The 140,318-nt window shown below is 44.2% G+C and overlaps 14 protein-coding genes and 2 long non-coding RNA genes across 19 annotated transcripts; 8 read left to right on the forward strand and 8 right to left on the reverse strand.

The window, feature by feature from the left end:
- Positions 1 to 4,866: 4,866 nt before the first annotated feature.
- Positions 4,867 to 6,394, forward strand: LOC132463552 (uncharacterized). The gene is made up of 2 exons (XM_060059818.1): positions 4,867 to 5,263; positions 5,497 to 6,394. The coding sequence occupies exons 1-2, from the start codon at positions 4,956 to 4,958 to the stop codon at positions 6,392 to 6,394; spliced, it is 1,206 nt and encodes a 401-aa protein (XP_059915801.1). The 5' UTR covers positions 4,867 to 4,955.
- A 5,488-nt stretch (positions 6,395 to 11,882) lies between these two features.
- Positions 11,883 to 15,576, forward strand: LOC132463553 (uncharacterized). 2 transcript variants are annotated; one of them, XR_009527051.1, is made up of 4 exons: positions 11,883 to 12,049; positions 12,377 to 12,444; positions 13,508 to 13,551; positions 14,898 to 15,576. It is a non-coding gene; the product is annotated as an uncharacterized LOC132463553 (long non-coding RNA). The 2 variants fall into 2 exon arrangements; XR_009527050.1 differs by lacking the exon at positions 11,883 to 12,049 and having other exon boundaries at positions 12,158 to 12,444.
- An 11,154-nt stretch (positions 15,577 to 26,730) lies between these two features.
- On the reverse strand, positions 26,731 to 28,747 carry LOC132463554 (uncharacterized). The gene is made up of 4 exons (XM_060059819.1): positions 28,564 to 28,747; positions 27,367 to 27,639; positions 27,080 to 27,247; positions 26,731 to 26,991 (listed from the first exon to the last, which is right to left on the reverse strand). The coding sequence occupies exons 1-4, from the start codon at positions 28,658 to 28,660 to the stop codon at positions 26,789 to 26,791; spliced, it is 741 nt and encodes a 246-aa protein (XP_059915802.1). The 5' UTR covers positions 28,661 to 28,747; the 3' UTR covers positions 26,731 to 26,788.
- LOC132462504 (uncharacterized) lies at positions 28,730 to 30,071 on the reverse strand. The gene is made up of 5 exons (XM_060058058.1): positions 29,822 to 30,071; positions 29,609 to 29,702; positions 29,151 to 29,495; positions 28,931 to 29,048; positions 28,730 to 28,854 (listed from the first exon to the last, which is right to left on the reverse strand). Exons 1-5 carry the CDS (start codon positions 29,878 to 29,880, stop codon positions 28,730 to 28,732), a joined length of 741 nt encoding a protein of 246 aa, XP_059914041.1. The 5' UTR covers positions 29,881 to 30,071.
- A 14-nt stretch (positions 30,072 to 30,085) lies between these two features.
- LOC132462505 (uncharacterized) lies at positions 30,086 to 33,213 on the reverse strand. The gene is made up of 5 exons (XM_060058060.1): positions 32,335 to 33,213; positions 31,843 to 31,923; positions 31,247 to 31,633; positions 30,922 to 31,023; positions 30,086 to 30,348 (listed from the first exon to the last, which is right to left on the reverse strand). Exons 1-5 carry the CDS (start codon positions 32,537 to 32,539, stop codon positions 30,086 to 30,088), a joined length of 1,038 nt encoding a protein of 345 aa, XP_059914043.1. The 5' UTR covers positions 32,540 to 33,213.
- Positions 33,214 to 41,094: 7,881 nt separating this feature from the next.
- On the forward strand, positions 41,095 to 42,362 carry LOC132462506 (uncharacterized). The gene is made up of 3 exons (XM_060058061.1): positions 41,095 to 41,272; positions 41,420 to 42,249; positions 42,356 to 42,362. The coding sequence occupies exons 1-3, from the start codon at positions 41,198 to 41,200 to the stop codon at positions 42,360 to 42,362; spliced, it is 912 nt and encodes a 303-aa protein (XP_059914044.1). The 5' UTR covers positions 41,095 to 41,197.
- Positions 42,363 to 45,605: 3,243 nt separating this feature from the next.
- Positions 45,606 to 47,892, reverse strand: LOC132462507 (uncharacterized). The gene is made up of 5 exons (XM_060058062.1): positions 47,381 to 47,892; positions 46,859 to 47,057; positions 46,290 to 46,524; positions 45,899 to 46,172; positions 45,606 to 45,815 (listed from the first exon to the last, which is right to left on the reverse strand). Exons 1-5 carry the CDS (start codon positions 47,648 to 47,650, stop codon positions 45,606 to 45,608), a joined length of 1,188 nt encoding a protein of 395 aa, XP_059914045.1. The 5' UTR covers positions 47,651 to 47,892.
- Positions 47,893 to 55,929: 8,037 nt separating this feature from the next.
- On the reverse strand, positions 55,930 to 57,904 carry LOC132463555 (putative nuclease HARBI1). Its single transcript, XM_060059820.1, has 2 exons — positions 56,907 to 57,904; positions 55,930 to 56,682 (listed from the first exon to the last, which is right to left on the reverse strand). The coding sequence occupies exons 1-2, from the start codon at positions 57,574 to 57,576 to the stop codon at positions 56,318 to 56,320; spliced, it is 1,035 nt and encodes a 344-aa protein (XP_059915803.1). The 5' UTR covers positions 57,577 to 57,904; the 3' UTR covers positions 55,930 to 56,317.
- Positions 57,905 to 63,082: 5,178 nt separating this feature from the next.
- Positions 63,083 to 65,997, reverse strand: LOC132463556 (zinc finger protein 862-like). Of its 2 annotated transcripts, XR_009527053.1 has the most exons (7): positions 65,428 to 65,997; positions 65,008 to 65,338; positions 64,779 to 64,898; positions 64,537 to 64,689; positions 64,302 to 64,446; positions 63,812 to 64,203; positions 63,083 to 63,709 (listed from the first exon to the last, which is right to left on the reverse strand). XR_009527053.1 is itself a non-coding variant. In XM_060059821.1 (6 exons), exons 1-6 carry the CDS (start codon positions 65,535 to 65,537, stop codon positions 64,046 to 64,048), a joined length of 1,017 nt encoding a protein of 338 aa, XP_059915804.1. In that variant the 5' UTR covers positions 65,538 to 65,997; the 3' UTR covers positions 63,083 to 64,045. The 2 variants fall into 2 exon arrangements, 1 of the variants encoding a protein (XP_059915804.1); XM_060059821.1 differs by having other exon boundaries at positions 63,083 to 64,203.
- A 5,023-nt stretch (positions 65,998 to 71,020) lies between these two features.
- LOC132462508 (histidine-rich glycoprotein-like) lies at positions 71,021 to 73,258 on the reverse strand. The gene is made up of 3 exons (XM_060058063.1): positions 72,651 to 73,258; positions 71,701 to 72,117; positions 71,021 to 71,493 (listed from the first exon to the last, which is right to left on the reverse strand). The coding sequence occupies exons 1-3, from the start codon at positions 72,736 to 72,738 to the stop codon at positions 71,021 to 71,023; spliced, it is 978 nt and encodes a 325-aa protein (XP_059914046.1). The 5' UTR covers positions 72,739 to 73,258.
- A 1,198-nt stretch (positions 73,259 to 74,456) lies between these two features.
- LOC132463557 (uncharacterized) lies at positions 74,457 to 77,001 on the forward strand. 2 transcript variants are annotated; one of them, XR_009527055.1, is made up of 4 exons: positions 74,457 to 74,699; positions 75,133 to 75,281; positions 76,560 to 76,722; positions 76,814 to 77,001. It is a non-coding gene; the product is annotated as an uncharacterized LOC132463557 (long non-coding RNA). The 2 variants fall into 2 exon arrangements; XR_009527054.1 differs by having other exon boundaries at positions 74,457 to 75,281.
- Positions 77,002 to 84,764: 7,763 nt separating this feature from the next.
- LOC132462514 (uncharacterized) lies at positions 84,765 to 86,806 on the forward strand. The gene is made up of 3 exons (XM_060058072.1): positions 84,765 to 85,423; positions 85,545 to 86,650; positions 86,770 to 86,806. The coding sequence occupies exons 2-3, from the start codon at positions 85,674 to 85,676 to the stop codon at positions 86,804 to 86,806; spliced, it is 1,014 nt and encodes a 337-aa protein (XP_059914055.1). The 5' UTR covers positions 84,765 to 85,423; positions 85,545 to 85,673.
- Positions 86,646 to 89,290, forward strand: LOC132463558 (uncharacterized). The gene is made up of 4 exons (XM_060059822.1): positions 86,646 to 87,498; positions 87,608 to 87,670; positions 87,939 to 88,253; positions 88,419 to 89,290. Exons 1-4 carry the CDS (start codon positions 86,820 to 86,822, stop codon positions 88,631 to 88,633), a joined length of 1,272 nt encoding a protein of 423 aa, XP_059915805.1. The 5' UTR covers positions 86,646 to 86,819; the 3' UTR covers positions 88,634 to 89,290.
- Positions 89,291 to 91,051: 1,761 nt separating this feature from the next.
- On the reverse strand, positions 91,052 to 92,019 carry LOC132462328 (uncharacterized). The gene is made up of 2 exons (XM_060057814.1): positions 91,741 to 92,019; positions 91,052 to 91,504 (listed from the first exon to the last, which is right to left on the reverse strand). Exons 1-2 carry the CDS (start codon positions 91,970 to 91,972, stop codon positions 91,062 to 91,064), a joined length of 675 nt encoding a protein of 224 aa, XP_059913797.1. The 5' UTR covers positions 91,973 to 92,019; the 3' UTR covers positions 91,052 to 91,061.
- A 2,230-nt stretch (positions 92,020 to 94,249) lies between these two features.
- Positions 94,250 to 111,742, forward strand: LOC132462515 (uncharacterized). Its single transcript, XM_060058073.1, has 4 exons — positions 94,250 to 94,755; positions 94,832 to 94,886; positions 95,393 to 97,840; positions 110,823 to 111,742. The coding sequence occupies exons 1-4, from the start codon at positions 94,663 to 94,665 to the stop codon at positions 111,740 to 111,742; spliced, it is 3,516 nt and encodes a 1,171-aa protein (XP_059914056.1). The 5' UTR covers positions 94,250 to 94,662.
- A 24,480-nt stretch (positions 111,743 to 136,222) lies between these two features.
- LOC132463559 (putative nuclease HARBI1) lies at positions 136,223 to 138,698 on the forward strand. The gene is made up of 3 exons (XM_060059824.1): positions 136,223 to 137,173; positions 137,297 to 137,587; positions 137,781 to 138,698. Exons 1-3 carry the CDS (start codon positions 136,665 to 136,667, stop codon positions 137,950 to 137,952), a joined length of 972 nt encoding a protein of 323 aa, XP_059915807.1. The 5' UTR covers positions 136,223 to 136,664; the 3' UTR covers positions 137,953 to 138,698.
- Positions 138,699 to 140,318: the final 1,620 nt, after the last annotated feature.

A 140,318-nucleotide genomic window follows, 5' to 3' on the forward strand; every position in this document is an offset into this window, starting at 1 on the left:
CTTTGTTGCTGTGATTCGAAGTCAGTACTACGACGGAGTGTTAGGGCCACACGTGAAGAAAAAATATATTTTTGCCGTGACGAGATTAAAATCGACATGTCGACTTTAAAGTCATCATGTCGACATCCTCCCAAGCGTGCAGCGGATGACACGAAGTAGTCGGCAATAACCCTGGGGTCATTGTTTGTGGTGTAGGCCTCCATCCAAACAATATAGCGACTAAAGCCGTCAATGCAATTCGTGTCATCCGCTGCACGCTTGGGAGGATGCCCGGAGCGTCTGCGTGCTGACAGAGGAACGGAAAATGGACACGTCGAGATTAAAGTCGATATGATGTTTCAACTTTATTCTCGACATTTCGAGTTTAAAGTCGACACGTCGAGATTAAAGTCGACATGACATTTCAACTTTATTCTCGACATTTCGAGTTTAATGTCGACATGATGACTTTAAAGTCGACATGTCGATTTTAATCTCGTCACGGCAAAAATATTTTTTTTCTTCACGTGTGGCCCTAATACTCCGTCGTAGCCTACAATACAGAGGCCGGTTTGCCTCGACCAAAAGGACAAAGTGGTCTGCTCAATGCGACAATTATGTTGAGCTTTTGAACTATTTTCCTGTTATATGCTATTTAATGCTCTTTTAAGACACGTCAAATGATCTACTTATACTAATTTTCCTTCCTCGCCCTTCCCTCTCGCTCACCCATGCTCTGTATCACGCAACAACCACGTTGGCTAGCTAGCTAGCAAGGAGCTAATCTCAGAGTCCAAAGGATTCTTGCTTTCAGAGGTAAGCCATTTGCACGGTTTACTGTCATTGTCTCTAATATTTTATTAAGGCCATGGATTTCGTTACATTTCAAAACAATGTTTGTCTGTTAGCTCGTTCTGTTTGATCAATTTGGCCGTATTTTTTTTATTGGAAATAGTTTTGTGTTTGGTGCATATTCAACAAGACAGAAACAGCCGTGTCCAGGGTCAGAATACAATCATGGTTTTAGGTACGGGCGAACCAGGCAGCCGCCCGGGGCCAATAGTATCTGTCTGCGTCCTGCAAGACGGAGGCGTAACTTGTACTAGGAGGCGTAACTTGTTCTTTTCTAAATCGCGGTCCATGCGAGATCTTTCTCTTTTCGCGGTAAACAAAAAGCGTTGTAAATCACGGTTCACACGAGATCTTCATTGAAGTCGGGTCTTCCGATATTCATGACGGTAAGTAAATTTAAGGCCTAATATTTGAGGTCCGAGTTGCGGTCATTTATGTACCCGCGCACCACTGCTACATACAGATCACTTCCGCGATATAGAAAAGTACTTGACACGCCTCCGACTACAAGTTACGCCTCCGACTACATGTTACGCCTCCTAGTGCAAGTTACGCCTCCTCCGACTACAAGTTACGCCTCCTACTACAAGTTACGCCTCCGTCTTGCAGGACGCAGACAGACCCAACTCCCCGGGGCGGCATATTTGTGGGGGGCGCCAAGTCACATGGGGGGCGCCACGAGCAGTTAAAAAAAAATCGCTCTGCGTAGCGGTTATCAATGAAGTACTACATAACATTGTGTGGGGAATAGGTATTTTGGCGCCCCCTCTGGCTGCAGGCGCACATCTGCTCGTTGAGAAGGTGCCGTGCGCAGACGGAGTGAAACCCCCACTGAAGTCCGTAGGTTGACGATACAGTTAAACTGTATCGTCAAACTGTACCCCCCCCCCCCAATTCTTAACGTTCATTAACAATATGTCTTCATATTTATTTATAATAGAGATCAGCCAGAAAGGACGTTTCCATTTTGTTTTAGGTCTCATTGCCGTGAGCGAAAAAATAAATGATCTGTGGTGCTTACAGTATGAAGTTGGGGATTATGCCCCAGTCTAGGGGTGCCTAGGGCCTAAGTAAGGAATAATCACCGAGAGGCCGGGCAATAAACAGTTTGATATGCCCGGCTCGTGGACGGCTTACCGCCCGAGACGAAGTCGAGGGCGGTAACCTTCCGCGAGCCGGGCATATCAACCTGTTTATTGCCCTGCCTTGAGGTGATTATTCCGTTTATTCTACTTCGCGCCGGCCAACATAATAAAACAATTCAAATACTTTAATAATTAGCCTTTTTCGTATTCGTATTGCATGCTTATTAAATGTATACTCTGTTTAAGTTCATCTCCCTCGAAAAGTAGTTCCCTTTAGAACTACGGTGAATAACGTTAGCTCAGCTGTAGGTAACTCGTTTCTATAGCAACCACACTAGGCTGGATCTGATCACTAGTTTAATAATGTAGTTGCTACATTCGTATCAAGTCAGTTTTAATGACGAGCGATCAAACATGCACTCCTTGGTTTATTTTTACTATGGGCCTCATGTTGGAAATGTATGTGATAGAAAACGATACAAGCGGCGTATTGATCTACTGTGCTCAGTCAGCAGCAAGTAGAACCGACAAGTCAGCGGGCAATATGCCGGATTAATGCACCCCTCCCAGCCAATCAGAATCGAGCATTCTTAAATGAAGTAGAATAATGCTTATTTTTTCATTTCAGGCTCCAAGCAATCGAAGCATCCACGTGACAAGAGATGTTGTCATTCGATGTTTGATGGTGTACCTTGGGGAATCGACAGATGAACTCTTAAAAGAGTATGATGTAAGTAAAAGTACATGTAAATACACTTTGGCAATTTTAAATTACTACTGCAGAAATACGTTTTACTTAAAACTCCCTATCTCTTTATATTCTTCCTGAGAACTCGCAAAACAGTTGAGAGACATTTTTACAGAGAGACTGAAGTAACCTCTAAAATAAGTTGCTTAGGATGACTTTAAGCTTCAAGAATGAGCTCACAGTGCTATATCATTTGTTAATAAGCTGGTTGGATCCTTTTTTAACTAATCTTGGATAACAATGTGACAAATGGCAAAATAGACGGACAGTCTTGCCTTTTAATTGTCAAAGGGTTTGAAGCATTTTAGGAGATGTTCAATTTGGTCATTAATATTTTGCTGTAATGTGTTTGCTATTTCAGGATGCTGATGAAGACGTTGTGTCCAACACAGTCTCACTCCGAGAACGTCAAATACCGACTGTTGGCAAAGGCCCTTTAGCGTCGGTGACTGACGTGAAAGGTACCCTTTTTATTCGCTCTGTGACGTTAAAGGTACCCTTCGGCGTCTTCTGCATACGGAATGGGGGGTGCCTCACTACGTCTCTAATAGACGATGTGAGCATCTTTCCTATTGGATAGTTTTTTAGGATATTCTTCTGTGAAAATGGCGGACATACTTTTTATCCTGGGTGGAAAATATGATATTTTAGAATAGTTACACCATTAAAAGTGTTTATGTAAACATTTTTACCGAGAAATGTGCCTTTTACTTTCATAATCGTCGTTCGGCGAATGTGAAGGATGTTTGGTTTGATAGATATGACGAAGAATATTTCATCGGGCGATAATGGCCGGCGTACAGGCATCCCGGGCTCACGAAAATAGGTGACACTGTCACGTTATTTAATATATTGAAACGTGATCAGGTACACGTATTTTCTAAATGTTCATGTCAAAAAGCACAATTTTCAAACTCATGCATATCAATTGGAAGTATTTGTCGTGATTTGTCACTAAGCACGACTTCCATCTAAGGTTCTGTCCGGGAGCTTTCTCCCTATTGTCCCTTAAGGAGCTCCGTACAGAACATTTATTGTTAAAAATTGTCTGTGATAACTAAGAATATGACAGCTTTTGGCCACCCGTTTCTACTTAAAATTGTCTGTGATAATATGACAGCGTTTGGCCACCCGTTTCTACTTTCACCTTTGATTCTGAGATATGTGATAATTCACGGATATATTAAATGCAGGTGCGCTGCTCTGTAGGCAAACCGCGATGGAAAAAAGGGTAGATGCTTCATCGGAAAATATGGTATTTTAGCATAGTTACGCCATTAAAAGTGTTTATGTAAACATTTTTTAGCGAGAAATGTGCATTTTACGAATGTGCGAATATGAAGGATGTTTTGTTTGATAGTTATGGCGAAGAATATTTCAGTCGTCTCCACATAATGATTACAACATGGTTGCTATGATGGTTGCTACGGACGCTGAAACCAGCAGCTCGCAAGCCGTTTAAATCATGGGTATAAAACCATTGTCTTTGCTGGTTATGTAAGGGATAATGTATAGAACAATTATTGCCTTCAGGCGATAACGGCTTATTTTAGATAATGACCGGCGACGCTCATTGCACGGATACTTGCCTAAACGAAATACTAACTTCACATGGTGTGTCTTTTTACAATTTATTTGTTACCAGCATTCGTAGTATCCAAACAAATCCTTCGTTTACCTTGACAGCGGTACTTGGCAACGATGAATTATCAAATATAATTCACGCCGGAAGTTGTGAAGGGTGAACCGAGCGTTCCACGGCATTGAAAAGACCCGTGTAAGACATGTTTCAGTTTGTTTCAGTTTGAGTTCCGTTTATACTTTTAGCCTTGCCTCATCCTCGATTTTGATTGGTCGTTCAAAAAAAGCGCCGATGACGTGAAGCGCTTTTCTTCAAAAGTTAAACTTTTTTCAACGGGGGCGCGCGTCTAAAAGCGCGAGGCGCCCGGAGCGTTTAAACGCTCCGGGCGGCTTTTTAAAAGGCGCGCTGCTTGCGCGTCCTGCCATAGAGAATGCATTGCAGACCGACGCTCCGTCTTTTAAAAACGCTTTTGGTGGACACAGGCCCTTAGGGCCTGTGTCCACCAAAAGCGTTTTTAAAAGACGGAGCGCTCCGTGCACTGCTTTCAACGCGTTTGTGCGCGCCGCTCAAAAAAGACGCACAAAGCGTTTTTCGTTTACGTCATTAAATACATCATCGCTTGTATCCATAGATACACAGCTTTTATCTGTTGGCTCCATCATATGGCATCTGACACCTGAACGTCCTGGTTACTCCTACAATTTGCGAAATGAATCCGAGAGTGATAGCGCTTCTTGCCGTGGCAGCGGAGGTTGCGGACGATCCCCCTGCGCCTGTCGTGGTTGCCCGGAGGAGAGTGTGGGTCCACAGTATTAATCGTGGCAGGGGGCAGTACGGGGAATATCACCGGCTGTGCCAAGAGCTCCGCCTGGACGAGGATCGCTTCAAGGTCTATTTTAGACTCAACCGGCAGCAGTTTGAAGGAGTGTTAACGTTTATTGGGCCGACCATCGCCAAGATGAAGACCAATTATAGGGAGAGCATCAGTCCCGCCCAACGGCTTTGCATTTGTCTGAGGTGAGTAGCATAAACTGAAATGTGTCTTTCGTTAAATACCAACTGACGTTAGGTCGATAGGAGTTAACAGGAGTTAACGGTTTGGCTTCTTATTAATTCAATAAATTAAATTAATTAAAAGTTTTCATTTCATTTAATTAATAAGAAGGCAAACCTTTATTAGCAGCTGTGCAGTTCTTTTTTGTTTTCTAATTAACTGAAGATAATGTAGGCTATCTTTGTTTATGTTGCAGGTACCTGTCAACTGGAGACTCCTACAGGTCCATAGCCTTCAGCTACAGGGTGGGGTTCTGCACTGTGGCGAGGATCGTGAAGAGTGTGTGTGAGGCCATATGGCAGTGTATGGTCTCCACATACATGCCTGTGCCAGGGGCAGAGGACTGGAGGAAGATAGCTGGGGACTACGAGAAGCTGGCAGACTTCCCCAACTGCCTCGGCGCCATAGACGGCAAACATGTGGTTATACAGGCCCCACCGTCTACTGGCAGCCAGTATTTTAATTATAAGGGGGCATTCTCCATCGTCCTTCTGGCGGTGGTGGATGCCCGCTATCGCTTTAGGGTCGTGGATGTGGGGGCCTACGGCAGGAGCAGTGATGGAGGCACGCTCTCGTCTTCGGCCTTTGGCACTGCTCTGCGGCTGGGGAACCTGGACCTTCCACCTGATCGACCCCTACCTGGAGCAGACCATCTGGGACCCCAGCCGCATGTATTCATTGGGGATGAGGCTTTTCCTCTGCGGAGGAACCTCCTGCGGCCCTACCCTGGCCAAAACCTGGGGGGAGAGCGGAGGATTTTCAATTTTCGGCTGTCCCACGCCCGGAGGATTGTGGAGTGCGCCTTTGGCATCCTCGCCAACCAGTGGAGGCTCTACAGGAGGGTTCTCGGCGTGTCTCCAGAGGTTGCAGAGAGCGCCGTGAAAGCCACCTGTATCCTCCACAACTATATGCGATGGGATGGTGAGGGAGAGGATGGCCCCCGCACTCCAACTGTGCCATCACAGGGTGCAGTGCAGAGCATCCCCAGGGTCGGCAGCAACAACGCCTCCAGGGAAGCGGTCGCAGTGAGGGAGACCTTCAACCGCTATTTTTCATCTCTGCCTGGTCGAGTGACTTGGCAGGATGGAATTTAGTTTATAATTTTTGCATATATTTAAATCAAAAAAGGCGAAAAACCAAAACTATTAATAAAATTTCTTAAATCAATCTAACATTCATGTTGTATGCTGGATTACTTCTGAAGACAAAAACACACCTTTAACACCTTCATCATCATCAGAGCATTCATTATGTATCTACTACCTAATGTAATGAAAACAAAACAACATTGTCTTAGCATTAAAATGTTTAATTAACTGATTCATTAGAAAATGATTCCAAGATATTATGTACACATTTGAAACATTTCTTATAGCTTGTACTAAATCTAAATAGAAAATGATTCCAAGATATTATGTACACATTTGAAACATTTCTTATAGCTTGTACTAAATCTAAATAGAAAATGATTCCAAGATATTATGTACACATTTGAAACATTTCTTATAGCTTGTACTAAATCTAAATAGAAACTGATTCCAAGATATTATGTACACATTTGAAACATTTCTTATAGCTTGTACTAAATCTAAATAGAAACTGATTCCAAGATATTATGTACACATTTGAAACATTTCTTATAGCTTGTACTAAATCTAAATAGAAACTGATTCCAAGATATTATGTACACATTTGAAACATTTCTTATAGCTTGTACTAAATCTAAATAGAAAATGATTCCAAGATATTATGTACACATTTGAAACATTTCTTATAGCTTGTACTAAATCTAAATAGAAACTGATTACAAATGTTATTTACACATTTAAAAAAATCTTAAAGCTTAAACTAAATCTAAATAGAAACTGATTACAAATTTTATTTACACATTTAAAAAAATCTTAAAGCTTAAACTAAATCTAAATAGAAACTGATTACAAATTTTATTTACACATTTAAAAAAATCTTAAATCTTAAAACTAAATCTAAATAGAAAAGGATTACAAATGAATTACTCTCCAAACTCCACATCGTAAAGGACCTGCTGCATCCTCATGCGCGCCTGGGCCCTTTTTTGGTTCGACAGCCTCCTCAATGATGGGACGAGGCTGAGCATAAAATGCTCATCCTCGTCCAGAGCCAGTGTATTCTCCTTTTCTTTTTGGAGGGAGGACAGGATAGATTGCTGGAACACAGACAGCGGCTGCTCCAGCTGTCTCCTGCGTGGTGGTGGAGGTACAGGACGCGAGGTAGTGGGAGGAGATGGAGGAGAGGTGTCCACAGCGGACTCTGATAGGCTGGGAGAGGGAGGAGATATCTCCTCTTCACTTTGAGCCACCACCTGTGAAAGAAAGCATACATTTGTTTGTTTAAAATGTGCAAATTAAAATGGTGAATTCTTATAAATATCTCTGCATCTGGCTTCACCCAACAAAAACCTTAAGAACACTAGTATGTTAGGGTATGTTTTTAGCATATGTTTTAGGCTACTAGCTTTTGTTATAGGCCTACCTCTCGTTGGGGAGACATACTGGGCGCTAGCAGGGCCAAGATCTCCGGTGCTATTTCCTGCCGGCTATAATCTCCCTGCTCCATATTGCTTGACGATACCCTCTCCTTCACATGGCGCTCCAGAAAGCCCATGATCGCCATGTACTTCCACCTCTTGAAAGAGGTGGCACCGGCCCCACTTTTCTTCCTGTCCCTCTCTGCCTTCCTCTCCCTCAAATATTTATCCCGCAAGTACTTCCATTTCTTCCGGGACACTTCAGCTGTTGATGCAAGATTATGTCTCTACAATTAGCAATTCACACAACCTACAAGGTTAATATCAAGCTTACCTATCAGTAACGTTAATACTAACTGCCAAGTTAACGTTAATACTAACTGCCATGTAAACGTTAATACTAACTGCCAAGTACGGATGGCAGTTTGTACCTAACGGCTAATCGTTAAATGCGATAATATCATTAATAAACATGATAATAATATAAATAATTAATTAATAATTCTCACCTGTAACGCCCAGCATAGCTGAAATGTCTCGCCAGGCCTGGTTGCGTTTTGTTAGGTCGTGGTAGGCCTTCAACGTGAGGTCGTACAGGACCGGACACTCGCTCACAGCTGTTATCAAGCTTTCGTCCGACATGTTTCAGTTTGTTTCAGTTTGAGTTCCGTTTATACTTTTAGCCTTGCCTCATCCTCGATTTTGATTGGTCGTTCAAAAAAAGCGCCGATGACGTGAAGCGCTTTTCTTCAAAAGTTCAACTTTTTTCAACGGGGGCGCGCGTCTAAAAGCGCGAGGCGCCCGGAGCGTTTAAACGCTCCGGGCGGCTTTTTAAAAGGCGCGCTGCTTGCGCGTCCTGCCATAGAGAATGCATTGCAGACCGACGCTCCGTCTTTTAAAAACGCTTTTGGTGGACACAGGCCCTAATAAGATATTTTATGTAACCTTATAATAATGTTCTCCTATTGAACAACATTATGGCGTCTTCTTTCTTGGGATTTCCTGTGAGCAGCTGCTCCGGTCACACATGTATTAACCCGACATCGGCTCTAATAGACGCTATCTGTCCTACTTGATAGTTATAAGAACGATGTTTATGGCTAGACAGATGTTTCAATGACGTCAGGTTGCTAGGGACGGGCTGAAAGACGCCGTGGGCACCTGTCCCATTGGAAGTCAGAGGACCTGTCCCGGTAGTAGTGTAATGTCCGTTTTTAGGTTTTTACCCTAACGATGATTTAAAAAAAATATCTGTGACGCTTCTTGCCCTTAACACAGCATTGTATCCTTGTTAATTACACAAGCCAATGTTACGTACATCTTTTTCCGGATTTTCCGACCGTCGTCCTTGGCGGAAGTTGCAGTTTTCGCGCTACCAACCTCAGGTAAGAACTCGCATTGAATGGTTAAGAGACTAAAAATAAGAAGTAGGACTAAAAACGACGCCACAAAGGTTGATAGTATCAGCCCAAATGAAGTGGATAGCCCGTTTAGAACTGTACAGTAGCAATTTTATTTGACAGATTTATTTAAGACACTACACTGTCATAAATGTGCACAGACGTATTTTAGCCAGCTAGTAGCCTATCCGAGCCCTACAGCCAGCTAGTAGGGCTACAGGATGAAAAAGGCTGCGTCTTTAAATGTAATCTTTATTTTGGTGTACATTTATTTGAAGAGCCTTGCATAAACTATATTGACCGTTGCTATGAACAAGAAACATGTTTCCTAAATGTTTAAATCATGTCACGATGTAATCTTGAATGTGGTGTGTGATGGTTACCTTGCATCAATGACTGAGATGTGCTTTGATTTCCTATGCATCAAAATAGACATTGCATACACAACTGGATTTGTTTTGTTATATTTGCAATTTCATTTTAATAAAATAAAAAGTCCATAGGGTAATCCTGTTTGCCATTTGGCTAATTATATGGTCAGCAATATGTTATGATGGTATTGATACCATTGTTGCCTTTTCCCACTGGCAGCCCTTACAGTAGCCTACATCCAGATGGGATACTTAACCTAATTGCCATTTGTCTTTGAATGTATATTTACAATGTGCATCAATAAATTAAAAACATTTTAACTGGTGAATACTTTATACTATGACAAGTATTGACTGCATATTATAGCTTCTATCACTCCAATTGCAATAGGACCAATATATATGAATGAAACAACGTACCACTTGTAGTATTTTATACTGTAATGAACTGACAGCAAACATTTCACCATCATTTGCAGAATGACAAAGCCAAAAACGAGGCTGTGCCCTTCCTGCCAGACCCCAAATATGCTGAGGAGGAAGACCTGTGCAAATTGTGTCTGCCCTCTTCAGCAGAGTGGCAAAGATTTGCAAAGTTGGGCAAAGTCTGTGAAGGCCAACAAAAACGCACACAGGACCTTGGAGTCGGCCCATGTATCGGTGAGTTTTAATCCCTTCAATGTAACAAGGGGTTTGCCCTCTTAAACATTTACATAATGATAATTCTTTGATCAAAAACTACCTTTAGCGTTGTAACAAATCATGGTTATTTCTTTATCATTGATTCATATGCTACTAAAAATAATGTTCATAATATCTAAATATTTTGTGACTGAATGCATAAAGCTTCGCTGCTAAGAGCTGAGCATGAAGTTGACGCTTTTGTTTTGGTGTTATACTTATTTGTCAAGTCACTGTGTAATTCCATATACTTCTTCATCCTATACCTTGCAGGTGAATAAACTAAATGCTCTTGGGTTCTGCCCTTTGTTATTTGTGGGACGACATGGCCGAAAAGGAGAATTCAACGGGGACATGATTCACCATATCCCGGTCAATGATGAGGTGGTGCGGGAAATCCTGAAAAAAATGGGCAAGCTTTATGAGCACCTGCTGAAGAGTAAGATCATCTTAGTTCAAAATTTTTTATCCCATAGTGTATTGTTTAATAGGTGCTGTTTCATTACATTCATCTAATATAAATATACTCCAGTACATACTGTCTATACATCTTTATATAGGGATGGGCGCGAGTAATCGATTCGAGGACAAACAAGGAAAAAAATGGTACTCTGTAGACTGTAAAGGTGCAACATGTTTTTTTCCATGTGTATAATACAGCTCAAATGTCTGTCCACTAGCCTCACATGTTGTTTTAATTTAAAAAAAATACCTGTCTAGACGTTAAGCGTAGTGGTTTTTCCTCGCCTGTCTCACCAACAGAAACACTCTCACTCTTTCCTTTTATATTTTACTTTCTAAAAATTCTATTTGCACTGATCACTTGAGTCTTGGAATACACTAAACGTGCCCATCCCTAAAATATAAGTGTTACATCTAGCCCATTGCAGCATTGAAACCTCATATACCACCTCATCTATTCGAGCTTTTAAGAGTAAATCCGCTGCTGTAGGATGTCTTCAAACTACTTACTATTATTTTTCCTTGGAAGTGATTTATTTATTTATCTAAATATTGTATTGGCAGAGCTGCATCTCCGCCAGGGCGCATCAACAGCTGTGCCTGGGCCAATGGCGGACAGTGCTCGGTCTGGAGCAGGGCCAGGACCAGGACCATCCTTCACCCCCTCTCAGCCTCCTCCCCCTCCACCCTTCACCCCCTCTCAGCCTCCTCCCCCTCCAACCTTCACCCCCTCTCAGCCTCCTCCCCCTCCACCCTTCACCCCCTCTCAGCCTCCTCCCCCTCCAACCTTCACCCCCTCTCAGCCTTCTTTTCCTCCACCCTTCACCCCCTCTCAGCCACCTCCACCCTTCACCCCCTCTCAGCCTCCTCCACCCTTCACCCCCTCTCAGCCTTCTCCCCCTCCACCCTTCACCCCCTCTCAGCCTTCTCCCCCTCCACCCTTCACCCCCTCTCAGCCTCCTCCCCCTCCAACCTTCACCCCCTCTCAGCCTTATTTTCCTCCACCCTTCACCCCCTCTCAGCCACCTCCAGCCTTCACCCCCTCTCAGCCTCCTCCAACCTTCACCCCCTCTCAGCCTCCTCCCCCTCCAACCTTCACCCCCTCTCAGCCTCCTCCCCCTCCAACCTTCACCCCCTCTCAGCCTCCTCCCCCTCCACCCTTCACCCCCTCTCAGCCTCCTCCCCCTCCACCCTTCACCCCCTCTCAGCCTTCTCCCCCTCCACCCTTCAACCCCTCTCAGCCTCCTCCCCCTCTATCCTTCACCCCTTCTCAGCCTTCTCCCCCTCCACCCTTCAACCCCTCTCAGCCTTCTCTCCCACTGGTGAAAGGTTTGATTCACTCTCTTCTTCATGTCTAATAACCTAGCTATAACAAATGCACACACAAAAAAAAAAAATGAAATTGAATATTGTCAAGATGCTTGAAATGTTTTAATATTCATGTATGTATATGATTATGTATGTATATATATATATATGTATATGTATGTATATATATGTATATGTATATATATATAACATAGTATAGTATTATTTTAAACCGTTTAACCGGTAGAAGTCAACTACCCAAAAATGAAATTGTTAGAGCTGCTGCTTTAGAACTCTTAATACTTGGGTGTCTAATTCGTTTTGTACTTTTTTCTTTTTTTTCTTTAGAATGCCGCAAACACAGGACACAGAAGGTGTTCCTGTATGATAGGATTTTAAGAAAAAGAGTTGCAAATGTAAGTATGTTCTGCTTTCTTCCTCTGGGTGTTCTAGTAAAATACAATGGGAAAACATTTAAGGTTCACAATCGATTTATTTTTCATTCTACAACACAGTGTTATCTGAGGATTATATAAGAAAACGCAAATTGTAGTCCTTTGATGTTTCAAAACACAAAAAATAATTGTGCAGTGAAGGGCTACCCGACTAAGAATTTAACTCGTCGGATCTGATTCGTCATGTCTTTCCTATCGTCAACTGAGTTTCAAATCATGACGATTTTTTTATCACTCAATCAAGGCCTCTACTCATGATCAACGGTAATACTTCTGATAAAGCACTGGCTGTCCAATTGTTTTTATATGGAGAGGGCAGCCTTCAGCAGGCTTTCAGGCTGAAAGGATAATGAGGCAGCCCAACAATCAGTTGATTCTTTCAGTTTCCCCAATATTAATTTTACATTGGGGCTGCCCCTCTGTGATTTTTGCACCCAAGCTGATTGATTGGATTGGTTTGTAAGAGAAAATAGGAGAGGAGCAGTGCAGAGTTCTCTTTTATCTATGTGCGCTGTAGTCGCCTCTACATATTTACACGATCAACACACCTAAAAGGCAAAGATACGACAAAATAGATGAGTCGTCACCAGCACTTGCAACATGTAAGCTACAGCTGTTGATTACACTTCCATTAAATGCTAGTGAACCTCTCTAAAATAAAGTCACTGAAATGGTGAACATAAGCATAAGCAGAGTGCAGGGCTTGTCCTATTGTAGTTTTAGCTCTTAATATTTATCACTAGGCTGGATGTAGCCAACTGTAATGGCTTATCTGATGTGTTTTTTTTTACTTGTGCGTGTCGCAGAACACAAACACTCTCATGTTAATCTATGCAGCTGTCTACCAACACCATCGGGCGTGTTTTTTCAGCTTTGCTCTCATAGGTGGTTTTTGGAAATGGATGAATTATAAAATACATTAAGCAATTTCATACTACAGATATATTTGACAAATGCTTCTTTCCCTCATAACTACTGCATGTTATTTCTTAATTATAATTTGTTCTAATGTCATTCCTTTTAGGGAAGAGCAGAAGTGAAAGTGAGGTGGCAATCATGCACAAAATGGTAAGTTCTTCCTAAATTACAACAAACAACTTAAGTTGCATCCATGGCACTGAGCATCACATCACAATGCAGTTATGGACAGCATGCAACATATACAGATAATGACAGGACAAACACAACAAGATAGCATGCAGACGAAGTGAATTATCTGGGTGTTTTGTTAAGGGCTGTTATGGCTGCAGGTACCAGGCTGTTGCCATAGTGAGCCCTCCTGTGGGCGGCTATTGACCGGTGACCATCCGTCAAGTCTCTCAGCCCCGATGGCCCGATTCCATTGCTCTATAATCGTTTCACACAGTGACCATCGGAACACACAAAATGATTGCCTAGTTTGACACCGGCATAATTGCACACAAACACTTGAATTGCTTTTAAGATGCACTATAGCATGATAAACTAACATGCAAAACATGTTTTATAAGCAAATTGGAGACAAAAAGTGTTATGTCTGAATCAAGCTCTTCCGTTAAAGGGGACTAAAGGCGCGTTCACTCTCCTGGTGATAACGAGACGGCTCGCCAGTGATGACGCTCACGCTTACGCGTGTTCCCGACAGCGACAGTTCATGTGCACTTGGGAAACAGCCGGTTGGGAATCTAAAAGTTCTTCACAGAAGGTTTTTTTTATCCGATAAAGAGACAGTCAGAACTGAACAGAACTTAGTAGGATCAGTTTCAAGTTTGCATTTTTATTATTATTATTATTATGCTTTGTTTCCTTGATGTCTATCACCTACTATCCTTTTGCTTTTATTTATGAGAAGCACATACAGTATTGCCACTGTATGGAACACCTCCCCTTATCCTAGAGCTGGTTTACCAGTACACAACATTTAAAACTGAGCAAATTCATGCCAACAGACGTTACAACGTCAATCAATAGTAAAGTATTGGATATGAAGGTTGATTCTTTTATATTGAGTAAAACGTTCAAGTTCCGCCATTTTTATGCGCGTCACTTATCAACCATATGTCACCAACTGGGCAACTCTGTTAACAAAACTTGGCCCCAGTGATTTGAACACACCAATATCATACCACCAGGTGTGAGTGTGATTAGCCATTACAATCATTTTTCGAAAATGTGACGCTTCTGACATCACAGGTGGGCGTGTCCACCTAGATGTGTGCTGGATAGATCAGTCTACCAGCCTACCAAGTGGACTGTAGCAAACGTTGCTCATCTATCCGTCACACAGCTAGGTGGACACGCCCACCTGTTATGTCAGAAGACGCAGATTTTAAAAACGGCTTGTAACGGCTAATCACACTCACACCTGGTGGTATGAAATGTCCCCTTTAAACTTTCATTCCTGTAAATGTGTTTGCTCTTTCATTTTCTGGCAGTGGCAAGGCCTGGAAGGACACGTGGGAGCCAGCTGAGCAGTATCAACAGAAATAAAGTCCTGTTTAGTTCTCACCTGTATATGTTTCAATATGTTATATGTTAATTCTGCCGTTGGAATAACACACACACACACACACACACACACACACACACACACACACACACACACACCAAAATAATGTTCAATAAAATATGTTTTATGGTATGTTTGTTGTCTTTTTAAATAATTTTTGGATTTTTTTCTTTGATAATGGCGGACAGTTTTTATTCTTGGTGGAAAATATGATATTGTAGTGCCAGAGGAAAGGGAGAACGTAGGCAACGTAATAAGAACCGTTTTAATCCAGAAAACAAAGCAGAACAGTGGGTCTGTTCGAAACCACCTACTTGCTTCCTACTCTTACTAACTATGACGTCAAATTGAGTAAGTAGAACGTAGTAAGCGAGTTTTAGGTAAGCGAGTAGTATCCGAATGTCTTCTACTTCCGGAAAGATTTTGTGTAAGCATCGCTAGCTTACTAGACGTACTCAACCGCCCCAGAAGGCACTGCGTCTATTCAGAAGAACAATGGAAGCAATGGCGCTAAACGGGGAGCCGCAGCAGCAGAGCCCACAGCTATATATTCTATATTAACTGGCAATCTAGCATTAGGACAAAGAAGAGGAAACGCGGGAAAATCTGACAATAGACAAGAAAAAATAATAATAATTAATCATAATTAATAAATGTTTTTTTTAATAATTGTTTTTAACATATCACCTGTGGCAACCCCATGCCACGGGCCAGGGGCCAGCCGCTGCAGCACCCGCCCCGTGGACGGGTGGTGGAAGGAAGATACCTCCCCCTCCACCCAGCTGTGCTAGAGGGAACATCAACCGGGCCCAGGGAATCAAGAACATTGGGGGCACCTGGGGGACCAGGAGAGAGGAGCTTTAAGGGCTGGGGACGGGGGAGACGAGAGGGAAGGCGGACCAGGAAGAGACGTGTTTTAACGAGACGTTTTCCCCACCAGGAGTAAGCCGGAGGCGTCGGGTGCTGTTTCCCCGCCGACCCAGAGGAAGGGCTGGACCAGGAGGTCCCGCGCCCTTATTCCCGATTACGGAAGAACCTTAGTTTATATGATTTCCCTTTTGTGACTGGTTTTCCAATAAAACCCGTTGCACCGCAACCCTGCTTCGTTCATTAATTCCCGAATCCCCGCCGCCGACGAAGGGGGTTGCCACAGTGGTGGAGAATGCAGGCAACGCGATCTCTGGACTTAAAACACCACCCAGACCACGATGGAGCACGCCGACCAACCCGCCACGAGGGACGAGGAGATAGACGTCCTACGGAGATGCATGGTCCGAATGGCCGAGCAGCTCGCTCGGGGTCCTGCATCCGCCGCCCCCACGAAGAGGCTGACAAAGATGGGACCGGACGACGACGTAGAGGCGTACCTTGAGGTGTTCGAGCGGACCGCGGACCGTGAACAATGGCCAGCGGACGAGTGGGGCCACATCCTAGCGCCCTTCCTGACCGGGGAAGCTCAGCGCGCCTACCGGGATCTCAACCCCCAACAGGCGGGGCATTACCCGACGCTCAAGCAGGCCATCCTCGCCCATTATGGACACAGCCTCCCCGCCCAGGCGCAGCGCTACCACGACTGGAGCTACGAACCGCTCGGCTCAGTGAGAAGCCAGATTTCCCAACTCGTCCGGCTGGCCGAGCGGTGGCTCGTAGAAGGCGACGGCCCCCCTCTGCTGGATCGGCTCGTCATAGACCGCTGCATCCGATCTCTTCCCCCCGGCGCCAAACGCTGGGCCTCCGGGAACCAGCCCCGAACGGTGAACGATCTCGTGGAACTCCTCGAGAACCATCAAGTAACCCAGCGGCTTTGCGGAGGAACAGCCCCGCCTCCCGGAGGGGGGGAGCCGCGGACCGAGCGACGCGGACGGATGACAGAGACCCCGCGCTCCCAGACACCGGTCGTCCGAGACCCCGCCTACCCGGCTCAAAACATCGTGGCCCGCAGAGGCCCCGCCCCCCCGACTCCGAGAGAGGAGTGGAGGTGCTACACCTGCGGCCAGAAGGGCCACCTGGCCCGCCACTGTCCCGGCGCAGGGGACGTGTCAATGCCCACGGCCAGTCCGTCCGACCAGAGGGGAGGAGCCTGCCTCCGCACCACCTGCTGGTCACACGAGAGGACCGTCTCGCCGAGCCTGCCGGTACGGGTGGGACGGCGCGACACCCATGCCCTCCTGGACTCAGGGAGCGTGGTCACCTTGATCCGGCCCGACTTAGCCTGTGGAACGCCCGGGCAGGACGTGGAGGTGGGCTGCATCCACGGACAGACGGAAACATACCCCACCAACCACATCACCGTACAAACCCCGAAGGGGACCTTCACGGTCCAGGCCGGGGTAGTGCCCAACCTACCCATGCCCCTGTTAATTGGACGCGACTGTCCCATCTTTGGACGACTGTTGGGGGCGGAGCTTCGCCCACCAAGACCCCGACATCCAAGGACGAGACCGCGCCAGCGACGAAGCCGACCCGTCTATATGGCAGGCCAACCCCCACAATCCCCGACTGACTCCGACGAGCCTCCGCAGAGACCCGCGAGAGAGGTAGGACGCCGGCCTCACGCCTCGTCCACGGAATCCCTTCCCCCGGGGACACCGGGCACGATGACCGCCTCCGAGCCGATACCCCCACCAGAGGAGAGTGAGAGCCCACCCCTCATTGACTTCTCCGACCTCCCCCTGGCCGTTGAGGGGCGAGCGGACAGGGGCGGACGGTTCGCCACCGCCCAGCTGGAGGATGACTCCTTAAGACAAGCCTGGGGACACGTGCAAACCCACGAGGGACTATCACGGGACTCGGTGAGTTGCCGGCAGTATCCACATTACAGCACACGGGGAGGGTTACTGTATAGGGTAATTCAGAGGGGGGGGGAGGAGGTGGAACAGCTGATCGTTCCACGGTCCTATGTTAGCAAGGTGTTGTACATGGCCCACTCACACCTCCTAGGGGCTCATCTGGGGATGGATAAGACCAGGGACCGGGTTTTAGCTAGATTTTATTGGCCAGGGGTAAAGAAAGACATAGAGGACTACTGCCGAGCCTGCCCCGAGTGCCAACGTACCGCCCCTAGACCGTCCGTACGGAATCCCCTCATACCCATGCCCCTGATCGAGGTCCCCTTCGACAGACTGGCATTAGACATCGTAGGCCCCCTCCCCAGAACTAGCCGAGGTCACCGCTACATACTGGTCATGGTAGACTACGCGACCCGCTACCCAGAGGCCATACCTCTCCGCGCCGCCACAGCCAAGGCAGTGGCAAGAGAGCTAATGACGTTATTTAGCAGGGTGGGAATAGTTAGGGAGATCTTGACAGATCAAGGCTCCTGCTTTATGTCCCGGGTGTTAAAGGACCTCCTCAGTCTGTTACAGATCCGCCACCTCCGGACCTCCGTCTACCACCCCCAGACCGACGGACTGGTAGAGAGGTTTAATCAGACCTTAAAACGCATGCTGAAAAAGGTGATGGAGGTCGATGGAAAGAACTGGGACCAGCTACTCCCTCACGTCCTGTTCGCCATCAGGGAGGTACCCCAGGCCTCCACCGGCTTCTCCCCGTTCGAGCTACTCTATGGGAGACGACCGAGAGGGCTCCTCGACATCGCCCGGGACGCCTGGGAGAGCCAACCCTCCCCCCACCGCACCATCATCGAGCACGTGGAGCAGGTGCGGGACAGGATGGCGCAGGTGTGGCCCGTGGTCCGGGAGCACCTTGGACGAGCCCAGCAAGCCCAAGCTCGGGTGTACAACCGGGGGGCCCAGCTGCGCACCTTCGACCCGGGCGACCAGGTCCTCGTCCTCATCCCGACCTCTGAGTGCAAGTTCCTGGCCAAGTGGCAGGGACCCTATGAGATCATCGACCGGGTGGGCGAGGTAAATTACCGGGTGCGGCAACCGGGGAGACGCAAGACCACCCAGCTGTACCACATCAACCTGCTGAAGCGGTGGCAACCACTGACCACTCCGCGGGATCCAACTCTCCTGACGCTGGCCGCTCGACTGCCCCCTCCCGAGGTCCCAGTGGGGGAGCTGCTGAGCCCGAGCCAGACACAGGACATGCGGGACATGGTGCTCCAACATCTGGATGTCTTCTCCGAGCGACCCGGCCGGACCACAACCGTCAGCCACGACATCCGGACAGAACCGGGAGTCAGAGTCCGCCTCCGGCCCTACCGCATCCCGGAAGCACGGCGCGCCGTCATCAGAACAGAGGTCGCCCGCATGCTGCAGATGGGGGTCATAGAGGAGTCCCATAGCGCGTGGTCCAGCCCGGTGGTTCTGGTACCCAAACCAGACGGGACCTACCGGTTCTGCAATGACTTTCGCAAACTGAACGAAGCGTCTGCCTTCGACGCCTACCCTATGCCACGGGTAGACGAGTTGATAGAGCAACTGGGCCCGGCCCGGTTCATATCCACCCTAGACCTCACGAAGGGATACTGGCAGGTCCCCCTCACCAAGCGGTCCCGGGAGAAGACGGCGTTCGCCACACCAGACGGGCTATACCAATACACCGTCCTCCCGTTCGGGGTGCATGGGGCACCCGCAACCTTTCAAAGGATGATGGACCGGATCCTACGGGCCCACAGAGAATACGCCGCCGCGTATATAGATGACATCGTAATACACAGCAGCACCTGGACCATCCATCTCCACCACCTCCGAGCCGTCCTTGGGGCGCTTCGAACCGCCGGCCTCACGGCCAACCCCAAGAAGTGTCGCCTGGGCCTGGAGGAGGCCTCCTACCTGGGCTATCAAGTCGGGAGGGGCTGTGTGAGACCCCAGGACGGAAAAGTGCAAGCCATCCGGACCTGGCCCAGGCCGACCACCAAGAAACAGGTGAAGTCCTTCCTGGGACTAGTCGGGTACTATCAGAGGTTCATCCCCGCGTTCGCAACACTGGCCAGCCCCCTCAACGAGCTAACCCGGAGGACTCTACCCGACCGAGTGAAGTGGACGGAGGAGGTTGAGGAAGCCTTCTCCCACCTACGGCAGGCTCTCTGCACCGAGCCCGTGCTCATCACCCCGGACTTCAGCCTCCCCTTCGTGGTACACACGGATGCGTCTGAGGTGGGGCTGGGAGCCGTTCTATCTCAAGTCCGGTCAGGAGAGGAGCATCCGGTGACCTTCATCAGCCGGAAGCTCCTGGCCAGCGAAAGGGCATACTCAACGGTGGAAAAGGAGGCGCTGGCAATCAAGTGGACCCTAGAAAAGCTCCGTTACTACCTCCTCGGTCGGAACTTTAGCCTGGTCACCGACCACGCCCCCCTTAAGTGGATGGCAACGGCCAAGGACACCAACGCCAGGGTGACGCGCTGGTTCCTGGCCCTACAAGACTACCGCTTCCAGGTGGTCCATCGACCCGGAAGGGCCCACGGTAACGCAGACGCACTGTCCCGAAGGGACGCCTGCCTAGGGCTAACAGGAGGAACCCCCGGCTTGCTGCTGAGGATGGGGGTGTGTGGCAACCCCATGCCACGGGCCAGGGGCCAGCCGCTGCAGCACCCGCCCCGTGGACGGGTGGTGGAAGGAAGATACCTCCCCCTCCACCCAGCTGTGCTAGAGGGAACATCAACCGGGCCCAGGGAATCAAGAACATTGGGGGCACCTGGGGGACCAGGAGAGAGGAGCTTTAAGGGCTGGGGACGGGGGAGACGAGAGGGAAGGCGGACCAGGAAGAGACGTGTTTTAACGAGACGTTTTCCCCACCAGGAGTAAGCCGGAGGCGTCGGGTGCTGTTTCCCCGCCGACCCAGAGGAAGGGCTGGACCAGGAGGTCCCGCGCCCTTATTCCCGATTACGGAAGAACCTTAGTTTATATGATTTCCCTTTTGTGACTGGTTTTCCAATAAAACCCGTTGCACCGCAACCCTGCTTCGTTCATTAATTCCCGAATCCCCGCCGCCGACGAAGGGGGTTGCCACACACCGCAAATCCTTAGGTTGAAGATGTACTGTGACGTGTAAATGTGACGTTTATATATTTATTCATAATATTTATTAACGGCGCCCGGCCGGTAGGTTATTGACACGTCATTTGACACGTCATTTGATTCACGTCATCTGAGGTGGTTAAGTAAGAACGGTCTTCCGAACGTCGATTACTCAAATGGATTACTCAATCATTATTTAAGGATTCGAGTAGTAAGCCAAGTATTGAGTAGATAGTAAGTAGTAATTAGTAAGTCATTTCGAACAGACCCAATCACTGTCGGTACATGGCCAGAAGAACAAGTGCAACCGTATAAACCTTCCCCCTAGACCCCGTGACCAACACATTCTCACTCCGAGCGCGTCGATTTTTGACGAACGGTCAGTGATTTTGGCTTCAGCTTCTTACGCATTGAAAATATCGCAAATACGAATTCGTTCTCAGCCTATGTTTTGCCATTTATTTACCGTGTTAATATGGCAGAATAAAGAAAAAATTCATGCATTATCATTCAACTTGAACATGTGTTTTTACAGTATGGAGTAGTGGAGGGATGACGTGTGTTGGCCAACCCGGAAGTGAGCGTCGCCCGGGGTTCCCTTGACAAAAAGCCAACGGGTTTTTCCATTGGATTTTGGAAGATTGCAGACAATTTTGCATATTTGAAGCACCTCCTCAAAAACTAGAAAATAAATAAATAAATACATAAGAATAACGGTGCTCAAAATATTGAAATGTAAACCAATGCATTCTGAGTGGGAGTGTTTCTCCGATTTTTCCATGCTACACAGAACGAAATGTAAACCCATGCAAATAAAGGCTCCATGGTCATAATAATTTAATTATAATTAATCTCCTGAGTGTGTAAGGTATGTATTCTATTTTTTTCCAATGGGGCTGCGTTCACGTCACTTAATTGTCATGGTTGCTATGGTGGTTGCTCGCCCCCTCCCCCCCTGATTACGTTTTATTGAACATATTGTAATGACCTCGCCGGTGACATAACGATGTCGAGTCATTAGTAATTGAAGGAACTTTTAATGAACCAAAACCAGGTCACTGAAACCCGTAACCAACGGCAGAAATCCCACCCAAAACAAACCCCGGTTACCCCGGCAACCCCCAACACGGTCTCACTCATGTGCAGGCCCCCACCCTCGTGTTCTTCCAAGGCCCTCCCCCAGCTGACCTAATGATTCGCCCCCACACTGATTGACAAGAAGAACATTACAATGAATACATGCACACAGAACAACTGGCATAACGGACAACGAAATACAATGCAACACATAACACACAAACTATTTAACTGTCCCAGGGTCGCTACAATATCGTAAATACGAATTCGTTCTCAGCCTATTTTTGCCATTTATTTACCGTGTTACTATGGCAGAATAAAGAATAAATTAATGCATTATCATTCATCTTGAACATGTGTTTTTACAGTATAGAGTGGTGGAGAGGGATGATTGATGTTGGCAAACCCGGAAGTGAGCGTCGCCCTCGGTTCCCTTGACAAAAAGCCAACGGGTTTTCCATTGGATTTTGGATTATTGCAGAAAAATCCTCAACTCCTCAAAAACGGAAAATAAATAAATAAATAAAAATAACCGTGCTCCAAAGAACGAAGTGTAAACCAATGCATTCTGAATGGGAGTGTTTCTCCGATTTTTCCATGCTACACAACGAAATGTAAACCCATGCAAATAAAGACTTCATGGTCATAATAATTTAAATATCATTAATCTACTACTGAGTGTGTAGGGAGGTAGGCTATTCTATTTTTTTCAACGGGGCTGAATCCAGTCACTTGACCGTCATGGTTGCTATGGTGGTTGCTATCGACCGCCCCCTCTAATACTCGTGGCTCACGCGGCAAAGGAGCTGCCGTAAATTGGGTTGTTTTTGTCGTAAACTAGGGTCCGATGGTTGAAAAATAGACAGATATTCCAAGGTATCCTTAAAAGGCCGCTTGGATGTATTTATTTTCTGCAGTTTAGACTTTTTCTATAACTAATTTTTGAAAGCAAAACACCAAGCTCATTGATTTAACGAGGGAGGGTTATTTGAAACAATTTATTCAATAAATATTTGTGAGAGGTCATTCCTTCTCCTGATTTTACTTCCTATTTATGTCTAGGGTAAACCCCTACTGTCCACAAGCATCCCCCCCTCCCCATATGGATTTGGAGAATTGTTGCCACGTCCCAGTGGTGGAGGTATCATATATATATGAAAGAGGGCATTCAATTATAGCCTACAATGATCAATTAGGAGGCCGAAGCCTTAAAGGAAGTGATGCAATAGGTGACTGAGTCGACAACATTTAAGTAAGCTGCATATGTATAGGGTCTCTTATATATCAAAGAGGGTCTCAAAGGACGCATACGCTTCAACCTGTGGCTCCAGCACTACAGGAAATGACTCAGCAAGTGCTCCATCTCGTTGCAACTCACCCAGCGGCTCGCTTGCAAGATTTTGGCCTGAAGTTCTTCCCAGACCTACACCCTAGCCATCCAACATGCATATCTGAGAATCAGGCCTCTCTTTAATAATGACAAAAAGTTATGAGAGAAACACACATTAACTTTTTGTTATCTCATAAGCGGCGTGGTGCCGGCTCCTTTTGACCTTTTGACCCCCGACTTCAAAAACGTGGCCACAGGCCAGCTGTGTCTACACACCTTTAGCCACAAATGTACACCTCCATCCCACAAAAAATGGGGACTAGAAACTAACCTCTGTCTTATGTATATTTACTGTACTGTTGGAGGTCACGCCGCTTTGCCGACCTTTTCGAGATAGCTAGGGATGCTAAAATGTTTACACACATTTCCCGGGGCCCCGTGAACGACATATCCGAGATTTGGAGTTCTAGCCCTTAGAGAAAAAAAGTTTTCCCAAATGGAGTATCATTTGGACAAAGCCCCTCAGAAGTGTAGCCTGCAAGACCTAATGGTTCAGAATGTGGTGGAAAAACAGTTTTTGAGATAGGAAGGTCCTACCGCCCTGAAATTTTAATACCTTATTCTAGGGCCTAACTGGGACCTCCGCACCGAAACTTGGCCCGTTCGGACCCCGAGGGCAGGAAGGGGGGGGCCTGCTCTCGGGGTCTGACCGGGCCAAGTTTCGGGCAGGAAAGGCCCCCCCTTCCTGCCCTCGGGGTCCGACCGGGCCAAGTTTCGGTGCGGAGGTCCCAGTTAGGCCCTAGAATAAGGTATTACATTTTCAGGGCGGTAGGACCTTCCTATCTCAAAAACTGTTTTTCCACCACATTCTGAACCATTAGGTCTTGCAGGCTACACTTCTGAGGGGCTTTGTCCAAATGATACTCCATTTGGGAAAACTTTTTTTCTCTAAGGGCTAGAACTCCAAATCTCGGATATGTCGTTCACGGGGCCCCGGGAAATGTGTGTAAACATTTTAGTATCCCTAGCTATCTTGAAAAGGCCGGAAAGGGGGCGTGACCTCCAACAGTATGGCAAATGTACATAAGACAGAGGTTCCTTTCTAGTCCCCATTTTTTGTTGGATGGAGGTGTACATTTGTGGCTTAAGGTGTGTAGACACAGCTGGCCTGTGGCCACGATCTAGAAGTCTGGGGTCAAAAGGAGCCGGCACCACGCCGCTTATGAGATAACAAAAAGTTAATGTGTATTTCTCTCGTAACTTTTTGTCATTATTAAAGAGAGGCCTGATTCTCAGGCATGCATGTTGGATCATTACGGTGTAGGTCTGGGGAGAACTTCAGGCCAAAATCTTGCAAGCGAGCCGCTGGGTGAGGTGCAACGACATGAAGCACTTTCTGAGTCATTCCCTGCAGGGCTGGAGCCACAGGTTGAAGCGTATGCGTCCTTTGTGACCCCCTTTGATATATAAGAGACCCTAAGGTATAGCTTACTTGAAAATGTTCTCGTCTCAGTCACCTATTCCATAATTTCCTTTAGTGGTTCGGCCTCCTAGTTGAATGAGCCTCTTTCATATGATACCACCACCACTGGGAAGTGGCAACAATTATCCGAATCCATATGGGGAAGGGGTGTGTGTGTGTGTGGGGGGGGGGGGGGTACTTGTGGACAGTAGGGGTGTACAATAGACGTAATTAGGAAGCAAACTCAGGGGATGGAATGACCTCTCACAATGTTTAATTTAATAAATTGTTTCAAATAACCCTGCCTCGTTAAATCAATGAGTTTGGTGTTTTGCTTTCAAAAATACTAGGTTACAGAAGAAGTCTAAACTGCAGGAAATAAAAACATCCTAGGTGCCTTATAAGGATACCTTGGAATATCTGTCTATTTTTTAACCATCAGACCCTAGTTTACGACAAAAACAACACAATTGACGGCAGCTCCTTTGCCGCGTGGTTTTTAGAGCCATATAAGGATTGGAGGGAGCAACCACCTTAGCAACCATGACAGTCAATTGACGTGGAAGCAGCCCTGTTAAAAATATTAGAATACCACCCTACACACTAAGGAGATTAATTATATTTAAATGATTATGACCATGGAGCTTTTACTTGCATGGGTTTACATTTCGTTCTGTGTAGCATGGAAAAATCGGAGAAACACTCCCATTCAGAATGCATTGGTTTACATTTCGTCCTTTGGACGATTTATTTATTTATTTTCAGTTTTTTGAGAAGGTGCTTCAAAAATGCCAAATTTTCTGCAATAATCCAAAATCCAATGGAAAAACCCGTTGGTATGTTGTCAAGGGAACCCAGGGCGACGCTCACTTTCGGGTTGGCCAACACACGTCATCCCTCCGCCATGTAGGCCTACTACTGTAAAAACACATGTTCAAGTTGAATGATAATGCATGAATTTATTCTTTATTCTGCCGTAGTATTTATTGAAAGGGGGGGGGGCATACAAGTCTTTTGGCCAAGGATCCACATCTGTGTGTAGGCTATGTGTGTTCACTGTTCAACCCCGCCCATACTCTCCGTTTTTAAAACAACCCGTGAAGATTGCAACCCTGCATCACCGTCACCTCCCCGTACTGGCAGCGATGGGAAGTTTCCAAATAATTATAATTTATGTATTGTATATAACCAGGAATTTATGTAGGCTTTTTTATAAAAAATAACCTTGTTTGTGCCTTCTTCAGGTGCCTCCACAGAGCTACGCGCGGATCCTGTAGATATAACACGCTATTTTATGTTGAAATGCGACGTAATCCAGTGTTCACGAAAACGTACACTGTCAACGAAAAATTTTGGCGACAAAGTAACCTAAGATAGGTGGCTCTGATGGTCTGTGTTGTTTTTTTAGATCATGTCAAACAAATCAATGTTTTAAAGGTAATCTTTTTGTCTCAATAACATTTCAATATGCAGCCCACTTTGTAGTCAATGAACAAGACAATAAGTAAAAGGCCTTTGTCCAAAATGCATGACATATGCGTCTTAGAGTACCATATTAAGCGCTATATAAACTTCATTTATTATTATTATTATTATTATATGGTTTGTGATTGACCTATGGACGACACTATAGTTAAGTAGCCTACAGTATGGTATGTTTAAATGCGATGTTTTTTGGTATACACTGTTACGGTGTGTGCCACGAGAACCTTACTTGAACACCTTCTACAAGTTAACCACATTCCATATTTTGCATATTTTATCAATACAATTGCCATCACTATTCCATTACTATACTTACAGTATGCATGTATGCATTACATCCAAGCAAAATATTGACTATTTGATGTTTGTGCAATGTGCCATAAATCTTTGTGCACCTCTATAAGTCAAAAACAGCCAGAGGATAAGGAGTTGCAAGCGTAATTTTCAGGATGTTGTCATATATACCTACACACAGCAAACACGAGTTCAACATCTATTTTAATATTGAACACAACATCACAACCATTTTCACTTCCTGTTCACTCCAGATCCTCAAGGTCAGAGCCAGAGTCACTGTCGGAATACACATCTGAAAAGATTGGAAGGACGTTCTCCGCTCCAGTCAAAACTTTGAGGTAGCATTGTCTCGCCAAAGCCATCATTTCCCGGACACGATGCAGCTTCTGTTTGGCGATGCTCTGCAGACCTTTCATTCCTTCCACAGTCAAAGCCCACTGTGAATCTTGAACATAAAACCAAGCCAGCATTAGTGACTTTTTTCATCAGTCATTGATGTGTACATTCATGTGATGGAAAATCTAAAATAATACCTGGCATTGTTGTGCTACAAATCAGCTCTTTTAAGGAATCCCCACGAAGTGTTAAGGACCTCCAGTGGCGGTTCATCTCTAACAAAAGGATCTTTTTTTCTTCCCTTAGTCTCCGTTCCGCCATGACACCGTCAAAAACTCTCCTCTTCGTCCTGAGGTCGACAGAGTCTGTGAAGCATTTATGAAAAGACTTTCATTCATATGTATGAACGATCAAAATAAATCTAATATAATCCATAAAAAGTGTGCCACATTTGCTGGAACTATTAAACAGCTGTTGTCCCTACCATTGCCAGGTAGCTGCCATGGCCAAGCTGTCTCTTCAGACAGAATGGTTTCAAAGCACAGAGTTTCTGTGCTCGGAACCATTCCGTTGTACTGCTGAACAGCAGCAGTCAAGATCCCTTTCTCCTCCCTGATCTTCCGGCGTGTCCTTGCGCGACCTTTGTTTGAGTCCTGTTCTTTGTAAAGTCGCTGGGAGCGTCTTTTTACACTCACAACCAGCGTCTCTATCTTCCTGGCCAAGGAAGCAGCAGCGTCTGTTGTGCTGCTGGTTGTTGCTGTAGAGAGGAGAAGGGTGTGTTACACTTTGAGTAACTTAGGGTGCACTCACACTAGGCCATCTGGCCGTTTTCACACCTAACCATGCTCAACTGGCCCCATTGTTCTCTGGCCTGCACTCACACTAGGCCATCTGGCCGTGGCCGTTGGCCGTCGCAACTGTGGCCTGGCCACTGTAGGCTCTTGTACATACGTCATCATGTCGTAACACGTCATCACCAAGCGTCCGCTGCATGGACCATAATAAAGTCTGCCGCCAGTCAGAGTTTTAACAACAATGGACAACAACACACAGAACACAGTTCGAGTACTTTTTCGACTTCTCTATGGGACCAACGTGAACCAACAGTTGAACCGCTTGACGCCATGTTTACCGTTTAATGGGAAAGAAGGCTTGTTGCCTTTATTATGTCCATGGTCGTCGCATGGACTATACGTCATCCAGCTCAGGTTGCGTAGCCGTGCGTGTGCGCGTATCGGCTCATTAGCATCTTTACCTAGGCGGCCCGTACCGTAGCAGCACACCTCTCCCATGTGGCCAAGTTGGCCTGGCCAGACTGGCCACACTCACACTGGCAGATTTCAGCACGGTTAGGTGTGAAAACGGCCACGGCCAGATGGCCTAGTGTGAGTGCACCCTTATGTAACACTGCGATTTGATACAAATTATTTAAATCCTCCAATACCCTGTCTGTAACGAAAACCAACAGAAAACACATTTTACTATTAACCCATGAATTAAAGTAGTACTCTGAACTAGAGTATCAGATTATATCTTGAACGCTCTGTTGAAACTAGTTAGTGAAGAATGTTATAAGACGTGTAATCACTAATTCTGAGACTAAGAAAAAAACACAAATGACTGATTAAGACATAAATGTTCGCTATAAACTCTGAAAAACAACAACTAATAATTTACTCACTTTCTGCCCAATCCTTCACATCCCTGACCCAGTCCTCGAATTGCCCATCGGTCGCTGCCAACTCGGCCTTCATCGACTCCACTTCCATTGTCTTCATGTCGAGAGCTTTTGTGGTCTACAAACAATCAGAGACATTGGAATAATTAAGTAAAAATTAAACTCATAACTACCAAAAATAGCTTAAAAAATATATACATACTTTTAAATATCTGTGGGACAGGTAGGTGGCCAAGTTCTTCATCTTCTGCTCATTCCACCGCATGGCCATGAGTGTCAACATGTCGTTACGCCCTACAACAGAAAATATGATCTTATCACTATTTTGCCTATTTCCTAAACCAAAGTTTATACCTTGTCGCCAACTCACCTGCTTTTGACATGTGCTTTGTCGTAACTGCTATCCTAGAGACGAAGGCATTCACTTGTTCCACCTCCTCCCCAAGTGTTAACCCAGCCCCCTCCAGGAATGCTCCACTCCATTTGATCTGTTTAAAACATATTAAAAGACAAGGCACGTTATAATTTGATAATGTTGACGTGAAGGTTTTCACATAAAAAAATTCTGTCATATGTTGATGATAGCTTACTTCACATTTAAAATCATGGGCTTTTGCATGAAACACCGAGAGGAAGGGCTTCATTTCCAGCAGATGTTGAAACTCGGGGCAGCTTTTGATGATTTTCTGCAGGTATGGCCAGTACTTGCAGGCTACATCCATGCAAAAGAATGTAGGACTACTACTGGCCAGCTTTTCCTGGAGAAAAAGGGGATAGGCAAAGATTTCTCCCCTGTACATGTTGAGGGCACAGAGGAGGACTCCATGACGACAAACAGCCAGCTCCAGTCCCTCCTCGTCCAGTTTGCTGGCTGATTTTTGGGACGTCTCTCGAGCCGCCGACCATTCCCCGCCACAAACACCTCTTCCGGAGACCTACAATATAACAATAGATTGATGAAAATGGTTTAGAAACTTACGGTTCATATCAATAATCTTTAATAGGTCAGCATTGTATTCTTGCATATATAAATATAATCTTCAATTACATGTTTTGTTGTGCTGTGAACATGGTTGACAAATCGTGTGACGTCTTCATCCTTTGCTATGAAGACGTCATTGAAAATGGCCTGCTCCTCAGATCTAAATAGAACAAAGGGACAGTTCATGATATCTGGAATTCTAAGGTTAATTTGTAGACATTAAGAGACTTATTTTTTTGTTATTAGAAAAACACTGACATCATGAATATTTGATTGTACCTTGCTGCGTTTTTGAAGCGGTAATGCTTGCGGTTTCCATCCACAGAAACCGCAAGCATATCCGGGCTGCATGCTCGACAGGTGAAGGGCTCCTCCTTGCAGAGGCTGTCCACCTCATATCTCACAGCCTCCCACTCGAAGAAGCTTTTCAAGAAGCTATCGCCTGAGATTTTCCCTGTCTATCACAAAAAGGACTTCTTGAACTAATGATATTTAAAAATTAAAATAGAAGGACACGGCATATCTATTCACAATATAAATTGGTCAAAAACAACAAATAACTTCAATACTCAAACGCCCAAAGCGGACAGTTCGCTGATCGAGCATTTTTAAAAATGCCTGACAGGACAGTCCAGGTGCAGCCATTTTCAATTCTTCAAATGAGAAGAAAACATCTGTTTCATAGATTGTGGCAAAGTGAAGTGTAGCTGGCCAGTAGTCACACCTAAGAACTTCCTCAACTCCAGCAGTCCAAGTGGCTTTGCATGCACTGCAAGCCAACTCTGGCATGCTGAGCTCATGTCGTCCTTGAAAAAAACAAAAAACATTGTTATGTACATTTTCACACACTTAATTATCGAATAGTCTTTCTTAAGAGTATGTTGTGCATTTCTCAATACAAAACAAAACAATGTGATGTTCAGCACATCCATATGAGGCTGGGAGCTGGGCAGGACAAAAATACACATGCATCTAAAAACAAATATCATGGAAAACACCAAGCCTTGTTATGTTTTAATTTAGATGAGTACACCAAGGAGATGAGGATCAAAAATGTAGTACCTCAAAATAGTAGATTTCATAAGACCAGTCAGAAGAAGGAGTTATCATACAGAACTGTCAAAGTTATGTAACGTACTGTATGTATATTCTACATTCATTACGTGTAATGAAACTGGAATCACAGAAAAGAAAACTATGACAAACATTTTTTATAAACATTTAGTTGTTGTGTCGACATCACTGTCTAAATGCATTACTCAATACTCATGTTAAGATATCATACAAAGCTATTACAAACATTTGGGAGTTTGTGAGATGGGATAGATATTATTAAAAACAAACTTTTCAAAGAGGACAAATGTTCTTCACATTCTTACCATTCATTGTGATCACAGCCACAGATTTTCCTGGTTTGATCCTTAATGAGTCTGTTGGACAACCACAGATTTTTTCAGGGATCTCCACAGGTACATAACGCACTGAAAAAAGAAAATGTGGATTAATAATCATTTTTCTTGACTTGGTTATACACCATTGTAAAGTGACGGATATCTGACAAAAAATAGAATGAACTTTACGGTAGAAAATTAAGAAGACTTGAAGAATATGAAGCACACTGCTGATAAGTATTAAAGTTAACACGAAGAAGCTAAATGTTCAGTCAAGCTAGAAAATATATTTTGTACACAAACCAGAACTTACCACAGGGGATAAGGGCCCTATTCAACACATACGTTGTTGGGGGCAATGGCTGGAAGAATCCCGCAGTACTGCCATCTCTGTTGTGGAGGGGGTGTCTGGTGTGCATGCTGACATCACAGTCGGCACAGAAGAAGGGGCGTGGACGGCAATCACGGCAACGGACAACAGCGGAATTGCTCGTACACTGTTGGCACATGTGGGCTTCCACATTTTCTCGTGCAACTGCAGTGTTAACCAGCTGTGGTCTTGCTGCCCTCCAGCTTTCTGAAAAGATCGTTTTTCTGGTGCTCCAGTTGGATGAAGCCACAAGAGGTCTTGGGGTTGGTGCTTCCATCTCATCTCCTGTGGCATCACACAAAGACAGCTGGAGGTCTTGTAAAAACCCCTCTGTTCAAATGGTTAAAAAAAAAAATCAAAACACTAATATTTGTTTATTTAACAGTGTACTGTATGTAGTGGCTGTTAAAGGCATAACATTTTTTCATAATTTTGATAATAAGAATTTCAAATACAAAGGATTGCATACACTGCATATACAACCAAAAAATATCTTAACACAATGCTTTGGGCAATTGGAAGCAACGTAAGGTACATACCAATAGCCTCTGGAGCAAAGACCACCTCAGAGCTAGTGTCAGGAACATCAACAGGAGGATTAGACTTCTGACTGCAGCTAGCTGTACCAGAATAAAAAACAAAGAATTATTCACAGCATTAAAATGGTCTACTTGTCCCAACGCTACTTGCACATGATAGTCGGTTATCAGTTATCAGTGATATCAGCGCACAGATTTAAAAGAAAACACAGACCCCAGCCACGGTCTGTTCCCCCTTCTGACCAAACCCAAATTGTATAAGCCTGTGTAGTCTAGTATGACAATTGCGATAATCTACATAATGTTGTTACTTGAAGAAAAATAAGACAAAATAAATAAATTCACTTTGCAAATCAGTTATCTTAATATTGCTTCTGGTTTGTTAGTCATGGTGTAAAACATTAAAAGCTTTATGTTTTCCTTGATTTGGTATAAACTAAATATATGTATAGATATATATTATTTTTTTTGTATGCAAAAAACAATACTGACCCTGGTTAGACTGACTCCGCCTTGAGTGTGGTACTCGGATTACGTTGCCATCGCTATCCCTCTTCTTCCACTTAACCTTTGGCAGAGGTGCAGTAGCTTGCTCTTTCTGGAGCCCACCCACCGAGTCATCCACCTCTTGCAAGTCCAGCTTATGAACCAGGTCATCAGAACTCTGGAGCAGATCCTCAAGCTCTGAATCGCTCATGATGAAGACCCACAGACAGATAGACAGGCAACAGAAAGATGAACAAATAAGACAAACACAAAGATAAGCACAGTGACAGTGAGAGACAACGGCTAACAGGTAAAACACATCAAGGACAAGTAAACAAGAAAAGACGTGGCTCTAAAAAGTGCCTTTGGGTGGTTCTGTTTGCAATAAACTAGAAGAGGGTTGGTAGGATGACAAATTTGCAGGATCTGTTGAGAAAAGAGAGGGCAGAATTGGGAACTCAAACTTGATTGAGATACAGAACAGATTGACAAATAAAAGGTAGCATTTCATTTGAAGGGATATGTAGGCTACGCCCACAGATCAGAGAACTTCTGGTGGTAGCATATGACTTATAATACTTATAATTTAATCTAATATTCTGGAAACAAAGTTTAAAGCCTATTTTTTGTGATTTTCCAAACAGAACCGTATTTATTTCAAATATTTTATTCTGCATACATGTTGCTTATGTAAAGAGACTATAATCATTATATGTATACTCTCTCTGATCAACAACGGTATGTATACATGTTGTAGGAGTGGACAATAGTGTGGTAGACTCTTGAATAGGCTGTCTAAATGCTTTAGGTCGATCAAAGCACATCTCAGTCATTGATGCAAGGTAGCCATCACACACCACATTAAAGATTACATCGTGACCTGATTTAAACATTTAGGAAACATGTTTCTTGTTCATAGCAACGGTCAATATCGTTTATGCAAGGCTCTTCAAATAAAATTACACTAAAATAAAGTTTACATTTAAAGACTTAGGGCCCTATTTTAACGGTCTGAAACGCAAGTGGAAAGCGCAAAGCGCAAGTAGCTTTGTGGGCGGTTCTACGGCGCTATCGCTATTTTACAGGCGGATAAATTACACTTGCGTCGCGGCGCAAGTGTCAAAAGGGTTGGTCTGAAGCAGCCTAATTACCCGTAGGTGTGGTTTGGGCGTAACGTCCAACAAACCAATGAGAGTGCCAGCTCCCATCCCCTTTAAGAGCCATGACCGCATTTGAATCGGACGAGTTGATATTTTGACAGCGCGTCTGCAGTCTCCGATGAGACAGATGCACATGAATTTCAAACTGCAAATGGCTCAGTTTATTGCCAAATAATACGGCCTAATTCACACATGGAATAAGGGGTTTTCTTCCACAACTTCAGAAATACTGAGTCCTCAAATAAATTTCGCCAAAGAAAACGTAAATAATATAACATATGATATGCGGTAACTGATCTATTTAATGAAATACGCAATACATTATAAACATTGTTTCTTATCAGTATTGTATGCTATCCTAATATGCATGTGTCTCCGCGGTAATAGACATTGCCATTGATTGTATTATGCGTTTAGTTTGCGTGTGTTTAGAGCACACACGCGCGCCCGCATTCATTCATTCTTTTTAACACTCACTCGCGGTAAAACAATGTTTTTCACAATCAAATACTCATCAATCCTAAAAGTTATGGGCATGTAGGCCTATACGATGTCTGTGTCAAGAAAATATGCGTTTGCTGTACGGTGTTTGCAGATGCATTGATTTAAAAGTACAACTTATTACCGCTGCATCAGCTGTTCTTTCCCAAATAATTTACCAAGAATGTGCGGCTAGGTAGATGAGAGAAGCAAAGTGTATGCGCGAGGTGCACAAGCAATCCGTATGCATCGCATGCGCATGTAGGCTATGTATCCGCCCTTAAAATATTATCTGAACAACGCGCCACTGACTTTAAACCAGGTATTTCCTGGTCAGTAGCGCAATGGTATTCAGCAACGGCAAAATAGCGTTTGCGCCAGAACACGCCTCCTCCTTCCGCCGAACCGCCCCTTGGGGCGCATGATCAATCCCTAATTTACCGGCGAGTGGCGCTGGTGGGAAAAGAACGCTCTGCGCCAGTTGTAAACTAGCAACGACACATGCGCCAGTGACTAAGTCACTTGCGCCGGATGCAAGATAGGGCCCTTAGCCTTTTTCATCCTGTAGCCCTACTAGCTGGCTGTAGGGCTCGGATAGGCTACTAGCTGGCTAAAATACATCTGTGCACATTTATGACGGTGTAGTGTCTTAAATAAATCTGTCAAATTAAATTGCTACTGTACAGCTCTAAATGGGCTACCCACTACATTTGGGCTGATATTATACATTTTTGTGGCGTAGTTTTAGTCCTACTTCTTATTTTTAGTCTCTTAACCATTCAATGCGCGCTCTTACCTGGGGTAAAGCGAAAACTGCAACTTCCGCCAAGGACGACGCTCGGAAGTTCCGGCACAGATGTACGTAACATTGGCTTGTGTAAATAACAAGGATACAATGCTGTGTTAAGGGCAAGAAACGTCACAGATATTTTTTTTAAATCATCGTTAGGGTAAAAACCTAAAAAACGGACATTACACTACTACCGGGACAGGTCCTCTGACTTCCAATGGGACAGGTGCCCACGGCGTCTTTCAGCCCGTCCCTAGCAACCTGACGTCATTGAAACATCTGTCCAGCCATAAACATCGTTCTTATATCTATCAAGTAGGACAGATAGCGTCTATTAGAGCCGATGTCGGGTTAATACATGAGTGACCGGAGCAGATGCTCACAGGAAATCCCAAGAAAGAAGACGCCATAATGTTGTTCAATAGGAGAACATTATTATAAGGTTACATAAATATCTTATTACACGGGTCTTTTCAATGCCGTGGAACGCTCGGTTCACCCTTCACAACTTCCGGCGTGAATTATATTTGATAATTCATCGTTGCCAAGTATAATTGACCGCTGTCAAGGTAAACAAAGGATTTGCTTGGATACTACGAATGCTGGTAACAAATTAATAGTAAAAAGACACACCATGTGAAGTTAGTATTTCGTTTAGGCAAGTATCCGTGTAATGAGCGTCGCCGGTCATTATCTAAAATAAGCCGTTATCGCCTGAAGGCAATAATTGTTCTATACATTATCCCTTACATAACCAGCAAAGACAATGGTTTTATACCCATGATTTAAACGGCTTGCGAGCTGCTGGTTTCAGCGTCCGTAGCAACCATCATAGCAACCATGTTGTAATCATTATGTGGAGACGACTGAAATATTCTTCGCCATAACTATCAAACAAAACATCCTTCATATTCGCACATTCGTAAAATGCACATTTCTCGCTAAAAAATGTTTACATAAACACTTTTAATGGCGTAACTATGCTAAAATACCATATTTTCCGATGAAGCATCTACCCTTTTTTCCATCGCGGTTTGCCTACAGAGCAGCGCACCTGCATTTAATATATCCGTGAATTATCACATATCTCAGAATCAAAGGTGAAAGTAGAAACGGGTGGCCAAACGCTGTCATATTATCACAGACAATTTTAAGTAGAAACGGGTGGCCAAAAGCTGTCATATTCTTAGTTATCACAGACAATTTTTAACAATAAATGTTCTGTACGGAGCTCCTTAAGGGACAATAGGGAGAAAGCTCCCGGACAGAACCTTAGATGGAAGTCGTGCTTAGTGACAAATCACGACAAATACTTCCAATTGATATGCATGGGTTTGAAAATTGTGCTTTTTGACACGAACATTTAGAAAATACGTGTACCTGATCACGTTTCAATAGATTAAATAACGTGACAGTGTCACCTATTTTCGTGAGCCCGGGATGCCTGTACGCCGGCCATTATCGCCCGATGAAATATTCTTCGTCATATCTATCAAACCAAACATCCTTCACATTCGCCGAACGACGATTATGAAAGTAAAAGGCACATTTCTCGGTAAAAATGTTTACATAAACACTTTTAATGGTGTAACTATTCTAAAATATCATATTTTCCACCCAGGATAAAAAGTATGTCTGCCATTTTCACAGAAGAATATCCTAAAAAACTATCCATTTGGAAAGATGCTCACATCGTCTATTAGAGACGTAGTGAGGCACCCCCCATTCCGTATGCAGAAGACGCCGAAGGGTACCTTTAACGTCACAGAGCGAATAAAAAGGGTACCTTTCACGTCAGTCACCGACGCTAAAGGGCCTTTGCCAACAGTTGGTATTTGACGTTCTCGGAGTGAGACTGTGTTGTTGTGTCACAGGACCTTGCTCTACAAAACATGAAAATCTACAATTTGAAGACTAGTACATCGGAAGATCCCGACGTTGGTATCGTGGTGGATGGTATCAAAGTTCTGAGCGCTCTGAGTAACATGCCAAGGGCTTGCTCCATGCTCGTTGGGTTAGCATACGCAGTGAATCTGGCCTATCCCAAGGAGCTCAGGTACACATTTGAGGCCTTCCAGAAGCTCTTTCTCGAACTGGATAGTTCGAAGCTGTCCCCAAAAGTGAACAGCCTCAAAAATAAGCTACTAGTTTAAGCTTGAGAAGCGGACTGAAGGCTCTGTTCAATGCCTGATTTTCTGTGCTGTAGTTGATGGTTCTGAAAAATCCAAATAACCATACTCATTTCAGGGGAGTGGCATAATGTTTTTTACTTAGAGTTGGCAAAGGCCGTTGTTCTTAATCTTTGTTCACTGTAAAGGAATGCAAATTGAAGCTGTTTGTAAAAGATTGGACCTGATGATTTCGTTTGGCGCATGTAAAAATACACTCTGCAGTTTGTTAAATTTCTGCCTTTTTCCAAATAACCCCTCTTTCAAAAAAAATAGATTTATTGCACCTGAAAAATGTTAGATAAACATGTTCAGACAAAGTTCCAGAAATAAATGTTAACATGCTTTTATGGTTATACATGTGTATCTTTTGACCCCTTCTTTAGTAAATGCATGATATTGAGTGGATTATGCATAGAAAAATTATGGCAACAAAGTGACAATTAATACTATTGAATAGATTTCTATTCCTGTGATGCCAATTGATAGTGGAATTAAAACATTTGGTTTAGGTATGGATCAGTAACTATAGCAGTGTAAATGTGTTGAATTGAGTAGAAATGTGCTCAAATATGAGTCGACATATTTTTTATTCAGTAAATATAAAAAGATTTCCACCAGATATTCAGTGAATATAAATCAATTTTAACCAAAAATATAGTAAATGTAGATCAATTAACACCAAATATATAGTAAATGTAAATCAATTTACACTAAATATATAGTAAATGTAGATCAAATTACACCAAATATATGGTAAATGTAGATCAATTTACACCAAATATATAGTAAATGTAGATCGATTTACACCAAATATATAGTAAATGTAGATAAATCGACACCAAATATATAGTAAATGTAGATGGAAATTAATTTAGATTTACAAAATATTTTTGTGCTATATTGCTATGTATTTGGCAAGTTATTACTAAATCCAACACATTTTTTGTTATCACAATTTACTTACTTATTTAGTTTGAATATAGTTAATTTATTCAATACTTATTAATTAAAATTGTAGCAATTAAAATCTATTCAATTGTTTTACGTGTCACTTTGTTGCCATAATTTTTTTAAGTAACCAATGGTCACATTTTTTAGAGTGTACTTTCATGTCGCCTAAGGCGAAAAAAGGGAAGAACAGTATTACGCCTCACCTGTGGCCTGTTGCGCGCCCTCGGTCCCCGACCCCTCCTGAATCTCCTCCCCCGCGGAGTCTACCGCCGGAAACTATGGACGTAACCTCGATCAGAAATGATCTTTTGTCTGCTCTTCGTCTTGATGTCGCGGCAATGTTTAAAGCTGAGCTCCGGGAAGCCTTGGCTGAGACCCTCAGTTCAATTAAAACCGAGCTGCTAGCCTTTAAAACTGAGCTTTCCTCCAGTCTGTCCGCTGTCCGGCAGGACGTTGCTAGCTTGAAGAGCACCGTAGCTGAAGTCGAGCTGTCCCTCTCTACATGCACTGATGACATCGTGGCCCTTAGGGCTAAAGTGGAGCACTTGACACAGGAGGCGGCTAAGATGGAGGATAAGTGTGATGACTTGGAGTCCCGATCGCGCCGCCAGAACATCCGTATCATCGGTATCCCAGAGGACGACCCTAACTCGGCATCAGCGGCTAACGTTTCCAAGCTATTGATGGAGGCTTTCTCACTCGGAAAGGAGCCGCTGATCGACAGATCACATCGCGCTCTGGCGCCAAAGCCCGCACCGGGCAACCGCCCCCGCGCCATTGTCGCAAGGCTGCACTACTATACTGACTGCAACGAGATCCTCAGAAAGGCGAGAGAGTTACAACGGATTACTCTGCGCAACATGTCCATCTCCGTGTTCCCGGACTATACCCCCAAGACGGCCCGGGCTCGCGCAGCCTTCACCGAGGTTCGGCACCTCCTACGAGGCATCGATGGAGTCAGGTTTGGCATCCTCTTTCCTGCACGACTTCGCATCACCTATGCAGGTGTACAGCGCGACTTCACTTCCCCAGAGGAGGCTAAGACATTTATTAAAACACTGAATAAATAGAGTCCCGTATCGTGCTGTCCTTTGCTCTGGTCCTCCTTTTCCAGTTCTGGTGAGTTGTAAAATGACTTTTTCCCTGTTACTATTTTAAGCCTCCAGCTGTCACCTAATATTTTTGTTTATATTAGACGACTTTGATATTTGTCCAACTCCACTTATGGACAATTAAGTACGTTTGGTGACTTTTCTAGCTGTACTGTTTATATATATATATATATATATATATTTTTTTTTTGTATCTGTTTGAAGTTGATAACAATAGCCTACTTAGGTTTGTGTGCCAATATGTTCTCCCTAAAAAGGGAATGTATATAAACCACATGCCACTACCCTTATTATTTTTATTGTATTCTTTTCCATCACAGAAACTGGTGGGTGTAAATGCATGTATAAACGTTTCCTAGATGTATAGTCTGTGGGAACATGCATATTTTTATTTATTATTTTATTTTTGTACAATCTAATTTTCAGTTCTGCTGTGCCAATGCACCATAGTTATTTCAAGTGCCTTATGTTTAATATTCAATGTTTAGAGTTAATGCTCTGCAGAGTTCTATCTGTTAGTTCTAGCTTATAAATCGAAAGCTTCATTTTGAAGATGGCTCCTGTCGGAGTCTGCACTGCTGCTCCCATCGTTTGGGGATGGGTTCAATTGATGTGCAGGGGGTGTTATGTCTCTGTATCATTACTTGTGTTTTTTTTTGCCCTGGGGGATCTCCTCTTTTCATCTACCTTCTCCATTCCTGATAAAATGCAACCTTTAGATGATTAATACAACTTGCCCAAACTCAGACAATGGATCCACTACTAGATTTTTAAGATGGAATGTGAGAGGTCTGAATTATGGAAGCCCATTCCCGCCACAGTAAAAAAATAAAAAAAAACACAAAAAAGTCATAATAACGAGATTTAAAGTCATAATTACGAGATTTAAAGTCATAATTACGAGATTTAAAGTCATAATTATGAGATTAAAAGTCATAATTACGAGATTTAAAATCATAATTATGAGATTAAAAGTCATAATAACGAGATAAAAAAAGTCATAATAATGAGATTTAAAGTCATAATTATGAGACCTCGCACTTCCTTGAAGTTCGAAATCGGCACGACAGAGCGGCACGCGCTACTAGGCTACCAGTCGGCGCCATCATTTCGGACCTGAGGCTGATGAACCTGCAAGTCATCACTTCTCTCGGTCATCCTCCTATTCGCAAGGCGAAACAGCAAGGTAACCGAATTTGTAGAGATGCTCTTTTAAGCCTATATTCAGTAATTCAGCGTCTTTTCATCTGGTTTATGTTTCCTTTGAAAAAGCACTCTGCTGCAGCTATGTTAGATAGTTCTAGTATTAGCACCGTGTTAATTTTGTCAGCTATTTTAGATTTTGTCTTAGTCTTTAGAAGAAAATGCTTATTCGATTTGGTCACATTTTAGTCATTGTTTTCCTTTGTAGTTTTAGTCGACAAAAAGTCCTTAAATTGTAGTCATTACTTTTAGTCAAAATGTGTTCTCTTTTTAAACTAGTTCAATTAGGCTAACCCCATATATATGGACACCTGCTATATTGTTCCACTCAAATAAGCTAAGTGTTCGAAATCGTTCCCTATCACGGATATAGTGCACTATATAGAATGCTCGCCATTTTGTAGTGGTGTTCGAATTCTGAGTACATAAAAAGTAAATTGTTAAGCCTAATTTCTCTGACATAAAGGAAATTACAAAATAAGCCAACGGCAAGAATTAAATGACGTACCCAGGGCGCGAACTCAGGTCGCCCGTATTGCAGGGCCTAAACCACTCAGCCAACTGCTGGTTCATAAAGTTGATGGAATGGAGTGGTCTTGAGAAAATATCCACGATAACAATATAGGCATATCTCAATTAATTTAATTACTTTATTTGCATCATTCAATCTTAATCCCTTAGTAAAAATATAGGCTGTTTGTACTTCATATATGTACATTTATGACAAAATCGTGAGGATTAGGCTTGTGACAGACACGCACATGTGGCGCTCGCGCGGTAATAGCTCATTGGCGCCACCTAGTGATCATTATGTGCAAATGCACAGCCTCTCATTCAAATGACTTAGGGGTCATTTGACCCCTCTTGTGGCGCTAGTAGTAAGTACGAATTTCGAATTATAAATATGTACAATGCATAATGTTAGCTCATGTTAGCTCAATGCATCACAATGTAGTTGGCCTCTGTTCCTTTCGTTAAATATTTGTGTTGGCCTCTCACAGGATGGATGAGTTGTGCGAGTTCTTGAGGTCGCGGAATGTACCAGAAGAAAACATACAGCAACTGGAAAACGATAAGGTAACTAGTCTGTTAATGGGGGAAAGATAGGCTAAATTGTGTGTTTATGCATTTTTTGTCACAGCAGTCCTTTTAATTACTGCTTCTGTTGATGTTAAATTATATTTGTTTTGTGGCTGTGTGTGTGTGTTTTCCTCTTTTTTTAAGATCGATCCCAATGTCCTCCTGCTCATGAACGACGACCAGTTAACCCAGTATCTACCATCATATGGAGACCGACTGGCTGTCCTTGGATATTGCAGATTGAAGGGGAAGAATCCTGTTGCCTGCAAATCAAAACTTTTTGAGCGACTGAAAGCCAAGGTAGCAAAAAGTGAGGATCGTGAACACTTGTCTGAGAAGTTACCATGTCAAAATGCTCAGAAGAAAGAGCGTAAAATTGAAATTGGCTGGTTGAATTTCCGTGACGGGAAATTCTTACAAATGAGGGCCAAAAAGGGGGGCGGGACCAGAAAAATCTCTGTGTCCAAGAATTGTTGTAAAGATCAGTTAATTGAACAGGCCAAAAACCTGTTTTTCCCTGGTCAGAAAAATGCAGAAGGAAATGTTCAAGATTTTGCGATTGAACTAACTGATTTTCAGGAGCGCCCGTTAGATCCCCTGACTACAGTTGGGGAACTTTATGAAGTAACAAAGCTGCCCATTTTACGCTTTTACTTAGCAACAACCAAGAGGGATGGTTGCAGTGAGAATCAGCTTGCAGCCTCCCCCAACCCCCCTAGGCCTAGTTTACCTCTGGCTGAAGGTCAGGAAACCGCAGATGTGGTATATGCTAGTAGCAGCAATGTCCTGTCTGATACAAACAGTGATCCTGAGCCCTTCGATTGCTCCACTGTTGAAATGACAGATTTGGCTACTGTGAGCGAAGTTGATGCCGCCAATGCTGTAGATGACTTGGAGAATAGTGGCACAGTTACCTTTTTCCAAGGACACCTACATGATCTGGACTGGGTTAGCCTTGATGATACCTTAGAAACGTCTCCTCGGGCATCAAGTTCATCAACTCCGACCCTAGATATTGCTCATGTGCCCATTGATCAGAGTGAAAGAACAAAGAGAATAATTGTTGTTCACCGTGGGCAGATCCTGAGAGAACTAATCACACATTTTTTGGACGCGAGTGTCATGCGAGATGATGTTTTCATCCAAGTAATTCTTCCCAATGGAAGTTTGGAAATGGCAGTTGATGAAGGTGGCGTGTTAAGGGATGTGCTAACTGAATTTTGGCTGGACTTTTATGAGCAATGCACTTTAGGAAATGCTTTCAAGGTGCCTTTTCTACGCCATGATTTTGGTAAGCAGCAGTGGGAAAGCATTGGCAGAATAATAGCAATGGGTTGGCAAAAAGAGAAGTACCTGCCTATAAAAATAGCCCCAGTAATTTTGGAGAAAGTTGCCCTGGGAAGTGTCAAGAGTAGTCTTGTTGACTGCTTCCTGAAATATGTCACAGAGTCAGAGAGATTGGTGTTTGAATCCTGCCGTTCAGATTTTTAAAGTGTGGATCAGGAAGAATTGATTGAAGTAATGGATCTCCACAGCTGTCGAAGAATGCCAACCGCTGATAATCAGGGTAGCCGCGGGGTCTTAAAAGTAAAAAAAAAGTCTTAAATTTCATGTTCCTAAATGAAGGCCTTAAAAAGTCTTAAATTGCGTTACCCAAGTCTTAATTTTTTAAAGATGGTCTTAAATTTCCTACTAGGATATGTTTTCGTAGTCAACCGGACTGTAACACAAGGGGAAAATTGGGGGCGTTTTGTGTATCGGGGTTTTGCGTAACGTCAGAGAACGTCTCATTTATTGGAGTATGCGCGAACAATACTTTGGGTTTTCGCGCCGGGAATCTCAACAAACATAATCAGTCGAGAGGAGACGCCACATCATGGGGAAGCAGGGCTCTCAAGTCTCACGCATTTGGCGTGAGACACGCAATTCGACCCATGCACACGCTCACACGCCACACTTTGTATTCCTCACGCAGAGAAATTACCAGGATAGCGCCCACCAACTTGCGCCACTATTTAACAGTGAAACAGGTAGGAATCAAATGGGTTCCCCTTACGAAGGGTGACCAGACGTCCTCTTTTGCCCAGACATGCCCTCTTTTTGAGACACTTATAAAAAATAAATGTGTCCGGGCGGAATTTCAAAATCATCCGGGATTTTATTAAAGCCTCATACATGTTCACATTGAATTTGCGTTGCGTTCCTCTGGGTCGGTCACAAACTACTTAAGCTACGCCCTCCCCACCTCAGTTCTGTTCGCTTTGCATTGCTGGAAGTGAGTAAGGGGAGTGGTTAAGTAGAGCCTTCAGATTGGACGGTTTGACTTTAGAGTTACCGTCATGTTTTGTATATATTTTTTTGTTGCCATTATTGTTTTATAGGGACAAACATTAACACATTTCTCCTACAGGGGATTGATAAAGTTCTATCTATTGAACAGAAAGAAACACTTGGTCATACTTTACACACTTTACCACAGCATTGGCCTACTGAATGCCACAGATATATTTTAAGCATTGGACTGAATGCCACATAAATATATAATTATGTTTTTGCACGTTTGCAACGTTTAAAAGTTCAGGGAAAAGTATAGCCTCTACTGGTGTTGCTTAGGCCAATATCCTTTTGAGGCAGTGTTGTTTCCGAATATTAGCCGATGGATGGCGCTGGAAAAGCGGGAAACCGCCAGCCATCTCGCGGCTTCCTCCGGGCCGTAGGCCTCCCTGTCAGCCGACAAGGAGACCATGGCAGAGGAGAGCAGGGCGATGTTGTTGACCGCCGCCGCGGATTGAGAGGCACAAACGAACACCCTGTCCGTTAGGCCGACAATCTGCTTCTGGAGGCGGTCGGGGGGCAGCGGCTTTTCGTTAAGGAGCCCGGCGCCCGGACAGAGAAGCGCTGCCAGGGGAGGCTCCAGGCGAGGGATCCCCCTCGCCTGAGTATCGGCCCACCCCTCCACGTTGGTGAAATCCGTGTAGGATCTTACCGGAGCCTTCAGGGTCGAAGGGTCCTCACCGGCAGCAATAAACAAGTGCTGCAAAGGCGGGAACAAGGGGCACTGGGTAACCCGCCGGGAAAAAGATGGGGTGCGAAAGCACTCGCCCTGCATATCGTCAGATACGGGGGCGAGAGGCGGGACCGGCATGGGAATCCCTTTGATGGCCGCCGCCTCACCCATGATCTCCCGGAGGAGATCGGTCATCCGGCGCAGACCCTCGTGTTGTATGACGGTGGCGGTTGTAACCCGAGAGCGGGAAAAACCGGACGCCGAGTCGCCGAAGACGTCGTCCAGGGAGGCGTCGATGATGCCATCGTCGACGTCAGGTCCGAACAGGTCGATGGCGTCAGCCATTTCCACCGCAGGGGAAAAGAAGAGATGCCTGGAGAGGATCCCCTCTTCAGGCAGCTCCCGGCAGGCGACACAGGAGACGGGGGCCGCCATAGCAGCCGCAGCGTGGTCGGCGCCGAGGCACCAAAAGCACGCCAAGTGCCCGTCACCCGGTGCCAGGGAGGCGGGACAGGAGGCGCATAGGAGTCCTGAAAAGGACCTAGCTCTAGGAGCGCTCTCAGGTGGCCCTGAAAAGGGCCGTTTGTCCGCGGCCTCGCCCGAGCCGCTGCCACCGGCTTGGGAGATCCGTGTTGAAGTTCTCATCTTCTTAATTGTAGTTCTCAATTTCTCGCTGATAAGCACAAGTGCTGAAAGAAAAGGGAGGATGAGTGACGGTATACACCGCGTTATATAGACACGATACCGTGGGAAATGTGGGCGGTGCCCACGCTGATAGGCAAGCGCGCGCACGGGACAAGCCCATAAGGCGAAGCCTAGACGGCGTAGCCTACATGAAATAGAACATCTTTTCATATTTCATGGCGGTATCCAAAACACTAACGTTACATGCTTAACTTGGTTTGCAGGCTGCTAAGCTAGCTAGTGCAGTGTAGTTCGTCTTTTAGCTGCTACTTAGTGCTGGATAAAGTTTTCCTACACATTCAGAGGGAACTACGATATAACTAAACATTAAATTACCATACCTCTCAACGACAGATTTCAGCGTCTTTATCGTTTTTATATTGTTCACGTTGTCACTGTGACCGTTGTCGTCCTCCTGTTTCACGGACCAGCAGCATGTGCAGCGCGCTCATCTCATGGGTCACCTGACCTGCATAGCTAAATGTCCGCCGAGCAGAAATCAGCTCTCACAGCCTCAGTACGACCATTACTGTGTTAGTTAAAAATGTAAAACTGACCCTAAATCAGTTGATCAGCTGTCATCATTGATTGACAGTATTTCTCTTATTTCTTGTGTTGACGAACTTGACCAACTACCTATCAGATCTGGGGTGGCCCTGGCCACCCCAGGCCACCCCCTAGAATCGCCACTGCTCCCACTGCAACTGACCCACCAAGGCGCAACTGTTGCTGGAAATGATGCTGCTGATCCATCTTCCACTTGTGAACAATAGCCGGTTCCATGTAATTCCTTGCATGCCTCCTGAAGGTGTCATACTGAAATATCTGGAGTTGCATGGCCTCACACACCTTTACATGAAAGGCACATAAGCGGTGTTTAAGAAAAGTCCAGTAGTGAGTTTCACATATTTGTATAATTGTAAAATGTTTACCTTTTGTAGTTGGATGAAGGAGGACCCTGTGAAGTAGGTAGCAGCTGAAAGTTGCAGGTTGCCGATGGGGGTATTTCCAGCCATGGGCTGACTCTCCCAATGTCTGAAGTAGCTGCAGTGTAGACATTTCTGAGTGAAAGCCACATAGGTACCAATCCTTCGCTGTTGAAGATCACAGCCTCCCTTACACACGGGGCAGTTTTCTAACAGCTGTTTGAGGCAGCTTTCAAAGACAATATACTTAGCCTCATTCGGTGTGGGCTGTGTCTCATACCTAACATAAGGCAGAAAACATAAGGCAGAATAATATTAGAAATACTGTAAAACTGGTAGCTACCAATCCCTAGCCAATGCTGCTTTTAGTACGATGCAGCCAATACTAAAAACCTACGAGACGTCAGTTTCCTCTGTAAGAACAGAGTCACCAGGGTTGTATGTCGAGTCCAGCGGATCTTTATGTGATTCATTTGAGGAGTCACTCTCCTCCTCTTCCTCCAACTCAAGCCGTGGTCTCTTGCTAGGTTGCCAGCCTGGGCCCTTTATTGGGGTTGAAGTCAGCAGTGAGTCTTGCAAATGAGCGGTTGTTCCGAAGTCTGCACTGACAGGAGACACCTGTGTCTGCATGGCTACAAATAACAGAAACAAATCATATTAGAAACCGGAAATAATAATTTAGCTGTTGTTTTTTCCTTGGTATTGGAGTAACACTGCAGAGTAAACCTTTGTTTCCCATCACACATACAAGAAGCCATTTGCAAATATAAATCATATCCTATTTGGTTATGAAGTTATTTAGCAGATGTTTTTATCGAATTGTTAGTAGAAAGTAAGTATGTGATAAATGAACGTATGCATAGCCCATATTAAAAAAATACAACATCCCAATACACAGGAAAAAGATGCTCTAAGTTTCGTATGGATTGCATACTAAGACACTAAAAACTCATAGTGGCTACATACCTTTGCTTCTTACGTGTGCCTTTAGCGATCCCATGGACAACTGTGTGCCGACTGATGTCGACTTCAACCGTGCACTTTGTATTCCCACAGAATGCATTCCCACCGGTGAGTTTGTTTGGGTTCCCGTCGATATCCTCTGAGGCGTGTCAGTCTGGCATCCGACGTGTTCAAAGGGGCGATAATGGGCGCTGCAGTCCTGCTAAAATTATCACACATAAATCACGCCGAAAATGAATTTACACAGTACACACTAACAACATCTGAAACAGGAACTGTGACCATTTAACCCACCTAATAGTAACACTTCACATAGCTAAGGCTAGCTCTCATAGACAGTTTAGAATTGTAGTTTGAGATCCCGCGAAAAATGTGGAGGATTAACCAGCCTCGCGACAAGACTAGCAGCTAGCTACAGAATGGATTATTTTATGGTGGGAAATGGTAGGGTAAATACCCCAACTAACATTAAGCTTACGCACACAACACAGCCACTTTTGTTATTATCACTATAGGTTTACTTACATGTTGAGAGGCATCTTCACCCATTGGGCCACAAAGTGTTGGAACAGCATCTTCCCTAAGAGCTAGCAGTTTCGCAAATCCATTGCTGAACAAACGCAGGTTGCTGAAGCAGCCATCCGTGAAGTGGAGGCGACACAGAAAAAGGCTTGGTAAAGTCGGGGGAATAGGGTTAAAAATGAAATCTAGCCGACGGCTAGGTGAAGGCTCTGCCTTTGGCAAACCATACAAGGGAGAGGTCCCTTCACAACCAATAAAACACTTTCTAACCATTGTTAACAAAAACTTGCTGGGCGGCGGGAGCAGCGAAATCGAACTATTCTTCTGACTGATTCCGGCAGTTTAGACGCTGATCAGCGTAGTACTGCCCTCCATAGGTCAGATGTTGAACTTGATTTTTACATACATTCCTGTATTGTGCGGGAACTGCAGAATTGCCTTGAAGATCAATTGGTGGTGTCCAAACAAAGTAATATATATATAACCCTATATATATATATATATATATATATATATATATATATGTATAATATATAATATAGTATTATGTCTTTCTGTCCATTCTGATCCGTTCCCCCCGACCCCAACGTGTCCAGGAACGCAGCAAAAGTTGATTGATGACGCTCTCCCATTGACTCACAGCAAAAGTACATGCTTACGTCACCATGTACCGGAAGTAAAAGAAAGCCGCGGAGAGAATCCCAACGAGCCGTTTCTAGGCAGCTCGGTAAAAGTGATTTGCGGTAGTAATTTACTCCCCCTTGCGGGAATTTTCTGGTATTGTAACTTTGCCAACCATTTATATACCCCAAAACATATGTAAAGCGCAATAGGAGAAGGAAAAAACGGAAAAGCATAATCGGCCCCCTTTAAGAGTCCATGGGTCAGTGATGTCTTTCACTCAACTTTTGATTCGAAAGCTAGAGGGGTAGCTATTTTGGTTAATAAAAGGGTACATTTTACCGCTTCTAAGGTCATAGCTGATAAAAATGGGAGATATATGATTGTTGCAGGCCTTATATACCAGAATCCGGTTTTATTAGTAAACATTTATGCTCCAAATTTTGATAACCCAGATTTTACAAATAGATTATTAACCCAAAATGGGTTTGTAGACGCTTGGAGATTTCATAATCCCCAAACCAAAGCATATTCTTTTTTTCCCCAAGTCCATCAATCCTATTCCCGCATTGATTATTTTCCCTGCTCTCCAAAGTGACCTCCTCCGAGTATCATTCAATTGTTATATCTGATCATGCTCCCCTTAGTCTCAATATACAGCTTACGGGCCAACCCCGTTTCTCCTCACCCTGGAGATTTAACACTCTGCTTCTGTCTGATGATGCATTCAACACCTTTTATATTGTCCTCAATTGATGACTTTATAACTATTAACAAAGATGACTCTGTCTCTTGCTCATTATTATGGGAGTCGCTCAAAGCCTATTTGCGTGGTCAAATTATTTCTTACTCAGCTCATCGCAATAAAACCCGTAAGGCTAGGCTAAATGAACTCCTAATTAAAATCCGGGATGTTGATGGACAAAATGCTATTAACCCATCCCAGAGTTTAGTAAAACAGAGATATGATCTGCAGGCAGAGTTGGACCTCCTTACAACAAGCGACGCTGAGCGACTTTTAGTACGTTCTCGTGCTACTTATTATGAGCATGGTGATAAGCCGAGTAGGCTCCTGTCTCATCAATTGAAACGTCAAACTACTTCCCGATTAATTCCACAAATTAAAGATTCCTCTGGCGCACTTGTCTCTGATCCCACTTCTATAAATGACATCTTTAGGGATTTCTATTTCTCCCTTTATGAATCAGAATCATCATCAGACACGACAGAAATGACTTCTTTCCTCCAGAATCTTGATATCCCCAAAGTTGATCCCATTACTGCTAATGAGCTTGATGTACCTTTAAATGTGGAAGAAATTAAATCCTCTATTAAAGCCATGCAAAACAATAAATCACCCGGCCCCGATGGATTCCCAGTTGAATTTTTTAAGAAATTTATTAATAAGCTGGCTCCTCTCCTCAACTCTGTTTTTAACGAGTCCCTAGAACGTGGTTCATTGCCCCCCACTTTAACCCAAGCGTCCATATCCCTTCTTTTGAAGAAAGGAAAATACCCTGTTTCTTGTGCCTCATACAGGCCTCTGTCACTTCTTGATGTTGATGTTAAGATTTTAGCTAAAACCTTAGCAACTCGTCTTGAAAAGATTCTTCCTATCATCATATCGGAGGAGCAGAATGGCTTCATCAAAGGGCGCCAGCTGTTTTTCAATGTCCGAACACTTTTAAATGTAATTTTCTCTGGTCATTCCGCCTCAACGCCCGAAGTTGTTATTTCGCTCGATGCTGAGAAAGCATTTGATCGGGTAGAATGGCGATATCTTTTTGAAGTTCTACAATAGTTTGGCCTGGGGAACAGGTTTATTTATTGGATTCGACTTCTGTATACCAACCCTCAAGCAAGTGTCCACACAAATAATTCCCGTTCTAAATATTTCACATTATCACGTGGTACTAGACAGGGCTGTCCCCTCTCCCCCTTACTTTTCGCTTTGGCCATAGAGCCCCTCTCCATTGCTTTAAGATCTATCCCCCACTTTCACGGCATTCCTCGTTCTGGCATTGACTTAAAATTGTCTCTCTATGCTGACGACCTTCTTTTGTGTATATCGGACCCCCTGACTACTATTCCGCCAATTTTATCATTACTGGAGAGATTTGGCTCTTTCTCAGGTTATAAAGTTAATCTACTTAAAAGTGAATGCTATCCTATAAACACCCAAGCTTTACAACTCCAACAGTCCGATATTCCTTTTAAGCTCAGCCCCTCTGGGTTTAAATATTTAGGGATTAATGTGACCCGCACCTTGCCTTCTCTCTATTCTGCCAATTATGTCCCTTTGGTTACCCAGCTTGGACTAGATTTCAAGCGGTGGAATTCTCTTCCTCTGTCATTGATAGTGTTACGTATTTTAAGAATCTAAGCTACCCACACATAGACCCAATGAAGCAACCAAACATATAAGCCGTAAATACTATACATAGCCACAAGGGGAGCAAGACCTTATTGGAGGCTGCTCCAGCCACAGATAGCAGCACCTTTTGATATATGAAGAAGCCGAAGCCATTACGGCACCCCGGCCACGCCCACTAGGCCACGCCCACTTGACGGTCTCTACCTGTGCACTAGAGGTGGAGAGCGTCAGAGATTTTCAGCGACACCCGCGGACAGTCACGGTGGCTGAAAGTAGCTAGAGTTATTATCTCTCACACGTGTTCAACACGATTCCTAGACTTTCGTTCCATAGCCAGTTACCATGCCGAAACATGCAGACTTTAACAATAAACTGAGTTAAAAGCAATCCCGGATTTTGAACCTTTCCTTGAAGAACTACGTAAGAATAGGTAGGATTAATGTGGTAAAAATGAATGTCTTGCCAAGATTTCTTTTTCTTTTTCAGTGCACTCCTTTATTTTTGCCTAAAAAGTTTTTTAATTCATTGGATGAGACTATTACTTCCTTCTTGTGGGGAGGTAAGACTCCCAGGGTAAAAAAGTCTCTACTGCAAAAATTCACATCTGACGGTGGTCTTGCCTTACCAAATTTTCTTCTATATTATTGGTCAGCGCAAATACATAAATTAACTTATTGGCTTCAATCTCCCGATCTATTATGGTGTAAGCTTGAGACCCAGTCGTTTTTTTCCTCTACACTACTGGCTTTACTCACATCTGCATTGCCCATTAACCCTTCTAGTTTCACTAAGAATCCTATTGTGCTATCTACACTGAGGATTTGGTTCCAATTTAGGCGCCATTTCAAGTTTTCTTCTGCATCCACTCTGATGCCCATAGTGAACAATCATCTATTTCCCCCATCTGTTGGGAATATCTCCTACATCTTATGGCAAAACCGAGGCATTAAAGTTTTTAGAGACCTTTATAAAGACGGCACTTTTGCTACTTTCTCAGACTTGTCTAAAGATTTTAATTTACCTACATCCCATTTATTTATGTACTTTCAAATTAGGCATTGTGCCTCTTCTCTTTTTTCATGTTATCCTTTGCTCTCTATTAACCAGCCATGGGAAGACCTTTTGACCTTAAAACCCCAACAGAAATCACTAATATCTAAGATTTATGACAAACTCATGGCTCTGGAAAATGATTCAGCTGTCAAAAGCAAAAGTGCTTGGGAGAGTGAACTTGGGATAAATCTGACAGATCAATGGTGGGATAAAGCTGTGCATAGTATACGCTCATCTTCTCCTTGTGCCAGGCTGCAGTTTATTCAGTTTAAAGTGTTACATATGCCGCTTTTCCACCGCACATGTAGCTCGACTCGACACAACACGACACGACACGACTCGACACGGTAGCAGCACGGGTCCTTTTCCACCGCAAATAGTACCTCCTGGACGTGGGCGCGGTCGGCTGCGCGAAAGGGCCGTGACGTATTTTTGTACGCGACGCAAACAACACCTACGCAACCCACACATGGACAGAACCCACATAACAACAATGGAGGACATCGATGCGATGGTATTCGTGTTCGTATTATTAGCTGGCATGTTGAAGAAGTTGAAGAAGTGGAATATGTTGGCTGCGGCGCTGCTATGGCTGTTACCAGCATGGTTGCCATGTCGCTCTCGTGACTTCGTCACACTCTCTGGCCAATCAGTGGCCGGCCGTCTGCCGACGTCACCTTTTAGCATCGGCTCAGCTCGCTTGGAACCTAGAGCAAGGCGGTACTAGAAAAAGCAGCCACTTCAGGTACCAGATACCATGTTTTCGCGGTGGAAACGCAAAAAATGCGAGCCGAGTCGAGTCGAGTCGTGTCGAGCTGGTACCATGCAGTGGAAAAGCGGCAAGAGTCCATTTCACCAAAGCTAGACTGTCTAAAATATATCCAAATGTTTTGGACCAATGTGACCGATGCCATGCCTCCTCATGTAACTTTAGTCATATGTTTTTTTACTGTCCCAGATTACTTAAATTTTGGACTGACTTTTTTGTGATTTTGTTGGGGGTTCTTGGGGTTCAAATAAGGACAGACCCCTTGATTGCTATATTTGGGACCCCAACAGAACGGCACCGTGTTGGCTCTTTTCAATCGGAGGTGCTAGCCTTCACTTCCCTTCTGGCACGATGCCGAATCTTGCTAATGTGGAAGTCTCCCAATCCCCCATCCATATCGGTCTGGCTCAAGGACGTTATGTTCTTTATTAGATTAGAAAAAATAACCTTGTCGGTAAAAGGCTGCTCCACTAAATTTCCAAAAAAATGGAATTCTTTTATATCTTACTTTAACTCATTATCAGCCCTGCCCCAAGACTAATCCCCCTGCCCCCCTCTTTATTTATTTATTTATTTATTTTTTAATTTATTTTTAATATATATATTTTTATTTTTATTTTTTTTTAGTATTCTTTTCTCTCTCTCTCTCTCTCATTACTTTCTTTGAACTATTTATTTTGTGTTATAAGTTAGATATTTTGATATTTGTATAATCTATGCTTATTTTCATTGTTAAAATTTGCAATGTATACTCATGACGAGACAACTGTTCCTTGTGGGTGTTTTTGTTGTGTCTATAAAAAGAAAAAAACCAATAAAAATATGAAGAAAAAAAAAAAGAGAAGAGAATATTTGTAGTAATGTAAACAATTAGAATGATGAACGCCGGGCATCCGTCACTGCTTGAGTTGCCAAGGCCTGAAGGGAAAGAACAAATTTAGTACAAATGTAAACATTTACAGATCGTTTAAACTATTAATGTTGGTGAATCAAAAACAGTGATTACAACCTACACAATTACTTGCGTGTTCTGCCGATATTAACTAGGGACTGGCTCCCCGTATTTCAGCACTCAGACACACAAATAAACAAACAAATATACTCAATTTACATTCTGGTCCCAACACATGGCCAGGGGTCTCATTTATAAAACTGTGCGTGGGATCGCTACTAAAAGTGTACGTACGCCCAAAAGCCAAGTTTTGCGTGCGCCAAAAAATATTCAGATTTATAAAACCCTGCGTACGCACACCGTACGCAATCTTTTCTTTATAAATCACAGACTGCATACAAGTGGGCGCAGCTGAATCAGCTTCACGTTCCGCCCTGTACACGCCCCTTTTTAACCATAAATGGTCAATGCAAATGACCTCATGAATTCGATTTGCATATAAAACAGACTCAGATGCAAGTATTATGTCTTGTCGGAAACAACGGCAGAAGTACTGAGAAAAGCAAAAAAGCGAAATTTCAAGGAGGTTGAAGTGGAGACACTTGTGGGTGAGATGGAGGCCCGAAAAGTAGTTTTGTTCGGCGGTCACGGGATTGGGATCGCCAACAACAAAAAGCAGAGTGAGTGGCAACATGTTGCTGCAGCAGTGAACTCCGTCAGTAGCACGGAGCGCACAGTCCCAGAATTAAAAAGAAGTGGTCTGACATAAAGTTACATATTTTTATGTAGCCTACCAATAAATCGTTATGGTCCCTAAAGACCCTCTCCCTCCGAATCCTGCCATTTGCATGGTCCGCCAGAAGTGCCACATGGTGCAGCATTACCACGGCGCTCACCTCTGTATTTATAGGGTTACGGTAATAAGACTGACCGAGAACACCTTGGATAATCAGTTTGTAATTACCCACGTAAAATGTTCTTGAACTTTTAATGCCTGATTTGTCATGAAAAGCATCAAGAGTAACGGACAACGATTGTGATGAGGAGTGTGGCTTGGTTTTCCACACTTGGGATTTAATTGACATTTGATTACCTGTTTACAGTGTCACATAAAAATATTATGTTATTGACACATGTTGGACAGATGCTTTATTCCATGCAGTCGCGCCGTCAGTGGACAGTATGGAGTGACGGGATTAAATATAGAGAATTTTTTTAAATTGATATTCTAAGGAGATGTTTCTGGAGTTATAACTTAGAAATAACGCAGTTGACTTAAATTATTCTGATTACATAGATGTAACGCATGATACGGGTTGAAATTAAATTAATGAAGGGCGATGATGAAACATAATCGTTCTTCTCACTCACAATTCTTCGGTCTGACTTCAGTTCACCACCACACCATCTGTGTCGCCAATTCTCCTTTTCCTCTAAACTATGGGTACGCATGGGTCAGAGTTTGCTTAGGGTTGCGCACATTTTCCCGTCAAGTTAGTTATTTTTATAGATCACAACCTTGGCGTGGAAAGTCACGTACGCCAATTTCAGCCCCGTTTTGTGCGTACGCAACGGTTATAAATGAGACCCCAGGGGCCTCATGTACTAAGACTTGCGTGGATTTCATACTGAAACTTGGACCCAGAAACCCAGAAACTGTCTTACACACAAATAAATTCAGATGTATCAAAGTGGGCATGGATCCAAGCACGTTTCTTTTGTACATCTCAATCAACGTGGAATTGAGCGCACATGCCGAGGTGCCAAACTCCTCCCTGTCCACGCCCTCATTTAAATATGCAATTTCATTTAAATAGGCCTCTGGACCTGAGATTCACCTCTAAATCCGATCACCTGGCACCATGAACAGAGGCAAAAAACGAAACTTCACGGAGTCCGAGCTCGAGATTTTGCTCCACGAGGTAGAAATGCGCAAGCATATGCTATTTGGAACCCTGTCAACAGGGATAAATGCAAAACAAAAGAGAAGAGAGTGGGAGCGTGTTTGCGAGGCCGTCAATGCAGTGGGGTCTCAGCAGCGCACACACTCTGAAATTAAAAAAAAGTGATCAGACCTCAAGGTGGAGGTGAAGCGGAGGGTTTATGCCCACCGCCGAAGCGTGACCGCAACAGGTGGGGGGACGGGAGTGGGGGAACTCTCCCCCTTCGATTTGAGAGTGGCCGCTTTGATCGGTGACACAGCTCTCACCGGAGTGGTGGGAGCCCATGAAGGGGACACCGATCATCCCCAAGGTAAATATGCTGAAGTCATAAATGCTGTAATTATACTGGTCATACAATTGGCTGCTTACAATACACATAAGTCGTGCGTAAAGATGCCAGGATATGTGGTAGAAATTAAGGAGTATATTCTATGGTAAACCATGATTATTATGAGGTCTGTGTGTCTAATAGTGGAGAAACACACGGGGCCTGGGTGTCTGGGTTCAGAACAGATGGTTGGGCCCCTAAAAGGAGCAGGACGCTACGGGGATAAGGCATGCTGACCTTAGCCTAGTGTTTTGGGCTATCTTTGTTGACCATTTGCTGACCAATTGCTGACTGTTCAGGTTAAGATGGATTTATGACTGAATGGAGGCAGACACTTCAAGGAGAAGCTGCTCTGTTTGTGTGTATAAAAAGACGCCGCAGTTTGTGAACCGCAGTGACTCTATAGATCCACTCAGGCTGTTGTCGTTGTTGTTTTTCTGCACGATAAAGTCTTTTGTCAATTCTTGCTCCGGACCCCTCGATTTCTTTTGCACTCTCTCTCTTAAATTAGTCTAAGTGTTTTATATCTCGATTAATCTCCGACAGATATTAAAGACTTTGACTCGTGTTTATTAACTTAAATTTTTTATTTTTGAATAGACAGCAAGGAGAGGGCACGGTTTGCTCCGTCGGCCCCGGCGTCTCCTCCGTCGGCCCCGGCGTCTCCTCCGTCGGCCCCGGCGTCTCCAGCCCCGGCGTCTCCTCCGTCGGCCCCGGCGTCTCCAGCGTCACCGCTGACTTCGGTTTCTCCACCGGCTCCGCTGCACGCGGCGCCTCGAATTCATCTGCTGACCACCCGACCGGCCGTGTCCTCACCCGAGCTGTGCTGGAGTCACAGGCAGAAATCGTCAGAGCCATCGGTGGCATTAATGATCGCCTTGATCGGCTTATGAATGTACTCAGTGACATAAGCGCGTCAATAAATACACTTGTGTCAAAGTAAATTCTGTCCTTGCCTCTTTACATGCTTGAAATCACATTCTGCCGGGCCCGTATGGCTCCTCGGGGTGGGTTGCAGTTGACGGGTCCGGCATCCGGTTCCTCCAGTGGGGGGTTGTGCTGCTCTGGCAGTGGTATGCCATGGCGGTGTGCCACATTGTGGAGGACGCCACAGGCCATCACAATGGGGCACACCTTCTCAGGTCTGTACAGTAGCATCCCCCCCGACCTGTCCAGGCATCGCCACCGTCCCTTCAGCAGGCCGATTGCCCTCTCCACAATTATTCTCGTCCGGGAATGGAGGTCATTATACCTCCTCTCTTGGTCGGTGTTGGGGTTTGTAAGAGGGGTCATCAGCCACGTTCTTAGGGGGTAGCCACGGTCCCCTGGGGTCAGATGAAGGCAGAATACAATACACAACGTAAAAACCACACAATGAATGAATGCAGAAGTGCACCGCGGGCGACATTTCTAACTTTACGCCCGCTTTTACTGACGTGAATACTGAACACGTCAGAGAAACATGATATTTGGATGTGTACAAGCCCCAGATGTGCATTACGCTGGTTTATACATACGGGACAATTACACGAATAAAGCATTTACTCACCCAGAAGCCACCCATCGCGCACAGTGCCAGCCTCCAGCCTGTTCCTAACCATGCTGTTGGTCAGAATGAATGAATCGTGCGTTGAACCAGGCCACCTTGCCACAATGTTAAGAAGCTGCATTTGCGCATCACATATGACTTGGACATTGATAGAATGAAAGTGTTTCCTGTTGACGTAAACAAATTCATCCTGTGATGGCGCTTTTATGGCAATATGTGTGCAGTCAACAGCTCCGATTACATTAGGGAAACCGGCTGTTGCTGCAAATTGCGCTTTAATGTGGGCCTGTTCAACAGCATTGTATGGGAATTTGATGTACCTGGATGACATTCGGATGATTCCGTCCCACACAGCTGGCATGGCTCGGCTCAGGGTGGACTGGCACACTCCTGACCGATCGGCCAGCTCCCGCTGGAAGGCCCCTGTTGCCAGGAACCCCAGCGTGGTCAGCACCTGTGTGGGCACGGACAACCCCTGGCTCCTGGCTGTGTGGCGCTCTAGGGCCGGCCGCAGCTCTGCGCACAGCTCCAGTAATACTGGCCTGGGGAAACTAAATCGGCTCATGAGCCAATCATCATCATTTGCGAGTAAGTCCTCGCGTTCCCTAAATATACATTCCCTTCGGATTTGACCATTTGCGATGTCCTCTAACAACGCTAACGCAGCCATTTAAAAAAAATAAAATCTTCATCCATTGCGCATGCTTTTATAGCCACCCATATAATTGCAAGGTGTGTTAATTGTTCATTAGTGTGTCTCTGATGTGCAAATCACTCTGATGAGTCATTGTTTTCACCTTTTTTCCCAGTTTCCCAGCGTCACCGCTAAGTGTTGCCAAAGGAACAATAGCTGTAGAAACGTGCGTACGACAGCTCTGGAGCTGGCGTGGGGACCGCACATTTTTACGGTCATTTCACGTTTTGTACATCTGAACGCGAGCGTGGAAAAGGACGTACGCCACGTTTTTGTGCGTACGCAACCTTAGTACATGAGGCCCCAGGTGTTTAGGGTGGAAGGGAGCAAGCAACACAGTCTCACTCCCTACTCGTCAAATGTGTGACGCATGGCCAAGGATCCCTGGCGTCAATTTCTGACGAAAAATGGGTACCTTTTTCGTCGTTTTTCAACGCGGGGTCCGTCAGATAGACATTCATGTTATACCTTTTGCGTCGTTTTTCAACGCGGGGGTCAATCAGATAGACATTCATGTTAATCCCTCACCGTCGGATATAGACGAAAGGAAATCAATGTCTATCAACGGTGATGCCGTAACTATTGTCTATTGATTTGTTTGACAGATTCACCATTAAACGTGTTTCTAATGCCATTTCTAGTGAGAAATTTACTTTTTCCTTGAATAATCTTCAGTCAGTGAATGCGTATGATCTTTATTAATCTTTATTATCTCATCTCATCTCATCTCATTTTCGACCGCTTATCCGGGGTCGGGTCGCGGGGGGAGCAGCTCAAGCAGGGGGCCCCAGACTTCCCTTTCCCGGGCCACATTGACCAGCTCTGACGGGGGGATCCCGAGGCGTTCCCAGGCCAGTGTTGAGATATAATCTCTCCACCTAGTCCTGGGTCTTCCCCGAGGTCTCCTCCCCACTGGACGTGCCTGAAACACCTCCCAAGGAAGGCGCCCAGTGGGCATCCTTACCAGATGCCCGAACCACCTCAGCTGACTCCTTTCTAAGTAAAGGAGCAGCGGCTCTAATCCGAGTTCCTCACGGATGGCTGAGCTTCTCACCCTATCCCTAAGGGAGACGCCAGCCACCCTTCTGAGAAAACTCATCTCGGCCGCTTGTACCCGCGATCTCGTCCTTTCGGTCATCACCCAGCCCTCATGACCATAGGTGAGGATAGGAACGAAGATCGACCGGTAGATCGAGAGCTTTGCCTTGCGGCTCAGCTCTCTTTTCGTTACAACGGTGCGGTAAAGCGAACGCAATACCGCCCCCGCTGCTCCGATTCTCCGATATTCTTCAATCTTTATTATCTGAATGGGAAATGCAATATTTTAGGACCGATTCACCGTTAAACGTGTTTCTAATAACATTTCTAGCGAGAAATATGCTTTTTACTTGCATAATCTTCAGTCAGTGATTGTGTGTGATCTTTAGTTTTATAGTTATTAGGAAGATTTTATCGGCTCGCTCGTATGTTTCAACGACGTCAGGTTGCTAGGGACGCTGCTTTCGCTAAACTAGCAGCTCACGTATTTCCTGCGTTTGTGTTATTAAACCGTTACTTTATGTAACTTTTAATGATATTGTAATAACCACAGGCGAGGTAGTGAGCGAAGTAAGCTTGATAGCAGGTTTATTGGATTCCACAATCAGACAGGCAGGCAGAGCTCCACCGGAAAACTACAACAACCAAAACTCCTGCCCGGAAGGAAACCCCCGGAACCCCCTCTCAGAAGGCCCGCCCCTTCCTCCCAAACCCTGTGACGCTACCAGTGCTCAGAGGCCAAGCCTGCTATTGCAGTCGGTTTAGTGGGCTGTGGACGGGTGCCTCAAATCATGGGGCCCGGAAGTAGATATCCTCGTTCACTCCAATACAAGTGGGGAGCAGGAATGTGTCTCCGCAGAAAATGTGTGGATATCAATCAAAGGTTCATAATTATCTTTATACCGTGTACTAAAAAAATTTACGTTTTTTCTTTTCAAAACGCCACCTCAAGCGTTTTATTAGCCGTTATCTCGCTGGGGAAGAGGGGTGTGCAGCTGAAAGGAGTCGTAGTGAAAGAAATGGCATCCGAGAGGGCCTAGTTCAGTGCTCCGTTAACGTGTCCGATTTTTGGACTGGTTCATCTGCTGCTCAATAACTCTCACGGTCCTCTGCTTGCGATCATTGTGATTCATCATGTATTGATCCATTTATTCAAAAGATCCAAAGACAAAGAACAGCTGAATTACGGTATCATTTTATATTGTTGTTGGACCGGAGTGGGGGGATGGGCACGGATCCCTGGCGTCGATTTCCGAGGAAAAATGGGTACCTTTTTCGTCGTTTTTCAACGCGGGGTACTCGTCAAATGTGTGACGCATGGCCAAGGATCCCTGGCGTAAATTTTCGACGAAAAAGGGTACCTTTTTCGTAGTTTTTCAACGCGGGGTCCGTCAGATAGACCTTCATGTTATACCTTTTGCGACACACACACACACACACACACACACAATGCATTTCGCTCCTAAAACAACAACAAAATATTCCCTCAAATATTATTACTTATTATAGCCCCCCCCCCCTTAAATAAATACTATGGCAGAATAAAGAATAAATTCATTCATTATCATTCAACTTGAACATGTGTTTTTACAGTATAGAGTGGTGGAGGGATGACGTGTGTTGGCCAACCCGGAAGTGAGCGTCGCCCCGGGTTCCCTTGACAACTAGCCAACGGGTTGTTCCATTGGATTTTGGATGATTAGTGAAAAAACCTAGGATCCTTAAGGAATTTAGTGTTTTTGACAAAGCTCGAGATGGTCGTAAATCTATCCAAATAAAGACATAGGTTCTTGGGGTATATTTGTTCAACATAAGGATATGCATGTGTGAACAAAGTTTCATTACTCTAAGTCAAAGCGGTTAGGAGATATGTTTATTCAAAGTTTGCATTTTGGACTGTTGCTATAGCGCCACCTTTGGGCCAATCAGGGTAATATTTGCTCTCTGTCAATCTTGAGTCAGCCTCTGAAGTAAATTTCAAAAAAAGTGTGCAAGCGTTTTTTTTAGGCTGTGGTTCAGCCGTGTTAACATCTAGCGTTTTTTGTAACGCTAGATGTGAAGCGTTACAAAAACGGTCGGCTCAAAAGTTGAGCCGACCGTTTTTTCAACAAATAAAAAAGCTGGCAGCGTTTTTGGTCCTAAAAGGGCCGAGAGCGTTTTTTCTATTGCCTAGCAACGAACCCATTCTGGACCCGTCGTTACTCGCCTACTACGTATTCAGGCTAGAGCCCATTAGACATGTCGTAGATCTCGACATGTTCTGTTATTACAACTATTAACCGCTCCACCGGCACTTTCCCGAGTGATTTGTCCGCCATTGTTTCTTGTTTTGACAGTTGACAGTTTCCTTCGTGACGAAGTGTCAATGTTCCGCTTGTGATTGGTCAGTTGCCCAAAAGTCGGCCGCTTTCTTCCTGAAAGCTGAACTTTTTTCAACGCTCCGTATGGCAGAAAAAAACGCTGGGAGAGGCGTCTAAAAAAACGGCCGTGACTTTTTCCAGAAACGCTCTGCTCCATAGGAATGTAATGTAAAACATGAGCTGGCAGATTTAAAATCGCTAGATGTGAACACGGCCAGTCAAACGTGGCGGAATAATAATAATAATAATAAAAACACTAACGATTCCAATAGGTTGCCTTCGCACTTTGTGCTTGGCACCCTAATAATAATAATAACTAGAACTGCAAGCAGTTATGCAGGGGTCCAAGAAGTGTGCATTTCGCCGGCACAACGCGACAAGAAATGTGCATTTCGCCGGCACAACGCGAAGCATGTGTTCAAAACGCTACCCTGAACCTGTGGATACAAAGGATTTGACTGTGGTAGGAGTAGCGAGAAGTCAGTGTAGCGTTTTCGCGGCGAAATTTGTAGAAGATATACAATTTCCTCTTTTATTGCGCCCGCTAATGGCGAAATTTTCCGATTTTTTTCTCGAACGACATTAAGGTTAGCACCAACATGTGTGTAGAATTTGGACTCGATCCGATGTCTAATTTTGTATTTATTTGGATTCTTAATTTTTCACGTCTAATTTAGCTAATATACCAATATTCAAAACTCTACCGTTTCGTCGTCGAAGGTCGGATCAAAAAACTGTCTATGATTTCTTTGCGTGTGCGTCAGAAGATGCCGTGTGCAAAGTTTGGTGTTGATTGGTCAAGGAATGTGGGAGGATTAGCGAAAATACAGTTTTGCGGTTTTCGCGATTTAGCGAAAAATATTCATAGACGCAAATGGGCCTGGCCTAGGCCAAAAGATGCAGCAGACTCCAGTGCATCTGTGTGTACACGTTTTTGGACTCTGGGAGGTTCGGTGTGGGAATTATAGCCCCAAACGCGTATTCCTTGGTATAGCGCCACCTAGTGGCCGGCGTGTCTGGATTTTGTCGTCTGCCGTCACCTCACGGACCTGGATCTAGTCATGCAATTGGCGTGTCGGCACCATTTACGGTTTGGGCTGTGGTACCACTTCTAGGGAAGGAAGTATAGGAAGAAAAAAATCCTTACAAAAACAATAGGGATCCAACCTGTTGGCTTGGACCCCTAATGACGATGATGATGATGATGATAATAATAATTTAATATTTATCTCACTTTGTGTATCTGGGAGTTTTCTTGGCGAATCAAGTACATCATCAGCGATGCCCTCAATGTATGCGACGATAGCCAGGATCATTGCGCTTCTGGACTGAACTGTAAGTACAGCTCTGACTTTAGCTTACAAAAATGTGAATTAGAATAATTATCGAGTTATGTTGTGTTTGTTGACACTCTCTAAAGTGCACTGTAGAAAATACATGGGATAGAGACAGATATAAGTGCATGGTCGTTGCAAATGGGAAGCACTTGGTAGACTAACTTAGCTAACAGTTAACCTGCCGCTTAATCAATTCTGCTCGAATTCAGATAGCATTGAAGGAAATAATCGAGTTATGAAAAGACATATTTGCATTTTCTACCACCGTGTAGAGTGTATTATGGCAATGGAATATATTTAATCAATCAAGACATTGAATTATAACTTGTTGCACCTAATTAAATATGCCGTTAATCTAGCTAACATAGCCTCTAATTCATTTTCATACAGGGTACCATCATCATAAATTGTATAATCAAACACGGTACAATGTAATTGTAATATTTGAGTTAATGAGGGGCTATTCACAGCAACAGGTATATGTGAGATTGTGTTGTAAGCTAACACATGCTTATTGACCCACATTGTCCTGTGCAATTTGGTGGTGTTTACCATCACCATCAGTGCAGAGAACAGTTTTTGCTCCTACTCTCTCTCCCTTAGTCTCTCTATTGCTGCTCTTTCTCTCTATCTGTGTGTGTGTGTGTGTGTGTGTGTGTGTGTGTGTGTGTGTGTGTGTGTGTGTGTGTGTGTGTGTGTGTGTGTGTGTGTGTGTGTGTGTGTGTGTGTGTGGTGTAGACAGGGCTCCAGACTAACTTTTTCACAGGTAGCACTGGTGCCACCTAGCTTTTCATTTAGTAGCACCAAAACAAATTAGGTAGCACCATATTTTTCTTTGTATAGCGTGTTATTAATGTGTTATGTTGATGAAAGTTAAAGATTGACAATGACCCAAACTTGATGTTTGCAAAATATTTTAATCTGAATTCAAGTTTCTCTGCAAGAGCCGCAGTACAAAAATACTGTTACATTGTATGAAACATATATTGAACATAACATTCTGAACATCGAACTTACTGGTAACTTAAAAACTAATAAATAACTTATAAACTTAAAGCTCATTAATTCAAACTGAACTTGAACTAAGCAGCATTCATTTCTTCCCTGCAATTCATCTCATTCTAGGGGCCAGCTCATATAGTTAGGCCTCCTGCTCCTCTTACCCTGGGAGAACCACTGCTTAACATCCTGCCTGGCATCATAGTCCTCCAGTTGTGGCCCCTCAACACTAATACGGATTAGGTCCTCAACAGTTTCAGTATGCAGGCTTGATCTAACATCTGACTTGATTCTGTTTACTGACGAGAAGCCTCTTTCACAGACTGCTGAAGAGATTGGGAGCACCAGCATGATTTTGACCAGGTGTAGGATATTCTGCAAAAGACGAAGTATGGTGATCAAACCAACTTGCCAAATCACCAAGTCAACAGTGACAATGATCATGTAATTTTTGATACTACAGATAACAGAGCCTACCGCAAAGTCTGAGCAGTAGGGCTCTTTTGTCGTCATGACTTGCCACAGTCCAAGATAGCTTTTGTCCTTAAATGACGTGTTTATCGTCATTTTTATGAATTGGAACTCCTCTTTGGCCTTTTCTTTATTGCAGCCATTCCTGGCATGAGATGGAAGAATGGCAGGGACAAGGAGGTCTGTATCAACATGATTTAATTTATTATATCAACATAAATATGATAGCACACGAAAAACTCACCTGTCCAGGACAGTGGAGAAGTGTTGTAGGAGAAAGTTCACCTCTTCCACACCATGGTTCACGAGCTCCAGCCTATTATCTGGCCAAGAGTCATGGCTGAAAACATTGAAACACTTCACTGCCTTGGCTGTTGGTGTATCCTTTGTGTTCTCTTCTATCAGAAAAAGACAGACAGAAAAAGGTTAGGCCTCTCAACAGTGCTCTAAACATGTCATTGTGCCTATGATATTGTGCTAAAATATAACAACTCACCAAGTAGGCTGCTAAATCTATTCTTCAGGTGTTTCACTGTGGACTCACAGGTCAGCACAATGGCTCTTTGCAGTCTGGGAGCACACTGGCTGATTGGTTGACCTTCTGCCAGCTCTGCAGCTTCACCTTTAGAAAGCGTGACTTCCTGTGAAGCATGCAAAATTAAAATGCTATGTACATCTTATTAACATGAAATAAACATTAGATTTTATATAGAGTATATAAAATTGTGTACCTGATACTTGAACGTTCCAGCCCCAGGTTCTCCTCCTCTCTGTTGGCGCTGCTTCTTCATGGCTGCAAGGAACTCAGACAGCTTACCATCAGGTTTGGGGCTAGCTGCCATAGCTTCTATGGTAGCCAGGAGAGATTCGATGCCACTAACAGCCTGGGAAGACAGTTGTATTCTTAATATAAGAAACATGTTCAGGGGAATATAAAAGTAATCCCCTGGCCTCCATTTTCTCTCTTCTTTACCTGAGGTAGGATTACATCGTTTTTCTGAAGCTGCAGGCTGAAGTTGCTGATGGAAGAGAAAAGGTCTGACAGGAAGTGGCAAAATGCCACAAATGTCCCATCCTCCATGCTGACTTTGACCTGCAATTATGTAGTTCTGATTCTCAACTCATACAACACCAAAGTTAAAATGTTTTCAATAATTGATTTATACTGTCACCACAAAACACTGAGATAAGATAATACTAACCTTCTTTGCTCTGCCAGCTATCTCTGCACTGGCCGAGGCACCTGCCAGATGCTCCATGTGCACATACACAGCTGTAAACTGGCCAGAGGAATTACCATCCTTCCCTGGTTTTAGGAAGGTCCTCAAACTCCGGGACACATGGGGCAGCCACCTGGTCCCGTTCACTCCACTCGGTGCATTCACTGTGACTCCGATTTCAGCTCCAAGTGCTTTGAGTTCCCTCATTGATTTGGGGCTTAGGTGGTATGTTTTCCAGATGAGGTGCAACAGGTCATACACCTGCCCAATCATGGAGACCTCTCTTTGCACACTCAACATCCCTAGCTCCAATCTTTACAGAAAATATATATATTTGTTTTAAAATTTAATTACACTTTGGAGAATGAATATGTATGGCAGATATGGTAAAAGGGAACCTACCTGTGTGGCATGCAGTGGAATGGGACAATGAAGGACCCAATCTCTGCTTGAAGGAGGGCTATCACTCCACCTCTGTGTCCCAGATTGACAGCTGCACCATCTGCACCCATGGCTAAAAATTTTTCCGTCCAGTTCTCACATTTTGGACCAAGGCTAGCAAAGGCTTTCTTGGCTGCAGCATAAACGCCTTAAATTAAGCACATAACATGGAATATTTATATTCTCTCTCTCTCCCTCTACACACACACACACACGTTATTGTGTGTTTTATAAGATACCTGGGCATGATGGCATTAAATAATTTTATTCTAAAGGAATTTATAATTAACCTGTAGAGCATTTTTCCATATAGTTATTATCATTTAGCTATATGAAACAGAAATGAGACACACTCCTTACCTTCTGCATGGGCGTGTTCAACCTCAATATGGCCAATAAGAATATTGCACGGTTTTCCATCTTCAACGATACGGGCATATATAATCTCGCACTCCTTGGTGGATTTGTCAGTGGAACCGTCAAGCATGAATGAGAGGTAGGAGGCGTGTGCGACTTTGTCAGCGGTCTTTCCCTTGACGCCTCGTGCCCACTGCACCGTCAGTCAACGGACGTGGGAAGGCGTGGCTGACGGATGGGGGAGTAGTCTTTGCAGATGCATCCGTCAGCCAATCAAATCGGTTCGCCGGGTTCTTCCCGCTTCTTCCTGCTTGTTGCGAGGCAAGATGACCCGCTTTCCAGTATCGTCAGAGCCCGAGTCGCGTCACAGTGCTTACATTTGCATACGCGATCTGATTGGATGACTGAACCGTCGCTGCCGAAAAAGTTGAAAAATTTTCAACTTTCTGACGCCCCGTGCCCACTACCTCCGTCAGTTGTCCGTTGCCCATTGACTTTGAATGGGGACGGACGCGCAATGCATTGTGGATCCGTCCGTTCGTTTGGAGCGTTCGCCACCGTCAGAAAGTTGAAAAATTTTCAACTTTTTCGGCAGCGACGGTTCCGTCATCCAATCAGATCGCGAAATGCTTGGGCTTGGCTGACGTATGCCTCTGCAAAGACTACTCCCCCATCCGTCAGCCACGCCTTCCCACGTCCGTTGACTGACGGTGCAGTGGGCACGAGGCGTGACGGTGGCGAACGCTCCAACTGAACGGACGGATCCACAATGCATTGCGCGTCCGTCCCCATTCAAAGTCAATGGGCAACGGACAACTGACGGAGGTAGTGGGCACGGGCGTGAGTGTGTCTGCTATAACTCCCACAAATTGTGCACACGCAGTGTCGTTGGAATATGTGGGGTTGACGTTCAGTCCGTTCTTCTTCATTAGTATGATCTGTGATTTGAATTTTGTGAACGGGAGTTCCTCTTTAGCGATGTTGTAGGCGGTGTTAAATTGTATTATCATTTCGTCATTCTCCGCCGAGCGATTGCTCTCATCAATCCTATTAAATGCGGTGGGGAGGGGCTGGGAGCTACGTGTAATGCAGCGGTCCCTGCACGTCTTGTGCTTTTGACTTTCATTGTGTAATTTTAATGACTGCACTTTGAATTGTTTGGATCCATTTGCAAAATGTGTCCTGCCTGCAACGGACGGGCCACATGTCCTGCAGTACACACACACCATGGCTTGTCCCTCGTATCGTAACCACGGGAACTGCACCAGCCATTGTTCTTGAAAACTGTACTTTTTTTTTTTCTCACCACTGCCCCCCACCTTCGAAGAAGGTGGGGGGAATCCGAGATTCTTGTCGCTATCTCTGCTAACCCTTCTCCACCACCACCACCAACAACAGCCTCATTTGTTTCCTCTGTCTCTGGCACATTTTTCTTCTTAAAATAATCGACTATCAACCGCTTCATATTTTATCTGCTTTGTTTACTTTTTTGAGCGTTCTGCGTGCGCAGCAAGACTGTGCACGTGTAGTGTGCAGACCATAGACTGTAAAAGGTGCAGACAGACCGGCAGGCAGAGACAGGGAGCGAGAGAGAGTAGTGGACTCGCAGGAATGAGCCAGAAAGTACGATTTTAACAAGCGCGGGAGTGGGGAGAAATAAAATAAAAATAAAACGTTTTTGTTTTTTTCAATCGTCCTCCTGCAAGTAGCACCGGAGCGACCTCATTCAATTTTAACTCGCACCTTAAGAAATTAGGTCGCATATGCGACCTAATTGCTCCTACTATGCTCCTACTATGCTCCTACTAAATTACTTTTTATGATATCTGTACTGTGTTCCAAAACAGGGATAATGTCTGGATTGATATAAATTTTGATTGCTTGTTTTTCATCAAACGCCATAGGCATCCTTGATTAGCGTAGCCTGGGTGTCTCATACCTCTGCCACTTTCACTGTATGATTATCTATCCTTTACCACGATCTGTTGTGTACTTAATCTCTGGATAATCCTGTGTCAACCCAGAGACGCATATTCTGAATTGCATTGTGCTTCATTTGTGCCTCTTTCCTGAATACAGCCAAATTAAAAGCTGTATCTTGATTGTGCTTCTTCTCTGTGACTGTGAATCTGATGTCTCACTTTGGTATACTTTTACCAAACCAGGTGAGCCGAAAAACCTGCAGCAGTTGTTTCGCAGCTCTCTCAAACAAGGGAAAACTAAAGGCTAAAACGGGGTCCGGAAAAATCAAAACGCGGGAAGAGTGGTGAACTCTGCCCATATTGCAGTAAGTAGAAAAGCTCATATTTCATTAAGCATTAATGATTTGCTTCACCTTCATTAATACTTCTGTGATAGAGCAAGGACCTAATTTTACAAAAATAAGTGTAATCTGTAAGTGTAAAAAAGCAAGACTATATTCCAGGTGACCTATTTCAAAAGAAAACACAACTTAAAAAAGCATTTAGGGAGATACCCATAGCAAATTTTTTGTTGCTCATCTATTGTTCAATCTCAACTCCGAGACATAACTTTTGCCTTCTTATTTTCATATCATTTAGTGCAGGGTTTCCCCAGGTTTGATCAACCCAAATTTAAGACTTTTTTTAGACTTTTTTAAGACCACTTCAATGAAAATTAAGACCTACATCGCACCCATTAAGCAGTCGTAAAACATGGTCGTGCATATGTTATTCATGTTTTTTTGGAACATATGAAACATTCATGTCAATACATTAATGAATGTGCCAAAGGATAAGTGTGCACTCACCAATCAAAGAGCCAAACTGAGGGCCTAACTCAAAGTCTAGAGGCCTGATGTCTCTTAAGACCATGTACCCAGAAATGATAATAAAAGATTAAAAAAACAATACACAAAGTGATGGTGTGAAAGTGTAGCTGTATTTTTGGTTTAAATATCAAACTTTCAACACACAATATAAAATATAAACAAACAAACTCTTTTCAAATTGCTGTATTTTCTCAGCATTCAAATTTCCTCAACCATTTCAATGAATCCACCACTTGCCTCGTTGACCTCTTTTACCAACTCCTTCGTAATGTATGGAGCCAGCCCGAACCCTAACCCTAACCCATCCACAGACATGGTGACTAATGTATGATAGTAAGCATTATTGGCCCTTAACACTAATATTCGGAAACAACACTGCCTCAAAAGGATATTGGCCTGAGCAACACCAGTAGAGGCTATACTTTTCCCTGAACTTTTAAACGTTGCAAACGTGCAAAAACATAATTATATATTTATGTGGCATTCAGTCCAATGCTTAAAATATATCTGTGGCATTCAGTAGGCCAATGCTGTGGTAAAGTGTGTAAAGTATGACCAAGTGTTTCTTTCTGTTCAATAGATAGAACTTTATCAATCCCCTGTAGGAGAAATGTATTAATGTTTGTCCCTATAAAACAATAATGGCAACAAAAAAATATATACAAAACATGACGGTAACTCTAAAGTCAAACCGTCCAATCTGAAGGCTCTACTTAACCACTCCCCTTACTCACTTCCAGCAATGCAAAGCGAACAGAACTGAGGTGGGGAGGGCGTAGCTTAAGTAGTTTGTGACCGACCCAGAGGAACGCAACGCAAATTCAATGTGAACATGTATGAGGCTTTAATAAAATCCCGGATGATTTTGAAATTCCGCCCGGACACATTTATTTTTATAAGTGTCTCAAAAAGAGGGCATGTCTGGGCAAAAGAGGACGTCTGGTCACCCTTCGTAAGGGGAACCCATTTGATTCCTACCTGTTCCACTGTTAAATAGTGGCGCAAGTTGGTGGGCGCTATCCTGGTAATTTCTCTGCGTGAGGAATACGAAGTGTGGCGTGTGAGCGTGTGCATGGGTCGAATTGCGTGTCTCACGCCGAATGCGTGAGACCTGAGAGCCCTGCTTCCCCATGATGTGGCGTCTCCTCTCGACTGATTATGTTTGTTGAGATTGCCGGCGCGAAAACCCAAAGTATTGTTCGCGCATACTCCAATAAATGAGACGTTCTCTGACGTTACGCAAAACCCCGATACACAAAACGCCCCCAATTTTCCCCTTGTGTTACAGTCCGGTTGACTACGAAAACATATCCTAGTAGGAAATTTAAGACCATCTTTAAAAAATTAAGACTTGGGTAACGCAATTTAAGACTTTTTAAGGCCTTAATTTAGGAACATGAAATTTAAGACATTTTTTAGACTTTTAAGACCCCGCGGATACCCTGTAGTGATCATGAAAAAGAGATACAAAGTCTAAGCAGTATTTGAGAAGTAGGATAGAGCCATTTATGAGGGGAATCTGAGCCTTCTATAAGAAACATCTGAGAATTATGAGCCCTTATAGAGATCTCATCATTGTGTGTTCAATATCTCTTCCTCATCTCATTTATTTCTATTTAATGCAGTAATGGAGCAATATATGAGAGGTCTCTTTGAGCCACATATGAGAATAATGAGAAACAATTAAGAAGCACTACTGGAGCAATATGAGAGGTTGCTTTGAGCCACACATGAGAATTATGAGAAACAATTAAGAATTATAAAATGAATCCTCTGAATTCTGAAAAAAAAATAAGCCATTGATCAGTTTATCAGTGCAAATTTTACTCTTTTATAAACACTGGGGCACATTACAGCACTTTATAAAATATAAAACCAAACATTTCACTTGAAATAAAAATAAATAACCTGTGCAACCAGCAGAGACAGGTTTCTATGTAAAGTGCTAACTATTGCAGGGACTTGCCTGCTAAGTGCAATAAAACAGGAAACAAGAATGTCCAGCCTGGTGAAACTTAAAGGAATAGTTTTTTTTTTTTTTACCTGGGCCTTATTTCTGTCATGGGGTGCCTTAATCTACTAATTGGTAGCATGTTGGTGAAGATCGGCGTAGTTTTGACGCTGTTCAGACCATCGCGATCGAGCGTATATCCATATGACGGGAGTAAGCCGGGCACAGACAATACAGCCTCTAAATAAGTCATTAGGTCTTTATTTCACCAATGCTTTAAGATGAATGAAGGAATGAACGCGTGCTACCGCCCCGTTAGCTCAGAGCTGCCGTGTTGTTGTTATTGAGGCTTTTCTACAACCGGTTCACCTGGGATGACGTCATCGACGGGGGCGCTAGAGCACAGCTGATCCCAAGTGAACCGGATCAATAATAACAACACGGCAGCTCTGAGCTCACTCTGAGCTAACGGGGCGGTAGCACGCGTTCATTCCTTCATTCATCTTAAAGCATTGGTGAAATAAAGACCTGGCCCCGTGGGAGGGAGGTGAGACTCTACTGGCCCCGTGGGAGGGAGGTGAGACTCCACTGGCCCCGTGGGAGGGAGGTGAGACTCTACTGGCCCCGTGGGAGGGAGGTGAGACTCCACTGGCCCCGTGGGAGGGAGGTGAGACTCCACTGGCCCCGTGGGAGGGAGGTGAGACTCTACTGGCCCCGTGGGAGGGTGGCGAGACTCCACTGGCCCCGTGGGAGGGAGGTGAGACTCTACTGGCCCCGTGGGAGGGAGGTGAGACTCCACTGGCCCCGTGGGAGGGAGGTGAGACTCTACTGGCCCCGTGGGAGGGAGGTGAAACTCCACTGGCCCAGTTAAGGGATGGTCCGCCTCCACTGGCCCTGTGCGATGATGGTGGGCTTCTCCTGGCTAGAGCTGCACAATATGGACAAAATTAATTTATGCCAAATATTTAGATATAGATACTTCATATTCAATATTTTAAGAGATGCAATAGAATTATAAAAAAAACATAACAAGTCAATGTCACTAGTGATTTCAATAGCTACTGGGTCTGACACTTGATTTGAGCATGGTCATACGTCGATAATGATAGGATAACAATATAATGTGGAGCCCTACCACCAGCACCGTGAGGCGAACGTCCATCTCTGCTGGCCAAGTGAGGTGACGTCAATGGTCCTGGACTGATCTCTTCCCCATATTCTGGCAGAGGGCTCCTCTGTATTATTATAGTGTCAGGTGAAGACCCTGATGATGATGCTGACACATTTTCAGGAGGAGACCCTAAAAATTGGTTTATAAAAGCCTGCTTTGGTGTCTGCTTTGGTGTTTTTCTGACTGGGGTCTCTGTCTGAGATACATATTCAACAGTGGCTTTGTAAAATTTGCCGTCAGACCACTTAGCTAAAACATTTTGTCCCGTTTTAAGGTCCAGGAGTCGAAGGACTGGACTTTCGTTGCTGCCTACTAATATGCTTGAGGGTTTAAAAAGTTTTGCAGTAGCATCATCTTCAAAGTGAACAAATGCAAAATAACCTGAAAAGACAGACACACAGGGAAAAAATGTTGAATTTTATTCTCTTTTTTTTGGGCAGTTGATTAAAATTCACATTTCATTTGTAAAAAAAAAAAGCATCATGCCCATTTAAAAAAGGTCATCTGTCTGTAGGAGTAATGTTTTTTCTTTGAGAACTCTGAGATTTTTTCCCCCTACACCAAAACTTTTTGCTGAAAATTAACAAACTTGTAGATCTGCTACAATTTAAGCATTTGGCAAATGCTTTGAATCCAAAGCGACTTACAATAAGCAAGGTAGTACATCATCATAATACATCAAATGCAAAGAAATACTAGGCTAATCAAGGTCAATTCGTTTATACAATAATAAAATGCATCCCTCCAGGGGCCCAGGAGCACTGAGGTCCCCTGTTGAAGATCCCCCTGTCCTGGACTGTTTGACAATACCGTTCTGATTCGTGATTAGTACAAATATGTTCCTTTTCCCTCTCCCCGGTTTCCAACATACTGTAATCTATATATCTTATATTAAAAAAAGCAATTAAGCTTACCAGATTCCTCATTTTGGGTAGGGGGGGAAACTGGCATTTCTTGCCTTTTCTTTGTTAGAGTTCGCCGTCTCTTCCCTGTCGTGTCCATTCTGAAATAATAAAAACATAGATAAATATGGGGTTACTAAAACTAACCAAGTTAGGTCAAATAATCAGCCATTTACCAAATCCACTTCACTAATTAATACAGTCTTTTAAGCACCCACACACACGTGCACACACACTTTTATCACCTGTAATTTCATTTGTAAAAGACTACTGTGGAACATGTTTGCTTGATACTGGCCGTTCTTTTGGCAAGCAACAAGCATAAATCAAGTAACGTTAAAGAACAATTTTCAGTTGTATACAGTTCCATTCATGCTTTAGAAATTATGGATAACATAGTTTTCTAGTTCCTGAGAGAGAATAAAGTAACTTGCTTGTCCGGTCCAAGCTCCTTCACCCGGATTTTCTCCTCCGTTGCAACGGAAAGACCAATAACGATCGCACCGAATTCGGTGGAAGCTGCTCCACGCTCGTTAGCGCTAGCTTAATTGGGCGCGTGCAGAGGATCCTCTCCCTCCTTTTCCCTCCCTTAAAAATCTCGCGACACTTTTGGCCAAAAGGGCGATCGGCGCGTCCAATAACATTTCGTCTTCCAACAAAACGTGATGACGTAATTGCGTCGTCTTTTGATTCATCCAAAGACGTTCGGTGTGCTTGGAATACGCAATGACAACAATCCGTAGCCCGCCGCTGCCTGTCTGGACTTGACCGCTGCGTTAGCAACGAAAAACGCAGTCGTGTGTGGCGCACTTTAGACCGGAGGATTATTATCAAGAACCAGGCGCGACTCTCACCCGGTGCGGTGCCTGTGTGTAGTGACACCCGGCTACGCGACGCTACGCTTCGGCCGCCATTAGCGTCGAAGCGTAGCAAAACGCGTCCTCCCAATTTGTGATACGCGACGCGCCGATCCATGCAATACCAAGCGTTGTCGGTGGGGTACTGCAAATATTGTACGTTCATTTCAACTATAGGTTATATTAACGGAAGAAAATTCGAATGAAATGGCGGGCGAAGAGGAAAAATTGTGCGAGCAAATAAGATTATACCAGCAAATTTATGACACTTCATCCGTGTTACATTCAAACAAAAATGCTTTGGAGAATGCGTGGAGGGAGGTTGCAACTGCCATGGAAAAATCGGTTGCAAAAGTTAAATCAGACTGGAAAGCCGTCCGGGATAAATACACCAGAGCGCATAAAAAGTGGAAGATCGCCTGCAGAAGTGGGGCTGGCCAAATAACTTTCGGCTATCCTAAGATCCTGACCCAACTTAGCTGGTTGAGTGAGTTCATAAGGCACAGGTCCACCGAATCGAATTTTCCGGTATGTAGGCATAATCAACGTGTGTGTGTGTGTGTGTGTGTGTGTGTGTGTGTGTGTGTGTGTGTGTGTGTGTGTGTGTGTGTGTGTGTGTGTGTGTGTGTGTGTGTGTGTGTGTGTGTGTGTGTGTGTGCACTCGTTTTAGTGACATATCAGGACAATTTTATGAAAACTCACCTCCAATGTCAGGACGTTCGGAAATATGAGGACATTTTGGGAGTCCTCATTTTTCCGAGCTCACTACAGTGTTCTAAACGACCATAGAATGCCCCTAAACAAAAAATCTGACATGTCCTTAAATTTCACAATTTTGTAATTTGGAGTGTGTGTGAGTGTTTGTACTTTTTGCTCACCTGTGAATACGCCAACTAGTGGTCAGTTTGGGAATATTAACACACTTTAAACACACTTTCATAGTCACGTGACTAGTTTCACAAAATCGCGATTTTGTTCTAGCACACGATGGGAGCACACTTACCAACTAATTAAGATAGATTTATTTGAATACACATACACATTGTCAACTATTACTATATAAATATAAAATCCCCCACAAAAAAAGTAATTTAGCATCAGTTTATAAGCTAATGTTAGCGAATTGCCGCTAAGGATTGAGAAGGCCTTGTGCCACATGGCAAATTCTTCAACCAGAACTGGACGAAGTGCACGAGAAATGAAGGTAATACATTTATTGTTTCTTTAATTACAACTAAAGATAGTTATTCTCTAAGCTGTTATTACATCTCAGTGTTCTTGACCAACAATGTTACTTGGCACTAAATCGTTTTTTCTGGAATTATGTTTTTTAAATGTATGATATTGGTTGTTCAGTGCAGACAATATTAATTGTAGAGCTGACAGTGTTATAATTTTATAACAATATTTATCTTTGAAGATGTTAAGGTGTTAAGATTTCTGACAGCACCCTATTCTGATGGTATCTCACTAGCTTAATAAGCTAATGAGATAGCCTACTACAGCATTAGTAAGAACATAAGTGAGATATGACTAAAGGCAGACTAATACCATTTGATAAATCCTAATTTGATTCCAATCAAATATTGGTATTTTCTGCATTTGTCTCGCTGACTTTTTTTCATCTTCCAATTTAGATTGTTTGCTAGTTGAGGAGCACATGGGCAATTGAAGAGCATGTCAAAAAGGAGAGCCAGACTTAGTCCTGAGGCTGAGGCTATTCATTTTATTTCTTCTGGAAGTGACAAGCCTTGTTATAAGGTCAAATGGATCAATGACTATAAAGGTATGTTATGCACACACTACACATGTTGGGTAATACCATATTGGGATGTCATCTGAAAGTGTTTCCCCTATATGCACCTAGCAGCGGCGCACGAGAGAGGAGAGCTTCATATTAACGGAGGAACTTCCGCAGATTCGGAGTTTGCGGTTAAATAGATCATCAGTGAAACATCGTTGCGACACAATTGAGTGTAGTAACCCAGAGAACCAGCTACAACATTGTTTTCATCCAAACGAGCCGTCGTTAGCGAACGGTGAATTGTATTGTCTTCTACGAGCAGTCGGCTTTCAGCCGCGAGCTTAGGGACCGTCTGCAAAGTGCAAAACTGAAAACGACCACAATGGTACAATTTCAATAGCGTCGCCATTATTGACTCTAGAGCCCCAAAACTAGTTCCATAGAGGCATGGCCTCTTCATCGTCCTACTACAACCTTTAGTTTTGAAAAATGTATCTCTTATCTTTTAAGATTTTTTATTTAGGAATAATTTTAATAGCGTTGCCATTATTGACTCTAGATCCCTAAAACGTTTTCCATACATGGGCTCTTTATGGTCTTACTGCAACCTTATGTTTTGAAAAATATATCTCTACTTATTTTTAAGAAATTTCTTTTTAGCCAAAATGTCAATATACATTTTTTTTTGCAACATTTTCAGTAGCGTCGCCATTATTGACTTTAGAGCCCCAAAACGTGTTAAATAGAGGCATGGCCTATTGATGCTCCTACTACAACCTTTGTGATGGGGAGAGGGGAGGGAGTGGAAAGATGCATTGGTTTGAGGCGCAGAACTTTTCGATTGTTGTAGTATTTGGGTTATGGGATTTTCATGTATAGGGTGGTTGTTGATATAAAATATTTTTTGTTAAATAAATATAAATAATGGTTTTAAAGATTATACTTGTAATATGTTCAATCTCTCCTTATTTCCCCTGCTCATTACTGTGCACAAATGAACTGTATGTAGGTTGCCAGCAGACACATAGAAACCTCCAGGCAGGGTGCGCTTTGCGAGCACACAAAAAAAATTCCATCCTAGGGGAAACAAATCCCACGTAAAATACTTCTCCTCGTGATTTTCTTAGTTTTCAGACATTTCTTTTGAATGTTGTCACCTTTTTGGGTCCCTACCAGTTTGCACCCCTGCAATGGATCTTTCTCCTAAATATTAATTCATACATATTGATAAGCAGTCTAAATGGGTCTGATCAACTGCAATTCATAAACCTAATGTGTGCTGTATTACTTGACACTAAATTGTGAACTTTGTTGTATCAGGACGTGGTGTATTTGCCTGTGCACCAATTGAAAAGGGATCCTTTGTCCTCGAGTACCGTGGGGAGTTAATATCTGAATATGAACGGGACAAGAGGCAGGGGGAGTATACGGAAAAGCAAAATGCTTTTTTGTTTGATTTTGAATGGAACAATGGCTCATGGTGGTAAGTGAAGCCCTATAAGACATCAGTTAGTCTCTATACCCTTATGTGTTTTGTGGAGAAAGTTTAAATCTGTTTCCCTCTTCAATTTTAGCTTAGATGCGTCATGCGAAGACGGTTCACTAGGGCGACTGGTGAATGATGCCAACAGGTCCCCAAATTGCAAAATGAGAAAGATGACAGTCCGATGTAAACCTCATCTTTGCCTGTTTGCTATTGAAAACATCCAAGCAGAGAGTGAAATCACCTATGATTATGGAGAATCTCTGTGGCCATGGCGTGCTCTGGTAAGTAAATCCTCCTGATAGATTAGAATGTATAGGATCTATTAAAGAATTATAAAATGTATAAACACATGTCCCTTCTTGCATGTATGTTCTCACCATGTATGTACACAAATGATTTTCTCTGTTTTAATTTAAATGGATTATAGTACAAAATATCTCTAGACAGGTTATTGTTGTATTTCGTTTCAGGCACCAAGTGGCATGATCCCAGCTCATACTTCAGCGGACCCAGAAGTGAACCAGAGATCCACTTCATCCTTCCAACAGGTTATTAGACATTTATTGTAGATCGTTTCTATTTAAATTAAATTGATGTCTCAGTTCATTCCAATTTGATATGAAATGGCTTCTGACTATCACAACCAACCTTCATGTGCAAAATTTTCACAATATAAACATTTCCATAAGTTGGTTCAATATCATAGCGTTAACAAAATTAGCCTTACCATTTGACAGAACTAACCGCCCCTCAAAACATAAAATGTATCTTTATTCTCACTAAATCCGATGTTTTTTCCCCCTGTGGCAATGATTTTGCCCATTTAACATACTTCTTATCAATTTGCTTGATTTAATTTCCACGGCAGCAGGTCCATTTACATTAGTGTTGGGGCTTTTCAGCTTTCTTTGACAACAAAAGGATAACTCGATGTCGGGAACCTTGACTCTAGATGTGTTCAGTCGTCAGGTCCTCATTTTGTACTTTGTCTGTGCAAGGCTTAAATGTGTTTCAGATGACGTCCCAATATGGTATGACCCAACAAGAGTAGAGTGTGTGTGTGTTACACGGTCCTCATATTGTTGGGTAGCAGTTATTTTAGTTTGAACCATTTCTATAGAGTTACATAAAAAGCCCAGATCCACGTGGGAATTATTTTAACTAACATCTGTGGTCCCTACATGCAAAGTCAATGCTGCCCTTGACCTCAGCAATGAGTCTCATTCCAAAAGCGATTATGATAGACAGGTGGTAGGAATATATTGTAAATTAAATGAGTATGATCATTAGTTTACTAACTAGATTTGATCTATATTATAATACAGAATATTTCTGACAGGTTATTGTTGTATTTCGTTTCAGACACCAAGTGGCATGATCCCAGCTCATACTTCAGTGTACCCAGAAGTGAGCCAGAGATCCACTTCATCCATCCAACAGGTTATTGCACATTTATTGTAGATCGTTTCTATTTAAATTAAATTAATGTCTCAGTTCATTCCAATATGTATATGAAATGGTTTCTGACTATCACAACCAACCTTTTTGTGCAAAATTTTCGCAATATCAATATTTCCATGAGTTGGTTCAATATCATAGCGTTAACAAAATTAGCCTTACCATTTGACAGAACTAACCGCCCCTCAAAACATGAAATTAATCTCTATTCTCACTGAATCCTATGTTTTTTTTCCCCTTTGGCAATGATTTTGCCCATTTAACATACTTCTTATCAATTTGCGTGATTTAATTTCCACGGCAGTAGATCCATTTACATTAGTGTTGGGGCTTTTCAGCTTTCTTTGAGAACAAAAGGATAACTCAATGTCAGGAACCTTGACTCTAGATGTGTTCAGTCGTCAGGTCCTCATTTTGTACTTTGTCTGTGCAAGGCTTAAATGTGTTTCAGATGACGTCCCAATATGGTATGACCCAACAAGAGTAGAGTGTGTGTGTTACACGGTCCTCATATTGTTGGGTAGCAGTTATTTTAGTTTGAACCATTTCTATAGAGTTACATAAAAAGCCCAGATCTACGTGGGAATTATTTTAACTAACATCTGTGGTCCCTACATGCAAAGCCAATGCAGCCCTTGACCTCAGCAATGAGTCTCATTCCAAAGGCGATTATGATAGACAGGTGGTAGGAATATATTGTAAATTAAATGAGTATGATCATTAGCTTACTAACTAGATTTGATCTATATTGTAATCCAGAATATTTCTGACAGGTTATTGTTGTATTTCGTTTCAGACACCAAGTGGCATGATCCCAGCTCATACTTCAGTGGACCCAGAAGTGAGCCCGAGATCCACTTCATCCATCCAACAGGTTATTACACACTTATTGTAGATCGTTTCTATTTAAATAAATGTCTCAGTTCATTCCAATATATATATGAAATGGCTTGTGACTATCACAACCAACCTTTTTGTGCAAAATGTTCACAATATCAACATTTCCATAAGTTGGTTCAATATCATAGCGTTAACAAAATTAGCCTTACCATTTGACAGAACTAACCGCCCCTCAAAACATAAAATTAATCTTTATTCTCACTAAATCCGATGTTTTTTCCCCCTGTGGCAATGATTTTGCCCATTTAACATACTTCTTATCAATTTGCTTGATTTAATTTCCACGGCAGCAGATCCATTTGCATTAGTGTTGGGGTTTTTCAGCTTTCTTTGACAACAAAAGGATAACTCGATGTCGGGAACCTTGACTCTAGATGTGTTCAGTCGTCAGGTCCTCATTTTGTACTTAGTCTGTGCAAGGCTTAAATGTGTTTCAGATGACGTCCCAATATGGTATGACCCAACAAGAGTAGAGTGTGTGTGTTACACGGTCCTCATATTGTTGGGTAGCAGTTATTTTAGTTTGAACCATTTCTATAGAGTTACATAAAAAGCCCAGATCCACGTGGGAATTATTTTAACTAACATCTGTGGTCCCTACATGCAAAGTCAATGCAGCCCTTGACCTCAGCAATGAGTCTCATTCCAAAGACGATTATGATAGACAGGTGGTAGGAATATATTGTAAATTTAATTAGTATGATCATTTTAACTAGATTTGATCTATATTGTAATCCAGAATATTTCTGACAGGTTATTGTTGTATTTCGTTTCAGACACCAAGTGGCATGATCCCAGCTCATACTTCAGTGGACCCAGAAGTGAGCCAGAGATCCACTTCATCCATCCAACAGGTTATTACACACTTATTGTAGATCGTTTCTATTTAAATTGATGTCTCAGTTCATTCCAAAATATCTATGAAATGGCTTCTGACTATCACAACCAACCTTTATGTGCACAATTTTCACAACATAAACATTTTCATAAGTTGGTTCAATATCATAGCGTTAACAAAATTAGCCATACCATTTGACAGAACTAACCGCCCCTCAAAACATAAAATTATACTTTATTCTCACTAAATCCTATGTTTTTTCCCCTGTGGCAATGATTTTGCCCATTTAACATACTTCTTATCAATTTGCGTGATTTAATTTCTACGGCAGCAGATCCATTTACATTAGTGTTGGGGCTTTTCAGCTTTCTTTGAGAACAAAAGGATAACTCAATGTCAGGAACCTTGACTCTAGATGTGTTCAGTCGTCAGGTCCTCATTTTGTACTTAGTCTGTGCAAGGCTTGAATGTGTTTCAGATGACGTCCCAATATGGTATGACCCAACAAGAGTAGAGTGTGTGTGTTACACGGTCCTCATATTGTTGGGTAGCAGTTATTTTAGTTTGAACCATTTCTATAGAGTTACATAAAAAGCCCAGATCCACGTGGGAATTATTTTAACTAACATCTGTGGTCCCTACATGCAAAGCCAATGCAGCCCTTGACCTCAGCAATGAGTCTCATTCCAAAGACGATTATGATAGACAGGTGGTAGGAATATATTGTAAATTAAATGAGTATGATCATTAGTTTACTAACTAGATTTGATCTATATTATAATACAGAATATTTCTGATAGGTTATTGTTGTATTTCGTTTCAGACACCAAGTGGCATGATCCCAGCTCATACTTCAGTGGACCCAGAAGTGAGCCCGAGATCCACTTCATCCATCCAACAGGTTATTACACACTTATTGTAGATCGTTTCTATTTAAATTAAATAGATGTCTCAGTTCATTCCAACTTGATATGATATGGCTTCTGACTATCACAACCAACCTTTTTGTGCAAAATTTTAACAATATCAACATTTCCATGAGTTGGTTCAATATCATAGCGTTAACAAAATTAGCCTTACCATTTGACAGAACTAACCGCCCCTCAAAACATAAAATGTATCTTTATTCTCACTAAATCCGATGTTTTTTCCCCCTGTGGCAATGATTTTGCCCATTTAACATACTTCTTATCAATTTGCTTGATTTAATTTCCACGGCAGTAGATCCATTTACATTAGTGTTGGGGCTTTTCAGCTTTCTTTGACAAGAAAAGGATAACTCGATGTCGGGAACCTTGACTCTAGATGTGTTCAGTCGTCAGGTCCTCATTTTGTACTTTGTCTGTGCAAGGCTTAAATGTGTTTCAGATGACGTCCCAATATGGTATGACCCAACAAGAGTAGAGTGTGTGTGTGTTACACGGTCCTCATATTGTTGGGTAGCAGTTATTTTAGTTTGAACCATTTCTATAGAGTTACATAAAAAGCCCAGATCCACGTGGGAATTATTTTAACTAACATCTGTGGTCCCTACATGCAAAGCCAATGCAGCCCTTGACCTCAGCAATGAGTCTCATTCCAAAGACGATTATGATAGACAGGTGGTAGGAATATATTGTAAATTAAATGAGTATGATCATTAGTTTACTAACTAGATTTGATCTATATTATAATACAGAATATTTCTGACAGGTTATTGTTGTATTTCGTTTCAGACACCAAGTGGCATGATCCCAGCTCATACTTCAGTGGACCCAGAAGTGAGCCCGAGATCCACTTCATCCATCCAACAGGTTATTACACACTTATTGTAGATCGTTTCTATTTAAATTAAATAGATGTCTCAGTTCATTCCAACTTGATATGATATGGCTTCTGACTATCACAACCAACCTTTTTGTGCAAAATTTTCACAATATCAACATTTCCATGAGTTGGTTCAATATCATAGCGTTAACAAAATTAGCCTTACCATTTGACAGAACTAACCGCCCCTCAAAACATAAAATGTATCTTTATTCTCACTAAATCCGATGTTTTTTCCCCCTGTGGCAATGATTTTGCCCATTTAACATACTTCTTATCAATTTGCTTGATTTAATTTCCACGGCAGCAGGTCCATTTACATTAGTGTTGGGGCTTTTCAGCTTTCTTTGACAACAAAAGGATAACTCGATGTCGGGAACCTTGACTCTAGATGTGTTCAGTCGTCAGGTCCTCATTTTGTACTTTGTCTGTGCAAGGCTTAAATGTGTTTCAGATGACGTCCCAATATGGTATGACCCAACAAGAGTAGAGTGTGTGTGTGTTACACGGTCCTCATATTGTTGGGTAGCAGTTATTTTAGTTTGAACCATTTCTATAGAGTTACATAAAAAGCCCAGATCCACGTGGGAATTATTTTAACTAACATCTGTGGTCCCTACATGCAAAGTCAATGCTGCCCTTGACCTCAGCAATGAGTCTCATTCCAAAAGCGATTATGATAGACAGGTGGTAGGAATATATTGTAAATTAAATGAGTATGATCATTAGTTTACTAACTAGATTTGATCTATATTATAATACAGAATATTTCTGACAGGTTATTGTTGTATTTCGTTTCAGACACCAAGTGGCATGATCCCAGCTCATACTTCAGTGGACCCAGAAGTGAGCCCGAGATCCACTTCATCCATCCAACAGGTTATTACACACTTATTGTAGATCGTTTCTATTTAAATTAAATAGATGTCTCAGTTCATTCCAACTTGATATGATATGGCTTCTGACTATCACAACCAACCTTTTTGTGCAAAATTTTCACAATATCAACATTTCCATGAGTTGGTTCAATATCATAGCGTTAACAAAATTAGCCTTACCATTTGACAGAACTAACCGCCCCTCAAAACATAAAATTAATCTCTATTCTCACTGAATCCTATGTTTTTTTTCCCCTTTGGCAATGATTTTGCCCATTTAACATACTTCTTATCAATTTGCGTGATTTAATTTCTACGGCAGTAGATCCATTTACATTAGTGTTGGGGCTTTTCAGCTTTCTTTGAGAACAAAAGGATAACTCAATGTCAGGAACCTTGACCCTAGATGTGTTCAGTCGTCAGGTCCTCATTTTGTACTTAGTCTGTTCAAGGCTTAAATGTGTTTCAGATGACGTCCCAATATGGTATGACCCAACAAGCGTAGAGTGTGTGTGTTACACGGTCCTCATATTGTTGGGTAGCAGTTATTTTAGTTTGAACCATTTCTATAGAGTTACATAAAAAGCCCAGATCCACGTGGGAATTATTTTAACTAACATCTGTGGTCCCTACATGCAAAGCCAATGCAGCCCTTGACCTCAGCAATGAGTCTCATTCCAAAGACGATTATGATAGACAGGTGGTAGGAATATATTGTAAATTAAATGAGTATGATCATTAGTTTACTAACTAGATTTGATCTATATTGTAATCCAGAATATTTCTGACAGGTTATTGTTGTATTTCGTTTCAGACACCAAGTGGCATGATCCCAGCTCATACTTCAGTGGACCCAGAAGTGAGCCAGAGATCCACTTCATCCATCCAACAGGTTATTACACATTTATTGTAGATCGTTTCTATTTAAATTGATGTCTCAGTTCATTCTAATATATATATGAAATGGCTTGTGACTATCACAACCAACCTTTTTGTGCAAAATGTTCACAATATCAACATTTCCGTAAGTTGGTTCAATATCATAGCGTTAACAAAATTAGCCATACCATTTGACAGAACTAACCGCCCCTCAAAACATAAAATTAATCTTTATTCTCACTAAATCCGATGTTTTTTCCCCCTGTGGCAATGATTTTGCCCATTTAACATGCTTCTTATCAATTTGTGTGATTTAATTTCTACGGCAGTAGATCCATTTACATTAGTGTTGGGGCTTTTCAGCTTTCTTTGAGAACAAAAGGATACGTCAAAGTCAGGAGCCTTCACTCTAGATGTGTTCAGTCGTCAGGTCCTCATTTTGTACTTAGTCTGTGCAAGGCTTGAATGTGTTTCAGGTGACGTCCCAATATGGTATGACCCAACAAGAGTAGAGTGTGTGTGTGTGTGTTACACGGTCCTCATATTGTTGGGTAGCAGTTATTTCAGTTTGAACCATTTCTATAGAGTTACATAAAAAGCCCAGATCCACGTGGGAATTATTTTAACTAACATCTGTGGTCCCTACATGCAAAGTCAATGCAGCCCTTGACCTCAGCAATGAGTCTCATTCCAAAGGCGATTATGATAGACAGGTGGTAGGAATATATTGTAAATTAAATGAGTATGATCATTAGTTTACGAACTAGATTTGATCTATATTATAATACAGAATATTTCTGACAGGTTATTGTTGTATTTCGTTTCAGACACCAAGTGGCATGATCCCAGCTCATACTTCAGTGGACCCAGAAGTGAGCCAGAGATCCACTTCATCCATCCAACAGGTTATTACACATTTATTGTAGATCGTTTCTATTTAAATTAAATAGATGTCTCAGTTCATTCCAACTTGATATGAAATGGCTTCTGACTATCACAACCAACCTTTATGTGCAAAATGTTCACAATATAAACATTTCCATAAGTTGGTTCAATATCATAGCGTTAACAAAATTAGCCTTACCATTTGACAGAACTAACCGCCCCTCAAAACATAAAATTATACTTTATTCTCACTAAATCCTATGTTTTTTTCCCCTTTGGCAATGATTTTGCCCATTTAACATACTTCGTATCAATTTGCTTGATTTAATTTCTACGGCATTAGATCCATTTACATTTGTGTTTGGGATGTTCAGCTTTCTTTGACAACAAAAGGATAGCTCGATGTCAGGAACCTTGACCCTAGATGTGTTCAGTCGTCAGGTCCTCATTTTGTACTTAGTCTGTGCAAGGCTTAAATGTGTTTCAGATGACGTCCCAACATGGTATGACCCAACAAGAGTAGAGTGTGTGTGTGTTACGAGGTCCTCATATTGTTGGGTAGCAGATATTTTAGTTTTAACTATTTCTATAGATCCTTACATAAAAACGCCCAGATCCACGTTTGAATTATTTTCCTTGCAACTGTGGTCCCTACATGCATAGTCAATGCAGCAAAGTATAATATATCCTAATTCCACGTTTAAGTCCTGTGTTTATACAAAATAATATTTATTGTTCATCATTTCATTCAAGGCAAGCAAGTCCTCTGGAACTGTCCCCTTCCACCAGTGTCCTACTGCAGAGCAGGTAAGAACGCTGCATTCTGGTCATAAGTTCAAATAGTTCATATTTTCACACCTTGGGGTAATTATGATGTGAGGAAACATTCTAGAGTTTCAAGTAAGTATTTTCCTTTTGATTTGTAAAGCTTAGAAAAATCTGCCGTCTAAAAAATCTGAAGCGCCATCATGGTCGTTGTGAAGATCGTTACCAGGAGGCTCAAAAAGAGATAGCCAAGAGATCTTTGATTCAGGTCACCAGAATTAATTATTCGGTGAGTTTGTAGATGTTATGCACATTGTGATGGTACTATAGGGTTAATGATACCCTAGCTATTAATGCATGCGTAAGTTATTGACAGAATTAGAAGCCTTTTTTTCTCCATTTTCCTTCAGACCTCCACTGACTTATTTGAGGAATCTTCGGATGCTACGGACTTTGATGATGCTGACTATGTTCCAGCCTCATGTGGCAATTCCTCGGATGCTTCAATTATAAGTACTGCTAGTCAAGAACTCAAAATCATGAAGGGGGATGGTGCCACCAGTTCAGAGGTACCTAGAACATTGAGTTCTTCAAAGATGAGCAGCAATCATTGTGCTTCAGTGATAAGCTGCAGTGCCAATTCATTAAAGAAACCATCACAGCAGAAAAGCTCCATAAATGTCACACCATTGCCAATAAAAGCAAAAGGAAGCAAGTACAACAAGAAGCAATTTTGTCTTTATTGTAAAAAGGCCATTTCTAAATTGGCAAGACATCTTGAATCCGTGCACAGTGAAGAGCCTGATGTTGCAATGGCTTTCAGTTTTGATAAAAGATCCCGCAAAAGAAGCGAGTTGTTACGCTCTATTAAGAAGAGAGGAAACTTTGACCATAATGCTGAAGTGGCAAGCTGTGGCACTGGAGAGATGGTTGCTTGTAGAAGACCCAGTACTGCAAAACAATCTGATGACTTCCGTCACTGCAAATTTTGCGAAGGACTGTATGCAAGAAACTCTTTATGGAGACATGTGAGAAACTGCCCGAAAAAGACTGTTGAGGAAGAGCCTCAAGTTGGCCGAAAAAGGATTCAAATGCACTTACCAAGACCTGACTCAGTTAAGGAAACTGTTTGGAAGATTGCTTGTGAAATGAACCAGGATGACGTTTCTTCGGTTGTAAGGAGTGAAACTGTGATCCTTTGTATCGGCGAGTCACTGTTCAATTCCAGGAAACCGTATGAAAGAAGGAATGACTACATACGCCAAAAAATGAGAGAGATGGCAAGACTATTGATAACGGCAAGAGCTATAACACCTTTGAAGAGCACCGAAGACCTTGTTATGCCTTGTAACTTTCCGCATGTGATACAGGCAGTTAGATCTGTTGCTGGTTATGATGTCGAAAGCAACTCATATAAAATCCCATCATTGGCTTTGAAATTGGGACACAGTTTAGCCAAAGTTGCAGGCATTGTGCAATGCAATGCCATCATTGCAAATTGCCCTGCCGTTGCGGAGTCTGCAAAGCAATTTGCCACTCTACATCAGAAAAAGTGGACAGAGTCCATTTCTGCTGCCGCATTGGGAACACTTCAACAAGCCAAATGGAATAAACCACAGGTTTTACCCTTTACAGAGGATGTGTCGGTGCTGCACAAGTTTCTTGCTGCTGAGCGTGTTAAGCGCATGAAGGACCTTGAGGAAGAACCCAACAGCAAAAGCTTTGGAAATCTTGCTAAAGTGACTTTGACGCAGGTAGTACTATTTAACAGAAGGCGGGAAGGTGAAGTTTCAAAAATGGAGCTTCAGACTTTCACATCCAGGGATCGTACAGAGCTGAATCCAGACATTGTGAGGGGCCTTACCGACTTCGAGAAGAAGCTTGCAGAGCACTTTGAGAGAGTTGAGATTCGTGGTAAAAGGTCAAGAAAGGTTCCAGTGCTTCTAACCCCCGACATGATCGCTGCTATGGACCTCCTAATGAAAAGCAGGAAAGAGTGTCAAGTCCACAAAGAAAATGTGTACATGTTTGCACGGCCAGGTGTCCTTTCCCATTACAGAGGCTCTGACTGCTTTCGTAAGTATGCAAAGCAATGTGGTGCAAAGAACCCAGAGGCTCTCACCTCAACAAGATTGCGGAAACAAGTGGCCACTTTGTCCACACTACTAAATCTCAAAGAAAATGAAATGGATCAACTTGCCACCTTTCTAGGACACGACATCCGTGTCCATAGAGAATTCTATCGGCTTCCAGAGAGTACCCTTCAGCTCGCAAAAGTCAGCAAACTCCTGATATCACTCGAAAAAGGAAGACTGCCTTACCTGCAGGGGAAAGGGCTGGATGACATTGAGGTCAATCCTGAAGGTAACATTTTATTTGAAATATAGTTTTTAACCACTTCAAATATAACTATTATAAGTGTTCTTAGTCCTTAATTTAAATGATTTGCCTGAACTGTTTTTTACCCAACCAGATGAAGTAGAAATGAGTGATGATTCCAGCGAAGAAAACGTTGCTGACCTACATCAATGCAAAGGTATCCTGACTTGTATATATGCTGTAATATCTTTAAGTTATGTCACATAAATTAACATTTCTGGGGGATTATCGAAATGATCCTCAAGTAATTCTACATTCATGAATTTGCATTCAGCTTATGTTTACATCTAAAATCTAAATGAATATATAATGTAGAATTGCATATTGCCTGACACTGAGGTTTTTTACAGTGAATAATGCAAGCAAACCAACGTATTGTCAGAAAGCTCATAGAATAACATCACAATCATTATTACTTTGCAAAGGCTCAATAACTGAGACTGCTAGCGACCAGACACTTCTGAGGCACACTCCTGAGTCAACCAGCCTGGACAACATGGAGGGCATTTCCGAGTCAACCACCCTGGACAACATGGAGGGTACTTCCGAGTCAACCACCCTGGACAATATGGAGGGCACATCTGAGTCAATCACCCTGGACAACATGGAGGGCACTTCCGAGTCAACCAGCCTGGACAACATGGAGGGCACTCCTGAATCAACCACCTTGGATGACGTAAACATGAGTCACAAAATAGTCACATCCCAAGCTTCTTCAAAGGGCTCCAAAAGAAAGCAAGGTTAGTAAGCATTTTGTATTCATTACTTTATTAGAAAAATGTATTGATAACATATATCATATAACTACTAACTAGAATCCTTTGTATCATATCCCCCATTTGTCACGTTAGCAGAGCCATTTGTTCCATTGTTAATCAGTTGTATTTTGTTTCCATTTATGAAAGCTGTGAAGGTGAGAAGCAAGTGGACCGGTGAGGAAGTGAAGGCTGTTGAGCGCCATTTGCTTAACTTCATTACAAGCTGCAGAATACCTGGCAAAAAGGACTGTGACTCCTGCCTCCAGGCAGAGCCAGTAGCTCTGAAAGACCGAGACTGGGTTGCCATCAAGTACTACGTACACAACAGAAACGTAGCATTAAAAAGGAAGATGACTAGGTAGATCCATTCCAATTGATCTTGTTTTTTGCTTGTATTTTTTTTGCTGGCACTCAATAAAAGTAAGCAATGCAAAAAGTGTTCCGCCTTTTTTTATTACGTGAATATTTGCTACGAATTTTTATATATTGTCACAAATAACAATAATACGACTTAAACAGTAGACTGAGAATATATTATATTTAAGAGCTATGTGAACATGGATAATCCTTTCTGTTGAAGGTTACCCGGGCTGTCTGGGGTTTTGACATTTCTACATATATAACCGGACCCCAGTTAAAATACAGATCCTATTTTGTGTATTCTAGGGTCTTTATAATTCACATTAACCTGAAAATAGAGTGTGTGTGTGTGGGCTGGTTGCTATGGGCCTTATAAGTCACATAAACCTGAAAATAGAGTTTGTGTGTGTATGGGCTGGTTGCTATGGGCCTTATAAGTCACATAAACCCGAAAAGGTCCTCATATGTAGCATTAAAATCAGGTCTGAACAAAAATATAGCCCTAGCCTAAATCTGAATAGATGGTTGCATTCCTAGAATCAAGGAATGGAAATATTCTGATTCCCAGGTCTCGTGGACCTTGGGAAAGGCATGTCCCAATTTGTCACGTTTTTTTCATAAGTCCTGATATAGTCTATAAACGCGTATGTGTGTGTGTGTGTGTGTGTGTGTGTGTGTGTGTGTGTGTGTGTAGAGAGAGAGACTGTTCAATGTAGGTAATGGTAGGCTATTTACTTGGTCAGGATGTTTGAAAACAGGTGTCTTTCTGTAGGCAGGTGAGGAAGACGATGAGGAGGAGGAGGAAAGGCCTAATTTCCAGGCAGATCAGGCACCTCCATCAACCCCCAACCCCGCCTCATCCCTATCCCAATGTCCACTTCCATCTGACCCTCTAACCACTACCTCTTCCACATCTCACCCTCCCACCACTGTGATGGCTTCTACCTCTACCTCTTCCCTTCTTCCACCCCACCCTTCCCCCGCGACACGAGTGGCTTCTGCTACCTCTTCCTCACTATCCGACCCTTCCACCACTCAGATGACTTCTGCCTCTACCTCTTCTCTTCTTCATCCCCACCCTCCCAGTTACCCCATCATCTCATACCCCGACGTCATCAGCCTCCCGTGGGGGCAAAAGAAAGAGGAAAAGCGTCAGGCCGAATGCAGATCCATGCGAGGCTGCCCTCCTCGATAGGCTGCAGGAAATTCGTCAGGATAGAGAGAAGGAGATGGAGAAGGCGAGAGAAAGGGAGAGAGAAAGGGTGGAAGAGAGGGAGAGAGAGAATGAGAGAGAGAGAGAGGATGAGGGAACGAGACATGAATGACATTCACTTCTCCTTCACCAATTACCTTTGCCAATTCTTGCGAACCCTTCCACAGGGGCAAAGTTCTTCTTTGATGCGCGACATCAAACAGTTGATGCGGGATTATGAGATTTAATGATTTTCTTGTCACCCGATGTTCCGATGTTCTTTCTATTACTGGCCTTATTTGTTTTAGCCTATTTTAATTAATTACGTTCACGTTCTTCATGTTCTGTGTGTTAAATTCAGTTCAGTTCAGTGTTCAGTTCAATTCAATTTTATTTGTATAACCCTTAATCACCATTACAGTCTCAAAGGGCTTAACAGGCCAAATATTTGTGACACCCCCCTTTACACGGGCAAGAAAAAACTCCCTTGAATCAGCAAGGAAGAAATTTTGAGAAGAAACGCAGTGTAGGGGATCCCTTCTACCAGGGATGGTCAGGAGTGCAATGGGTGCAATAGCCACCCTTCCTCTTCTGACCACCATTGTACACTGTATTGTATTGTAGTATTGTATTGTATTGTATTGTAGCACTTAACTGTGTAGCAACTGCAGCAGCTGCTATCATGTCTGTAATACGGGGAATTGATTAACCTAGCGATTGTGGTACTTGCACTTGGTTCTATGAACATCCTTTCTGTACCGACAGCGATATATTGATGCACTTCTTATGACAAATGTACTTATTTGTCATAAGTCGCTTTGGATAAAGTCGCTTTGGATAAAAGCGTCTGCTAAATGCCCTAAATGTAAATGTGCCACAATTGACATACAGGTAAATACATGCACATCATATTAAAATGGTGATAATTTCTGTGGACATTATGCGCTATAGCTTTGGCTATAGGCGTACACTTAAATAATTCATTCATCTGTCAAGGCAGTAGCTCGTTGTATAAACATTTTATATGGATATGAATTAATGAGTTTGACGTAAACCAAATTAGTTGATTTTTTGATTTGATTTATTATTTATTTAGGCCTCGGAAGACACATTGAGGATCAAGATCCTCATTTCCAATGGTGCCGAGGGTACCATTGAAAATGGTACCCTTTATTAGTTAACTTGTGTAATGTGATAACTAATAAATTAGAAGTCATGCTTCCAAGTGAACAAAACGTTTATTGGTCAGTGCCCAATCGTAGCACATTGTACTGGTGGGGAAACACGCCAGCATCCGACAGAAAATAATCTGCCAGCTGCTCCCTGACAAGGGCCGCTCTTTGAGATGGTCTGGCTCTGCCGACCGAACACCGTGGTCCGTCGACCATATTCCGGTCCCCCTCGACATGCTGCCTCCACTCTCCAGGCTGGACCTCTCCGGTGTCAGCGGTCGTATCCACAAAGGAGGCGGGCATGTATCTGGCTCGTTCGGTGGATGCCAGGAAGTTGTGGAGAGCCACGCACGCCTTCACAATCTTCACCGCCTTTTCAGGTTGGCAGTCAATTGGACGGCCAAAGATTCTGAAGCGCGTAGCCAATATGCCAAAGGCATTCTCCACTACGCGTCTCGCCCTGGCCTGTCGGTAGTTGTAGATGCGCTTCCTATCCTGCAGGTTAGTACCTAATGAGAAGACAAATAAGTGTCATGCAGGAACACAGAACAGATGACTTGGCTGACTCCAACTTTACACGGCTTTTGAATAGTAATGGTCAAGTGTGCCATTGCGCGCACTGTGTGCCTGCCTGGGTAGGCTATGCATTTTTCGTTAGACTAATTCATGTATAATTAATTCAATCATGTATGATTAATGAATGTAATTAAAACAATAAATAGATATTCAATATTTTTATTCTCACCTGGATAGGGACGCATCAGGTTCACCTGTAGGGGAAAGGCCTCATCCCCCAGAAAAAAATAAGGACTGGGCGTTGTGGTGCCTGGTAGGACAGCAGGGGCGGGTAGATTGAGGTTGCCCTCTGCCAGTCTGGATCCGAAGGCACTGCGACCCAAGACACCTCCATCGCTCTCACGCCCGTATGCGCCAACATCTACATAAATGAATCTGTAGTTGGCATCAGCAGCAGCCATAAGGGCAATTGAAAAAAAACCTTTGTAGTTGTAGTAGTCACTTCCCGATCGTGTCTGACATGCTTCCCGTCAATCGCCCCGACACACAGGGGAAACTGCCACTGCCTCCAAAATTCCTCCGCTATGTCCTGCCACTGACCGCGGGAAGGAAAGGCCATGAACTCCCCCTGAAGGGCGTCCCAGATGGCAGAACACATCTCCTCCACGATGCCCGACACAGTGCTGGTGCCCATCTTGTAGCTCGCCGATAGAGCTTGCAGGCCGATGCCGGTTGCCAGGTACCTCAAGGTAACCGCAAGCCTTTGGGAAGCCCCGATCGGGTTCCGGTGGTTTTGGTGCGAGTCGGGAAGGTAACGGATGACTCGCGAAAGGAGATCATCGAACTTTGGCGCCGACATACGGAAATATTGGAAATGGCTCTCTTCGTCCAGGCTTCGCATTGGAAGCACCAGAGAAACAAATTCCCCATCCCGATCTTGTGTGGTATTCAAAGGGCGCACATACCACCGCCTATCTCTGCGCTTCCTGCGTTGTCGTTGCCGGTGTAAAAGGAGTAATAAAATGCACTCTTCTTCCGTAGACATTTTGATCGGAATGGCACTCGGAATGTCACCCGCAATATAAGCCGCGAAAACACCGGCGATTCTGCTGCCGCCCGTGGCGTAAGTGGTGTATTGCATGTAATGCAATACACCACTACGCCCGCGACGTTCGCGTATGCTGTGTAGACTACTATATGAAAGAGCGTCGCGCTTCCTTTCATAGTCTACACAGCATACGCGAACGTCGCGGGCAATGCATGACATGCAATACACCACTCACGCCATGGGTGGCAGCAGAGTCACCGGTGTTTTCGCGGGGGGACGTTCCAGGTGACGTTCCGATCAAAGTGGCTACGGAAGAAGAGTGATGAAGCGCAGAGATAGGCGGTGGTATGTGCGCCCTTTAAATACCACACGAGATCATGATGGGGAATTTGTTTCTCTGGTGCTTCCAATGCGAAGCATGGACGAGGAGAGGCATTTCCAGTATTTTCGGATGTCGGCGCCAAAGTTTGATGATCTCATTTCGCGAGTCATCCGATATCTTCCCGACTCACCAAAACCGGCCCTTGTCAGGGAGCAGCTGGCAGATTATTTTTTGTCAGATGCTGGCGTGTTTCCCCACCAGTACAATGTGCTACGATTGGGTATGCGCTCTGACCAATAAATGTATATACATTGGTCACTTGGAAGCATGACTTTTATCATGTTATCATGTTACACAAGTTACCTAATTTGGTTTACGTCAAACTCATTAATTCATATCCATATAAAATGTTTATCGAGCTATTGCCTTGACAGATGAATGAATTATTTAAGTGTAGGCCTACAGCCAAAGGCTTTAAGCTATAGCGCATAATGTCCACAGAAATTATATGGTAGGCAACATTATTAGAGAAAAGGGGTTTATTTATCAAATACAGAAAATAGTCCCACCATACACGCACACATTTTTCATTCACTACACACTCACGCTTTCAAATTTCATTCACTCAAAGAGGCTACTGAACTTTCACACAGAACATGAACATTTATGTTTCACATAGAACGTGAACACAAAACATTACGTAATTAATTCAAATAGGCTAATTCTAAAACAAATAAGGCCAGCAATAGAACGAATATCGGGTGACAAGAAGATCATTAAAATGGCTCACAATCCCGCATCAGCTGTCTGATGTCGCGCATCAAAATAGCACTTTGACCCTGTGGAAGGGTTCGCATAAATTGGCACAGATAATTAGCAAAAGAGACGTCAAGTCATTCTTATCACGTTCCCGCATCCTCTCATATGTTCTTCTGTAAATATAACCTATAGTAGTAATAATGTACAATATTTGCAGTATCGCCCCCACCGACAACGCTTGGTATTGCATGGATCGGCGCGTCGCGTATCAAAAATTTGGAGGACGCGTTTTGCTACGCTTCGACGCTTAATGGCGGCCGAAGCGTCGCGTAGCCTTTTGGACGCGTAAGCGTAGCGTTGCGTCGACTATGTAAGGGCCCTAAGTCTTGTTTTCTGTTTTGGGAGTATTAGCGTAATTACTACTACTATTTGCTGTAACGCAGTAATATAACGCAATGTGCGTCAAGACAGTCTCTCTCTCTCTCTCTCTCTCTCTCTCTCTCTCTCTCTCTCTCTCTCTCTCTCGGACGGTAAAGTAAAGCGCTAAATTACACGTAGTGTGGGCGGATATTAACGAGTATGAGACAGGACGTAAACAAACTTTAGTTTCTGTTATTGTTAAGTAGGCTATTAATACTCAGTCCTGTATAAGATGACCAATACTAGTTTTTTTTTATTGCCAGATACACGACAGCAATCAGTAAAATATTGTGATGTGAGTACAGTATTTCATATGTTAGCTATGCGTATAAGCTGTCCTGGCACCGCTGCTCAATCTCTCTCCTCTGGCCATGAATTCTCTCCCTGCTCTCTGGGACACATAACGGGCTCATAATTGTAGGGCTGCGGTCCGTCATATGTACTGTATACATTTACAGTTTCCTCTGGGTCAGAACCTGAACCAGGATCCATTGTTTTCCTATTGTCTAAACTGACCGGTCTCCCTCTGTGTGGCAAACTATATCCAAATACTTTTTTCATTTTTTCAACACTATATTCCAAATTGTATTTCTTTACTAGTAATGTTATTGGGGTGTGAAGATGACAAGACCAAAAGATGGAGGAGGAATTGTCATGAAGAAAAAAATAAACGACCAAGAAGGACTGCACAATTGGTGAGTGGCATGGCCTGGCATATTTGGGCAAAGCTGCAGCAGATATTATTTTAATACATTATTTTCCCCCTTACAGCCATCCCGCCCTGCAGCTGCCATTGTCCAATTGGGAACTAATGAGCCATCTTTAAGTAAGTTGTGTGGGTGTGACTGAGGTTCTGGGTTTCCAAGTGCAAAGGAGAGACATCGGCCCTTAATTAATTTTGATTTAATTCTGAGAATCACTGAACCTGTAATATTTAGTCCACACACAGACCCTGTCACAGGTAGGGAGAGGACAGAGCATGTTTAAAGTATGAAACGTGAGTTTAGATTATCTCCTCAGCCATGTGTAAAACTTTTCATTGAATAGACCAGACTGCCTCCTATCTGCTATACTCAGCCAAACAGGTGGGGAGCACACACACAACCACATCCCTCTGCAGACATTCATGTCCCCCAGTTTGCAATCATTGAAGTTTAAGATACTATATTCCTGTTTATCAGTTTCCAATTATTGTGTCTCACATGATGACTGTCCATATGTCAATTTTATAAAATTTTGCTATTGTCAATACAATCTTAAAATGGCTTATGCAGATGGGAGTGGGTAAAGCTTTTGCTTTAGCTGTTTCTTTTCCTCGTGTGGTTCTTACAGACGATGGACATTCGACACAAGGGGCCGGAAGTGAACCATCCCCACATAGGGCCCCGAACGGAGAAGGACCATCCTCCCACTGTCCCAGCGGAGGCCCGCCAGCCTCCAACTTCACATCAGTCTCTGGAATTCCTTCTGATGTCCTAACTGAACTGCAGGGCAATGATAATGAACCAGAAGTGCTCCCTGATAACGCCGATTGGATTTTTGATGATGGAGGACTTACCTTCTGTGAAGGATTTGAAGACAGTTTAGATGAGGGGAGTGCACAGTCAACTTGCGAGGACAAAACAGACTTGCCTTTGTATGACAATGCATCGATAACTGTTCCAGAGTGCCTTTTGATTATCATGGCTTATGTGAACTGCCATAAAGTAACTGATACGGCCCTTAGCGACTTGCTCAAATTGTGCAAATTGCTTTGTCCCCATAGTCTGAATACAGATCGCTTGAACAGTGTACAGAAGTTCAAAGACTATTTTTTTTCTCAGTCTGCTTCATCCCCTATTTTACATAAATATTGCAGTAAATGTTTTGTGTCCATAGAGGGTGAACAGTTGCAATGTCAGTCTTGTGCGACTAGTGTGTCAGAAGAAGGATACTCCTCATATTTCATTGAGGTTCCAATTGATGCTCAAATAAGGTCATTTTTTCTTACACCTGGTTTTCAGGAGAAGCTTAACTTTAGATTCAGCCGGAATAAAAAAGATCCAAACAACATTGAAGACATATATGATGCAGACATTTACAAAAAGCTTGTAGATCAGGGTGGTCCTCTTAGTAACCCTAATAACATATCCCTTACTTGGAACACAGATGGGGTACCTGTTTTCAGATCATCTAAGTTTTCAGTGTGGCCTTTTTATTGTGTCATTAACGAACTGAGCTTCATTGAACGCACAAAAAGACAAAATATGATATTTGCTGGGCTTTGGTATGGTGATTCAAAACCATCCATGCATACTTTTCTTAAACCACTAAGCGACACACTGAGAAAACTTGAAGATGATGGAATCCTTGTGCAACCTGCAGAGGCATCTGAACCCTTTGTGTCTAAAGTGCTAACTATTGCAGGAACATGTGACTTGCCTGCCAAAGCGTTAGTACTTAATTCAGTGCAATACAATGGGAAATATGGATGTCATAAATGTGAACAGCCTGGGGAAACTGTGAAGACTGGGGAAAGGGGACATGTTCATGCATTTCCATTCATAACTGAAGATCCAAAAGGGCCACCACGCACAGATGAAGGGTTTGACCTTGATGCTAAAATTGCAGATGACACCGAAAGTACTGTAAAAGGGGTGAAGGGTCCCTGTGTGCTTAGAAAACTAAAAAGTTATAAGTTAATTCAAGGCACTGGCATTGATTACATGCACTCAGCTCTTCTGGGAGTGATGCGCCTTTTGATGGCTCTCTGGTTTTCTCCAGAGTTTTCTTGTAAGCCTTTCAGCATCTCAAAACATAGTAAGGAAATAGACCAGAGATTAAAAGATCTCTCCCCTCCATCTTTAACGAGGTATCCGCGATCAGTGTTATCACACAGAATGTTTTTTAAAGCATCAGAATATCGTGATATTTTGCTCTTTTATGGACCTGTTGTTTTCCGTGGTATCCTTGCAACAGCGTACTACAATCACTTCCTCCTCCTAAGTGAAGCCATTTTCATTCTGTTGATGGAATCCATATCTGTGGAAATGGTTGATCATGCTGAGAAACTGTTGTGGAACTTCTGTTCTCAAATGTGTGATCTTTATGGTGAGCGGTACCTAACTGCAAATGTGCACCTCCTAGTTCACTTGGCCGACAGTGTCAGGGCCCTTGGTCCATTATGGACTCACTCATGTTTCCATTTCGAAGACAAAAACTGCTATTTGTTGAGGCTCATACATGGTACTCAGAATATACCAATTCAGATGGTCTCTGCAGTCAAACTAGTTCAGTCTATACCTGTTATTTCACAAACCATAAAGCCAGCTAATGACATAGCTACATTTTACACTCTGATGACTAAGGACCATAGTTTTGGTCAGGAAAACAATGATAAAAGAATAAAACTTTTTGGAGCATCAAGTGAAGTTCAGTTACAGGAAATTCACATGACTACCTTGGAAAGACATGCTGGTCACTGTATTGATCCTAAAACAGTGAGAAGATATGATGGGGCACAAGTTAAGAGACATTATCTCACATCAAGACATTATGGGAAAGGCCACAATAGAAGAAACAATTGTACAGTTGTTTTTTCAAGTGGAGCAGAGCTAAAATACGGACAGGTTGAGTTCTTCCTTACGTCTGAACAGTCTGGTGTCAAATGGGCTCTTATTAATGAATTTGAATGTGCAGATTTTACTTTGCTTAGAGATAGTGTCACAAATGGTACCTGCTTTCATGTCGTGCCTCTGTTTGAAACCTCTAAATACAGTAGCAGTTTTGTTGGGAAAAACGGTCTGTCTAGCTACTGGACCAGATAAAATGAGACGGAGAGGTAATAAAGTCTATCGGCACGAGGACCTTGGATTTATTAAGTAAAGTGGCAACGGTTATACAGAGTCATAAAGCGTGAGAAATCGAATATGTCTAAGTCCCTAATCAGCGCTGATGGTTCGTCTGGAGCTTCACCTCCGTGGAAGGTCTGCTTCAGAAGAAGGTGAAGAGTCCCTGTGTGATGCAGTCTTATGCTGTATCCTCCTCTCGATGAGGTGTGTGCGTTTGAGGTGTGTGCGGTTCTGTGTGTTTTGGCTCCCAGGCCCTGAGAGAGCTTCGTAACGGGGAGAGTTCCTCGTGTCTCCGGTGTGATAAATTAAAACGGGGAGTGCCCCCCTGAAATGTCTAGTGTGTGATAATTTAATGTGGCTCTCAGGCCCCTGGTGTGGGCAGAGGTATCTCTTGGTTCCTCCTAACGGGGAAGAGCTCTCAAAATGTCTCCTGTGTGATAAATGAATGTGGCTCTCCCGTTCTGGAGATGATACTGGTGCATTGTCTGAGTGTCCACCATCTGCCTGCCTGGGAGATGGGGCCTTCAGCTCCGGCCTTGACCTGACTATATATTATCATGTTTGTGTTGTTGGGTTAGAGCAAGAGTTGACTATATTATAATGTGTCCATGTGATGTGCTCATCAGGCTAGGGTAGGAGTTAGCTATATTTATAATGTACATGTGATGTACTCAGCAGGTTATTTTTCCCAACAGTGGCCATACGCCATAAAATACCACATATCCAAGGAATGCAGGTAGAGCTCTGTTGAGTTTTCAGGCTTTGATAAATTTGTAGTTCCCTGTCTGCCATGTTTAAAGTTCTTTGTAGTCTCTGTCCATAGGTTTCACCTGAACAACCCCTCTGCTGGCCGAGAAAAGGAACTACCCATGGTTTCTCTCACACCCAGCCCCCAGAGCACGCTCGCTTTCAAGGCGTTATGGCCGCACCCAACGTGGGAGGGAGACACCCTTATCTGTTGTCTTGCACCAAACAGCACCCCGTACTGAGGAGGGAGAGAGAGCGTGTTCTCCTGAGGGAGGGAGAGAGTCACAGGGAGACACACAGTGGATATTCACATTATGGCTAATTTGTTTTAGTTTTAGTTTTGTTTTTTGTCTTCCTAGGACAACAGTTATCATTCATGATGATGAACATCGAAGTTCATGAGGAGGTTATAAGGACAATAACGTTGATACTTTAATAGGACAACAGTGATGATAATCTAATGCAATTGGACTAAAGAAGGTGTTGCTATTAACTAAGTGATTAATATTATTTTCACACAGGAAAGAATAATTGAATAAATATGGATATGATTAAAGAAGGAGAATAATAATAAAATAAAGTAATCTTGATAAACTGTACAAGTAGGACTACACCTATTAAAATATGGGGTGTATCTCTTTTGTCAAGGATGACAGGTGGATTGACGCCACATCTGCTGGGAAGGGGTCCTACATGCTATGTTGTCAATTTGGATTCGGAAGTAGTGGGTTTACCTTTCAAATGCCACTACTGCTGCTGCAACACTTTAATAATTTTAACTCTGATAAATTACCTTTTGTTTTATAGTTTCCCTGATGTGTATCCAATACGCACACACTTGGCTGCATAGGGCAGATGGGGCTGAAGACTCTGTCTCCATCCCTCCACTTTGCGATCTATACCACCATATAGGTGGGGATTGATTGTATCCCAAGTATGGCATCCTGCAGCGAGCCAGTATGGAAGGCTGGTTAGCCAACGACGGGTAAGATCCCACCTTGACACCCGGGACGACCTAAGGCAGGCACAGTCACGATTACTTGGCAGAGTCGCTGTGGCACTGGCATACTTGATCATGAAGTCACGAGCTGCAACAATCATAGGAAGTGCCGGGTGGGGTGTAGGGTGGAGGAGGAACAGGAGTCAGATATGTCAGCTCTGGCAGCAGAGGTGGTCATGGAACGGGGCATGTCGCGTTTTATTTTATTTTACATTTGTGGTATAGAAGCCCACTAACACATGTACGTTTTTCGGATTAGTGCATGACTTTGGAACAGCGTGGTTTCAGGCGGCTGATGGTAAACCCACCCATATTGGGCTTTGGTTTTGGACACACTGGTTCGATTTCCCTTCCCAAAAGATTGGCCTTAATTTGCTGATGGTTAAGGTTAGACGTTTCGACGTTGGTTGCACCAATGGCGTTCTTAGATTTGCTTATCGTTTAATGCACATGGTTTTGACCATGTGCATTTTGAGGAGAATTAGGAAAATTTTTGAAAACAAGGTTTTTCTTCACCATACTTGCAAACAATGATTGACATCCAGCTAAATGAGTGTGAAATATTTGAAAAAACAGTGTTCAACAGATGGGTAGAAGCAGTCCCATCAGAAGACCAAAGTGCGACTACGGTAATCAAGGTTCTGACTAGAGAAGTCATGCCAAGGTTTGGAATTCCGTCACAAATTAGCTCAGGCGATAGGGCAGCGTTTATTCAGAAAACACTCAAACAAGCGATTCAACATTTGCATGTCAAATAAAGACTAGATTACGCCCCAATCCTCAACCACAAGGTATGGTGGAAGGAGTGAATGGGATGCTCAAGACAAAAAATTAACAACATTTGGGCAAGCACTAAATTGAATTGATGCACTACCACTGACACTAATGAGTTATCGCATGACAACTAACAGAACGACACATCTAACCCCGCATGAAATGCTTAAGGGTCGACCCATGCCTTCACTTAACATTCGAGGGTGCCAAAAGGGACTTCCATTAGAGTAATTAGAAATAGAATTAAGGAAAATATGTTTGAACATCTAACTGTTGTACATAAGTTTGTAATTCCAGCAAGAGAAACACAAAGTTCCAGGGCCAGAGGAGGAGCCAGATGCAGACACGCCCGGAGCCGACGAACTACCCAAGAATGATGCAATCAGATTTCGGCAGGGTTACAGTCCCTCAGATTAGAGTTGGCAGAGAGCTCCGGCATTAATGACCCCTTCACAGGATGGATGGAGAGCCCAATGAGCGATGGGCGCTACAGGTGCAGCAGGTAAGCTTGCCATCCAAGCTTACCTGGGGATCGAGTATACACCGGAGAGTTTGGACGCGGGACCGCCAGAGGGGCCCGACCTGATCCGGCTGGAGAACATGGTGGGCTGCCCCATTCCCGTCCCCGCCAACGGCAATACCCCCCTCCCACCTGATGCACCCACGTCGCCCGGACCAGGGATCTGCGTTCCGGTACCAGGGGCTGCGGCCCGTTCCCTTAAGGCTTGAGGGCGCCCCTGGCTGTATTCGCTTCTGTACGCTTCACTGTTTTTAGCCGCTCCCATATCTATGCCCGCGTCTACGCAACCGACGCCGGGAACGCAAATGTTGTTTATATCGCTGTCCCACTAGATGGAGCTCGGGGATACACACGGGCGAGATTCCAGGGGCCTTGATTGCCCGTTTATCAGATGAGGTCCTGAGCGCAGCTGAATAAAAGGGTCTAATGCTCAGGTGGCGCCTTGCGACCACCTGCCCGTGATGACGCTCAGGACTATTCCGTGGTTTCAGTTGTTCCCGTGCCCCGGGCCTACCCTGAATACCCCATGCGTGTGATTGCTTATTGTTACACGACCAGTTAACTCCTCCTCACATCCTTAGTGTGTGGTCATCTAGGGATGGGTTGAGGGGGATTGCCAATCGTTGTCTACCTCATATCTTTCTGATGTTATTATTTAGGGACACGTTTCATGGTTACATTTCTTTCCTGTGATCGTTAGTGTAGTGTTTGTTTTATTGTTGCATTTTGATATTGTTATTGTTTACTGTTAGTCTTATTGCTGCTTTTTGCTGATACTGTTTTTGTTTGGAGTTTGTTTTATTGTTGCATTTTTGTTGTTATTATGGTTTGGTGTTGGTTTTGTTGTATGGCCAGCTTTGTTGTTGGTTGTTGTTTTTTGGTATCGTTTGATATTTGTTTTTTGTATTATTGTATGCTTGTGGTATGTTTTTTGTGTATTATCTGCTGCCAGTATTGTTGGTATTGTCTGCTCGCGATGTAAGGCCGGGGTGGATGCCACCCCCTAGGTGGGGTGTGTATGGCATACCCATGTCTGACACATGGGTGGCGTTTCTCCCACGTGGTTCCCCATACCCCCGGTCCAGCGAGTTGTTTTAGTCCCATGCTCATGGTTGTTTGTTTTTATGATCGTTTTGCCTTCTTTCTGTTATTTCTAAAAGTGTTATGATGATAGTCCCGCGCTGGAGTCCTATCCCTCGTACCCCTAATGAGTAAAAGTCATCTTGCGACGACTTGAGGGGGATATGTTGGGCAAAATAACCTGCTGAGTACATCACATGCATTTTATAAATATAGCTAACTCCTACCCTAGCCTGATGAGCACGTCACATGGCAGTCACATTACAATATAGTCAACTTTTAACGCCTGATGAGCACATCACATGGCAGTCACATCACAATATAGTCAACTTTTAACACATAACACATACATGATAATATGGTCAGGCCAAGGCCAGAACCAAGGCCCCATTCCTCCTCCAGGCAAATGGTAGACACTCAGACAATGCACTAGTCATCCTCAAGAACGGGAGAGCCACAAACAGGAGACTCTTTGAAGCTCTCCCCCGTTAGGAAGAACACAAGAAGATACACATGCATATACTAGGGGCCTGGGAGCCAAGGTCAAGCAAAAACACACAGAACCATACACATCTCAAACGCACACACACCTCATCGAGAGGAGGATACAGCATAAGAATGTATCACACAGGAACTCATCACCTTCTTCTGAAGCAGACCTTCCACGGAGGCGAAGCTCTGGACGAACCATCAGCGCTGATTAGGGACTTAGACATATTCGATTTCTCACGCTTTATGACTCTGTATAACCGTTGCCACTTTACTTAATAAATCCAAGGTCCTCGTGCCGACAGACTTTATTACCTCTCCGTCTCATTTTATCTGGTCCAGTAACTAGACAGACCGTTTTTCCCCACATATTACGCGACAGTGTATAGCGCAGCCGGCAATACAGGTGTACCAACCCCTTTCCCCCCCAGACTAGAGCAGCCCCGCATCTAACTTCAGACCACGGCCCTAGCTCTTTCCTAGCTGGTCTTCAGTGTGCCCTCATGCAATTGAGTTGCAAGCAACCCCAGCGCGTTCGACACACCAAAAATAACAAACACAAAAAAAACAAAAAAACAACAACAAACAGCGGTAAGCACTCTATTCCTAGCGAGGGTTCACGTGTGCTCCGGTAGAATCTAACCTACCACCCCCCCACAGTTACCACTACACCTGCACCCAATTCGCCTACCTGCAACGCAAACGTCAGAAACCGCAGGTAGCCTCCCAAATGGCACTCCTCCTCCTCGGCAAATCAACCAAAGCAAACCACTATCAAACCAAATTAACAACGAAATCTCAATGAACACCAAAACACTAAATTATCATTTACCAACTACAAACTTAGCGTGTGTCTCCCCATTTTCTGATAATTTGACTGCACAGGCAATTTATTCCCATCAGTACAATCCAAAAGCCAATTCAACTATACAGCCAAGTCAAAACAAAGCATACTTACAATTAAGTTACCTTACCAAATTTTGGAAAATGGATCCCGGACGAGCCCCCATATGTCACATGCTCTAGCATGCAACATGAAATGGGGGAGACCACGCCGTTTTACAATAATAAAATAATTTATTATAGTAAGATAATTTTACATATAATTAAATAGAATAAAGATAAAGAAGTGTGGTGTAAATCAGTTAAATGTAAAGTAACCCAAAGTGTCATGCAAAAGTCAGTCTGTGTGTAACCAAACAAAGGACAAAGAAAACCAACACGCCGGGAGGAGGGAGCGACCATGACTGTTGTGAAAGCAGGCTTTTAACCTGCTGCCAACACAGGCACACCTGAACTGCATCACCTATTAAGAGAGAGAGAGAGAACAGGCAAACCAAACAGCCAGGGTGGAGTCAAAGCAAGGGTGGAGTCAAAGACTCACCAGGGTCGTCACATATTGCAGACTTAATCTTTAAGACAATGGGTTCTACTTACCTCATACGTGTGTGGCCTGTGGATGTTGTTTTAGCGTCGCGCCCGCCGGGATTCTCTGGACTTTCTTCCAAACGTCGGGGTCACCAAATCTTGCGTTATTTCTTGAAGAAAGTGGTCCAATCCTTGGTCGCTTTTAACTCACTTTATTTGTTAAAGTAGGCATGTTTCGGTATGGTAACTATGAAGCTTAAGGGAGGGAATTGTATCTAACGCGTGTGAGGGACAATATCGTGAGCTTCAAGCCCCGGGCTTATGGTGCGTTCACTCTCCTAGTGATAACGAGACGGCTCGTCAGTGATGACGCGCACGTTTACGCGTATTTCCGACAGCGACCGTTCATGTGCACTCTGCTCGGAATCTAGAAGTTCTTATTCATCAGCGGTATATATCACACCAAGAGGATTACCGCCACCATCTGTTTGGCGTGGAACATAGGTTCTGACTGATTGTCGGGGATCATGGAAGCTGCAAGAAATATATTGTTTGTCATTCGTGCATACCAGCAACACCTTGACAAATGTTTGGAATATCTGCGGGAAAACGATCAGGAAGATATATGGTGAGTCAGAAAAATCATATCAGTATATGTGTGTTCCCTTGTTCATAATTTTTGTATATTGAGATTGTTGGTCTTCTCATTATTTTTGTATCAACAATAGGCCCGAAAGTAATGGCAGTATAGCCTGTGTGGCATCCCGCCACGTGGTCCTCGGCCTGGACGGGCCCGGGGTACCGTGGAGGACGGGGTGTACCACCCCCACCCACCAGCCGGCGAGAGAGAGCAGCCCTTTCGGCACCCCAATCAGGGTGATTGGGGGACACCTGGCCGAAAGCGGAGGAGCCATTTTAAGAGGAGGACCAGCACAGCACGGCTCGGGTGCAGGAAGGAAGGGCTCGTGGCAGCAAGAGAGCCTAGAGGCCCACGGAGGCCCTAGAGACCGCGTCTCCTTCTTTGGGGTGATTGTTTCAAGTTGACTGTTAATAAATGCCTGCCATGGCTAAAACCCGAAGGCCAAGCGAGTTTTGTTCGCGGAACCCGGTCCAACCGAGGACCGGGTTACCACACCTGTTATTAAAGTGGGATGCAGTAGCCTAGTTCTATTTGCAGGGTAATAATGTGGCTGTTAGGTAGGCTAAGCCACTTTGGTCAAAACCCCTTGCCAAATAGCAAAAAGATAATGCCATTTATTATAGCCAATTAATGGCAATTAGAAAAACAAATGCAGAAAGGCAAAGATAATATGCTATAAAAATACAGATTACAATAGTGCCAGTAGTTATGGGGGGCTCATTTCCAGACAAAGGGATGCGTGGACTTTTTCACTCATGCAACATCCAACCCCGTACACTCCTTTTGAGTTCTTAAAATCTGTGTTGTCTATTTTGGTTTTGAAGGGATGTCCTCATCCTCCATCTCAGTTTGCCCACTGAGGTTTTGAAGACTGGCACTGAATGGAGAATATTGATGGAGATCGATGACAGTACCTTACAGCGACACCTTCGCCTCACCAAACCTCAATTCCATTTTTTCTTGGATAAGCTGGAAATGATTAGGCCACAAAATGTTGACATCAAGAAGGTGATAATGTTCTTGTGGTACTTGTCAAACCAAAACAGTTTCAGGGAGCTGTCGGACAAGTTCGATATATCCCAAGGGGCTGCCCATAATGCCATTGTGGAGATGTTGGACACCACCTGTGAGCTTGCGTCCACATTCATAATCTGCCCATCCAAATGTGAGAAGCGAGGAAATGCAGTGGTGTTCCATCGCAAGTGTGGCATTCACAACATCCTAGGTGCCATAGATGGTTGCCACATCAGAATTCAGAGGCCACCAGTGAGAGGGGTGACTATCTCAATAGGAAATCCTATTACTCTGTTTTATTGGTATTGTTGATGACCGGGGACGATTCATCTTCGCCCCCAGGGAGGGTCCATGACTCTCGCATGTTGAGGGTTTCCCCTTTTTTTGAAGATTGGAGGGAGTCAATGGGAGAATTTAAGCTCCTTGGAGACAGTGCCTATATTTGCAGACACTACCCATTCATTTTCACCCCTAAGAGGGACAATGGAGCATTGAGTGTTGCTGACCAACAGCTGAATGCCAGAGTCAGTAGAGGCAGAGTGGTGGTGGAACATGCTTTTGGAGGACTTAAATGTAGATGGAGGCTTAGGGATCTTCAGAACAGCCGTCTGGATGTCATCGTGAAGATCATCGTCTCATGCTGTGCCCTCCATAACATGTGTATTGGGCTGGCGGAGGGAGCATGCAATGAACACCGTAATGGATGTCCCAGGCAGGGGGATGAAAATGCATAGGGAGAAGAAAGACCCATTCAAGAAGATTTTTATTTTTATTTTTTTATTTCCATTATGGAAGCATGTTTTTTTTTTGCAGGCATTTAAGAAAAAATTTGTTCAATTCATTTCCCTTATTTGCCTGTATTCAAATAAAAAATATATCATTTTGTGACCCTTTGAAAAATATGAAATAAATATACACTTTACAAAATAAATAACAATCAGGATCTTATTTAACAGAAAAATATCAAATAATAACAAAAAGTATACACATGCCTTCAATCCACCATTTCACTCCTTGTCTAATAAGGCTTGCATCATCTTCTTAAAATCAGCATGGGACTCTTCCATGAAACTGAACATTTTATCAAAACGCCTTTGCTTGGCAGCTTCTGCCTCTTTCAGGATTTCGCAAAGGTCTGCCTCCCGCCCCTTTTTCTTTCTTTTTGGGGAGATGACCTGCACGGAGAGCCTGACCTATTCTCCTCTAAGGAATGAGGTTCCCTTAACAGAGCCTCCTCCCTTTGCCGTTCCAATTACCGGGAAGTCCGTGATGTTTCTTATCAAGAAGCTCATTAAATTGGAACTTCATTGTCCCCTGCCCAGTTGAGGATTTGTTATCGATCACTCTTTTGTAGGCATTGTAGCGGGCCAGTGGGTGTGGGGTTTCCACGCTACCAAGTTGAACAGATATGACACAACACACAGCAGTTCCAGTGCACAATCGTTTATTTACCGAGTAAATGAAAACCAGGGTGGAAAAGGGTCATCCACCTCCTATGTGTTCCAGTCCGTCCAACACCTTCCACCTGTCTCTCTCTCCCAGGGCGTTCCGTGCTTCCAGGCGATCACACAGATCCTGCCTGTCCTCTGCTAGCCCTAGCTCCTCTTCCAACTCCGCTTCCAACTCCGCAACTCTGTTTGCTAGCCCTCTCAAGCTAAAGCACCCCTGCCTAACGATCCACAGGCTTGCCTCATTAGAGGGAGGAAGACCATATATGGCTTGGGGGTGGAGCCAGCAGGTTGCCAGACCAACCACTCCCCTCACTCCTCCCTGGCGTCTGCCACACACCCTCCACCTCAGCTCCGACCTAGAGGGAGGGGCGGTCCAGCTCCCTAGAGCAACACTCCTGGACAGGGCCTCTGCAATCGCCTGTGCTGCGTCGTCTCCGGCGTCTCCGTCTCCCGCTGCGGCGGCCTCCGTCTCCCGCTGCGGCGGCCTCCGTCTCCCGCTGCGGCGGCCTCCGTCTCCCGCTGCGGCGGCCTCGTCTCCCGCTGCGGCGGCCTCGTCTCCCGCTGCGGCGGCAGTAGCGGCCCTTTCTGTGGCGGCGGCGTCTCTCTTGCGGCGGCGGCGTCTCTTGCGGCGGCAGCAGCTGCATCTCTTGCCATGGCGAGACAAACCTGCTGGGGCCCAGGACAGGGCACTGCCGCACCTGCAGCCCTGCCGACCTGACCGGCTGTCAGCACTCCCTGCAGCTCCCGGCTACTGGCTAGCTGTGCCATGTTCGCCTCTAATAGCCTCCTCAACAATGCCTCCATGTCTATCTACTCAACTTGGGATTACTTGCCTGCATTCTCCACCATGTGTAGCGGGCCAGTGGGTGTGGGGTTTCCACGCTACCAAGTTGAACAGATATTATGACCCATCACACAGCAGTTCCAGTGCAGAATGGTTTATTTACCGAGTAAATGAAATGAAAACCAGGGTGGAAAAGGGTCATCCACCTCCTATGTGTTCCAGTCCGTCCCACACCTTCCACCTGTCTCGCTCTCTCCCAGGGCGTTCCGTGCTTCCAGGCGATCACACAGATCCTGCCTTTCCTCTGCTAGCCCTAGCTCCTCTTCCAACTCCAACCTCAACCTCCCCACATGTCTGTTTGCTAGCCCTCTTAAGCTAAAGCACCCCTGCCTAACGATCCCCAGGCTTGCCTCGTTAGAGGGAGGAAGACCATATATGGCTTGGGGGTGGAGCCAGCAGGTTGCCAGACCTACCACTCCCCTCACTCCTCCCTGGCGTCTGCCACAGCATCTATTAATGTTGCCCACTTACGAGACACCTTTTCGTGGTCAAAAGAAAGGGAGAAATGCTCAGAAAATTTCTGGGAAATGTCTTGCCAGAAGGCCTTCCGTTGCCCCCTTGTTTGCTTGACTCTGTCCGTAAGCTCAGCCAGAGTTTGGGGGAGCACAGCTTGGCCATCGGTGAGGTGGCCACGCATCAGGTCAATCAAATTTAGGGTTTGGTCGGTTGTGAAGACCTGATGGGGCTTGATGGAGGTGCTGGAGAGGTCTTGGGGAAAAAAACACAACTATTAACAGTAACACAAATCAAGTTCTGAGGTCGCTTCATTCCCATACCAAAATCAATTCACACCATTAATTTATAGGTGACACATCTGTCTGATGTATCATTTGGAATAACCCTCCTGCGACATGCTTATCAGGTTAACCTACATAAAAAATGTATTTATCGCCACTACAACAGAAATGCCATGCCAATGAATTGGAGTTCAAGTAGCCTACTTGAAACGCATGCAAATGTCTCTGAATTATATTTCACTTAATAGAATTGGAGACCTTTCATTTCACTGTAAAACATGTACTGTAGTTCTGTTATGAAAATATTATGAAGTGTTGGACTTGTTTGTTCACTCACCTTGTGGTAGTTCCTTAAAGGGCAACTTCACCCATTTCACATAAGCTTTGTATTTTTAGAACCCCCCTCATATTTTTGAATGGTCTAGCATCATTCCCTTATTTTCTAGAGAGACTGGAGAGATCTGTATCGATCTCCAACACTTCCTGTTTACAATGACGCAATATGACGATTTTTGCGTACAAGAAAATAGGAAGTGTAAGAGGGGATGATTCTCGTAAGACTACAACCACTAGTCCCACCCCCCTCTAGGGGGTGGGACCCACTGACACTACAGACCTATTAGAGCAGTGCCAGTGGGTGGGACTTCACCAGCAGAAACTAACATCCACAGCGTCTGAAGCAAAGATAACAGAGGCTGTTGATAAAACTGAAGTACATTGGTGGAGGGTACTGGATCTGACATAGAAGATGGCACCATGCAAAAGTTCACCATTTCGAAAGAAATACAAACGAGGACTACCGTATTTTCCGCACTATAAGGCACACCGGATTATAAGGCGCACCTTTAATGAATGGCCTATTTTAGAACTGTTTTCATATATAGGGCGCACCGGATTATAAGGCGCATAGAATAGAAGATACTGCAGTCAAACGTTTGACTGGGGTTGCGTTATGCATCGACTAGACCGAGCTGTGCTAAAGGGAATGTCAACAAAACAGTCAGATAAAGTCAAACTTTATTAAGCGTTCTGACAACTCCGGTCACTCCCATGGTAACGATGTTCAAACGTTAATGTGCATATTAACAATATCTGATCAATATCTCTTAACAGTAAGCTCACTTTTTCAGTTCATTACCCGTCTACGAATCCCTCGAATTCTTGTGTGTCCGAATTGAACAGTTGGGCGAGTACGGCATCCAACATGCCCGGATCCCTCTCGTCATTATCCGAGTCAGTGTCGCTGCTGTTGCCTGGCAGTTCAGTGATTATTCCTGCCTTCGTGAAAGCTTGGACCACAGTTGAGACTGTTATATCAGCCCAGGCATCCACGATCCATTGGCAGATAGTGGCGTAAGTCGCCTGGCGCTGTCTCCCCGTCTTGGTGACGTGTGTTTGCCTTCTTGGCCCCGTCCACACAAAGCCGATTTTTTTGGGTGAAACCGCGTAATGCTACGGCCACACCAAACGCGTGTAATGTGCCTAACTTGACGCTTGATCATTGTGTGTCACAAAAATGGTTCAACGCGCCTGTGGCTGCGCTGGATTTAGGAGTCCGAGGTAGGAAACCCAAACGCCGCCGTGTTTGGGTGCATGATAGAGTTTAGATCGGGTTAGATTAAATAATCTCGGATATAAATAACAATAATCGGGTTAAATAACTTCACATGGTGTGTCTGGTGTGTTTCCAGCATTCGTAGTGTTGATCAGCAGATAGTCCGCCAAGACGTTGAGGTTGCTTAGCAACCAGAGACGCTGTCCATGCAAGTGAATGGAGCGTTCCCTCTTCGTCATAACTATCAAACCAAACATCCTTCACATTCAACGAGCGAACATTATGAAAGTAAAATGCACATTTCTCGCTAAAAATGTTGACATAAACGCATTTAATGGCGTAACTATGTTACTATTTCCACCCAGAATAAAGAAAGATGTCGACCGTATGCTTCTGTGCAAGCGTCACTACTCTCTGCCAGTGGCGTCGGGTCAAGCTCCACGCTGATTTGTGCCATTAGTAGATGAAACAAGGAGGGGTCCGATAGGCGGAGATGATCAGCGGGAGTGGCCAGCGAAGCTGTCTATCGTGGTGCATGGTGGGAGTTGTTGTCTTCAATCCACAAGCGCCAAAAAGTCACTTTCTGCCTTTTCTCGGTCAAGACGGCACCAAATTAGAATTTTATTTTATTATTCGACTACATATAGGACCCAATTTCAATACATATTCATGCCTCCACCGGTGAAATGCTCCTTTAAAGGCATACGGGACAGGAGCACTGAAAGGTGAGGACGGGAAGCGTGTGCTGGTGCTGGCTGTGGCACTTGTGCTGGGGTGGGCTGTGGCACTGGTTCTGGTGCTGGCTGTGGCACTTGTGCTGGGGTGGGCTGTGGCACTGGTTCTGGTGCTGGCTGTGGCACTTGTGCTGGGGTGGGCTGTGGCACTGGTTCTGGTGCTGGCTGTGGCACTTGTGCTGGGGTGGGCTGTGGCACTGGTTCTGGTGCTGGCTGTGGCACTTGTGCTGGGGTGGGCTGTGGCACTTGTGCTGGGGTGGGCTGTTGCACTGGTTCTGGTGCTGGCTGTGGCACTTGTGCTGGGGTGGGCTGTGGCACTGGTTCTGGTGCTGGCTGTGGCACTTGTGCTGGGGTGGGCTGTGGCACTTGTGCTGGGGTGGGCTGTTGCACTGGTTCTGGTGCTGGCTGTGGCACTTGTGCTGGGGTGGGCTGTGGCACTTGTGCTGGGGTGGGCTGTTGCACTGGTTCTGGTGCTGGCTGTGGCACTTGTGCTGGGGTGGGCTGTGGCACTGGTTCTGGTGCTGGCTGTTGCACTGGTTCTGGTGCTGGCTGTGGCACTTGTGCTGGGGTGGGCTGTGGCACTGGTTCTGGTGCTGGCTGTGGCACTTGTGCTGGGGTGGGCTGTGGCACTTGTGCTGGGGTGGGCTGTTGCACTGGTTCTGGTGCTGGCTGTGGCACTTGTGCTGGGGTGGGCTGTGGCACTGGTTCTGGTGCTGGCTGTGGCACTTGTGCTGGGGTGGGCTGTGGCACTGGTTCTGGTGCTGGCTGTGGCACTGGTGCTGGGGTGGGCTGTGGCACTAGTGCTGGGAGTGGTACTGGTGCTGGGATGGGCTGTACCAAATGGTAAACGACGCACCAAAATCGCTCTTAATTTTACAACCCAATCCTTAGCAGTGTAGAGGTCAGTTTCCCCTGGTCTTCGATATGTTTGGGTGATGGGATGATGAAGGCTTGGGTCCCAGAAAAGCTGCAGTTTTTCATCCATGTATACTGAAAGAGATTTAAACTTTATATAAATGACACAGATGTTGTAGCAGCCATTGTACTAAACAACCAAGCCTACAGATTGAAGCCTTCCCATTACCTCAATAGCCTAAAATCCCTGCATTGGCTCCCAATAAATTACAGGATTTACTTCAAAGCACATGTTCATAATTCACTAAATGGGATGAGGATCATCCATACAAACTGCGCAGTCAGGTGCTTCTCAGTCGGACAGTGCCTAAATGGAATCACACCAGGGTTTATTTATCAGATAAAAACAGCCAGAAGTAAATGCCTTTATTTCCTTGTAGCCTATGAACCTACTATCCTTTTGCTTTTATTTATGAGAAGCACATACAGTATTGCCACTGTATGGAGGGCTACACTTGCCCTTATCTACAGCTGGTTTACCAGTACACAACCTTTAAAACTGAGCAAAGTCGATGGCAACAGACGGTTACAACGTCAATCAATAGTAAAGTGTAGACATGGCAAAAAATATGTGATATGATGGTTGATTCTTTTATATTGAGTCAAACTTTCTCACCGTTCAAAACTTTTGCGTTGAGGTCCGACATGGTCATGCGCATCACTAGTAAACAATGAGTCACCATACGTCACTAACTGGGCAACTCTGTCAACTAAATTTGGCCCCAGTTGCCGAACGGAAGTAGAATCATAACGGCGTCATGAGGTGGTGTTCACGCGAACTTTCCGACGTCGCGAAAAGGTTTTTCCCATAATTCCCAGCGATGTGAACGCACTTTTAAGCCCGGTTTTCTCTGCGGTTACCTATAGTCTCTGTCCTCTCCCCTTGAAACACGCGCTATTACCCGTCAAGTGGGCGTGGCCTATGTGACGTAATGGCTCCGCCCCTGTCTAAAGGTGCTGCCATCTGTGGCTGGAGTAGTTATTGCAGCTTAAGTGTTCGATCCTGCTTCCCAGTGGCTATGTGAGGGTAAAATTCATTAAAACCAATACTAATAATGTGTTCCGTATTTTGGCATGGTTACTATGGAGCAAAAGGAGGGGAAGCGTGACTAACACGTGCTGAGCGACTCCCAGCTGACCAAATCTTTAACCCTTAAGTCTGGGCTGCTAGTTTCTGGGTTCTCTACTGGCTCTGTAGTCTGTTATGTTCAAATCCACGCGGCCTGTGTGAAGTGGGTGGAGCCGGTGTGACGTATTAGCCTCGGCTTCCTCACTTGCCTGAGGTGCTGCCTTCTGTGGATGGAGCAGCTTTGCAGCCTTCAGTAAGGTCCTGCTCCCCTTGTGGCTATGTATAGTATTTAAGGCTTATATGTTTGCTCTTGCTTCCTAGTGGTTCTGTGAGGGTAATACAGCTTGTGTGTTTGAATCTGCTTCCTAGAGGCTATGTGGAGGCAGCTTATGTTCTTAAAATACGTTACAAATGCAAAAACCCTATTTGCAACTGTTGACAGACTGACCAACCCCCCAACACAAATTCCACCTGATCTCCAATCCACGCAGAAATGCAATGAGTTTGCAGCTTCTATGCTGATAAAATTTAAGGCATTAGACGCGCCATCAATATCTCCACTTGAAACAAAAATGTTGGACTACCACCCTGTTCAGGCAAAAGTAACGTGGCAGGGATGGCATGCTTTAATGTTATAGACTCTAAAACTCTTGTGGAAACTGTTACACAACTAAAGCCATCCACCTGTTGCCTTGATTCTTTACCTACCATCCTCTTTAAGAATGTTTTTGACCGCCTAGCAATAGACATATTGCAGATAGTTAACAACTCTCTCCAGTCAGGCAACTTCCCAAAAGCCTTGAAAACTGCAGTTATTAAACCCCTTTTAAAAAAGCGGAGCCTAGATACCTCTATTATTAACAACTACAGACCAATATCAAATCTACCCTTCATAAGTTAAATCATTGAGAAAGTTTCCTCCAGCAACTTAATCACTTCCTGGCATCAACTGGTTGTTATGACACCTTCCAATCAGGATTTCGACCCCTGCACAGCACTGAGACCGCCCTCATTAAAGTTGTAAACGACATCCGTCTTAACACAGACTCAGTGCTGCATTCGACACTGTAGACCAGGCATCTCCAAACGGCGGACCGCGGTCCGGGTCCGGACCAAGTGACGTTCCTATCCGGACCCATGACCAATTAAAAATATTAATAAAAAAATATTTTTTATATTGTTTTATTTTTTTTTTATTTATTTTTTTTATGATTTCACTATACAAAGCATGATTATGTTAGTAAAATCATTTCTCGCTGAAATACAAATTGAAAAGTAGAATAGTCTGTTGTACAGCATAAAAACAGCACAAAGCAATGATCTTCACAGAGCGAAGATCATGCACTCACCGAACTCCCCCCCTCCCTCCGTCTGTCACGGCATGTGCATTATAGCGTCACTCAAATAATAGCTAATCAAATTTTTTTTTACCGGGAGAGCGATTTGGAATGAGAAAATGGCTTGCTCGAAAATAAGGAAATTTGACCCCGAAAACAGACATTTTAAAGATGAATGGACTGACCAATACATGTTCATTCTCCCGCAGGGCAGTACAAAACCTTTGTTGTGTCTTTTATGTGTTGAAACCGTGGCGCTGATAAAAAGCGTGAATATTAAGCGGCATTACGAATCCAAACACAGATCCTTCGAGGATAAGTATCCCCAGAAGTCAGAAGTAGGAGCGTGGAAAATATCCGAGCTGAGTGCTCAGTATGAGAGGTCTACGCGTGTCTTCACACACTCATTTACAGGCCAGCAGCGTTCAAATGAATGCTCACTTAAGATTGCATGGATTTTGGGGCAACATAAAAAAACTTTCAGTGACACGACTGTTGTGAAGGAGTGCTTGAACGCCGCTGCCGAGACGTTACTACCAATAAGTAATATTTACAATAAATTAATTAATGTGCTAATGTTTCAGTGGAATACAATATACTTATTTCAACTAATTGTAGTGTGTAGGCCTTGTGAATTGGTCTCAGAGTTTGTTCAGACGAACGCAATCTTAAACTGATATCAGTTATAACAATTTATAACAATTTAAATGTGATTCATAAAGACTGAATTCACAACCTATGCATGTAACAAAGTTACAGGTTTTGAAAAACATCCTATAACACAGTTTATGTATTTTTCCTTTTTGAGTAATAGGAATTTACTTTGTTGTAATTTTCTGGATATTACCATCCTTTTGGGGGAGCTTAATTTAAATCTTTGTTTGCCCATAATGTACAGGGTCACCAACAGGGGCAATGGAGTTGAACAAACTTAAACAACAAACCAAGATGGACAAACAGAAGATTGAACACCTAGAGAGCAACATTAAAAACCTGGAGGAGGCAAACAGGGAATTAAAAAATTATAAGGACTTCCTAATTGCCCAAATTCAGGGAGCCCCCAATGTCCATGCCTCTACTAGCAAGTCAGGTACAAAGGCAATACGACTAACGTTATTCATGCAGTATTATGGTATTGCGTCGTATAAATATGTGCTAGATAGATGGCAATAAGAACACATTTTCATTACATTGTTTCAACACCTGAGATCTCCAATTGTTTGGGAATGTGTTCGGGGAATTGTGGGGAAGAAAATGTGATTAGCTGTCATACAGTTGTGTGCTTTCAAAACCTCAAGAGAGTACCCAGAGTGAGCCTACATTGAGTCAGCTTCTTTCTTTTATTGAGTATTGTTTACTTAGAGTTTTGCACCGTTTTTTTTTTTTTTTAAATCTATCGTATAGCCTACATGTAGCCTACGCTCCAAATCCCAAACACGCACTGTGACGTAGGGAACGAGCAAGGCCCAGGCCCGGAGCAGTGAGAGCACAGGCCAGCGGGGGAGTGGGGAGGGGGGGCAATCGTGCTTGAGTACGGAACAGGGCAACTTTGCCTAGTGTGAGTGCGCCCTTATACATCTCTCTGCTTGTCTACTCCTCAGCCCCTCTTCTCACAGGCTCTAAAAGGACTGCAAAGATACTGTCTTCATCATCATCATGTCCCGCCTCCTCCTCAGACTTCAGCTCATCATCCTCTGAAGAAGAGGAGAGGAAGAAGAAAAAGAACACCAAAAAGTCAAAGAAAAAATCGGATTCATACAGCCGTTCAAGAAGTAAGCACAGGTCTTTATAATCAGATTGTTTCTTACACTAAAGTTGCCCATTACTTAACTGTTTTCTATAGTTCATAGACATATTAAAAGCAGCTTAGGTAATAATAATCAGAGAGGAACTAAGAGTTGTTACTTTATGTCCATATACTGCATAGAATTATATATTTTAGTATTCAATACGAATTCTGCAACCCTGTGTAATTGCTACATTGCTGTCATAAGGCTATACTATGTTCCTCTGGTTATATTAGAAATACACTGTCCTGCCCAAAAAAAGGTCCCACACTTGACCATCTTAAGCTTTGATTACGGCACACATTCTCTGTAGCACAATTTAATGAGCTTTATTTGGCACAAAAAGTAAATTGAAGCATTTCTTCCTGATATGCCTCACTGAGGAGTGGTTGTCTTATGGCTACACAGCTGTATAGTCGATATCCCTTATGTTCTCTTCACATTGCATGTGGAAATGCTCTTACTTTCACTATTACAAATAGCCGGGAGTTTTACTGTTGATATTTTATATTTTGATTGCATCAAATGTTTTAAGAGATCTTCTATCACGATCATTCAAGATTTTATCTGAACCATATTTCTTCCTCAAAGATGACGGTTCACCACTATTTATTCTGGTTTAAATAATGCGTTGGATTGGACAGATCTTAACCCGATTTTAGTAGTTTAATCTTCTCCTGAATAGTTTTCCTTGTTTGATGCAGGCCAATAATTTAACAGTTCTGGAACAATGACATCTTTTCCACAACCACAGCATATGTCTTCTGACATGGTTGTTTAAGAAATAAGAAGCTATTCACTGCATCAGTTAGGGTCAAATAACTTGTTGCCAACTGAAACATAGCACTGCAGTTTTTGACTGATGGAAGGCTCTTTCCGATTTGCTTAGTAAAACCCAGGAGGTGACTTTCTTTTTGGCCGGGCCAAAAAGAAAAAGAGGCTGGCGAGTTGGTCTTTGCAAGACCAACTCGCACCGCAGATGTAAGGCATGGAATTCCGGACTTTCTTCGTAGATGCTCTCCAGTATCCAGCGGAGGAACGAAGGCAAACCGGAGGAAGCGTGGAAAGCGGGAAGGCATCAGACTCCGGTTCAGGAAACAGCATCTTGATAAGATTCCTTTGCCTTCTGTCATCATGGGAAACGTACAGTCACTAAGAAACAAACTGGACGAACTCCAGGGTATGGTTCGTTTCCAAAAGGACTACAAAGATTGCTGTGTTTTGGCCTTCACAGAGACATGGTTCACTGAACGCGACCAGGACACAGAACTCGCTATTGACGGCTTTGGAGCTCCCCTGCGCCTGGACCGAGACCCTGAAACTACGGGGAAAAGACAGGGTGGCGGGGTATGTGTGTACATCAATAAAACATACTGTAGTTCGATGACAATCAGGGACCGCATCTGCAAACCGATATCGAACTTTTATCCGTCTCACTGCGCCCCTTTTACTTGCCCCGCGAGTTTCCACAACTTTTCATAACCACAGTATACATTCACCCCAAGGCAAACGCTGCGTCAGCTTGCAGCACTATTTTTGATTCGGTGCAGAAACTGCAGTCCATCTCACCCGATGCGCCAATAATTATTATGGGAGATTTTAATCAAGTGTCGCTTAAAAAGACCTTGCCAAATTTCCACCAGTATGTTTCCTGCCCAACCAGACGGGACAAGATACTGGATATCTTTTACGGGTCGATTAAAAATGCATACAAATCCGTCTCACTCCCCCCGCTGGGCTCAGCGGATCATAACTGTGTGCATTTATTGCCAATTTATAAAACTGCTTTCAAGAAGGAGAGAGTGCAAACTAGGGATGTTAAAGTGTGGACCGAAGACTCCACACTTTGCCTTCAGGAATGCTTTGACTGCACGGACTGGGACACTTTTAAGAACACTTGTGACGATCTTGATGAACTGACAGATGTGTGTTGCTCTTATGCTGTGTTCTGTAAAGACATGATAATTCCTAGCAAAACTGTTAAAATGTATCCAAACAATAAGCCATGGGTAACCAGTGCAGTTAAAGGTGGTCTGGTAAAAAAAGAGGCTGGCCTTCCAACAGGGAAGTTTAGCAGATCAGCATGCAGCCAGCAGGGAGCTGAAAACGGAGATCTCAAAAGCAAAAAATGCTTATAAATCTAAAATGGAAGACAATATGGCATCAAACAATCTGGGTTCTGTATGGTCTAGCATGAGGACCATAGTAGGCCACCAGAATCCAAAAAGCAGCAGCCGTATTAGTCTGAATGGTTTTAACTCTGACATTGAGTTGTCAATCGCTTTTAATGTTTTTTATAATCGTTTTGACACAGTGGATTTTAGCAACACAACTCAGGAACTGGAGGATATGCTTGTAGACACTCAGCACTTTAAAATTGAACAAAAAGAAGTAGAAAAGGCATTTCTTAAAATCAAAGTGAATAAAAGTCATGGGCCAGACAAAATCTGTGGGCGTCTGCTTAAGTCATGTGCAGTTCAACTCAGTCATGTCTTCAATTACATTTTTAACATGTCTCTTAAAGCACAGCATGTGCCAGAAATATGGAAAGATGCGGTCATAGTCCCTGTTCCCAAATCCAGCTGTCCAAAAACTCTCAGTGATTTTAGACCAGTTGCGCTTACCTCTATTTTAATGAAAACCTTTGAAAAGATGGTGAGAACAGAGCTTTTAAGGAAAACTGAGTGTGTGCTTGACCCCTTGCAATTTGCATATAGGCCACACAGGGGAGTAGAGGATGCCACAGTCACTTTATTTAATTCAATTCTCAGTCATTTGGAGGGACCCGGATCTCACACCAGGCTTTTATTTGTTGACTTCAGTTCAGCTTTTAACACCATCCAGCCGCATATTTTAACTAACCGGCTTTTAGAACAATTTGATGTGAGTAAGAATCTTGCAGGGTGGATTCTTAACTTTTTAACATGTAGGACACAGAGAGTGAGAATAAACAGGGCTTTGTCAGACCCTGTCTGCTCATCCACTGGCTCCCCACAGGGCTGTGTGCTTTCGCCTTTGCTTTTTATTCTTTATACCAACATGTGTCGGAGCCAGTACGAAAATAGATTGATTTTAAAGTATGCGGATGACTCGGTAGTAGTCAGCCTGCTTAGGGGTGGGGAGAGCAGCCATGGACCGGTTATAGATGACTTTCTTAGATGGTGTGATGACTCTTATCTTCAGATAAATGTGTCCAAAACAAAGGATATGTTCATTGATTTTAGAAGGCAGGCTCACAGTCAGGAGGCCCTCACAATAAAAGGTCAGACCATTGAACAGGTAACCTCATATAAATATCTTGGGACAGTAATAGATTCTACCCTCAATTTTGATTTAAATTGTGAAGCTGTGTGCAAGAAGGGTCACCAGCACCTACACTGTCTGAGGAAGCTTTCCTCTTTTAACATAGACAAGACCATGATGTCTTTGTTTTATTGTGCTTTTATTGAGCCAATTTTAACATTTTCCTTAGCATCATGGTTTGGAAACATATCTTTAAAAAATAAGAATTCCCTCAACAAGATTGTAAAATGGTCCGGTAAGTTGATTGGTGAGCCTCAGCCGAACATGGAAGCCCTGTACACCAAACAGTTACAGAGGTTATCGAAATCCGTTCAAAATGATAGCACCCACCCTTTAAACAGTGCATTTCAGCTGCTTCCCTCCAGACAGAGGCTCAAAGTTCCCAAAAGCAGAACAAACCGCTACAGGAACAGTTTTGTTCCTGCAGCCATTATCTATACGAATAAATTGTTGCAGCGCCACTAGTGGAGCATAACTTTGTTGCACTTTCTGATGTACTGAGCACCTCTGTGATTTTTGTCTGCGTGTCTGTCTTGTCTTCTGTATTTTTGTTGTGTCGTTTTTTTTTTGTGTGAACGCCCTTTTCTTGCCCTGCAAACCAAATTTACCCACGGGTATGAATAAAGCAACCTTGACCTTGACCTTGGGCAGTGTAACTAGCCTCCAAAGTAGATGAAGGATTCTACTTACCTTAGTGGTTCAATCGGCATCCTCCATCCTGGCTGGTTATGTTAGGTTAAGCCTCTGAGGCAGTTAAGAAAGGACACTACTTTTCTGTGCTGGTACTTCCAGGCTGGCAATGGCACCATTGCTAGTCACGGGCATACAGAAAAGGAGCTAAATCTAATATAACCATGAAAATGGATCCTGATAAAAATGTTTTTTTTTTACTGAGTTATTCGGCGGTATGAAAAGGCAATGAAAAGATTCTCGCAATATGGCTCGATGAAGAAGGCTTTTGAAAAGCTGAAGGTTGACAGGAACACAATTGCCAGGACTGCTGTGATTGCAGAGCTGTTCCTCACCTTCCCGGATCGTTTCAAAGAGCTCAATAGAGAGCACGATGATAACATAGCCGACTTCGCAGAGCGCTGCAGGAATGCTATTACAAAGGATATGGCAGAGGTCATAACTGAAAACAAAAAAAAGGGCAAAGGCAAACTCCTCCCGATAATGTACAAATATACTTAATGGCTTGGGTTTTAGGTTCACAGGGGCATGGGTTCTGGGTTCAAAGGGGCATGAGCAACACTGAAAGTTTGTTCAAATCAGTGAATATCTCCTCACAATTCCCTCAACAAAACATCTAGTATTTATGGTTTTTTATCTATTTTGAGCAGCCGTTTAAAATATTATTTATTTTAATGCAACTGTTTTGTTCTCGTACTTGTTCATTTAAGGACTGGAAAGTGCTTTTTTTTAAGTGGTTATTTCATTTTGGCCACAACTGTATACATTTTTTGTTTTGTGTGTTAATGTAAATAAAAGAGACTGTCTTGACTTATATTGCTTTTGTTTAGGTATTTTCCTTATGTAATACCCAAATGCTTCATGTTACATTTATGAAGTTGTGACTACTGCACACTGTTGTGTGTGTAATTAAGTGTAATAACATTTGCTGAAAAGTCCAAATTGTTTCACTTTGAGGTAAAGGAAATAATTCATGACAGTATAATAAAGGTCTCATGGCAATGTCAAAATTAGCCAGTGTAATAACGCTTCATGACATATTATTGAAATGTCAATTGTTTCACTTTACTTGAGGCCAACAGAATCCTTCATGAGCCTGTTGTAAAGGCATTAGACAGTGTAATAACGCTTCATGAGATATTATTGAAACTTCCAAATTGTTTCACTTTACTTGAGGCCAACCGAATCCTTCATGAGCCTGTTGTAAAGGCATTTAGACAGTGTAATAACGCTTCATGACATGTTATTGAAGTGTCCAAATTGTTTCACTTTACTTGAGGCAAACAGAATCATTCATGACAGTATAATGAAGGTCTCATGACAGTCAATCTCAAAACATTCCGCATATGACAGTTTAATGTAATCTTTCATAAATCGAAAGATTCTTTACATTTGATTATTAAGTCTACTATGACATGTTTATGACAGGTCATGTTATTGGTTAATGTCAAGTCGACATAACCAAGACATCGACAAGTTATTTTGTCTCAGCTTATGTCAGGTTGTCATAACAAAGACCCCCAGGAGGTGAGGTCCCCCCAGGTCAGTCTCACGTCAACCCCCAATGCTTAACCAAGGGTACGCTGCCGTGGTTAGTGCAGTCAGGGCATTACTCTCCCCAGGAGGTGAGGACCCCCGAGGTCTGTCTTATGTCAACCCCCAATGCTTAACCGATGGTACACTGAAGTGGTGAGTGCAGTCAGGGCGTTACTCTCCCCAGGAGGTCAGTTCATTCATCTGTGGTTACTCTGTGTTACTCGGCCTGGCGTTGTGTCCCCATTGCACATGTTGCATGTTTCCCTTGATTTGGTGTTGAACATACACGCAAAATCTGCTGTGATAAAGAACCTTTTTATATCCCTCATAAATTAATATAAATCCATACCAACTGGCTGTTTTAAGATCTTTAATATGTAGTCTGATGTTGAATACACAACATACAATTGGCCATACACAATATTATAATTCAACCAATGTTTACTCCGGTGCCTTGTGTTGACACACAAATAAGGTTTTATAATCCTTATTTATTTTTACTATGCCAGCTACCCCCTTGTATTCCTAAATTAGACTTCATTTTTGCCGATTTTTCCATAATCCTTTCCTAAACAAAGATTTGTTGATTGCAAGTTTCACATTCACAGATTTAACGTGTGTGTGTGTGTGTGTGTGTGTGTGTGTGTGTGTGTGTGTGTGTGTGTGTGTGTGTGTGTGTGTGTGTGTGTGTGTGTGTGTGTGTGTGTGGAGAACGGCGTGGAGAAGCACCTCCTCCGGGACTCCTTCAAGGGCCTGGGTCTGATCCCCGACGGCATCCTGTGGAGGCGGAAGGAGGCGTTCAGCGACGGGATGACCTCCGAGAAGAAGTCTCTGTACAGCAGCCTGCAGGAGCACATGGATGGCCAGGTGAGCGTCTCTCCACCCAGGGTCCTACTGGGCCTCCCTTATGCCTCCGCACGGTGTTTATCAGACATCAGGCTGGTTGTGGGTTTGAAACCGGAATAGACCCTTTACATAAGGGCTTCACTTTGGGTCCAACAGAGGTGATGTCATCACATGACTAAGGCCCAATCCCATTTCTACCCCTTACCCCTTCCCCGTACCCCTCCCCCTTGTTTTGAAGGGGGAAGGGGGGAAGGGGTAAGGGGTAGAAATGGGATTGGGCCTTATAGGGCTGCCGCCCCCAGGTACAAGGGTACAGGACTCCTCCACTAGGGTAGCAGACTGACCCTCCGGAGGAGATAACCCGGGACCATAAGCCCTGGTACACCAGGGTCCCCGGCCCCTAGAAAGGCACATTGCAAGTTGAAGTTCTTAAGGCTTGGCCGTTTTCAGTCAAGTTATACAGATCGGAACGACATTCGTTTCTCTGGGAAAAGTGGCTTGGTTCACAGTACCAAGTAATAATAATAATAATAATAATACATTTAATTTAGAGGCGCCTTTCAAGACACCCAAGGTCACCTTACAGAGCATATAGTCATCATTCAAAACTATGTAAAACAGACTAGGAATAAAAGGAAAACAGAGGTTAAACATGAATAATAATAATAATTAATAACACTCAAAGACGCCTAAAGTGAAGGGGGGACCTCACTAACCACCACCAATATGTAGCACCCACCCCAAGTAGTACACAGTAGTACTGTGATCAGGTACACAGTACCAAGTAGTACACAGTAGTACTGTGATCAGGTACACAGTACCAAGTAGTACACAGTATTACTGCCACCAGGTACACAGTAGTACAGTATTACTGCCACCAGGTACACAGTAGTACAGTAATACTGCCACCAGGTACACAGTAGTAACGTATTACTGCCACCAGGTACACAGTAGTAACGTATTACTGCCACCAGGTACACAGTAGTACAGTATTACTGCCACCAGGTACACAGTAGTACAGTATTACTGCCACCAGGTACACAGTAGTACAGTAGTACGGCCACCAGGTACACAGTAGTACAGTAGTACGGCCACCAGGTACACAGTAGTACAGTAGTACGGCCACCAGGTTAGCATCATCTCATGCTAACACTAGAAGCCCCCGACCCAGAGCGTTTGAATCAGAGGAGATGAGGGGCCTTTTGACCACGGTGTGGACGACCCTCCCCTCAGGTGGACGACGCCCAGCTGGAGGAAGCCCCCCGAGACCTTCCCCCACAACCCGCCCCGGACCAAGGAGGCCTACTACTACCGGCAGGTGTTTGAGGAGCTCTACCCGCGCCACGCCCAGTGGCTGTCCCACTGCTGGACGCCCCGCTGGACCCAAGCCACCGCCCCCCCCCGCAAGAACCCTGGCCGTCGACACGCCGGAGACGCAAGGAGCAGGACCAGTAACTAGGACCAGTAACCAGGACCAGTAACCCGGACCAGTTGGTCCCCCCCCCCCATTAAACTTGTTGGCTTGTTAAATAGTTAACCATGACCAGTAACCAGGACCAGTTGGTCCCCCTCCCCCATTAAACATGTTAGCTTGTTAAATAGTTAACCAGGACCAGTTGGTCCCCCCCCCCAATTAAACGTGTTCGCTTGTTAAATAGTTAACCAGGACCAGGGTCCAAGACCAGTTGGTTCCCCCCCCATTAAACTTGTTAGCTTGTTAAATAGTTAACCAGTAACCAGGACCAGTTGGTCCCCCCCCCCCGCCATTAAACTTGTTAGCTTGTTCAATAGTTCAATGTGCTTATTTAAGTGTGTTGGGAAAATAGGCTTTGAAATGTTGACGGTTACTTAACTTGTTAGCTTGTTCAATAGTTAACCAGGACCAGTTGGTCCCCCCCCCCCCCCATTAAACTTGTTAGCTTGTTAAATAGTTAACTAGGACCAGTTGGTCTCCCCCCCCCCCCCCATTAAACTTGTTAGCTTGTTCAATAGTTAACCAGGACCAGTGACCAGGACCAGTTGTTCCCCCCCCCCCCCCCATTAAACTTGTTAGATTGTTAAATAGTTAACCAGGACCAGTAACAAGGACCAGTAACCAGGACCAGTTGGTCCCCCCCCCAATTAAACGTGTTAGCTTGTTAAATAGTTATCCAGGACCAGGGACCAAGACCAGTTGGTTCCCCCCCCATTAAACTTGTTAGCTTGTTAAATAGTTAACCCGTAACCAGGACCAGTTGGTCCCCCCCCCCCCCCCCCCCCCCCGCCATTAAACTTGTTAGCTTGTTCAATAGTTCAATGTACTTATTTAAGTGTGTTGGGAAAATAGGCTTTGAAATGTTGACGGTTACTTAACTTGTTAGCTTGTTCAATAGTTAACCAGGACCAGTGACCAGGACCAGTTGGTCCCCCCCCCCCCCATTAAAATTGTTAGCTTGTTAAATAGTTAACCAGGACCAGTTGGTCTCCCCCCCCCCCCATTAAACTTGTTAGCTTGTTCAATGAGCTTATGTAAGTGTGTTGGGAAAATAGGCTTTGAAATGTTGACGGTTATCTGAGTCTTATCTTAAAACCAACACTGGAAGACTATGGGTTAATTAAAGGTGCTTATTCCTGGCTCATTTGTTGGTGTTTTTTACGTGAGTGATTCTTACAGCTGGTGTCAGGGAGGAGGTGAGGATGATGAAGACATGTATGAGGCACTATACAGTGAATTTGGCAGTGCAATTGTCCCCATAACCCCACAGAACTCCGACCCCCCCCTCACCCCCAACAGTCACGCATTCAGCCAATCAAATCATAGAGCAGAACATGTTTTTGTGATCCCGCTGATAACATCACAACCTCGGTCTTACCTTCATGAAGGGAACTGAACTGGCACCGGTATTCACGGCACCGCTATGACACCGCGATGAGAAACAGTTTATTAGAATAGATCCGCTATAGGTTCTTCTCTCTGAGCGGACGGGCGCTCCCTGCTTCCGTGACCGGGCGACCCCGCTCTGACATGAGGCGGCGCCGCGCGGGGGGGCTAGCGGCGGCGGCGGCGGCGGCGTTGCTCGTAGTCGCGTCTCGAGCTCCACTCGTACGAGTCTGAGGGTGAGAGAAGAGGAACACCTTTAGTCCGTGTCTCCTTGGGAGATGCTTCACTAGCCTGTGTGTTATAGACTAGCCAACGGGACCTGGTTCCTCTGTGTGCCGTTTGCCCATCAGGCCGACGGAGGAGTTGATTTTATGCCCTGGGGAGGAGACACTGGTTGGTCATCAAAGGGGCACCACTGACTGGGGATTGGACTATCACTCTGACCCCACGATACATCCATGAAGCCTAAAGCCTGGGGTAAGTTAACCATGGGCAAGTACCAGGGTCAGACCTTCAGATGGCTCCTGGAGAACGACGTGGGCTACGTCTGCCATGTCGTCGTCAGTCACCAGCGGGAGCGGGAGACGAGCGCCTCGGACAGGCCGCTCATGGCAAACAAGGACAGACTTGCCCACTACTCGTGCGCCCACCCCGCTTTGGCTCGCGCTACTCTGCCCGGGCGGGGGGGCATGTTGGCTTCGGACGGGCTGTTCAAGGACGCCACACTGAAGGACCTGTACGACTCCAAGGAGAAGGAGCGTCAGAAGTAAGTCATGTTGTGGTGAAGGGCAGTGGACCGTTGACACGGTGCTGTGACATGTTTATATGCGTGTCAACTCTTGGATCGTTGTCTTGCAGCTACGTCAAGTGGCTACGGCGGAAGACACCGCAGCCTGAGTGCCATGGACGTTCCAATAAAGTACATCTTCGGCCGAGACAAGGAGCGGTCGGCGGAGGCGGCTGCTACACCCCCTCTGCCCGCCAGCAGCAGCACCAGCAGCAGCACCAGCAGCGGCCTCAGCACCTCCACCAGCAAGGCCACTGCTTCCCCCGTGCTGCCGCCCCGCAAGCCGACCATTCCCAATTTCTCGGCCCTTGTGCGCAGGCGTCCAATGGGCCCAGGGCCAGTTCCAGGTAGGTAGCTCTGTCTTTCTCTTTCACACAACAGAGGTTGAGTGTATACGATTTACTAACCGTTGCCCAACCCCCCCATAGTCAAGTCAAGTGGAGTTTATTTATCTAGAAAAATTTTTTGTCTTCCGTCAGAGACCAGCGCCCCTCGGTTCCGCCGCCCCCCCACCACAGAGGTGACGGACGAGGAACTGGTCCGGATGGTCACTGACGTAGAAATGGGTAACTGGCATCACACCGGACGTGTCGCACTGTAACATTTGCCTTCGACATCTATTCTTGAGTCAGTATGTTTGTATTAACCGTAACTTTTTCATTTGCCGGTCGCTAAAGCTGATGCTTGAAGGAAAAAGGTAGGTTTAGCAGGTGATGTAGCCATCTTTGTAGGTGGTAGACGCTCCGTCCTCACTCACGTGGTGGTAATGTGGATTTCATTAAACAACTCCCCATGTCCACTTCCCTCAGCCCTGCTGCGTCTCTTAACAGTCGCCTTGTAGCAAACCTCTTAACGGTCGCCTTGTAGCACACCTCTTAACGGTCGCCTTGTAGCACTAAACCATTTTATCTAATCAATGGCATGCTGCACGTCATGAATGCTCAGACTCACTTAGTCTCGCTTGCCTGTGTGTTGCCCCGTCACTCACATTGTGCTGATGCCATTTGGTTGTGCGTGACCGTGTCTGAAGCTGGCGTACAGGTCCTTCAGGCCCTCCCGCTGGTGACGCCAACTTCTCCACCTCCTCCGGCACCGTCCTCCACCCCTCCCCCACCACCACCACCACCACCACAGGTTGCGGCTGCTCCACCGACGGTCAGGCTTCCAGCTCGGGCTCCGGCTGGAGGAGACGCCGTGCGGGGAGGCCACCCTGGCATCGGAGCCCAAGTAGAAGAGGAGGAGGAAGACGACGACGACGGGTGACGTGGAGCAGCCGGCAACGCCCACTCCTGCTCGGGCTGAGGTACAGACACACGCCCGTCGTACTCACAGACACACGACTCGGCGGAGACGACCGTCAGACTGCGTACATAGCAGCGACTCCTCAGTGTTTTTGTTTGTGTTGTTTTCATCCTCCTAACAGACCCGGTTGCCTGAGGGCTGGCGGACAGCCCTCACCGGGGAACAGCAGGGGTGGATCGGCCGGGCTCTGTTCAAGCAGAACAGCGGGGGGTCCCTCAAGCTCACCACGGACCTCAAGCTGTGGTGGGACCCCCCCCAGCCCCGGCTGACCTATTCTCAGCCACCCGCCTCGGCGGCTGCCTTCTTCGCATGTCGGTTGTTGCGTAGTCCCCGGCCGACATGCTGCCAGAAACATCTCACCAAGTGTGGGATGTACAAGACCATCCGGAAGTTCTTGGACATCGACGGCTGGTACTTGATGGCCACCGAGTACCTGGAGTTCCGTCGGTGTGGGAGGAAGGTAGCCGCCTGGTCGCAGGAGGTCGCAAGTCAGCTGGGAGAGGGGCATCGCGCCCTCTTCCCGGCGATCCTCACCTACAAGTAAGTAGCTGTCTGAAAACTGTCGGTTTGTCTGCGTGTGGCTCTTCTGTAACACGTGCACTCCCCTGTAGGCCCCCCCAGCGACCGGCGGGTCATCATCCAGCTGCGTGAGCGTTCTCGGGGGAACAGCGCCACGCAGCTGCAGAAAAAACTCTGTGAGGCACACACAGAGGCCTGGATGCGGCGGTCCATACACTACCTCAGCGTCATGGAGCCTTTCACGTCGACGGGTGTCGTGCGCCAGTGCACCCCACTGCCGAAACTCATGCCAGACGTGCCTCAGTACGGCTGGCTGTTGGTGGTGTACTGCCACGACATCCTGTCTGGCCTGGAGGACGTGGAGGCCCGGGCCACCTCAGTCTTCGGATGCATACTGAAGATGGATTCGACCAAGAAGGTGAATGTGGTGTCGGAACAAGAGCGTTACGCTCTTGCGACGTGCGTGCGGCCTTATTGACTTGTGTGTGTGTGTGTGTGTGTGTGTGTGTGTGTGTGTGTGTGTGTGTGTGTGTGTGTGTGTGTGTGTGTGTGTCGCCTCGCCTTCAAACAGGTGACCCGGAAGCTCGCCGGTGCCGCCGCCTATACCGCAGCCTGGGAGACCAACGTGGACAACGAGCACGGGCAAGTGCTAATGTCCGTGCTCACGGCCAACGAGGGGGGTGGCCTGTTGCCCATGGCCGCGGGGTTAATGCGCCGGTACCAGGACGCTGGGGTAGCACAGCCTCGGCTCCTCTACGTCGACCAGGACCGCTGGGGGTCCAAGTCAGCTGCTGCGTTCCAGGAGTGGGACAAGCCGGTGGTCCGGCTGGACATTTGGCACCTGATGCGAAGCTACGCGTCGGGTGTCACAACCGAGAGCCACCAGCTGTCCAAGAGGAGGACGTTTGAGGCGCAGGGGATGACCTTCTCGTCCGACGCCGGAGTGTGGAGGCACGTCAGCCGCAAGGAGATGGCTCTCCATTGCCATAGCCGCACTCGCAGAGCTGTGGAGACGGAGCGGCTGATCGATGACCTCCTGCAAACCTTCGGCGGCCCCAACGGGCGAGACACCATGGGGATTCCCCTGCTGTCGGACAGACCTCTGGACCCGCCAGCAGTCCCAGCGCAAGCCGGCTGGCAGAAGCAGTGTGCGTCCAGCTCTGCAACCTGTACCCCACGGGCACCCGTGTGCACGGCGGCGCCCGGGGTACACGGTGGGACAGCGCACTGATCGATACCGCCACATCCGGGGCCTTGTCCTGGGACACCAGAGGTTGATGGCTCGGGCGCCCGTTCAGCTCTTTGAGCTGAACAGTAGGACGCTCTCGCTGTGGTGCGTTTCATGCTTTGGACAGTGACACGCTTGAATTACACGCTCTCGATGGTGTCCAGGTAACTAAAACACTATGTCGCCACCTGCTCTCAGGTTTACCCGGACGCAGCGAGAGAAGGAGAGGACTGTGTTGACTCCAGGCGTTGCAGCAGACGGAGGACGACCACCGGCAGCGGACGCTGCCGCCGGGCCCGGCATCAGCGGCGGCGGTGGATCGTCCGGCGGCAACAGCGACGTCGGCGGTGCCTCAAGGCCGGGCGATGACAGCGGCAGCGAGGGGGGGCGGCGGTAGCCCCGGCAGCGGCACCGGCTGTGGCAGCACCGGTGGCAAACGGCCAGTAGCAAACGGCTACTGGCACCTCGACAGCCTGCCCCCTCGACTGCTTACCCGGCCTTCCCGCCGACGGCTGCTACCGCAGCTGCAACTGGACCTTTAAGAGCAACACAGCCTCTCCTTGTGGACCTCTCACTGTTCCGGCAGAGTGTGTGGGTGCTCCCCCCCCACCTGACGTTCCCTCGGACGATGCCAGCTCCACACGTCCTCCCTCCGCCCCTGTCCGCCGCAGCACGCCGGCCCTGAGCTGCCTGCACCTCCTGCTCCTCCCTACAGCACCTTATATCGGAGAAGGAAGGCGGCCGAGCGGAGGGCGGCGGCACCACCGGGAACGACCACCTCTGCCCGGACACAGAAGCCACGGCGGAGTCGCGGCGGGTAATAGTGTGGAGGACTGGCTGAGGGAGAAGAAGGAGCGGGACCAGGGTGGAGCAACCGTCCTGCACTCTGGCTGGGGCAGGTGTATATAGTTGTTTGCGTGTTTTTTTTTGTGTATTGTGTATGGTTGTTTTTTTGTGTTTATAGTTATTTTGCAGGGTCAGTGTATATAGTTGTTTGCAGGCTTGGTTAGTTAGGGTTACCTAGTTAGTTAGTGCATACTGTGGCATCCCGCCCCGTAAACCTCGGCCCGGACCAGCCCGAGGGTTGGTCCTGGATGGCCGTTACCACCGTCACCCACCAGCCGGCGACGGAGAGCACCGACCGAACCCCAATCAGGTTGATTGGGGGACACCTGGCCGAAAGCCGAGGAGCCACTTTAAGAGGACTGACATTTGGGCAGACCAGGGAGGAGAGCGAGGAAGGAGGAAGCGCTCGGGTCCGCGAGCAGCTAGAGGCCCACGGAGGCCCTAGAGACCGCGAGTACCTTGTTTGTTGAAGCTGTCTGTAATAAATGCCTTGGATGGCTTTAACCCCCGCTAAACGTGTCGTTTATCCGTGGAACCCGGCCCAATCGAGTACCGGGTTACCACAATACACACACTGCCAAGTGACAACTAAATATTTATTTATATATATGTGTGTGAATAAATAAATATTATTTTTCTACTGTACATGCTTGTCCCTTCTTTCTTTTTTATAGAAGCAATAAGTCCACAAGAATAATAATGAATGGTTTGTTTATTTAAAGGAAGACACCAGTCAGAACACTTACAGCAAATGTATTATATTACATTGGGCCAAACCCAAAAGCCATAAAAACCATGCAAAACTTATTCCATTCATATGCTTGTAAACAATAAATTCACAACAATAATGAATCGTTTTTTTCTTCATTTTCAAATCAACAATGCGAGGTAAAAACCATGAATGAGTTATTTATTTTCCACGTCTAGTACCTACTTTGCGCTTTGACTGGGATTCGATCCCACACTTTGGTTGTCTCTGGCGTCGTTCCTTTTCTGCATGCGCAGGCGGTGTTTTTTTCCTTTTTTTCCTTGTCATAAAAACAGAAGAATATGTGGTGAATTATTAGATTATTAGAATTGAGATATTAATAAAAATTAAAATATAGACCTCTTCATGATTGTGCGTGTCATCTCTGCGCCACCGGAATGTTGTTGTGCTCTACACCTGTGTCTCACTTGTTTCACTTGCTCCCCCGCCCTGGCAGAAAAACCAGTCCTGTCTGATTGGTCTGTTTCATTTACTGGGCCAAACACCACTCATGGTTTGATTGGACAGTTTCACTTGAGTCTCCGTGCGGGACGGGATTGGCTGCCGGCGGGGAGCGCATATTGACATAAGCTTCCACTACTTTGATAGTTTTCAACCGTCACTAGTTTCAACCATCACGTAAGTAAATGACTAGAATCGTGGAAACTGCATTAAAATGTGAACAGACGACTCGGTTATACATGCTATAGACCATAGAGTGTTTGTTGGGACGAATTTCGAATGATAGTACGGCGCGTCGCGCTTCCCATTAAAACGTATTGCGCAGCGGTTAGCATTCACAACGAGTGCTGGTAAATCGTGAAAAATGCATTAAAATGCATTAACATTTATTTTTTTATGATTTCACTATACAAAGCATGATTACGTTCTGGAAATCATTTCTCACTGAAATACAAATTGAAAAGTAGAATAGTCTGTTGTACAGCATAAAAACAGCAAAAAGCAATGATCTTCACAGAGCGAAGATCATGCACTCACCGAACTCCCCCCCTCCCTCCGTCTGTCACGGCATGTGCGTTATAGCGTCACTCAAATAATAGCCAATCAAATTTTTTGTTTACCGGAAGAGCGATTTGGAATGAGAAAATGGCTTGCTCGAAAATAAGGAAAGTTGACTCCGAAAATAGACATTTTAAAGATGAATGGACTGACCAATACATGTTCATTCTCCCGCAAGGCAGTACAAAACCTTTGTTGTGTCTTTTAAGTGTTGAAACCGTCGCGCTGATAAAAAGCGTGAATATTAAGCGGCATTACGAATCCAAACACAGATCCTTCGAGAATAAGTATCCCCAGAAGTCAGAAGTAAGAGCGTGGAAAATATCCGAGCTGAGTGCTCAGTATGAGAGGTCTACGCATGTCTTCACACACTCATTTACAGGCCAGCAACGTGCAAATTAATGCTCACTTAAGATTGCATGGATTTTGGGGCAACATAAAAAAACTTTCAGTGACACGACTGTTGTGAAGGAGTGCTTGAACGCCGCTGCCGAGACGTTACTTAAAGGTAAACAAAGGGATGAATTGTGTGAAAAAATAAAGCAAATCCCAATGTGAGCTGCAACGACAACCAGAAAATCCGAAATGTTATCAGATGACGCACTGTCACAGCTTCATGTGGCTGTTCAGAGTGCCCCATCCTTAGCCATTGATGAGTCTTCAGATGTAACGGATAATGCCCAGCTTTTGGTTGTGCGATTGTTTTATCAAGACAAGAAAGAGATCTGTGAGGACCTGTTTTGGTCTAACACCACTTGAGACACTGTTTTGCTTACTTGAAATGAAGGCCTAATGCTCTTTTTTGTGTTTATTTGAAATGTAGGCCTGGGGCCGTATTCACAAAGGATCTTAGGGCTAAAGGTAGGTCCTAACTGGCGAATTTAGGAGTAACTCCTAAAAATAATGGGCGTGTCACTCTTAAATTTAGGACTCCTAACTTTTTTCACTAAGAGCAATTCACTAAGTATTTTAGGCCTAAAAGTAGCACCTAAGTCTAGGAGAGCTTAAAAGTCCTCAAGAGGACTCCTAACTAGGTAAGACCTATTCACAATGAATCGTAAAATGCCTGCGAGACAAAATGTTAGGGTATTAAACTTGTTGTGGAGTTAATGCGCGATGCAATAACATCCCGACTAACAGGAATAATCAGATTAGTCCCGAAATAAAATGTTTGGCCACACTACGTTATTTAGCAACAGGTGAAATGCAACTTTGCAATGCCGACGATTAAAAAATATCGCAACCATCAGTCAGCCGTGCCATAAACTTTCCTTTGGACATTCAACAATTACACAGGATCAAAGCCAACTTCATGGCAATTGCAGGTATGCCCGGTGTGGTCGGTGCTATTGACGGGACGCACATAAAAATAATTGCGCCATCAAAAGACGAGGACGTGTTCATCAATAGGAAGAAAGGGCATTCCATCAACACGCAAGTTGTTTTTGATGCAAATTTTAACATAGCCTACTGGATGTTGTTGCAAAGTGGCCTGGATCTTCAGCTACCCATGATTCTCGCATTTTAATGGTGAGCGGTCTGAGGCAGCTTTTTGAGATGTACCAGTTGGGTGTCACTTGCTGGGTGACAGTGACTATCCATGCAAGACGTGGCTCTAGACACCCTACCTCAATCCACAACCGGGAGCACAGTTAAAGTATAACATGTAAGTGATTACGCTTAGTCATATGCGTAAAACACATCGTATTGGCTCTTTGACGCCTTTTACTTGTTGAATCCAAATTATTGTTTACTGATTTCGTCCATATATGCTAGAGCACACAAACATACACGAAATGTTGCGGAGAGAGGAATTGGGCAGATGAAACATCGGTTTCATGTCCTCCACGGCGAAATACGCCTCACCCCAGAGAGGGCAAGCACAGTAATCACTGTATGTGCCATTCTACACAACCTCCTCAAGCGGAGGAACATTCCACAGCCAGACGATGATGATGATGATGATGATGATGATGATGGCGATCAACATGACAATGAATTTGGCCGTGTGGAACCGAGTGGACTGGCATTTAGGGATCACTTTGAAAACACATTTTAGGTAAACACCTTGGCACAAATCAGTCAACACTTGTGTAGTTCATAACATTTATTTTCTTTTAAATTTTACGTATTTTTATTGTTTGCTTTCTCTCTCTCTTGAACGTGCAGGCTACAACGTCATTATCGTGGTCTGCACAAAATTGTCATCATGCGTGTATTCTGCTAACTGCACTATAACTACTTAATAGGAGTTCATTTCTAGCCGAGGCTATTTCCTTGTTTTTCGGTGATTCAGTGGGCTCGTCTGAACAACCAATCACCGAACTGACCGCTTCTAAACTCGTGCACGAGAATTGACGCAATCCATAGCAACGGCGCGTCACTCTTAGTTCACTCTTTGTGATTTATCCTTAGTAAGAGTAGGTCTCAGCAGCTTTGTGAATAACTTTTAAGAAAAAACTCCTACGTAAAATGTTTTAGCGCGAGTTAGGAGCACTCCTAGCGGTAAGATAAAATGCTTTGTGAATACGGCCCCTGGTGTACCCGTTTTGCTTACTTGAAATGTAGGCCTAAATGCACTTTTTTTTTATGTTTACTTGAATTGCAGGCCTAATGTACCTGTTTTGTTTACTTGAAATATTAATATGCGTTACTTTGTCTTACTAGTTTTTCATGGTTAAAAGTAAGCAATTTGGAAATTGAAAATAAATACATCTGAAATTATAAGGTAATATGCCGTGTTGATTGTATTTGACAAAAGAAGGCTATTATGACGTGGTAGGTTTGGACCTTTCTTGGAAGGAATTTTTAGCAACTGGACCTTGTTCAATTTTAATTGAAGACCCCTGCTGTAGACCATGCAATACTTTTGGACAGGTTAGAAAACTGGGTGGGGCTTTCAGGCACAGTCTTAAATTGGTTCAGATCCTACCTACAAAAGTGGAACTACTTTGTTTCCATTGGCGACTTTGTATCAGAATCAACCAACGTGATGTGTGGAGTCCCACAAGGTTCGATCTTAGGACCCTCTTTATTCAACCTCTACATGCTCCCACTAGGGCAAATCATGCAAAATAACAATATTGACCATCATTGCTATGCTGATGACACGCAAATCTATGTATCGCTATCACCAAATGACTATCGGCCCATAGATCTGCTGTGCCAGTGCATTGAGCAAGTGAAAGACTGGATGTGCCGAAATTTCCTTCAGCTAAATTAGGATAAAACAGAGATAATTATATTTGGTGCTAAAACGGAAAGGCTTAAAGTAACCCAACACCTTCACTCTCTGTCCCTGAAAACCTCAATCAAAGCCAGAAATCTAGGGATTATCATGGATTCTGATTTACATTTCGACAGTCACATCAAATCAGCTACAAAATCTGCATATTATCACCTTAAAAATGTAGCAAGACTTAGAGGGCTCATGTCCACCGAAGACTTACAAAAACGTGCACATGCCTTTATCACTAGTAAGCTTGATTAATACAATGGTCTTCTTACAGGTCTCCCAAAACAAACTCTAAGGAAGCTTCAGCTTGTTCAGAATGCTGCTGCTAGAGTTTTAACAAAGACCAAAAAATGTGAACATATTACACCAATTTTTAAATCGTTACATTGGCTTCCTGTAGGTCAGAGAATTGATTTTAAAATCATGTTGCTAACCTATAAATCCCTACATGGTTTAGGCCCAAAATATTTTACTGATACGCTTCCACTACATAAGCCTTCTAGAACACTAAGATCTTCTGAGACCAATCTGTTAATTATCCCCAGAGTAAACACGAAACATGGGAAAGCAGGATTTAGTTACTATGCAACAAATAGCTGGAATAAACTCCCTGAGGATTTAAGACTTGCCCCAACTCTGAGCACCTTTAAAACAAGATTGAAGACTTTTATGTTTGCTTTAGCTTTCTGCTAAATCTTAAATACTTTCCCTTTATTTTACTAAAATGCCTTTTTAACTTTCCCTTTATTTTCACCAGAAAGATACATGATCTGATACCAGAGAGAAAGGATAAGGGTTTGAGACCCAAGTTCTGTCTGGGTTAAAGTCCTAGAATCTGGGTTGGAGTCCCAGAGAAAGGACCAAGTTCCTTTTAGGTCGGGTTGGAGCCCCAGAGAAAGGACCAAGTTCCTTTAGGTCGGGTTGGAGTCCCAGAGAAAGGACCAAGTTCCTTTAGGTCGGGTTGGAGTCCCCGAGAAAGGACCAAGTTCCTTTAGGTCGGGTTGGAGTCCCAGAGAAAGGACCAAGTTCCTTTAGGTCGGGTTGGAGTCCCGACGTGGGTTCCTTTGGTTCGTGGTTAGAGTTCCAAGTTCTGTCTGGGTTAGAGTCCTAGAATCTGGATGGGAGTCCCAGAGAAAGGACCAAGTTCCTTTAGGTCGGGTTAGAGTCCCGATGTGGGTTCCAGAGAGACTTACTTACTTTAACTTTCAATTTAATTTTTTATTTTTACCAGAAAGATACATGATCTGATACCAGAGAGAAAGGATAAGGGTTACTAGAATCCGGGTTGGAGTCCTAGAGAAAGTACCAAGTTCCTTTAGGTCGGGTTGGAGTCCAGACGCGGATACCAGAGAGACTGTTGATCTGGGGCCGTATTCACAAAGGATTTTAGGGCTAAAAGTAGGTCCTAACTGGCGAATTTAGGAGTAACTCCTAAAAATAATGGGCGTGTCACTCTTAAATTTAGGACTCCTAACTTTTTCACTAAGAGCAATTCACAAAGTATTTTAGGCCTAAAAGTAGCACCTAAGTCTAGGAGAGCTTAAAAGTCCTCAAGAGGACTCCTAACTCACTAAGACCTATTCACAAAGGATCGCAAAATGGCTGCGAGACGAAATGTGTTGGAGACAATGGAAGACTGTGAGTTGATAAAGAGATATAGGCTAAATCGTGAGGGCATTAAAATTGTTGTGGAGTTAGTGCGGGATGCAATAACATCCCAGACTAACAGAAACAATCCGATTAGTCCCGAAATATAATGTTTGGCAACACTGCGCTATTTAGCAACAGGGAAAATGCAACTTTGCAATGCCGACGATTTAGGAATTTCGCAACCATCAGTCAGCCGTGCCATAAACCAAACCATCAACGCGCTCTCTAGACCACATATAATCCAACAGTTTATCCGGTTTCCTTTGGACATTCAACATTTACACAGGATCAAAGCCAACTTCATGGCAATTGCAGGTATGCCCGGTGTGGTCTGTGTTATTGACGGGACGCACATAAAAATAATCGCGCCATCAAATGACGAGGACGCGTTCGTCAATAGAAAGAAGTTGCATTCCATCAACACGCAGGTTGTTTTTGATGCAAATTTTAACATACTGGATGTTGTTGCAAAGTGGCCTGGGGCTACCCATGATTCTCGCATTTTAATGGAGAGCGGTCTGAGGCAGCTTTTTGAGAGGCACCATGTACCAGTTGGGTGTCACTTGCTGGGTGACAGTGGCTATCCCTGCAAGACGTGGCTCTTGACACCCTACCTCAATCCACAACCGGGAGCACAGTTAACGTATAACATGTAAGTGATTACGCAGATTACGCTTAGTCCTATGCGTAAAACACATCGTATTGGCTCTTTGACGCCTTTTATTTGTTGAATCCATATGGATTATTGTTAACTGTTTTCCTCCATATATGTTAGAGCACACAAACATACACGAAATGTTGTGGAGAGAGGAATTGGGCAGATGAAACGTCGGTTTCATGTCCTCCACGGCGAAATTCGCCTCACCCCAGAGAGGGCAAGCACAGTAATCACTGTATGTGCCATTCTCCACAACCTCTGCAAGCGGAGGAACATTCCACAGCCAGAAGATGATGACGACGATGAAGAGGACGATGATGATGATGGCGATCAACATGACGAGGAATTTGGCCGTGTGGAACCGAGTGGACTGGCATTTAGGGATCACTTTGTGAATACACATTTTAGGTAAACACCTTGGCACAAATCAGTCAACACACATTTGTGTAGTTCACAACATTTATTTTCTTTCAATTTTTAAATTTTTCCAGCTTAAGACAGTAATATTCAGTCTTCATTTTTATAAGCCGCTCTTTCGCTTTGAGGAACTTTCTTTGCCTTTTTAAAACCCTCATTCCAGCCTCAATTTCTTCTCCAACAGTGAACTGGCACCAGCAGCAGGAGGGAGAGGAGAGCCAGTGGGTGCACCAAGAGGGAGAGTTGGAAGAGGAAGAGCAGGGAGAGGAAGAGCTGTGAGAGGAGGTGCAGCTGGAAGAGGACGTGCTGTGAGAGGAGGTGCAGCTGGAAGAGGAAGAAGAGGAAGAGCCGTCTGATGTGATGCTGCAGCTGCAGCAGGACTTTGTTCTTAATTTCTCCTGTGGGGAATATATACTGTACATATAATTTGTCACACATTTTTGGGAAGTGGGTTGACCAGTTGCACATTATAATTCTTCTGTAAATATTAAACAAAGGTTTTTCATGGAGCCTATTGCAATCATTGCATACATACCCCTCAATCTCCTTTAGCAAATCGACTGCAGGATCAGCTGCACCCTCAAGGCCAGTTATACTTATGTCCGAGCCTAGGACGGCGTACACCACCGATGCGACCGGGGACAACGGCTTTGGTGCAGATCCTCCTCCTACAAATTAAATTTCAGTTTTCTTCACGTTTCATATCACTGTAGCCTTTGTTAATTGTAAATTTAAGACATGCAAATGCATTTCCCAAATGAAGGCAAGCAATGTTAATAATGGACTTACCTGTAGCCGCGACAGCTCTTTTATAGTCGGTAATCTCGAACCTACACTGTGATTGCAGGGAATACCAGCGTTTTTCGCAATCGTCGGTAGAGCGACACACAGCAGGGAAGGAAGCATTTATGTTAACGCGAATTTCTTCCCATGCCTCCCGCTTCTTCTTGCTGGTCACTCCAGCCCCGAATCTACCCTTTATTACCCCCCTCCGCTCCAGCACAAACTGGGCAAGTAGTAGTAATTGGTCTTGGGACCAATTGGCCTTTCGCTTGCGTTTCACTTTTTCATCATCCATCATGATAGGGGGACTTGAATTCCGGTATGGGCTGTAATTTAAAGGAAATATGCTAATTAGATAATAGTTTGCAGGGTGTTTTAATTGCCTCCTTGATTTAATGCAACTTATTTTTATTGTTTGCTTTCTCTCTCTCTCTCTCTCTCTCTATTGAACGTGCGGGCTACAACGTCATTATCGTGGTCTGCACAAACTTGTCATCATGCGTGATTCTGCTAACTGCACTATAACTATTTAATAGGAATTCATTTCTAGCCTAGGCTATTTCCTTGTTTTTCGGTGATGGGCTCGTCTCTGAACAACCAATCACCGCACTGACCGCTTCTAAACTCGTGCACGAGAATTTACGTAATCCATAGCAACGGCGCATCACTCTTAGTGATATATCCTTAGTAAGAGTAGGTCTCAGCGGCTTTGTGAATAACTTTTAAGAAAAAACTCCTACGTAAAATGTTTTAGCGCGAATTAGGAGCACTCCTAGCGGTAAGATAAAATGCTTTGTGAATACGGCCCCTGATCTTAAATACAATGCACTTTCTATTTTACTCATTTCTTTGCATATGTTTTTTGTTTTACTTATCTATTATTTTATTTTATTGTATGACAATGTTTATATGTGAAGCACTTTGAGTCTGCCTTGTGTATGAAAAGTGCTATATAAATAAAGTTGCCTTGCCTTAAAATTATGCAGTCCTCACACACTTAGCATGATCTTTGGTGTAGAAGCACAAAAACTTACTTTGTATTTTGCGGGGAGTTTTTCCCACTTCCTCTTCCCCTGCTGGATGGATATCTTCCCCCCAGCCCCTTGTCTTTAATAAATTGTCTGCAGAAGACATAAAACAACAATATTTAACCAAAGTCTTCCAACATGTGTTTACTTTTACGTACTGTGGCAGACTCCAGGGAGGAGTGAGGGGAGTGGTAGGTCTGGCAACCTGCTGGCTCCATCCCCCAAGCCATATATGGACTTCCTCCCTCTAACGAGGCAAGCCTGGGGATCGTTAGGCAGGGGTGCTTGGGCTTAAGAGGGCGAGCAAACAGTCCTATAAGAAAACGAAGGCTAACTGTACGTCCACACCAGAGGCGAATTGAGCTACCAAATCGCCGGAAGTCATTCACTTTCTATGGGCAAGAGCGACCAAAGCGACCAACGCTACCAGCGGCCAAAGTTGGTCGCGGGAACGTATTCTCAGCAGGGGGTGCTGGAAAAAATAACTCTGCCTGCACTAGACTCGCAACTCGCTACATTGATAAAAAAATATATATAGCAGCGCAGCTCAATTACATCAGTGCATGCGCGCAGTCGAAAATCGATCGTTGTGTTCACACCATGGTTCACATCCAGCTGCTCACAGAACAAGTTTAGCGCACCACCGCTCCCCTCACACTTTTTCATATAACTTTTTTTCAGCACTAGGTCATATGAGCATTAAATAAAAGGATGACTCGCTTTGCCACGGGCCGAAACAGTGCGGAGCGACCACAGCCGGAGCGACCACAGCCAGAGAGAACACAGCGGGCAGAGGAGTGTCAGGAATAGTCTTTGGTGGACACATCAGTACGGCCTATTTGCACTACTGTTTAGTGGCAATGCAGTGTTTTATTCTTTGCCTTTTTATTTTCGTGTATTATTTCAATGAA

The sequence above is a fragment of the Gadus macrocephalus genome, chromosome 8 (genome assembly GCF_031168955.1).
Source record: "Gadus macrocephalus chromosome 8, ASM3116895v1".
NCBI lineage: Eukaryota > Metazoa > Chordata > Actinopteri > Gadiformes > Gadidae > Gadus > Gadus macrocephalus.

Bases quoted from the DNA above. Each gene is read 5' to 3' on its own strand.
- LOC132463552 (XM_060059818.1), top strand. From the start codon at position 4,956: ATGAATCCGAGAGTGATAGCGCTTCTTGCCGTGGCAGCGGAGGTTGCG. The intron at 5,264-5,496 runs GTGAGTAGCATA...TTTATGTTGCAG, and splicing joins CGGCTTTGCATTTGTCTGAG to GTACCTGTCAACTGGAGACT.
- LOC132463554 (XM_060059819.1), bottom strand. From the start codon at position 28,660: ATGAAGACAATGGAAGTGGAGTCGATGAAGGCCGAGTTGGCAGCGACC. The intron at 27,640-28,563 runs GTGAGTAAATTA...TCCTCTCTACAG, and splicing joins TGTGAAGGATTGGGCAGAAA to CAACAACCAGCAGCACAACA. The intron at 26,992-27,079 runs GTATTATTTTAG...TTTATGTTCAAG, and splicing joins TTGTAGCACAACAATGCCAG to ATTCACAGTGGGCTTTGACT.
- LOC132462504 (XM_060058058.1), bottom strand. From the start codon at position 29,880: ATGCTTGCGGTTTCTGTGGATGGAAACCGCAAGCATTACCGCTTCAAA. The intron at 29,496-29,608 runs GTAATTGAAGAT...GTTATATTGTAG, and splicing joins TTCACAGCACAACAAAACAT to GTCTCCGGAAGAGGTGTTTG. The intron at 29,049-29,150 runs GTAAGCTATCAT...TGTTTTAAACAG, and splicing joins CCCATGATTTTAAATGTGAA to ATCAAATGGAGTGGAGCATT.
- LOC132462505 (XM_060058060.1), bottom strand. From the start codon at position 32,539: ATGAGCGATTCAGAGCTTGAGGATCTGCTCCAGAGTTCTGATGACCTG. The intron at 31,024-31,246 runs GTAAGTTCTGGT...TTCTTTTTTCAG, and splicing joins TAGGGCCCTTATCCCCTGTG to TGCGTTATGTACCTGTGGAG. The intron at 30,349-30,921 runs GTAAGAATGTGA...GTTTTTTTCAAG, and splicing joins GGCTGTGATCACAATGAATG to GACGACATGAGCTCAGCATG.
- LOC132462506 (XM_060058061.1), top strand. From the start codon at position 41,198: ATGGATGAGTTGTGCGAGTTCTTGAGGTCGCGGAATGTACCAGAAGAA. The intron at 41,273-41,419 runs GTAACTAGTCTG...TCTTTTTTTAAG, and splicing joins AGCAACTGGAAAACGATAAG to ATCGATCCCAATGTCCTCCT.
- LOC132462507 (XM_060058062.1), bottom strand. From the start codon at position 47,650: ATGGTTAGAAAGTGTTTTATTGGTTGTGAAGGGACCTCTCCCTTGTAT. The intron at 46,525-46,858 runs GTATGTAGCCAC...TGTTATTTGTAG, and splicing joins GGCACACGTAAGAAGCAAAG to CCATGCAGACACAGGTGTCT. The intron at 46,173-46,289 runs GTAGGTTTTTAG...GCCTTATGTTAG, and splicing joins ACAGAGGAAACTGACGTCTC to GTATGAGACACAGCCCACAC.
- LOC132463555 (XM_060059820.1), bottom strand. From the start codon at position 57,576: ATGGCTGCGTTAGCGTTGTTAGAGGACATCGCAAATGGTCAAATCCGA. The intron at 56,683-56,906 runs GTGAGTAAATGC...ATCTGACCCCAG, and splicing joins GCGCGATGGGTGGCTTCTGG to GGGACCGTGGCTACCCCCTA.
- LOC132463556 (XM_060059821.1), bottom strand. From the start codon at position 65,537: ATGGGTGCAGATGGTGCAGCTGTCAATCTGGGACACAGAGGTGGAGTG. The intron at 64,899-65,007 runs GTTAGTATTATC...ACATAATTGCAG, and splicing joins TAGCTGGCAGAGCAAAGAAG to GTCAAAGTCAGCATGGAGGA. The intron at 64,690-64,778 runs GTAAAGAAGAGA...CTGTCTTCCCAG, and splicing joins ACGATGTAATCCTACCTCAG to GCTGTTAGTGGCATCGAATC.
- LOC132462508 (XM_060058063.1), bottom strand. From the start codon at position 72,738: ATGGACACGACAGGGAAGAGACGGCGAACTCTAACAAAGAAAAGGCAA. The intron at 72,118-72,650 runs GTAAGCTTAATT...CTGTCTTTTCAG, and splicing joins TACCCAAAATGAGGAATCTG to GTTATTTTGCATTTGTTCAC. The intron at 71,494-71,700 runs GTAGGGCTCCAC...CATATTGTGCAG, and splicing joins TTCGCCTCACGGTGCTGGTG to CTCTAGCCAGGAGAAGCCCA.
- LOC132462514 (XM_060058072.1), top strand. From the start codon at position 85,674: ATGAAGGGGGATGGTGCCACCAGTTCAGAGGTACCTAGAACATTGAGT. The intron at 86,651-86,769 runs GTCTGCAAAGCA...TACCCTTTACAG, and splicing joins AATTGCCCTGCCGTTGCGGA to AGGATGTGTCGGTGCTGCAC.
- LOC132463558 (XM_060059822.1), top strand. From the start codon at position 86,820: ATGAAGGACCTTGAGGAAGAACCCAACAGCAAAAGCTTTGGAAATCTT. The intron at 87,499-87,607 runs GTAACATTTTAT...TTACCCAACCAG, and splicing joins CATTGAGGTCAATCCTGAAG to ATGAAGTAGAAATGAGTGAT. The intron at 88,254-88,418 runs GTTAGTAAGCAT...CATTTATGAAAG, and splicing joins GGGCTCCAAAAGAAAGCAAG to CTGTGAAGGTGAGAAGCAAG.
- LOC132462328 (XM_060057814.1), bottom strand. From the start codon at position 91,972: ATGGCTGCTGCTGATGCCAACTACAGATTCATTTATGTAGATGTTGGC. The intron at 91,505-91,740 runs GTGAGAATAAAA...TCTTCTCATTAG, and splicing joins CCTGATGCGTCCCTATCCAG to GTACTAACCTGCAGGATAGG.
- LOC132462515 (XM_060058073.1), top strand. From the start codon at position 94,663: ATGTTATTGGGGTGTGAAGATGACAAGACCAAAAGATGGAGGAGGAAT. The intron at 94,756-94,831 runs GTGAGTGGCATG...TCCCCCTTACAG, and splicing joins CAAGAAGGACTGCACAATTG to CCATCCCGCCCTGCAGCTGC. The intron at 94,887-95,392 runs GTAAGTTGTGTG...TGGTTCTTACAG, and splicing joins AACTAATGAGCCATCTTTAA to ACGATGGACATTCGACACAA.
- LOC132463559 (XM_060059824.1), top strand. From the start codon at position 136,665: ATGCAACTTTGCAATGCCGACGATTTAGGAATTTCGCAACCATCAGTC. The intron at 137,174-137,296 runs GTAAGTGATTAC...CATATATGTTAG, and splicing joins GCACAGTTAACGTATAACAT to AGCACACAAACATACACGAA. The intron at 137,588-137,780 runs GTAAACACCTTG...CTTCTCCAACAG, and splicing joins TTTGTGAATACACATTTTAG to TGAACTGGCACCAGCAGCAG.